Here is a 142,547-nt window from a genome sequence, read left to right as displayed (position 1 = left end):
CTCCAACCTCAATTCCAACCCACCTCAACCAACCATCTCAACAATCTCTCTCTTTTCACATCCTCTCCTTTTAAACTCTCCCTCCTAGAACCACGGCCAATCAGAGGCTGCCATTTGTTTACCATTTGCTGGCAGGGAAAGAAAGGGGGGGCACACTTGTTGATCCAACCTGTCCTGCAAAACCAACTGTTTCATCACAGAAGGCTAATAAAATTAAGTTATTTTCTTCCCCTTCCCCAAGATAACATCTGTATTGTTATCTTTCCATTTATATGCTATCAAACCAACAAGGAAATATTCATACAACAGTGTGGCATAAGAACTCAGCAAAATGTAATGCTTCCCAAAGAGAACATTTTAGAAGAATTTCGAAGAAACTTTTTTAAATCTCCATTAAAATGTTGGGACAATCAATATGGCTAGCATATGGAACAAATGTTATTTTAAAATACAGTATTGTACAAATGCACCCCCTCTCATAAACAGATAACATGAATGTCATTAAAAACATATTTCTCTCTATCCCCACCTTGCATCTTTAGCTGATGTATAATTCCGGTTCAGTGATCATGGATAACCCAAAACTCTTTTCCTTCTACGAAATGGTTCCAAATAGATCCCTTCAGTACAAAGGGATTCTCCAATTACTTCATCACTTCAAGTGGAGATGGGTTGGATTCATTGAAGAGAACGGGGAAATTTTAGAATGGTTCAAAGAGAACATGGTTCCTGAATTTTCCAAGCGTGGCATCTGTTTTGCAGTCATGGAATCCTTCAGCAGCTTGTTTTATGATGCTGTGAAGGGGGATTTTGTCAGAGGTGTCCTGCAATTTTATGATAAGGTCATGAACAACGAAGCCAATGTTTTGGTCATCTGTGGGGATGTTAAATCCCTGATCTTACTGAGATGGTTGTTAAGCCCAGAAATCACAAAACAAAAGTCCAAAGGCAAAGTCTGGATTCTGACAGTCATGATGGAGTTAAAATCCTTTCCTATGGAATGGTGGGACATACAAGACGTCCATGGTGCTATTGCACTTTCCCTTCACTCTAATGAAATTTGGGGATTTCGACCATTCATTCAGGGGAGAAAGCCTTCCACCGCTGAAACAGATGGTTTTATCAAAGACTTTTGGGCTCAGGCATTTGGCTGTTCATTCCAGGATTCTGTTTCAGGCATCGTGAGTGCTGATATCTGCACTGGAGAGGAAAAGCTCGAGAACCTTCCTGGGCATGTCTTCCCAATGAATGTAACTGGCTACAGCTACAGTATCTACAATGGTGTCTATGCTGTGGCACATGCTTTACATGTCCTGCACTCATCCATATCCAACAGTAAGAGTATGATGCTGGGAAAGAGAAGAAAGTTTCATAAAGAGCAGCCTTGGCAGGTAGTGGACTCAACTTCTTAAGGGGAAGGGGGTAATGCATTACCATGGTTAAATAATTTCCCAAGAGTTAAGTACCAAAGGTACATCATTCTATAGAAATTTTCTTTTAAGTCATAACGCAGTGTATATGTTAACCCTTCAGTTCACATGTGTTCCTACTGTTCCATTTGTATATTGTACCCAAAATTTCCTCACCCATTTAATTATGCATTCTTTAACTTGTTCTTCTTGCATTTCACTTTTCAACAATAATTTCTACATTTTTGCAATAATATATTCATCAACTGTACACAACTGTATTTTGAAATTTGTCTTTTTTTTGTTCTCTACCAAAGGTCTTTTTATCTATCTAAAATCTCTCAGTTAGTTGTAAATGAGCAAACCATTGGAGACTGTAACTTTCTCTTGCTAGTTGTTCACTTGTTTTAATTTTACAGTCCCCTCGATGCCACTCTAATCATTCTCTCTTTTTTGGTATTTTTTTTTTTATTAAGGTTTCTAGAGAAAAATACAAAACCTAACTTAATATCTGGCTCCGGTGGCAACAAGGGCTGGGCTGGCATGGTGGACTCTGTTCACTCTCTGTGTGGGCTCTGCAGATGTCCATCCGCCCCCCCCCCCCGGTTGTCCTGCCCCCAGTGCCTGCAACCTGCCCTATGCTGATGCTGGGAGCCGTACAGTTCCTTGTACTCCAGTTGCAACTTTTCCACAGCGTTTTTCTCTTTTCCTTTTCAATCCAGCTCCACCACTTTCTGAAATCTGTGTCGTTTAACAACAGTGCTGGCGAAAAGGTGTCCTTTGACCAGAAAGGGGAGTTTGTTCAAGGATTTGACATTGTAAATTGGGTCACATTTCCCAATCAGTCTTTCATTCGAGCAAAGGTTGGGAAGATGGATCCCTGGGCACTTCCAGATGAACAATTTGCAATCAGCGAGGTTTCCATAGTATGGCACAGCTGGTTTAACCAGGTGGGGTTTAAACGCAGATCTTTTGGGAAGTGTCCCAATTTTGGAAGTTGGAAGAGTTTTCTCTGTCTAAACAACGAATCCTTAACATGTCTTAAGTACTGGATTTAGTCTCAAGACAAACTGTAATATGCAAATGCCTTTATCACACAGATAAAGGACTCGATATCTTTGTTACTGTTGTTACTTACAGTCCTTAAAATTGTTTATGCTACACATTTAATGAGGTGGTTCTCAAAATCAGTCACAAATTTTGAAATGCAAAACAAATGTGATCCCCCCCCCAACCTTTAAATTGTATGGTGTATAAGCAATACTAGTTTTCCTGCACATGATAGTAAGGTACAGCTTAGGATCCCAGGTAACAAGGCCTCTAAATACAAAAAATACCCAAAAGCTAAATCAGCAAGACAGACTCCAGATCAGACATTGTCATTCAGTGGAACCTTGGTTCTTGAACAGCTTAGTTGACGAACAAATCGGCTCCCAAATGCCAAAAACCTGGAAGTAAGTGTTCCAGTTTTCAAATGTTTTTCAGAAGCCAGATATCCAATGCTGCTGTCAGCTATTGTTTTTGGGGTGCCTGCACCAATCAGAAGCCGTGCCTTGGTTTTCGAATGTTTCAGGAGTCAAACAGACTTCCGGAACAGATTAAGTTCGTGAACCAAGGTTCCACTGTTTATCCTAAATAGGAAACCATAACGTATTTTCATTTAAAGGTATTTCATAGTCAAATACAGTACCTTTATTGCAAGATATGTTTGTTAGAGCATTCCTCACATTCTCACCTGTGTACTAGTGCATATGAAATTACAATTTGTTATTATTATGTTATTATTTCTTGAGCAGAGGGGCTATAGCTCAGTGGCAGAGAATCTGCCTTGCATGGAGAAGCTTCCAGGTTCAATCCTTGGCATCTTGAGGGCTGGGAGAGATGCCCTGTTTGAAGCCCTGAAGAACTGTTACCAGGCAGTGTATCTTTATGGGCTAGAATCCTTCACACTCTACTAGCACCACATACCTTTAGTACTTCTGATGCACTGCAAGGATTTGGACTGAGTACCAATGACCTGTTGTATGCATGATGTGCAGCAATCCTCAAGCAGGGTACCAGCAAGGCAAAACACATGCAGTGGCAGATACATTATCGAGACAGGGTCTTGGGATCCAGGATCTGATTTGAATTGGTGTCAGGAAGGCGTGGCCAACAGGTTTTTCTCTACACTCCCAATCCCTGGTGATGAGTCTTGGAGACAGCCTGGGACAGATGTCACCTTCCCATGTCAGATGTCTGGAATTGAGCTCAAGTGCTGTGGAGTTGAAGGGAGGGAGGCCTCAAATGCTGCTGATCATGCTTAGGATAATAGAAAAATCCAAAGCAGGTTGTTTCCTGAACCTCAATGATTCCAGGACTATTCTTCTGAAGCCTAACATTCTCCTCTTCCATTGGTGGATAGGTACAGCCCCTTTCTGTCTGCAGTGCCAACTGCCAGCCTGGTTACAGTATGAAAAAGAAGGAAGGGGAGCCCTTCTGCTGCTATGATTGCATCCCATGCCCCAAAGGGTGGATATCTGACCATGAAGGTGAGGGTTCTAGAGCACAGACACATCAGAAGACTGGTGAGGATCCAAACGAACATGCCTGCAAGAGCATCAGTGCACACACAGAGCTTCTTGGGTGCATAACCTCAGTGTGAGAAATGATCTTTCATGCTTCCTTGTTCTACTAAGTTACCAGTCTTCAGAATTCGAAATATGGTTAGACACTGTATAGGAGTGTGTCTGCATTTTTCTGAGTTGCAACAAGTTTGCACTGTAGGAGCATATTGCTTTGTTGCTCTGGGGTTTTCCCCCATTGTTGCCTGGAATGTGTTGCCTTGTAGGCGGGGTTGTTACTCCAGCACACAATAATCTTGTGCCCTCCATCCCACATTTGAAACAGGTAAGATATTCCCTCTTGGGCTGGGCTTTCCCCCCTTGAATGTGAGACGTAATTTGAGCCAGAAGGCTCTCTGCTTGCAGATGGTATTATTTCCTCCTTTTGAAAACAATGCTGTTTCAGAAATCCTATGGCTTTTGTTAAAGTCCAAAGCATCAGAATTATCTCCTAGTGAGCTGATCAGCACAGAGACCTTTTGCTGATCACCAAGAACAAAGCCTGTTAGGGCCAAACTGGTCAATCAGTGTTGCTACCTGGGTTAAATGCTTGCCACAGTCTCTTTTGGAATTCAGTGTTAGCCTCAATAGTTGATTCATCCATTTGACCTGAAACTTCTTGCTAACAAATTCAAATTCTAGCTTCTTTAAAGCTTTGGCTGCAGTTTCACAATGCTTAATTTGAATCAACTGGGAGTATTCTAAACTTTGCACAATGATTCCCATTGCAAAACTGCTTTCTCTGTCTCATTTGCATGCTTCCTCAACATTGTTTGTGGGTCTTGGCTTTTTGTGCAATTTAATGCCCTTTCACCCTTAAAAGGATATCCAATCCCATTTTCCATGGACCAAAAGGGTAAAACTATGACCACTCATTAGATCCTGGGGTGCTATCGTTAAAAAACAAGTTTCACAAAATGCACAAAACTGCCACAACTGCAAAAATATTGCATTTTATTTTATTTTATATATTAGCCAAAAATGGGACACAAAATTGATGGGTGGGGAAAATAACAAGATATAATGTTGGTGGTGAGTCACTATTCCCCTCAGCAAAAAAAAGGGGGGACCAAAAAGGACTCAAAAATGGCTCAAAAACAAAAGGGCTAGGGCCCATAACCCATAACCATTATTCCTTGGAAAGAATGGTACATTTCACAGCATCAACAAAGAATGCAATACCTGGGCAAGACAAACAGCTTTGTATCATTGCTAATAATTATTCATTAATGTGCTCAGAGGCAGGGGAACTTTATTTGGCAGGTAGACCAGATCATATCTCCCCACTTTCGGTAGGGCTATCCACCTGCCAATCATCTGACATCCCTGCATCATCAGATGGTGCTGCACATTGAAGTCCCAAATGTGAGTACCACAAATTTCAGCATAGGGCTGTTGGAAAGTCCTCCTACAAACAGCTGTGTAATACAATTTAATCCTCTGGAACCGAGGTTCAAAACGCAGCAAAAAGCTGTTTGCAAAAGGGCTTTCAAACAGCCCCACATTGTGCTTTAAAACTCCAAAAACATTGGAACTACTTTCCCCAAGAAACTATTTTTAAAAGAAAAATATAACTCACATTTATGTACAGACAATATAACATTTCTTTTTCAGACATGGCCCATTGCTTCAAATGTCCAGATGAGCAATATGCAAACGAGAACCAGGATTTATGCATTCCCAAAACAGTAACTTTCTTGTCTTATGAAGAACCTTTGGGCATCATTTCAACCATTTCTGCTCTTTCATTTTCTTTGACCACAGCTCTGGTGCTAAGAATATTCATGAAGCACCAGGATACTCCAATAGTCAAAGCCAACAACCAGGACCTCACTTACATCCTTCTCATCTCCCTCCTGCTCTGCTTCCTTTGTGCATTGCTCTTCATTGGCCAACCTACAATGGTGACGTGTCTCCTCCGCCAAACAGCTTTTGGCATTGTCTTCACAATGGCTGTTTCTTCTGTGTTGGCAAAAACTATTACTGTGGTTCTGGCTTTTATGGCCACCAAGCCAGCATCCAGGATCAGGAAGTGGGTTGGGAAAAGCCTGGCCATCTCCATTGTGGTTTCTTGCTCCATTCTCCAAGCGGGCATCTGCCTGGTGTGGCTTTCCACCTCTCCTCCATTCCCAGATACTGACACCCAGTCAATGACTGAGAAGATTGTACTGCAATGTAACGAGTCATCCCCAATCATGTTTTACTGTGTCCTGAGCTACATGGGCTTGCTAGCCATGGCCAGCTTCACTGTAGCTTTCTTTGCCCGGAACTTGCCTGACAGTTTCAATGAGGCCAAGTTCATCACTTTCAGCATGTTGGTGTTTTGCAGTGTTTGGTTGTCCTTTGTTCCAACTTACTTGAGCACTAAAGGGAAATACATGGTGGCTGTGGAGATCTTCTCCGTCTTAGCCTCCAGTGCTGGGTTGCTGACTTGTATCTTCTTCCCCAAATGCTACATTATCTTGTTCAGGCCTGAGCTGAACAAAAGGGAGTCATTAAATAGGAGGGAGGAGCACTGAAGAGGAGGTCCATGCAACCTTTTCCACTCAACCCTTTCCAAATTAAAGAATACATTGAGAGTGCAATGGAGCTGCATGAAGAACATGTTGATGTTATGTAACTGGCAGGAATTGGTTGACCAGCAGAGGCAGGTGCTGATAATGAGGCTCTTTTAAATGTAAACTCATGACTGGGCTGGTTGGTTGCCAGACTCGTACAGTTGCTATAAAGACCCTATTGGTTCCACCTGCCTGTGCTGGATGCCATAGCTCTTGATCTGCTGCTTGAATATTGTACTGTAGCTGTTGGATGTTTTAGTATGGTAAGGTAAATAACAGCTTTTATGCCATATCTCTTGACCTGCTATTTGAATCCAGTTGCGGGTGCAAATAATAATAATAATAATAATAATAATAATAATAATAATAATTTTTATTTATACCCCGCCCTCCCCAGCCAGGCCGGGCTCAGGGCGGCTAACAAGCAATAATAAAAACAAGTTGAATGAATACAACTTAAAGAATCCCTGAAAATAATTGTGGATATGTATAGTCTGTTTTTTCCCCTCTCTTTTTCTCCTCCTCCAGTTTATAGCCATGCCTTTCCTCCAAGGAGCTCAAGGCAGTACAGGTCATTTTTCTCCCTATGCCATCCTCCTAACAACTGTGTGAGGCAGGTTAGGCTGAGTGTTAGCAAGTGAGATTCACAGCTAAGTTCAGATTTGAACCAGTCATAGTATGAAACTTGAAGCACTACACCACCCCACCACCCACCAGCTTCTTCTTTTTGCTTTGGCTTGGAGTTGCCAAGAGCACTAAGCAGCCTAAACAAGCTACAGCTCCCAGGATTCTTGGGGGAGAATCTGTGACAGATAAACTTAAAAGTGGCATGACATTATAGCTTGGGCCACCAAAGCAGCACTGCCAACCACTTCCTCCCAGTGCTAGTTGGTAGAGGTCCAAAAGAAGCCAGTGTCTATGTATCTTTTCTCTCTTTAAGAAGCTTCACATTTGAGAAGAAATTCAGAAAATTATACCATCCAATGTCTTATGGCACTGATTTTGCTAATGTTTTATTTCTTTAAACATCAGGCACCACATAGAATATATATTTTGAAGGATATAATCCACTATGTTTTAGGCCATCTGCCTGGATCTTTGGGGGGGAAATAAGCACCTGATAGTGTAGCACTACTCTGTCCTGGTTTTTGTACAACCTCGCCGGAAAGCGGTGTTCTAATAGTGAGATCACTGTTGGTTTTATTATACTCGGCTATTCCCAGATTTTCCTAAACATATTAAGTGTGCTGGGTTCACAGGTGTTTTCCCATAGTCTATCTTACAGGATTCTGTGGACACACAGAGTCCAATATATTGGTTATAAATGCAGTGGTATAGTGGGGGGGGGCAGGGGGACTGAGGCCCCAGGTGCAGAATCTTGGGGGGTCACGAACCAAGTGCCCCCAGCCCTCACAGAGATCCCTGTGCCCTGCCCATCTCCAGCAGCGAGGGTTTGATGAGAGTAGAGGGTGAAAAACATCCTCTACCCCAGCGCCTGCTGGGCACCCAACCTCCAAAACAGGATTAGACACGCCCATGAAGGAGAAAGCTGTCAGTGGTTACTTGTCATGAATGCTATGTTCTTCCTCCATTGTCACAGGCAGTAAGCCTCTGGGTACCAGTTGCTATGGACTTCACAATCTCTAGTGCAGGGCTAGATTGGGATCTTTGAAAGTAATGTCCAAACCAATATTTATTTTGAGGTCTCGTAGATGTTTCCAGATTTTTTTCGAAAAAAATCCTCTTCTACCACAGTTTCCTTTAAGCATGAATGCTGAAAAGGTCAGTTACCAGCTTCAAAGTCGAGAGTATTAATACTTATTCTGATATAACAAGTTAAATTAGTAAATCCAGACCCTCCAAGTATCCCTATTTTTCAGGGATGTCCCTGATTTAGAGAAGCCATCCTGATTTCTGATTTGATCACAGAATGTCCTGCTTTTCCTAAGGATGTCCCTATTTTCACTGGAGAAATGTTGGAGGGTATGGAGTTATCCAACCCCTGAGTCGTCTGAAAGCAATCCTGTATAGGGAAGGTTTTTTAAAATGTTGAATGTTATATTATGTGTTTATATTTGTTGGAAGCTGCCCAGAGTCTCTGGGGCAACCCAGTAAGAGGTGTGGGGTATAAATAATAAGATTATCATTATGGAATGGGACTTCCCTGTTTTCATCAAAGAAATGTTGGAAGGCAGTGCTTTTTTTCTTTAAAAAAAATATTTAGGGGTACTCTCATTTTCCTAGTCATATTTAAATACTGCCCCTCAATGAGGCCAAACTTAGATTCACACCAGTTTAGGGGTATGTGTACCCCTGTGTACCCACAGGAAAAAAAGCACTGTTGGAGGGTATGTAAATCAAGTCATTCTTCAACCATGGAGAAATGTTTGCATTTCACAGTTCACATAAAATAAAAGAGTTTGCCTCTACTTGGGCCTCCTCACTATATATGCATTGATCTGGGTTTTTGCCTACCAGAGCACTCAGGGCAATGCACAAACAAAAACAGCACATCACCACAAACCTAGAACAGGCACACACAAAACCCCATTTAGTTTCATAATGCCTTTTTGACTATGGACCACCAGGGGTCGTTGCAGGCCCATACGAAAACTTACATTCTTCCTATATTGTTTCCCCAGCTCAAGGCAGGCGGCAGAGCGGTTTCACTAGGGCAGGGGCAGCCAAAGGGTTGCAAGGAGAGTGAAAGCATGATGTTTTTATATAAGGCACAAGCTGCTGGCAAACTAGAGTGATGTTAAGTCCTTTTAGCCTTCCGTTTCCCACCTCTGCTGTTTGCCAGTGGTGAATAACTTGCTGCCTGACATTCTTCAGACGAGTGGGTAGTTTCAGGTCTACTAAAGTTGAGAATATAGTGGTACCTCTGGTTACGAACTTAATTTGTTCCGGAGGTCTGTTCTTAACCTGAAACCGTTCTTAACCTGAGGTACCACTTTAGCTAATGGGGCCTCCCGCGGCCGCCACACGATTTCTGTTCTCATCCTGAGGTAAAGTTATTAACCTGAGGTAATACTTCCGGGTTAGTGGAGTCTGTAACCCAAAGTGTTTGTAACCCGAGGTACCACTGTACTTATGCATTTCTCCCCCCCCCCCATCTTTTATTATTTTCTTTGTCTGTCTATCCTTGTTTTTTGGTACTACTAAAGCTGTAGGCACACCATGTACCGGTATTTGAAACTGATGGCTTCCCCCAAAGATTGCTTGGAACTATTGCTTACCCCTCACAGAATGAGAATTTCTAGAACCCTTAACAAATTACAGGTCTTGGGATTATTTGGGCGAAATATGTGCTTTAAATGTATGGTGTTTATTGCAACTACTCCTGAACTTGTTTGTTTGGCTCAGCTTAAGTGCACTGCTAGGCAATGGTCAACTCGCAGTGAACAGCCTCCTTCGGGAGGTGGCAGACTCTCCTTCCTTGAAGGTTTTTAAGCAGAGTTTGGATAGCTATCCGTCAAGGATGCTTTGGTTGAGATTCCTGCCATGCAAGGAATTGGACTAGACAACCCTTGAAGGGCCTTCCAACCCTACAATTCTAAGATTCTATTATTCAGATTTACAGGTGTTTGAATTAATAGGTATATTTAAATAATTAATCTGTGCTCCATTTCACAGTTTGACCATATTACCTCTTCACTCAGGGTTCATCCTGATTCGCTTGCACAACGCTAACATGGAAGGCACACTATACTTTTAAGACACACTCCAAGGACAATTTACCCCCTCGACGAATTCTGGGCACTGCAGTTTGTTAAGGTTTGCTGTGAATTGCAGCTCTGCGAGGTGTAAACTACACTACCCAGGATTCTTTGAGGGGAAAAATGTGCTTTGAATGTGTTTTAAAGGTATAGCATGTACACAGCCATAGTCTGGTCTTTATTGAGCATTCATTCTGATTTGCATGATGGATGTTTATACATCTTCCCATTAAGCATTCGTTCAGTCTTAATACCACAGCCCCAAAATTTTACTTCATTTCCCTATCACTTTCTTAACTGCTAAAATTCTGGCAGTTATTTACATTTGTGTGTGTGTTTTACAGAACGCTTTGGTCCACTTTAATTGCTCAAAGCCCAGTGTAGGGTATGTACTTGTATTCCTCCCGCAAAATAATGTCTGGGGGTGACCTTGTTCTCGCTTGCTCTTGCCCCCCCCCCCCGTCTCTCTCTCTCTGTCTCTCTCTCTCTCTCTCTCTCTCTCTCTCTCACACACACACACACACACACACACAGGGCATGACAATGTCCTGCTTTCTTCAAATGACTCACCAAGGCTGCAAATCTACTTGCGTTTACCCAGGAGTAAGTTCCATTGAATTCCATGGGGCTTACATATTGAGAAGACATGCATAGGAGTGGCACAGACACTTGACACACTCCACACACAGTTTACATAGCAAACCCTCTTCTTGTACTAACCAAAAAAACCCCACCATTATGTACACAAAGAAACAACTCCAAATATCTACATCAAACATCAGTGCCGGCTCAAGACATTTCACAACACTCTCGAGCCGGCCAATCTGCTTTACCGCCTAAGGCAAAACAAAAAAAACCTACGTCCACACCCAACAATAAAAACACAAGGATAATAAATGAAATAACCATTTGCTGTTCTTTCATGACCTCCAGAGTCAGTGGATTGAGGTGCCTGCTTCAAAGTGCCTAAGGGTAGGGCTGGCCCTGCTGAACACAAAGATTTTGCGTATCCAGATAGGCAGATATCCTGCACCCCCCACATACACACACAAATACACCCCCTGGCCACATTATATATTGCAAACAGGTCCGACTGAAATCATGTGTTTTCCCAGGAGTAAGCCCCAGTGAACCCAATAGGACTTCCTTTTGAATCAACATGCACTGGATTGTACTGCAATATATATCTAGTTCTTCTACCAGGATGTGGCCAATCCTGCTACCAAAAGTCCTGCTTCCCCCATACACATGCCAGCTATATGCCATGCCTTTCTGCCTCAGCAGTTCTCTGTTGCCAGAGTCGAATGTGCAATGCAACAGCTCACCAACATTTACACCCAAAACTTCCACATTCACCTCTCTCCCTTCCACACAAGCAATTTGACAGTCAGGATTCATGCAACAACACAATTAGTGTCAAAAGCCTCTGACTCACCCCCCTCACAGCTGCACAGAAATGCCCCCAAACCCTGGTGCACATCCCACCATGCCCTTAAGCCACCCCAGTTCCCAAAAACAGTTCCAGCTGTGCTATGCATGCAGGAAAATGCTCCACATCTGTCATCAAGGCGTATCAACCATGGTGCCAGAGCTTAACCTGCTCTGAAGCTTAAGCCTCTGCATTCAGTGCTAGGTTGCAAACTTTCAGTTCCTCTGAGCACATGCAGAGTGGACCACTGAGCAGTCCCAGCCAGTATCCACACATCTGGAAGCAGGGCTTGATTGAACCCCAACACCTCTCCGCCACACTAAATCCACTCCAGCCTCCAAAGAGGGACTTGTACAAGATCCACTCGCATGTGCCACTCAGGTGTACATAACTGCATTACTGCAAGACACATACTCCCTGAGACAAGCGCCACAAAACCAAACCATCTCCTTCCTCAGAGATGGACCTATTGATCCCGGCCCACTCAACAGATTCCAAGCCCCACTGAGATCACGGCTGGTTTGGCTGGCCGCAGATCTCATCGAGCTTCACACCTTCTGTAGCCAATTATCCTTAAGTTGCGTGGGCAGCAAGAACAGTGCCCATCAGTTGTCACTCCCTGCTGCGGCTGATCTCCTTGGCCCTGACTATGTGGCCACCTTCCAGGTCAGAGTCCACCATTCACCGAGAGAGGCGATTTGATTCCTGTTCCTCGCTTGCCCCCAGCCCTGTTGCAGGAAGGGGAAGGGAGGGTGCTCTGTCCCAGCTAAGCCTCTCCGCGAATTAAAAAACCTCAGCGGCTGCAGCCTATCTCAAATACCCAAGAAGATACACACACACACACACACACACAAATACACGCCCAGCTATCTGTCTATCCCGCATGACTGGGCAGGGCTCCGGCTGCCTCTAGCCAGAGGAATTGTCAGCACCGCTCTCCTCGATCAGTGCAGAAGACACAGGCACGCACAACCAGCAGACCCAGCATGTCAGAGAGCCACAGCGATGCCACTGCAGAGGGACAGGGCGCCCCTGACCCCACCACGGAAGAGCCACCCTGCGCCGAGCTGAAAGCCGCTTCTGAGAAATGGTAAGGGGACTGAGGGGCGAAGTGGGCAGTGAACAGCCCCCGAAGGCAGGTACATGTCAGCTTCAAAAGCCCGCCGGGAAGTTGAGGAATGATGCTGTGGAGTGTGGCGCACTCATGCACTGAAGGGATGTGGTTGGTGGGTCGCTGAAGGCAAGAGTGGGAAGACACCCACCCCCCAACCTGACTCCCATCTGTCTTTCCAAGGGAAGCTGTACTAGGGTGATTCTAGGTCAGATGAGTCACAGGGTGGGTTGGATGCCCGGAGGCAAAAGCTTGGGAAGAGTAACGAAGGGATACAAGCGACCTCTGCTGAATCAAGGAAGGGAGCACGCTTAGAGTCCAAAGGCATGTGTGTTGGGAAACTGGCCTAGCAGAAAATTGTTAGAGGCCCCCGCTATTCACACACATGTCTAAAGGGAGGCAGCTACCCATATTTTGGCACCTGATGCGGAAAATGCAAATGGTGTCCTTGCCTCATTGGCTGCAAATGATCAAGCAAGGTTCGTTTTTTAAAAGGATGACTGCCAGCGTGCCACCATTTCATCAAGATAGCCAAAATCTGCCACCAGAGGCAGCTGCGTCACTCAGCTTCAAAGAAAGGCCAGCTCTAAGCAGGCCAGGCTTATGTCTGGTGGTGGCATAGTTTGTGGCTGAAACCACAGAGCTGTGTATAAAGATCTGCCAGCTCTTAGGACAGTTTTAACACTGATTCCTCCTCCACCCACCTGGTTCGACATCTAATCACCTGGCATCACCTCTGGTTCTGATCAGCTTCCGCTTCAATGGGATTTCCTAAACCACGTTAATTGCTTCTCAGGCTTTTGGCTAAGATCAAGTGTAGCATAGCTAACAGGCAGGTGTTTTTTTTTTGTTTTTTTTTTGAGAGATTCATTTGTTAGCTCAAAGCTGAGCGCTCTGCAAAACCTCGCCTCCTTGGCTAAATCACTCGCATAAAACCTTTGCAAGACCTGAGCTGCTGGTTAAGCTAGCTTGGAGCTCCTGGAAAAAAACGAGAATGCAATACCTTAGGCTTTCCGTTGCCAGCCAGCTATAACTACATTCAAATATATATGGAGCAGAGTAGGGGAAGAACGGCTGCAGGGAATGGAAGTGACTGCTTGGGGATTACCAGTTGTGAGGCCACACAGACGTCAGTATTCTGGATCAGAAACCTGTGTGTATATTTATAATAAATAAGCCATGGCTTAGTCCCTGCTTTCAATGAGAACTTGGGATAAAAAGGTGAGGAGAGGAGGAACTGCAAAAGTAACAGGATATGTTTTGCTTCCAGCATACATTGAAAGAGCATGTGTTAATAGTTATTAGTTTCCCTGATTTAAATGAAGTAGTAGGGATAAGAAGTGGCAACTTCCAGAGCAGCAGACTGGCCTTGAATATATGTTACTGGTGGTGTCTGTGTTTCTCACTGGCTGTATTTACACTATATATATGTGGGGCATCCTTTTGTTTATTTTTATCTACAGCGGTACCTTGGTTCTTGAACTTAATCCGTTCCAGAAGTCCGTTTGACTCCTGAAACAGTTCGAAAACCAAGGCACGGCTTCCGATTGACTGCAGGAGCTTCCGGCACTCAGTTGGAAGCCACAGAAGCCACATTGGACATTCGGCTTCCAAAAAACGTTTGCAAACCAGAACACTTCCGGGTTTGCAGCGTTCAGGAGCTGATTTGTTCAACAATTAAGCCATTCGGGAACCAAGGTACCACTGTATATCTATCTAGAGAGAAAGCTTGAGATTCAGTAGAGGTTGCCCATTAAAGCAAGGGGGGCATTGCCCAACGAACTTCAGCCACACCCAACTTGCCTGCCTTTTTACTTATAACCAGTCCAGGGGTCACTGGTCAGCAGCCAACATTTGGAGACAGTAAGGTGTCATGTACGCTTCTAGTGCTAGGAGGATGTGTCCCTGCTTACCATCTCAAATTTGGCACAAGAGGGGGGAAACAGAGAAAGGAGGGAGGGAAATGGAGGCAGGGGTACATAAAGCAGTTTTGAAACATTATACTGGTCGTGTGGAGCAGTTGTGAAAGCCCAGGGGAAAGATGTGGTTTTTACTTTTGCTGTGGCGTTTTTTTCCATTTCCCCACCTTCTTCTGGGTTTTCCTTCCAGTTTTTTTCCAGACTGTCACCTCCGCACAGACATTTGATTTAAATCGGAGATAAGCCCAGTGCCTGTTTGGAAGGGGGTTGCACTCCTTCTAAAAGGAGCAGGGACACATTTTAGGAAGACTCCTTGATCTCTCTCTGTCACCAGAGGTCCAAGTCTGTGGCAGGGAATGCTTCTTACCAAGTCCAGCTGGTTTGCCTCTTCTCTTTTTAACCGATCAGCATTTACTGATTTTTAATGGTGTTTTTGTAGGCGCCTGTTATTGATTTTATTCTTATATGTTGTATACCGCCTTGATTTTTTTTTTTAATGAAAGTGTAAATTATAAATACATAAACAAACAAACGGGGCCTGGACTCCTATAATAAAACTGCCAAATTTTTGGGTAAGAGTCATTTCATACTTACATTGTGCGCACTATTTAGCACAGCTGTGAAGAAATAGCACAACACATCAACATAATCATACAGACTAATAAGGCAATGTCTTTTACTAGGCCGACGTCAGTGATGTCAGTTTTCAAGTTACACAGGTCTCTCTCTATCAGTTTGAAAAAGTTCATCGGCACAAAAACACCACACCCAAAAGCTTGCAAACACCAACAGATAATGGCTGAATAAGACACTGGAGTACCCGTCCTGCGTTTCCTAGGGCCAATTCACATATTACTCTTTCTTTAAAAGAGAGAAAAAAAATGTGAACCTAAATTTTTATTTGAAGTGTATGCTTAAAAATATAATGAATGAGTAAAATAAAGACACATATCAGACAGACAGGTTTCTGGTTGTAACTGCCTTTCCGGTGTGTACTCTGTTGTCCATAACTGTGGCCAGTTATCACTATTAATTGTAGAAGGCCATCTCGCAGCAGCCAATTGCGTATGGTCTGGTGGAGGACCAACGTGCACCATTTGTCCTGAGGTTCAAGTCCCAGAGTGGCTTGGACCAGTCTTGGAGCCTCAGTTGCCTCCCTGTGAAATGGGAGTAACTTTATGCTGGGTGGCTGTGAGAAGACAGGTAGAAGATTGTATTTGCACATGAAAGGTGCTATGGGGGGGGGCGGAGAGAGAGAATTGATGGAGAGGAAATGACAGCTCTGCATTTCTTCTGCCGCTCTTTGCAGTGATACTATTCAGACCCTGAGCCTCCTGAGCCTCAATTAACTCAAGCAGCTAAAGCTCAACTAGGAGGATGAGAGGGTAAGGAGTAAATCCTCCTCTTGGGCCAAAGGCCAGGGTGATTCTGTGACGGATGCATTTGGCCCACAAAGCTCCCCACAGGAACTAGCCCTCTGACCCATTCCTGGTAACAGGATTTTGCCAAATGCATCATATTTTTAAAATACAGGGCTCCAACCGAGCCTATCCTTTAATTTATTTTGCGCATACACACACCCACTTAAACATTTTTTTAAAACCTCTGCACAATAAACAGTGGTACCTTGGTTTTCGAGCATAATCCGTTCTGGAAGACCATTTGACTTCCGAAACATTCAAAAACCAAGGTGCAAAAGGCAGTCTGCCAATTCAATAGAGACAACTGTGAAAAACAACAGATACACGCAGCGGAAGCCGTTCAACTTCCAAGGCACGTTCGAAAACGGAAGCATTTACTTCCGGGTTTTCGGCGTTTGAAAACTGAAATGTTCAACAATGGAGATATCAGAAAACCAAGGTGCCACTGAATATAAAACAATAATCAATATAACACTGATTTAATCAGCAAATGTCTAAAACGACTATGTGTAACTAAAGTATGTGTCTGGATACGATTGCTGAACCAAATTAAGGCTTTGGCAAGTGCCTAAAACAGTATAGCGAGGGTGCCTGCCTAATATTAATAGGTAAGAAGTTTCAGCACGTTAAATCCCAGATTTTGGAGGGGTGGGAAGTTTTCCCAAAGAATCTTTAGAACTGTTGTGCATTAAACGTGCTGGAAACTGTAGTTCTGAGGGGGTAAACTAGAGTCTGTAGGATTCTTTGGGGAAAGCAATGTGCTTTCTAAATGTATGGTGGGGGTAAATAAATTTACCTTTGTAAGTTCACACTCTAGCTTCAGGACACAAAACAGTTGTGTATACCTTTAAAGTCCCTTCAAAACACATTTCTCCCCTCAAAGTATTCTGGGCACTGTAGTTTCGTCCTCACACAATTACAATTCCCGGCAATGCTTAACAAACTACAATACCCAGAATTATCTGAGTGAACGAATGTGCTTCAAATGTGCTTTAAAAGGTGTACTGTGTATGCAGCCTTATTTATTGGGTTAGATCAGTGGTTTTAGGAATAGGAAGGCACAAGTTTTACCTGTATTTTTCCACCACAGTAGTTGGAGGGAGTCGTAATTGGGGAAAGGGTTATGTATACACACAGACTCCTCACCTCTGCCCTGGCTATGTTTCAGCTAGAAACCATAGAGAAGGGAGAGGCAGCAGATTATGTTTAGAAATCTTCAACATAGTCTTACTTAGTCTCAGCTCGGGTTTCAAATGCACCCAGAAGACCTACTTCTTGCTCAGTAAATAATCTTGGACAATTATTTTTTTGCTTGTTTGCTTGTTTTCTGTATTTTGATGCCATCTTCCAGAGCAACAGCCCTCTCAAGGCAGCCACAATCAAGCTGTGTAGACACATTGCGTGGACAGGCGGAGTCCCCAGATCCCGAGTGGTCCCCCCCGTCATGTGGAATAACGACTCTAGACAACGTGCTATGGGATTAAATTGGCCACAACTTTATTAAATTTCAAATGTGGGTAGACCTTGGCTCAGGCATTGGGCGTTCTCCCTCCCTAGTCCCCAGCCGGGGGACCTAGGGAGCATCAGGGTTATCCAGTGTGTGTGTGGGGGATGGGCCGGCTCTGGAGAACATATGTTCAAGTAGAGATAGCCGCCCCCGTTACGCCGCCGCAGGGGAGAGCAATGACGACCTTTCGGCGTACGGCCAAAGCCTCCCTTCAAAAACCCCTTTAACGGGGAACCCTGGTATCGCCGCCGCAAAGAGGAAGATGGACTAAAGGATTCCGCCCAAGGCCTGATACCGCCAAAGTTGTGACGTTTTGCTACGGGAAAGGCGAAACCTGCCAATGCAGGGAAATTCCTTTCCGGCCCTTTAACAGCGACCTTATCGTAGCAGCGCCCGCATACCTGTGGAGAGGTTAACCTGCAAAACCTATGAAGAAAAGTTAACCTGCAAAAGAAGACATTAACTGAGGGTGGGTAGGGTGGGAGAAGCTCTGGAGCCAAGTGAGGATTACCAATTAAGATCCACCCTCTATTGTGTGGGCAGGTAATCCCTCCCCTTACCTGGCCTGGTTTCCCTGGCAACGCTTCCCCCAGGTGGGATTGGACAACTCACTGGGGTTAGGCGGGGACCTCCAGGTATCCCACCTGAGGGAAGGCAAAGCCTATGCTGATGGGGCCACTCCAGATCCAGGGCTGCACGCGTCCACGCAAAAGGCGCCCCCCGTTTTAAGTGGGGAGCGGTCATTGTTGGCTTAGAACATGGCTAGGTTGTTCTTTTTATCAATTCAGGTTAAAGCTGGTTTGGGATAAATGCAGCATTTCATAATAAATGATAGGATAGATATGGATTGTGACTAATGCTCTGTGTACAGTGAGAAATGCTGAGAATTCGGCTATAGTGCAGGGTTGCCATATGTCCGGAATTTCCCAGATATATCCAGAATACTGCAATTGGAAGCAGTGACCAGGCGGAAATCGATTAAAAAACAAATGTCCGGGGAAATCTGGACATGTGACAACCCATGCTGGCAATGTTGCTTTTGGTTATTTTCCCTAAAAATAGCTCAAAAACTACATTGGAAGGGTGGCAAAAATAACCTTTTCTGTCCGGATTTTCACTTTGAAATACAGCAACCCTACTAGAGATCTCTAGGCTTTAAATCTCAAATACAAAGCCTGCACCCCTTTGTAATTTTGGAGATATTCTCTCCTTTCCTTAAGCACCTCTCCCTTCACCACTACCCTACTGTCCCCTGCTTTTTCTTTTGTGACATCACTGTGATTTTATAATCTCTCTCTCTCTCTCTCTCTCTCTCGCTCACTCTCGCGCGCACACACACACACACACACACACACTTGTTTCCGTCTGCCAGGCTAATCCTAAAATGCCTGCAGAGGGGGATTTTCCTTTGGAAGATGATAGTTTGGATTTACCAGAAATAATACACTACCAAGCTCATTCCCCTTTTTTTCTTTTTTTTTTTTTTTTTTGCTAATGAGCTAAAAATGAGCTAGCTTGAGCTAAAAAAGACTTAGAAAAGATGAGCTGGCAGGGTACATGCTGCTCTCTAGAGGCAGGGCAGATACCTAACGAAAAGCAGTCATTTTGCACATGCAAATACATACATACATACATTCCAGAGCAAAGCCACCACACTTCAAGAAAGAAAAAAAAGGTGCTAGTATTGCAATACTGCACGCATATAACAAATATACACCATTATTGTTAATTATTTTAAGATATTTTTCGTTATACTGCTTTTCTAAAGCAAAGTGCCCGAGGCAACTTGCAAACCAAAAGCAATAAAATGTGGCTTCACATATTTCTCATTCTGGATGGAACAATTTTCTTTGGTGAGAAAAATGGTGGTCTCCTGTATCCAGTTCTTTTGGATATAGCTATCTGGTATAGCCTACCTTCTTAAATACTTTCTTGATGGGTGACCCTGGTCTTTGTCCCCTTAGCAACTTACACTCAGCTAGCTATCACCAGGCAGGCCTCGCTTGTTAACTTAGGGTTCAGTGCATGGCACAGTGTAACTTCCCAAACCTCAATTAAATTCTAGCTTTTATTGGACCCAGGAATTTAGGGTGTCTCACACCCCACATCATAGCGCAGATGGGGCCTTGGTGTAAGCAGACCTTTGTGTAACTATTTTGTTATACTTTTTCGGAGTACCTTCTTGCCATATTTCAACAAGGACACCCTAAAAATTTTGATCTTTTTGTTTTAGGAAACCCTCAAAGTATTGGAGCTTCTTTTTTATATATATACAAAAATACCCCCCAAAAGTGATTTATTATTATTGACTTGTCAAAGATCCAGGACAAAGCGCCACCTTTCTGAAAAGAGCCCCCAGACGTCAATCCCGGTAATGTCTGGGAAAATCCGGATGTATGGCAGCCCTAGCATTGGTGTGTTTTATGTGTGTGCTTTCGTGGTTTTAAGATTAGTCACTCTGACTGGTTTATGTGTGGACAGGAAAAGTGGGGTGCATTTCATGTAAATAAATCTGTGAATTAAAAATGTCGCAACACACTCTGATCGACCCCAGCAGCTCTGATCTGCCTGTTGGTACTAATGCAGGATGACAAGAACGCCCTGTGACTTGCCATCTGCCAGGCTGTGTTGAGGATGGGGACATAGCTGCCGCTAATGAGGCCGCAGGGATTTTTGATCAGCAGGGGACAATCAATTACATAACTGGACTCAGGGAGGGGGGCTTATTGAGGGAAGAGAGACACGGCGCACTTGCCAAGGTCAGCAAAGGGGCAGGACAAGGAATGGCAGCATATGTCTCTAAATATCAGTCGCTGGGGGTCACGGGTGGGGAGAGGGTTGCTGAGCTCAAGTCCTGATTGCAGGTTTCCCATAGGCATCTGGGCTGGCCACTGGGAGAGCAGGAAGCTGGTCTAGATGAGCCATGGGCCTGATCCAGCAGCACTCTTCGTACATACAAGTCATGACTCACATCCAGTGTGTGCTCAGATACCTAGAGAAGTTGTGCGGTCCCCGTCATTGAACCTTGTCGAGGGAAGCCGGAGCAGTGATGTGTCTGCTTACAAATTGCCAAGACAGAAGATACAGGTTTACATAACACATGCACAGCTCAATGTATATCTACCGGTGCAAAATTTAGAAATAATATAGTAATTCAAATAGAAATGCAGTATATGTCACCAATGCTATTTTTTAGAAAAAGAGGTGCCGGAACTCCCTTGTTCTCTTCTTATGGCAATGGCACCCACCTGAAAGGTGCTGGAACTGAGTTTCAGCAAGTTCCAGCAGAAAAAAAGGTTTGTGGCAAGAGGACTGATGGCCTATCAAATAGAGGACTGTCCTCGGTAAAGTAGGACACATGGCCTGGTCTAGGGAGCAACCTGTCTCAAGCTGTAGGCCTAGAGCAGCTGTGGTCAAGAGAAAGAGAGCACTGTATAAATATCAATGTTTGTTATTGTGATGTTGGTGCCGACAAGGCTGACGGATCTTGACTATACAGTCGTACCTTGGAAGTCAAACAGAATCCATTCTGGAAGTCCGTTTGACTTCCAAAACATTCAGAAACCAAAGCACGGCTTCCAATTGGCTGCAGGAAGCTCCTGCAGCCAATCAGAAGCCACGGAAGCCCCGTCGGACATTTGGGTTCCAAAGAACGTTTGCAAACCAGAACACTCACTTCTGGGTTTGCAGCGTTCTGGAGCCAAAACATCCGAGTACCAAGGCATTTGGGATCCAAGGTATGACTGTATTGGCTTGGGGAAGTCCTATCTACTTGATCTATCCTACAGATGGATTGAAGCATAGCTTTTGCTGACTAAAAGGCAAAAGAGAACCTTAAAATGCATTTTTTTAAAGTACTCAGTTTTAGGATTTTTGACGATGATGGTGATAATAGTTCAGTCCTTAATAATAATAAATAATCTCTTGTCATTTGAAATTAAGTTGAGATCTTACTACTTAAAATCTCTTTGTAGGTAGGTTTCAGTTTAAGTTTATCAGTTATGGTGAGGGGGAGACAGGAAAGATCTCTGATCGCTGTGCAGGATTTGGGCCAAATTCAATCCAAGTTGAATGAGTTTGGGATTTTTTTAATGAAGAATCATAGAACTGTAGAGTTGGAAGGGACCAAAAGAGCATATACCAAATATCTTACTTCTGACATATTGGGATTGCAATGTTAAAAACTGCAGGTGCTGAATCTTTTAAATCTATGAACACTTACAATTGTACTTTGCAAAGAAAAACAAAGAAAAAAGAAAAAAGAAAAAAGAAAAAAGAAAAAAGAAAGAAAGAAAGAAAGAAAGAAAGAAAGAAAGAAAGAAAGAAAGAAAGAAAGAAAGAAAGAGAACTCTGCACTGTATGTTTGCATGCTCAATCCTGTTAATCTGTGGACCTGATGGGAGATGACAGGCAAAGGCAGCCAGCCAGATCCTCCTATCTCTACGCAGCAAACGTCTCCAATGGCTGGCACCTGCACAACCACGTGGATCCCAACTAATCCACTGCCAGCAGCACATCCCTGACCCACATTGGGCTCTGCCTGCTGCGTTTCACTGGCAACAGGCCCTGCGTGGAACTGTGGGATTGGTGTGATGGTCTGTGATAACTCCCTGTGTGCCAGCACACTGCTCAGCAGAGGAAGCTTTCCCCCATCTCCTTATCGGAAGAAGAGTCAGTGGTGGATTTGCTGCCTGCTAATGCCACTGTTCAGTGAACAGAGCCAGGTGTGGGGCGGACGGCAGGGAGGAGGTAGAGTTCTGCTGGATGTTTCACCAACCATCCTACAAGTTGTTCTGCATCTTTTGGCACTCTTAAATACGCCCAGCGCTTTAAAGTAGCTTCTAAGTTTTCCCTTGCCCACCATTTCCTGCCAAAACACAAAGGGGAACAGGCGGCAAGGTCTAACCATCATATAGCGCCCTATGGGGCAACACACCTCCATTTTCTACACTAACTCCAGAAGGTCCAAAATGGAGAAGGATGTTATGGTGTGGCAACCAGAGAGGCAGGGAGCAGGAGAGCAGCTGACTCAGCACAGGCTTCATTAGCACCAAACAGAGTGGACAGCCATGCGGCAATAATGTGGCTTGTCTAGCCCCGCGCAAGTAACCCTTTACTTGCCACAGTGTCCCTGTACACAGTTCCATTCACACAATTTAAAAATAATGAAGAAAGCTCCTTTATCCGAATTAAACACACACAAAATCGACCGTTGTTAGTTCCATGCAATTTGAACCAGGAGGGTCTGACAAAACTGGGAGGTTAGAGAAAAAATACACTTGGCCATTCCTTGTTAGCGTATGCCATGTCTGTGCTAGCCTCAACGTAATGGGATAAATAGAACATGAAGCGTTTTGTGTGTGCCGTTAAGGCCTGCAAAGCATTCTCCTGCAGTCTATCTAAAACCGCTGTGTAGTACTGCCAGTCAATACATCAAACCAAACTGATGTAGAAAGTGTTTGGGATGTTAGTCAAGGTGGGCAGAAGATAGCAAACCTTGACCTAACAAGGGGCTAACAGTCTTTAAGGGGCTCTTAGAATCAATGGTATAACTCCTTTGTTTTTTGTTTTGTTTTTTAAATAATTTTTATTTGGTTTTACAAATTTATTCACATTCAAAATCACAAATAGTAAAAATTACACAAGATTTTTCCAAATCTCTAGACTTCCCTCATCCCCTCCATGGGTTCTTTAGTTAACTTTTTCAACTGCAAATCATAAATCACTAGTTTTTCAGGTTTCCATTGTATCCAAAGTCTATGTAACATTACAAGAGTTATTTAAGACCTGCTAAAGAGTTCAAGTGTTTACAGTGGTCTCTCAAGTATAATATAAATTTTCCCCCATTCTTTGTTGAAGTTCTGATCCTCCTGGTTTCTGATTTTCCAATCATTTTTGCCATCTCTGCATAGTCCAACAGCTTATTCTGCCATTCCACTCTGGTAGGGACCTTGTCGTCTTGCCAACTCTGAGCAACCAACATTCTTGCAGCTGTCTTTTCTGATCCTTCAGTATCTCTGCACTTAATGGTATATCTCCTTTGTGCTCAGTTAGGTGTTAGAATCCCTGAGCTGTATCAATGAAGATACGTACTCACATACAGGTGAAACTCAAAAAATTAGAATATTGTGGAAAAGTTCATTTATTTCAGTAATTCAACTTAAAAGGTGAAACTAATATATGAGATAGACTCATGATATGCAAAGCGAGATATGTCAAGCCTTTATTTGTTATAATTGTGATGTTTATGGCGTACAGCTGAAGAAACCCCCAAATTAACAATCTCAGAAAATTAGAATATTAAATGAAATCAGCAAAACAAGGACATCAAATAGAGCAATATTGGACCTCTGAGAAATAGAAGCATGCACATGTACTCAGTACTTGGTTTGGGCCCCTTTTGCATCAATTACTGCCCCAAATAAACACAGACTGTGGAAACTTCACATTGGACTTCAAGCATCTGGCATTGTGTACCTCCCCATTCTTCCTCCAGACTCTGGGTCCTTGGTTTCCAAATGAGATGCAAAAGCTGCTCTCATCAGAAAAGAGATTTGGGGAGCCATGTCATCAGCTGATGTTGGTCCACTGTGCTTCATTAAGTCCAGGGTCAACGTAGCCGTCTGCCAGGAGATTTTGGAGCACTTCATGCTTCCTTCCACAGACGAGCTTTATGGGGATGCTGATTTCATTTTCCAGTAGGACTTTGTCACCTGCCTACACTGCTAAAAGTACAAAAACCTGGTTCAGTGCCCATGGGATTACTGTGCTTGATTGGCCAGCAAACCCGCCTGACCTGAACCCCATAGAGAATCTATGGGGCATTGCCAAGAGACAGATGAGAGACATGAGACCAAGCAATGCAGAAGAGCTGAAGGCTGCTATTGAAGCTTCCTGGTCTTCCATAACACCTCAGCAGTGCCACAGGTTGATAGCATCCATGCCATGCCGCATTGAGGCAGTAATTGATGCAAAAGGGGCCCAAACCAAGTACTGAGTACATGTGCATGCTTCTACTTCTCAGAGGTCCAATATTGCTCTATTTGATGTCCTTGTTTTGCTGATTTCATTTAATATTCTAATTTTCTGAGATTGTTAATTTGGGGTTTTCATCAGCTGTACACCATAAACATCACAATTATAACAAATAAATGCTTGACATATCTCGCTTTGCATGTCATGAGTCTATCTCGTATATTAGTTTCACCTTTTAAGTTGAATTACTGAAATAAATGAACTTTTCCACAATATTCTAATTTTTTGAGTTTCACCTGTAAATAGCTTACCCCAGAGTATGGCTTATGGAATGCAGGAGATAATTAACTCCACCCACACCAGCATTTTGCATCCAGCTCGGCCCCTTCAAGACACCATTTTGCACCTGGCTCTGACTGGTGGATCTCACAGTAATAATTAATAATAATAATTAGTTGTACCCCACCCATCCAGCTGGGTTGCCCCAGCCACTCTGGAAGTTCCTGCAAACCTGACATCTGTCTGCGCCTGATATGAGCTACACAGGGATGAGCATGGCTGGATTAACCCCACCTTTAGAAACACAGGCCAAGGAGTTAACACAGGGTTCCCGGGGACAGTCCCCAGATTTGCACATCTGTCCCCAGACAAATTCCATCTCCGGAAAGTCCTGAGATTTGCAAATCTGTCCCCGGGAAACGTGGCAGCGGCAGCCTCAGCAGCCTGGAGCCAGCCTGGTAGTGCAGTTGGCTCTGGCTGGCTTCAGGAGCTGCTCACTGCTGCCACCACTGCCAAAGGGGAACAGGGACGTCCAGCGGTACAGATCTCCTGCCCCCTTCCCCCTTTGTTTTGACTGATGGGGGAGGCTCGGGAGTCATGGGCGGGCTCCCATTGCTCAGGAGGGGTGCAAGGCGTGCTGATTCTCTGCCGGGCAAGGTGCAAAGCCCTTCTTTCGCACCCTGTGAAACATAAATGCGCAGTGTTTTTTTAAAAACTGGGCAATGACTTGTCACCTGCCCATGACTCCCGAGCCTTCCCCCCCCCCCGATCTCCTGCCCCCTTCCCCCTTTGTTTTGACAGATTGGGGGAGGCTCAGGTGCCGCAGGCAGGCAGCCATTGCCCAGTTTTAAAAAAACTCTGTGCATTTATGTTTCACAGGGTGCGAAAGAAGGGCTTTGCACCTTTATACAATATGCATGTGTGCTTGGGCCCAGGGTCTTTTGCCTCACCATCCCCACTACTGACTCCCTGTTGCTACTCAGCTTCAAAAAAAAAAAAAAAAAAAGTGTCCCAGATTCATTGAAAAAAATCTGGTGACGGTAAGTTAACATCCAAGAATGGTCCATACCTACTGGCTTCCAACAAAGGGACAACGCTGTTGCCCTGAGGCTTTTTTTGTCTGGAATGTGCTCAGCTGTAGCAGACAGGAAAGGGGCCCAAGTGAGGAGGAATTTGAGCAACTGAACCAGGCAGAGAGAGGCAGAAACAGCAGTGAAGACTATTCTGATCTCGGTGGGATCCCTCTCCTACCAGGTCACAAAGGGCTGGATGCCCTCCATGCCAAGAGAGACAGTTACCATGGAGGTGCCATCATGGTCTCATTGTTAGCACAATAGTTCACTTAATATTCTCAATTCATGAGGTGGGGGTGTTCTTCCTTTATCTTTTATGAAAACCCCTCAAACTTTCAGGCCAAGTGTCCCTATTTTCCAGGGACAGTCCCAGATTTAGAGACGCAGTCCCAGTTTCTGATTTGATCCCGGAATGTCCCACTTTTACTTAGGATGTCCCTATTTTCATTGGAGAAATGTTGGAGGGGATGGATTTATCTGACCCCTGAGTTGTCTGAAGGCAATCCTGTATAGGGAAGTGTTTAATGTTTTATTGCGTTTTTATATATGTTGGAAGCCGCCCAGAGTGGCTGGGGCAACTCAGTAAGATGTGTGGAGTATAAATAGTAAACTTATCATTATGGAATGGGGCATCCCCATTTTCATCGGAGAAATGTTGGAGGGTATGCATTTTACTACTGAGAAGCCCCACTGAAGCTAAAGGGCCTTACTTACACCCACGTGTACATCAGGATTGACCATAATTGACTTTTTGCTGCATGATGACCTCTCTCTTCTGTGGAGTCTCAGTTGATTCAGCTGTGCAGGGAAGGCAGATTTCAAAATCTGCAGAAGTCCAACAATCCTTAGAGGTGGGGGAAGCATGAAGGACAAAAACTCTAGAAAAGTGGTACAGTTCAGGAATTCAGAGGAAACTCAGATGATTAGTAAAGTTAGAGTTGTTGATACTTCTCATGTGATGTAAATGGTTGTAGATGGAATGGTTTATTGAATGAATGGACTTTAAACCAGTTAGGCTTGCTGAAAGGCCACAGGAGTCAAAGGAAGGGAACTCAGTAATAACCAGAAATTCAAGTACAGTATCTTATTTTGGAACTTAAAGGAAATCTGTCATTTCGAAGACGCTGGGGAAAATATTCCTGGATAAGGTCTGAAACTTATAATAAAATTAATAGTTCATTGTTAAAGTACGCTAAACTTAGTCCCTTTCTTTGTTAACTGCGATACAGCCCCCCCCCCCATTTACGCAGGCATTGCATTTTGGGTCATCACACATGATGGCTGAGTGTGCATAAGCCCATTACGCCCCTGTTCTGACCCCTTTTCCAGCCACTTCTGGGTTGCTGTGATGCACACGTGCGCAATCAGTTGGACGCACATAAATTGGTTGTACATAAGCCAGTCAGAAACCTCTATAAATATACATTCATGTTGTAAATTAGGTTCTTTCCAAGAGAACCTCCCTGGCTTTGAGGGCAGGAATAATCCTTAACATTTCAGCAGAGCTTTTTCCATTGGAGGAAAAAAACTCATAAATATAACTTCAGTTAAGATTCTTTATGGAGAGGCACAACTATTTTAAGAATCTTCTAAAAGGGCTTTTGAAACATGTTTTTTATCACTGTGCTATACACTCTCGTCTCTTGCCATTATGGAAATATTATTTGATAATTTGAAGCAAGTGTTCTTATAAAGACCTTACCTCGAGTCTTTTTGATTCAAAAATATTCTTTTCAGTGTCAATTCTGCCAGAACCCAGTGAAGCTCAGGCAGGTCTACTTCCTCCATGAGATATCTTGCATTGTCTAGTAATACCCAGACTTTTTCTCGCAAGCGGCTTACCTTGCATGCTGCTATCTTAGGGTCACTAGTTCAGAGGCATCAAGAACAACCAACCTGTGCATGGGGCCACCCTCAAAAACAGAGACTACGTGAGCTAAAGGAGATGTAAGCTTGATGTACTTATGTACTTACGAGACAGTGTGTGTGACCTCAAGCTACTACAACTGAAATACAACACCTAAGGCGTAGACGAGTCGACGAAAGGGAAACTAGCCTTTGCTAATCGCTTTAGCTCCCAAAGGTACTGAACTGACCTAGGTCTCCAAAATTCCCAATTGGTGCCACAGAGATCTCCACCAAACTTGCAATTCTTCTCCCTGCCATCAAAGGCTTCATATGCTAAGTTTCCGTGAGAGTACCAGAACAGGGGCCAGGGCAAACAGGCAGCAATTCTCTTGGCATTTAATGAGAGCTGGCTCCGAATAGATCTGCAGGCTCCAGCAGGCCCTTTCTCTGCACTTATCTCAGGAGCGACCCTCCCTCTGCCAGCTTTGCTGCTGCTATCTCTGGCCCGCAGGCCTAACTGCCAGCACTTGGGTCTCTTGGTTGGAGGGTGGTAGGTAGTATCTGCAAGCAGTTTGCAGCCTTTTGAGAATGAGCCTTTCCCAGGCTACCACCTATCTAGGAGGGCTTATTGCGCTTCCATTAACAACTGCAGAGTATGTGTCTTTTTATTGTGGTTGTTGTTGTTGTTTTTAAAGGAAGGAGAAAATAGGTGACACTTTGCCCAGCATTGCAGTTAGAAAAGAGTTCAGCTGCCTTATTTTGGCTAGCCATCCAGCTGATCAAAACACATAGCAGGAAAAACAGAAACAAAGACACCTTTAGCAAGGTCAGCAAGCATCAAGCAGGCAGCGAGTCTCTCCTGGCTATGGGTGGCCCTCTGCTACCACCTGGCGGCGAATCCATGTAAAGTTAATTGACACAAGGCACAAAATATGCAAGGTGAAAGTTACAAGTGAGGGGAAGGTGCTGTTGCTGCTCATCGAAAGCACTCAGATTATAATGGTAGCAAGGACAAGGTCCTGAATTCCTCGTGACCTCTATTTTTTAAATCTTCACTCCTGATCTATAGCCCAATTTGCTGATTGCATGAGGAAATGTTTATTGGCTTTCTCTTCAGACACCCAAGACCTTGTTATGGCAAAATGATGGTTGTTTCTTTTTTATCGCTTTTCAGGAGAAATCACATTATTGTTTAGCCCTTAGAACCTTGAAGGTGTCCTCTAGATGACGTGCTTATTGAACATGCACAAAGCTCACACAGGTTAGAACATGCCCAGTCATTCTTAGGCAATACTTCCGATTTGGTTACAGGGAGATTTACATGACAGGCATCCACCCCATTTTTTGTGCTTGATGCACGTTTATAGACTACTTCCTGTTAACCATTCATTTGCCATGCACTCCCCCTCGCTCTCCTAACCACAAGAAGACTGTTGTTTACATGGAGTTGTTGCACTAGGGCCAGGGCAATAGAGTGTTTTAATCCACTTTAATTGCACAAACCCAAATTTCTAGCATGTTTAAATGCACTTTGTTAAGCTAAATTCCTTCCATCACGTTCCACTGGGTGGGCGCTTCCCGTATGAGCTGCCAGGTTATGGTTTTTGAGGGTGCAAATGCCTGCCTAGGATCTATCCAGATAATAGGCTCACAAGCACATTATGGAGTAGTTCTGCAAACCTAGAATAAAAAAGGGTTGCCAAAGCACAACATCTAGGCACTGAACCACTCCAAGCTGCAAGTGTGCATGCTTGTTTGGGGGTTTTTGCAAGTCAAAATCTTTACAGGGCAGGAAATGTAAAGGCTCTTCACTGTTTCCATTTACCTCCTGTAGCATTAAAGAAAAGGGAGGAGAGGCATGCAAGGAGCTGCTGGAGGCATACCACTCGTGTCTGCGGGCGCTGGGCATGGCCCACCAAGATCTAGAAGCCAACCCCTTGGTAAGATATTGTTCTATACAGCGCAAACAGTTGAAATGAAGGGGTGGGTGCTGAATTTAAAAGGTATAGAGACAATAGCAATACTCTGGACTCAGCAGTAAATGGGATGCATTAACTGCAGCACCCTGGGACACAGGACTACCTGCCACCAAAGGAAGTCCCTGAGGTAGTGGCAGCTGTGGCAACAAGACCTAGGCTCTCCATTCCTAGTTCTTTTTCAAAAGTGACCCTTCTGGGACATATAGTTGTGGACCAGGGATAATACAGCATAGATGAGAGGCAGTATGAGGAATGGGGAAGAATAACATATCAGCCCACCCTGGAGACTAGTACTGACACACACACCCTAAAGAGTGCCTGGACATTTAACACAAGAGCCCCGGCTGGCAAAACCTTTAGCACATCAAAGCTTTTCCTCCCAAGATGACAAGATGGGAGGAAGCTCCACGTGCTGGATTTCTGCTAGTCAGAGGAGCCTTGCCAAACAAGAGTGAGCAGCCATAGATCTAAGGCTAGGGGGAAGCTTGCAGTCAGCAATACTAAGGTAAAGGTAAAAGTTCGTGACCCCTGGATGGTTAAATCCAGTCTAACTTGATTATGGGGTTGCTGCGCTCATCTCACTTCAGGCCGAGGAAGCCGGCGTTTGTCCGCCGCTTTCTGGGTCATGTGGCCAGCAGAACTAAACCGCTTCTGGCGCAATGGAACATCATGATGGAAGCCAGAGTGCACAGAAGCGCCATTTCCCTTCCGGCTGCAGTGGTAACTATTTATCTACTTGCACTAGTATGCTTTCGAACTGCTAGGTTGGCAGGAGAAACGGGAGCTCACCCCATCGTGGGGATTCAAACTGCTGACCTTCCAATCAGCAAGCCCAAGAGGCTCAGTGGTTTAGACCACAGTGCCACCTTGCTATATCCATTCTTCACAGAAATTGTGACAGGTATAGAATAGGTAGGGGCTGGGAAAGAGAGAGAAGCTGGAGACTGTAATGCCGAGGGGAGGAACGCCCAGCTGTATCACCCTATGGTTTCTCTTCCTTATTCTTACAGCCGCCAAGTCACTGAGGGACCTGCTTGACTGAGTCTTCCGGCTCCCGGAAACTCCATGGCACTCAAGAAGCAAAGTTCCAGGGTGGAGACTGCGCAGAGCTGGAGGCGACGCTCCCTGGAGCCGCTGGAGCAAGGGCTCCCAAGTGCAATAAAGCCCTTTTATTTTACACAGGCTGGGCCTGCATTAGTTACCGAGTCGTTGCTCTTTAATCCACCCACATCAGGGTGCTCCTGGCCCACCTTGAAATCCTTGCCTCCCCCAGGAGGTTATTGACCCTGCCTTTGCTGTATCTGCTTCGAATATGTATCATTTATATATAGCACCTTAAAAGAAAAGTTTGAAAAAGCGCTTTATGATCCTTTCTTGCCTCAAGTGCCCACTGAGCCAGCCCCGAAAGAGGTCCATTTCTACTTCTCCTCATTGCTGTCGCCACAACCAATCCTAGACATCACACATGCAGACAGTCCTTTGCATCCAAATCTCAGAAGACATTTCAACTAAACTTCTGGGGCAACCCAGTAAAAAAACAAAAAGAAAAGGGGAACTGTCTCTGTGGACCTTGGTTCAACAGGCTTGATGCAGCCTGCAGAAGTTAAGTGCCCATATAATCCAAGAAAATGGGCAGCTCTTTTTCCAGTAAAATGTGGTGCAAATATTAGAAACTCAGTCCATCTCTAAGTTTCCTTTACTTTCCGGGGTTCTTCAGTCCAGCCCCAACCAGCCATTTTAGCAAGGAAACATCAGGCACAATTGCATACACTGATGCTGCACACAATAATGTGTTGACCTGGAAGGGGGCGTAAAAGGATATTTCACAATGCACTCCCTCAGCTTTGAAGGGATCGTTCTCTTGCCTGTATCCAGGCCACTCACTATGGCCCAGTCTGGGAGGCAACTGAGCCCACATGGCTGCTTTGCACATTGATCTCAAGGATAGGAAGAGATCAGCTCCTTCCTCCACTTACAGCATGCTGCAAACGTAACTTCTCTCGGGGCCACTGCAGCCTAGGATTGTGTAGGATTTGGGGATTCGTGTTTCAGGGTGTAAGATTTGCCCATGCAGATTCTTACATTTGTTGCTCAAGATACTAGCAACATCCCTTCTACCAGTGTGGCACAAAGATTTCAAAACTGGGTTCGCACTCTTGCTTACTAGCAGAACTTATTGCACCTCAGAATCTGTATCCCATCACAGAACTCACAAAGTCTGATTCACAAGGACATGAATAAATAAGTAGAAAGACAAACACAAATCAGACAATTTAGAAACCTGCCCTATCTGATCCAGACCCACTCTCAGGATTGCTCAAAAAGCTTTATGTGACGTCCAGGCTTTTCTTCTTAGTTGCCTCTTGCAAATTTTCATGTTTGCAGAATACTTTCCAGCCTCTCCAATTCGAAAGACAATCAGGGTGCCACAATATTCCAGTCACACCATAGCTGAAGTTGGTGGCACAGGGCCCTGCTAAACATTCAAGAGAGCTGCATTTCAACCCATGTTGTCCATTTTGAGAATTTCAAGGTGATGGGCAGGCCGGGTAGAGTGGAACTTGGTGGCTGCTCCACAACCAGCGCCTGTGGTCATGTTTAAGAGGCAAGCAAACATAGTCAACACATTAAACCAGGGGCAAGGAACCTTTCACTTTCCAGATGTTGCCAAACTACAACTCCCTTCACCCCAGCCACTAGCCCTGCTTGGTGGGGCTGATGGGAGCTGTGGCTCAACAAAACCTGGAGGGCCAAAACTCTCTCCGCCTGCACTAAAACCTACAATAATCCCCTGCATGCAACACCTATGTACACTTCTCCAAAAGTCACGGGTTGTGGCAGAAAGCCAGATACACACCGACAGCAGTGCTGAGACCAGGCATAGGCAAACTCGGCCCTCCAAATGTTTTGGGACTCCAACTCCCATGATCCTTAGCTAACAGGACCAGTGGTCAGGGATGATGGGAATTGTAGTCTCAAAAACATCTGGAGGGCAGAGTTTGCCTATGCCTGACCGAGACTATTGGGCCTCCCAGCTCTGACACTCCACCATGGGAGCAAGAGCAGACGCCACAGGAACGTTCAATACAAATCTACAACCTTTATTACAAGAGACAGACAGACGCAATGGCAACGCCCACCTGAGGCCAGGGAGCAGGGCTGAATATAAAGCTTTTAAGCCAGGAAAAGTGCTGGAGTGTCTCTCGCCCCGTTCGCGGGAGCAGGAGGTTATCAGCCAAGGTGCTGCCTGGTGCTTCTCTTCTCGTCTCACCGTCACCCCCAAGGAGAGGGGAGGGGGAATTATTATCAGGGACTGGGCAGGGGTTACAGTAAGGGATGCCAAACACACCTTCCCCCACCATTCAGAAGAGAGCTCATCCGAGTCTCCAAACCACCCAGGCTTGTGGAATGGAGGCACTGACAAGATACAGGAAAAAGAAAACCCTTTGCCTCCATGACCTCGCCTAGTGATGCTTAAAGTCCTTTTTTTAAAAAAAAGGAAAGGGAGGGGGGAGCAAGAGCACTACACAGCTCCATGGAACCCTTTCCCACCCCTCATGCTGCCCACAGCCACACCCCTCAGGAGCCCGTGAGGCCCTGCTCCCTGCCGCAGCAGAAGTCATCCCAACGCCAGGAGGGTTTCAAAGAGCCAGGTAACGGCGGAGGGAGGAGAGCCAAGCTCCGTGCCCGCTAGTCCCGCCGCAGGTTCTTGAGGCGCTCCTCCAGGTCGGCATCTGCATCGGCGAGAGCTGCAGAGGAGGCTTCAGCTTTCTTCCCTGCCGCCACGCTCAGAGAACCGCCGGTCGAAGGCAGGTCTGGAAGGGAGAAGAGGAAAGTCTGAGGTGGCAGAAGGGACGCCCTTCCCCACCCTTCCCCCAGTTCTTGCCACAACCTTAGCGCCCACCCCACACCCTGTAAGGATCCTGGGCAGTGGGTAGAACTACATATGCATGCAAGACATGTAGGTCACAACCACTCCATACATTACCTCTTCTACCACTTTAACAATCATGGCTTCCTCCAAAGGATCCTAAGATAAGAACTGTAGTTCGTAAAAGTATGGAGAGTTGTCAGGGCAACCTTAAACTACAGTTCCCAGGATTCATTAGGGGAAGCCATGACCGCTAAGGTAGTATAAGTGGCTTTGAATTTATGGTGCAGCTCAACAACACCTGGGGGGTGTTAAAGACTCTTAAGTCTTTAACCTTTACCTTCTTTCATTTCTAATGTACATTGTTTCATTTCCTTACTATGTTTCAGTCTGTGTCCCTTCTGGGTTCTACAACACTAATAGGGTGTTTTTTAAGCCAGGGATGGGGAGCCTGCAGCCCTCTAGGTATTGCAGCCCTGTATATCAAAGTTTTTAATGTGTGATGTTTTATTGTTTTTAATATTTTGTTGGGAGCTGCCCAGAGTGGCCGGGGAAACGCAGTCTGATGGGTGGCATATATATAATAAAACTGTTGTTGTTGTTGAACTACAACACCCACCATCCCTGTATCTGGAGGGCAAGAGGTTACCCATCCATGATTTAAGAGGTAAATAATGAGGCTTGAAATCTTACTGGGCTAAACAAGAGAAATTTCACAACAGTCCAGTTTCTGCTTGCTCAGACTTGGTATCCCTGCCTACCAGAACTTGTGCCTACCAGCATGTGGAACTGCACTGGTCTGCAAGGGCAATGTGAGTTGTGGCTTCTTGCCTTTGCCAAACTGTTCCTTCCACTCCTATGTTCACTATGCACAGATACTCACTGGATAGCTCATCCGTCAGCGTCAGACCTAACTCATCCAGCACCTGGGAGACAACAGCGTCACTGTGAATGGAAGGGTAAGAGAACATGAGACCTCAAGATGCATCTGTGCCTACACATCCTGTTCTCCCTGCTCCCCTATCTGCCCTGCCCCCTGGAGCAACTGTTGGTGAAATTTTGGGTGAACTTATGTATTTTGTTTCATTGTGAGCAGGGCTCCACTTGTTGTGCTATGCACAGAGGTAGTAGGGATACAGCAGCTGGGATTCTGCTGCTCCCAACCACCCTCAAATGTCTTATCCGCAGTCAGCCCATGTCCCTTGCATTTGAGTATTGCTCAGCTACGCACACAAATATACAAGCATACAATAAATTTTTGTGTGCATGCACAGATGGGCAAAGAGTATATATTTCTCATGGATAATATCCCTATTGAGGAGCTTGCCCTTCAAGTGATGATGTCGTGGAGAAGGAAGCAAGGGTGCAACCAGGGGTACAACTCACCCCACCCTCCGTTGCATTCACAGTGGTCCTCCACAAGCTAGAGGGTGACTGCTCTAGTACAGAGCCCTCTCTACTCATGCAGACACCTCATGCATTTCAGAACCTTAGAAAATCAGGGTTCTGGAACTCATAAGAAATCTACACAAAAGAAAACAAGAGTTCTAGAATGCACAGCTTCTAGAACAGAAAACAGAGTTCTAGAATGCACAAAGTAAAGCAGTTGCCTTCTAACTGATGATGGCCAGAAATGAAACAGAAGGAGAAAGACAAGTAGGCTCATCCCCACTTCCTTCTCCATTTGATTAACATGCCACAGATGATCTGAATGATCTCAAACTCATTCTGTTGTTCCCTTCAATGTTCACCATTCAATGATGGTGGAAGCAGCACCAATAACCTCTCTCTCAATTACCACATGCACACACCCTTTGCAGGAACCTCATCAAGAAATCAGAGTGGGCAAGCCCAGATTTCATAGAAGTTTAGCAGGAATTCTGGTGTGGAAGCTGCTGCCTTCATGTGACCAAGGAGAAGCGTCATTCCAAAACCTAAGCTATCTACAGAAGTTAAGAGCTAAGCAGCAATGGGGACACAGAGGCGCCCACTCCCCACTGTCTTTGCTTGTGGACCCATAACTGTCCCCCATTGTATACACACCTTTCTTCTTCATCTTCTTCATCTCCCATGGCATCATCAATGGCATCATTCATCATCTCCTCCTTCATGTCCATGATCTCTGACTGTTTCTCAAACTCCATCATGATCTTCTGGATTTGCGGCAACTTGAGCTGAAAGAAACCCATGAAGCCTGTTGTTACAGCATCCCAGAAAGAGACAGAGGCAGTCATCTGTCTTCCACACAGGTGGAAGCCGTAGTAGGTTTAAGAACTTGTAGGACCACAATCACATCACTAAATATGGAAAGCTGTCTTTCTTACCAAGAAAGAGGCAGATTGAATTTTCATTTCTAAAGAAGCAATAATTAGAGACAACAGAATGAACATCCCAGAACTCCTTACATCCAGTCTGGTGAATCCTCCCTTAGTGCAAACAAGTCAGCTGCTCCAGATGCTGTTGTTGTCTGGGAGAAGCTAAGGTCAAAACTGAGGAAAGAAGAACTGTGCCCCATCTAGGTCATTAGTAACATCCTTTGAAGATTCAGGGGCTTTTGAAAAAGGCCTGTCCACTTGTTGTTTTCTGCTTAGGCACCCACAGCAGATTCTCACCCTTGACATCCTCCCATCGTGTGTCCACCAAGGACACCCCATTTTAAGAAAGCCTGTCTTACTGCACATCCTGTTGCAAGAAACAGAGAGCTGTCTTTTCTCAGGCCAGACTATTTCTCCATATAGTCAAATATTGTCTACTCAGCAGCTCCCCCGGGATGTCAGGAAGAGAGGCCTTTCCCATCCTCTGCTACCTGGGATCCTTTATGCTGGAAATACCAAAGAGGGAACATGGCACCTTCTGCATGCAAAGAAGGTGCTCCAGAACCAGGCTATGTCCCCTCAAGTGGACTTTCTCTCTCTCTCTTCTCCTGGCACTGCAGACCCCTAGCTGGACTGGCTTGGAGACAACCCACCTGTCTGTTCATAGTAGCCATGGCTTTGGTGACACCTTTCATTGCTTGAGCCATGGAGTTGTTAGACTTGAGGGTCTGTATCTTGAGGGACACTGCCTGGATATTAGCCCGCATCATGATGAACTTCTTGACGTAGCGCCTTGTCCTCACCAGGTCTTTCGCCATGATCTTCACTGCATCCTGGGGTTAGAGAAACAAGTTAGAGACGGAGATAAGGGTTGCCCTCTGATGGCACATCTGCACTTCCAAGCTCACCATCTGCCCCTGTTTAGCCATCTTCTTGATGTCAGCAATTATTTTCTTCTCTTGGGTTTCCAACTTCTGCCGTTCTCGGTCCAGATCTCGCATGGCACGGTTCAGAGCCCGTTGGTTTTGCCGGAGCATCTCTTCCGGGGTTTTCCGGCGTCCAAACAGCATATCCATTGTGGCAGAAGATGAGTCAGCCTACAATTGTCAAGGCAGAGAGTCAGATGATGAGAGACTTGAGACAGATACATACATCTATCCTTATGAAGTGCTTTGTGGTAAGAGCGAAAGTGAACTCTGACCACTAGATGGCCACTAAAAAGAGGAATAATGGGTTACGAGGGGAACGACTACCAGAGCCTAATGATAAACATATTATACTGGGCACTGAGAAAAGCCCAGAGAACGAGGGCTGAAAAATATATCTGACCATGAAAATATCGCAGAGAGAAAGCAAGCTATGGGTGATTTGACCATACACCTTTCTGAAAGGAGCAAATACACATTTTTTTCCTCTTGCTTTGATCATGCTTTGCTAACAGGCTTGAGTCAACAGCGGCTTACTAACCCCTGTTTTTGACCCCCGTTTTTGACCCATTTCAGTTTTTGGGGCAGCTGTCATTTACTGCTTACCAATACTCAATATAATAATGACGAAATACCTAAGCACCTGCTATGTAGTTCGATGTGGAATTGTTTTTTAATTTTATAAGCCACTCAGGCCATTGTCCTACAGGGTGAAATCTTCCAATTAAAATAAAATAATAAATATCAGTTTGAATCAACCAATCATATTAACACTCTCCAAATCTCGCATCCCAGCACCAGCTCTCTGCTGCTGTGCGCACATAATAGAAACTTCATGAATTGAGTGAAGGGGCATGGAATGAAAGAACCAAAGAAACAGAATGTAACTTCTAGAAAGCAAGCAGAAAAATAAAAAGGGAACACTCTTCTAGGCATGAGCAGATGCCCAGTATCAGCCAGCCTTACCCGGTTCCAAAGCACAATCTGATGTTTTGAACAGCCACTGACAGCATACTGAACTTCTGGAGTAAAGCACAGGCATATTTTTGAGCAAACTTCGGTCTGCCATAGGCTGTAGACTACTAACTCAAGGTTAGTAGCAGAGCCCAAGACACAGCCTGTGTGACATCACAATGCTAGCGTCACAATGCTGTAGTTAGCTGGGCGAGAGGAACACCAAGCAACATGAGGAAAATGAAAGGGAGAGGAGGGTCTATAAAAGGCTTCCTCAAACTCTGCCCTCCAGATGTTTTGAGTCTACAATTCCCATCATCCCTGACCACTGGGCCTGCTAGCTAGGGATCATGGGAATTGTAGACCAATAACATCTCGAGGGCCAAGTTTGAGGAAGCCTGGTCTATAACAAATGTTCAGAAATGCCACACACAAGATCCCTATGCCTACCCTTACAAAAGTCTATTGATGGTAAATCCCATAACATGGTTCATGCACCAAACATATCTAAGAAACCACTACCCTCTGACCTCCATGATTATCCAAAAGTTTCTTTTGTAACCCGCAGCTAGTTACAAAAAAAATTCCCCTGAAGGTTTACTGGTAGCTGAATCATTGTATATTTTGGTAGAAAGCTGTGAAATAACTTTAGTTGAGCAGAGTCTTACCAAGGTTAAAATGTAGGGTGTCCTTTTAATGTGTTATTCAACTTTATTATTTTAACTGGCTACCACACACAACACGGCATGGCCCTCCATTGTGTCTCTTTGCCACTCTCTAGTATGACCAAGAGAGGTGTAAACCAAGGGGTGGAGCAAGGGAGGTAGGGGTTGGCTTCCTTAATGTCTACAGACACATGCCACAATCTGGGAAAGCCCAGGGCAAATTCGGCAGTAGAGATTTGGAGAGGAAAGGAAACGAGGTATCTCAGAGGCAAACTGTACACACACAACACCCTCCTTTACTTCTTTCTCCCTTCTTTCTGTGTGTGACTTCTTTCTGTCAGTCTACTGTTACCTGCAGATCAGAGTGATACAAATCCAAAATGAATACATACCTAAACAGAATGACAGGGGCACAGGACTGATGCTGCCAAAGAGACAAGCCAGGCATGGAAGAGTGTCACTTGGCAACCAGCCTGGAGATCTCCATCTCTTTCATACTCATACAGAGCTTCTGCATTAGCATCACATTCATATAGACTGCTTAAGTAACAAAAATTAATTACCCTGTAAAGCATTTTTGGCTCTGAATGTGATTCTTCAATTATTAAAGGAGAGGGACAAGGGGATGAAGGTTAACCCCTATTAATGACTCTAATATAAAAATATAAAAGAAAACCCATAAACAAGACCTGGAAGGCATTTTGAAGTATTTATGTTGAGCTTATAACTGCTACCACTTTCACGTACATTTATACACTAACGTGTCTCCCATTCAAGGGTCAAAAGCAACTAAACCTCCTTATAAAAGCTACACAAGAGAGGATTCTCCCAGAATAGAAACAGGAGTGAAATGCAGACAATGATTCCGACAGGCATGAAACCTGGCCAAGGAGTTCCTGTCATTAAGCTCCACTGAGACCATCAACAAACTGACAGAACTCTGCTGTTCAGTATTTTATGCTGTCGACTGGAGGGAGATTGGTCGATACTAGGGGTGAAGGAACTCAGGTCTGAGGCCCAAATGTGGCCCCCAGGGCATATCTAGCTGGCCCTAAGGACCATCACCAGGCCACAGCTCCTCCACAGCCACACATCCCTCTCCCAAGATCACAAATACCAACTTTCCTGGCCATATTTTACACCTTCCTTGAGTGTTTTCACCTGACTGGAATGAGTCCTTGATCTCTGATAATGCCTCATGCTTGCCAAGATGAAGGACAGATAGGAGTATGTGTAGATAATAGCCTACTGTACAAAGGTAAACTTTACTTCTGTTGCTCTGACCAGTTTTGCCTCTGACCTCACCCATCACTGATTGCACAGAAGAGAATGTGCCCCCCCCCGTCTGAAAAAGATTCTGCACCCTGATCCACACACTCTTTATTGTAATACCACACTTGTTTGTTTGTTTGTTTGTTTGTTTGTTTGTTTGTTGCATTTATATGTTGTCATTCTGCCATGGCACCCAAAGAATGCAATACCAAAAAAATAAATAAAAGGCTTACAGTAGACTATCTGACCACCACAAAGAAAGCTGCCAAGGCAGTTCAACAGAGGGCGACAGCATCTACATTGCGAGGCAAGTGATAAACTCCTGGCGAGGGAGGGAGAGGAGAGTAAAAAGGAAAACGCCAGCACTGTAAAATAATTACTGAATGTCAACTCATAGGATAATGTGGTGAGATTTACCAGCCTGAAAGGAGGGGCATTTGCTAAATTTTACTTTGTGTGACTCTGGAACAACCAGAAAAGTTATATCGAGGGCCTTCTCGGTAGTGGTGCCCACCCTGTGGAATACCCTCCCATCAGATGTCAACGAAATAAACAACTATCTGACATTTAAAAGTCATCTGAAGGCAGCCCTGTTTAGGGAAGTTTTTAATGACTGATGTTTTAATGTATTTTTAATCTTTTGTTGGAAGCCGCCCAGAATGGCTGGGGAAACCTAGCAAGATAGGCAGGGGTATAAATTATATATATATATATATATATATATATATATAATTTTTCCATCGTAAATCTCTCTCTCTCACTCACATTCACACACACACACACCTTTACATATAATTATATTATAATAGACTATGTTAATACAACAGGAAATAAACTAGGGTGGGGAAGAAGAGCCCCACATAAGGTACCCAATCTTCTCACTTAAATCCTGAATCCACCAGCTGCCCCACACCCGACACCATCAGCACAGCTCCCCTCTCCCCGACCCCTGCGGGCTTTCCCAATCCCCCTCCCGGAAAAGGTCAGGACACCCCCTCCCCATAATAACCCAGAAAAAGGGAAGCAGCCCCTTACCCAACAGCAACAACAAAAGCAGCAGCAGCCTCAGTCCCCTCCTTTCCAGTCCTTGTTATTTCTTCCCCTTCTTCTTCCGCCTTGGCCGAGTTTACGTCATAGGGCGGGGTTCTCACGTCAGGATCACGCGGAGGGAGGGCGGAAGAGGAAGCCGGACAGCGGAGGAACCATAGACACAGAGGGAAGGGAAAGGCTAGAGAGTCAAACACAGCCGGACGTTTTCTAATAGAGCCTGTTATCGCGCCAGAGTTAGAAAAGTGTAGAGAAGGCAATCTCACTATTTTCCTTTATCCTTTCCGGGTCCCCATCGAGAAACCACATTTAAATATTCCCCACATTTACTAATTTTTAGGGGAAGTGCGGCCGGAAGTGAGGGTTGTCTATATGGCAGAACAATGGAACAATGTGGCGATAGCGCCACATACAGGAATTCGTTCTCTTTCACTGGGGGGGGGGGGATGTTTTTAAAAAATTAATCTCTGCATTGGTATCAGTGAATAGCTTCGAGGCGAGGGGAGTTAAATGTGGGTTCTGTGTTTACTCGGAAATCCCCTGTTCAGATAATGAAAAAGGTCGATCTATTGTTCCCTCTCACGTGTAGAGACCTCAGAATTGCCTCGTGGAAATGCTCGGGACAAGCGTCTAGACTCGAGAGATTAAGGAACATGTTTTACCGTGCAGAAACGTGCTTTGCAAGGGCGAGGAGTCTAAGACCCTCCAGCCTAGATGTTGTTGGACTTTAGTTCCCATCAGCCCTAGCCTGCATGGAGCATTCATGGCTCAGGGTGCCCCAACTCCCTGCATTATTATTATTTATCAAATGTGCATACCACCTGTCATCCACTGATCTCAGGGCAGTTCACAATATAAAAAATACAAAATGAAAAATTCATAATAAGAGCAACAAGAACAAAGCCAAACCCTTGAGATTAATCTGCTATAATAGCAGAGTCAAGATCCTGGTGGATGCAAGTGATTTTTTTTCTCCATAATGCTTTGCAAACAAGTCACAGTGAGTTACCCTCTGATCCACCACCTCCTTCTGGCCAGGCTGTAAGAGGCCTCGCACTACCTGGGCAAGTTCTGGATGGTATAGCGAGAATGCAATCTTCTTTGCTGCCTTCACTGCCACTAGGTCCTGAGCCACCCCAAAGCCAGCAGTCTAGGAGCCCTCAACACCACCTGAAACCAGCTTTGTCAGGGAGACTGCTGGGCAGCAAAGTGAGAGGTAAACCAGCAGAATCCCTTTGGTGTTGTTTTTCTAGACCGACACATTATGTTTGTCATTTCTGTAATGTGATTCATGCTATGCAACTGTGTGCTGGGATCCAAAGGAAGTATGGCTTTCACAAATGCTACAAATGTTTTTGCCCTTGTTTGGGGAAGTCTGAAAGCAAAGTCCTAGCAAACCACACCTCAAGACCCGCTGTCAGTCAGAGTAGGCAGTAGTGCTTTAGAGGTACAAAAAACCCTGAAGGCAGCTCCCTATGCACAAGATTGGTATCATACAAACGCCACTGAATTAATTCAAGGGATTCGTGATATGCACAAGCAGTGGCAGGTTACATACAGGCACAACAAATGCTTTTGTTGGTATGTATAGTAATTAACCACACTGAATATTCGGGTGTAAGGGATGATTTAAGAGCTGCCCTGCCGAATCACACAAAGGGTCCCATCCAGCAGAGAAACCATTTCACACAGTGTTGAGCCAGATGTTTATTGGAAGAGCAGGACCTAAATGCATCAGCCCTCCCTTCTGGTACACCCCCCTCCATGTGTCCTAAAGTCAGCACGAAAGGATAGCGGACCAATAACAGTGGAAGGAAAGGGAGGGTAATAAGAAGCTAGAAAGACTCCCTTTTGAGATGCAGCTGCAAAAGACACCTAAAAATTTATGGAGCATTATTTTAACCACAGACTGTTGTTTTTAATGTCAGCAATTTGGGCCAGCTTGATAATAAAAGATGTGTTCCATTATCACGTTGCCTAGTAGCTATTGAAATTTCAGTGCCAGATGGAGCTGAGCATACATTTCAGCCCTCAAACAATCCTTTTTCAGGGTTATAGCCTAGGGAAACCAATTTTCATAAGCCCTCTTCTCCCCACCCCTCAGCTCCTTTGAACTCTTAACATTTTCAGTCTGCATGGTGCTATGCATTGGTTATGTCTCAGTTCGTTCCTGTGGGCTAGATTACTGCTTGGAAGTATTCAGACAGACTGCTCACTGGAGAAAGAAGATGCAGCCAAGAATTCTAGCTGCTGACCCCAGGTTCCACTGGTAGACTCACTACCTCCCAGTCAACAGCCAAGAAAATAGGATGAAAGATAAGTCTCATTTTTGGTGGTAGTGTAATCAATTGAAACAAAATCATCAACGGTCTAAGGCAAGTTGAGAAATTCAGAGGACCTCAGGTAATCACAAAAATCAGCACCACAAAGCACTAAGTTTCTAACAGGCTTATTCTATGCACAGAAACCACTATGAGGAGTGATGTTTCATTGTGCTATCTAACCTAGGCAGACCCCAGAGGGTTGCAGTTTCTATTCCATAAATAGCATGTTGTCAGACCTGGTCGGTGGTTTGCTGTTGTTTCCAAGAGCAGCATTTAAAGACAAGAATCAGAAAGTCAGACAGAGAGCTACTGCAGAAAAGATTTCCTACTAGCAAAGGCTCTTCAATTATTTATCACCTTTTATTCCTTCTCTACCTTCACACGTCTTGAGCATACACCAACTCCCTACTAAACAGTTTACCGGCACTGTAAACTCAGTGTTTTTCAGAATCAACCAACAAGGTTGCAGGCTGTAATTTTTTATGCAAAAAACCAGCATCACCCACCTTGCACTGCCAGCATTTACTTATTGCAGCAGAGCAGATGACATCCGCCCTGTTAATGTATACCTAGAAGGCACACGTTTCACAGCATAGCAACCCTGGATTACTTGGAACCATCATAAAGATGGCAACTCCCTCAAACTGAAAAACTAAACTTCCTAAATAGAAAGATCATGTGGAAAGGGAATGATGTCACCAAACAAGGATTAATTAGGGTGAAATTTCAGCTCCTCATTCAGTCCCCATAGTAGTGGTCACCAAGTCAGGCTTGCTCAGAGGGTCATGATGCTGTGAATGCAGATGTCCAGAAACACATGCAGAGATTTCTACAACAGCTGTCACAGTTGTCCATGTGTTAGTGCATGGGGGGGGGGGGATGTCAGCCAGAACTGTCTCCAGTAAGATTGTAAGAAACTGAGATCAGCTAGGCAAAAATACAGAACACCAAAAAGCCGGTGGCCAGCATGGGGCTATTTTCTCCCCATATCCAAGCAATCACAAACCAGAGCTGACAAACTAGGCTTGATAAATAACTAGGATTTCAGGGGGAGGACAAGTGGGGTGGAAGAGGGCTAAGTCTGCCCACGTCAGAAATGTTAGCCTTATCAAGGGGTGCCTAAGCTACACGCCCCATCAGTCCAAGGCAGCATGGTCAATGGTCAGGGATCAGTTGCCATCTCTGGTATACCACAGCTACTTATCATTCTAGAACTCTTGCCAATGCACCCAAGATGTTTTAACAGTATAAGGCATAAAAAGAGTATAAAGATAACTGCTTAGAGTCTGTTTGTCATTCTTTGTTTTGGAGGGGGGAGATTTGGGCCCCAAATTTCCAATTCCTGTACAAAACACTCAGGCCATATTCAGTCTCAACACTTGGGAGGTGCTTTGTAATTTCTGTCCAGGCTTTTGATTGACAAGAATGAATAGCACACACTAGGGAACATGCAGTTCCTTTACCTGCAAATAAAATTCTCACGTCCTCAATTTCTGAATGAAACAACCCAAGACTGCCAAATGTTTTTATCTTTGGTTGTATTCACCATAGCATGTTCCTGCTAAAATGTCCCAAGCATACCAGCCACACTTCAACGGGAGTGGTTCAAGCGAAAAGTAGTGCTTGCGAGTATCCCAGTGCAGGAAACAGCACCCAAGAATTCAGAATAACTACTCCAGGAATCTCCACAGAAAATATGAGCAGAACTCCTTTTTACATGTAGATTCCTTCATAATCTTTCACTGAAACCAGCACCAAGAAGAGTAGTTACATTGCAACAGAACTTTGCATAGCTGCACCAAAGTAGCTGATCTGAAATTCTCATAGCAGAATCAAATCAGACTTCATGACACTCATCCCTAGACTATACTTAGGAAAGTGTTTGTATCTGTAAAATGGGAAGTAGGGAGAACACTATGGTCACTGTGCAAAATGGTTAATAGCAAAGCAGTTTTGAGTATGTAATAAGCCCCACTCAATACAAAACTTGCTTCTGTGTAAATATGCAAAGAATTGTGGTCACAACACTCTATGTAGACAAACGCAAAGCGTACACACACTTCTTAGCTGTGTATCATGGAACAACTGAGAGCCAGATCCAATTCAAGGAGCTTTGAGCACTGACATTGTTCTGCAAGCCGCAGCGCAAGACCACACAAAGCTTAACTGTCAGAGTAGAAATGTTTGCACTAGGAATCACACATCTTTCGTGGGACATTTGGATTTGGCTGTTGCACTATGCCAAGAGCAAGGCTCTTGCTGGCAGAATGGCTGTTGCCTGAGCAGACTGACACAATTAGGCATCGCCCTGAATCTCACTCATAGAGAGATCCAACCCTTGATTTGCTTTTAATTTTTGAAGGTGTCCTAACGCAGAACTGAACCAAGTCTTCAAAGGAATAAAATGAGGTGCGGAGGTGAAGTTTTTCGCAAAAGGTATTGTTTCTTTAGCCCCTCTTTGGCACACACGTCCAACTCTTGCCCCCCCCTCCTTCCTGAGTACACAGGACCTGCTTGTCTCAGTGGATGGCAAATGGGGGGCTGAAGAAAACTGCATGCTATGCAAGGCGTTTCTATGGACACTGGACTTCACTGGACGCTCACCAGGGCGGAAGGAAGCAGAACACAAGAGAGAGAGAGGCAAGGGGCCAATTGAGTGCGCTAACATTCCCCTTTAATAACCCGACACACTATAAGTACAGTGGCTTTATTTTGGCCAGGGGCTCGCAGGAGTCACTGGAGAGGCAGAGAGTGTTCGTTGCTGGGCAGGCCCTGGTGGACACAGTTGGGAGACAGCGCTGCCCCCATTACATTTTTACTACTACTATTATTATTAGCACTGGTTGTTTTGGTTGTGGTTTTTTTTATTTTTCCTTAAAAACCAGACACACAAGTGAGTTGATTCTAAAAGGAATATTCCAGGCCTGACCCAGCCTCCCCAGAGCCACGGCGCCTGGGGCAGGATGGAGATGGCTCAACACCCCCTCTCAGCCTCCCAGACTCACCCAGCCCTCGAGAGCCTCCCCTGTGTAATAAATAGTTACGCTCGGAAGCCGTGGTGCCCAGCAAGGGAGGAGGAAAGGAGAGGCAAATGGCCTGCGGATCATGCAGTGCAGTTATACCACACTGCAGGCAGGGGGTACCAGAGCACAGAGGGAGCCTTCTGTTCTTAGCAGCAAAACCACAGCCCCCAGAAAGGCAAACGGGCACCATCATGGGGTCCTGCACACCCAGCCCCATGGGGCAGGTGGCTACCCCAATGCGGTGGGGCATGGCAGAGAAGCAGCAGTAACCTCACCCCTCGCCCCGCAGCAGCACACAGGGAGAGTGGGGAGAAAGGTACGAGGGTTTAGTGAGGCGGCAGCTGCTGGGGCCCCAGGATGGCAGTTGGGGGGGGGGAGGAAGGCGGGCAGGTGGGGCGAGGAAGCTGGGAAAGGAGGATGGAGGGGGCCTCCTGCCAATTTCTGACTCCTGTGCCCCCCTTGGTGGCTGAAGGCAGCGGTGTTGGCAGAGTCCCTTAGGAGAGCTGGAAGGGAGATGAAGGGGCATGGGGAGGGCAGGTTTGTGCCCGGAGCCGGTCAGTTCTATTTGAGGCAGCGTTCAAAGTAGGTGGAGCCAATGTAGCCGCCCCGCATGGAGCGCTGGACGTTCTGCTCAAACAGGCGTCTGTTGTTCTGGAGGACTTCAGCAGCCTCTTTGTTCAGGGGGTCTTCAGGGTTTGGCTCCTGTGGGGAGGGAGGAAAAGCTCTATTATTAAATGCCAAAGAGATTTGCAGCACCTTCAAAGACATGGACTTGTTATGGCACAAGCTTTCATGGAGCAGAGTCCACTTCGTCAGATGCAAGATTAAATGCCAACCCACATTCCTGTTCTGTTACCTGTTCACAGAGCTGCCTGGGGTTCACTCGACTCCCCCCCCCCCCCCGCCCATCACAAATCCCAATTTCCGTACTGGAGTGCAGATGCCTTACTCATGGTCCAAGGTGAATAGCTGATGTTCTAGAGCAGGGGTGGAGAATCTCTTTGAGCAGGCAGGGTGAATCCAAAAGCAGCCATCCTTACATAGGCCACTTTTAACGGGTGGGAAAAGCAGCCATCCCTATGTGGGCCACTTTTAAGGGGTGGGCAAGTCCATCCAGCTGTCAGTCACCAGTCAAATGACATCAGGTGGACCAGTGTTTGCCAGGAAGAAGCAGGGCTTTGCAAGTCCCATTGCAAAGAAACAACAGGGAGTGTGCTCTAAGCCATGAGCTCCCAATTGTTGCTTGTCAGATGAACTTGCATTTGGCAGTGTTTAAATTCAGAGCTGAACTAAAGTCCTGCTCTTGGCAGTGATCAGCTCCACTTAGGAATTCCTACTGGGAGCTCCCAAATGGAGCTTATCTCAGCAGAGCTAACTTTCAGTGCTGAATTCAAAAGGCACCAAGCACAAACCATGGTGGCAATGGAGAAAAGCAGGAGTGCAATCGAAGGCTCCTGGTTGTTCCTTTGCAGACAAGTTTTAGCTACCCAACAGTTAATGCCACTCAACTTCAGGTGGATATGGCTGAGGAAAAGCAATCTCTGAAGTGGAATTAGGGACCCTGGAGCACCTAGTCCGGCACAGGGACTGGAGATTCCCCTTGCCTGTTCTAGGAATAGCAAGATGGGCTTCGGGGAAGACAGCTGGAGAAGTGAAAGATAAACATTGAAGCTAAGGCACATTTAAGATTGGTGGGCTAAAACAAGAACTGGGATCATCGCTGCTTTTAGTACATTTATTCCCACAGAATTGGAACTAGCTAAAAAGGTAGCATTGAACTCCTGCATTGACGGGCAAGAAGATCAATTGGTTGGCAGATCAATCCAGACCCAAGAGTAGGCCCACCTACAGAGAAAAACCATGCAAGTTTAATAGCAGGGTTTCACTACATGCTCTACAGCAAGTCAAACCCTGATTGATATTTTATTAACATCATCTGCACACCATTTTCATCAGTGTGGCTGATGCCCAACTTAACCTGAAGGATTCAATGTCCTCAAGCAATTTCCCTCCAATACAAAGGAAAATGAAGGCATTCCCTAAAACCATGCCTTGGATTAGCAGCTAGAAAAGACACAGCAACAGCTCTAGCAGCCTATAGAGAACTCAGCATAATCAAGTGGCAAAAGCCCTTCCCATGCCACCGTTTACAACTTGATCCCATTCAACTGCACAAACAGTCCCCTGGGTTCTGTCTCTAGTGAATCACATGAAGTGGCCTTCAGTTTCAGTGATGAGAAGAGGCTTCTAACCTCTGGGTTTGCATTGCTCCAGGGGCTGGGGTTCTCTTGTTATTATAGCAAGCCTCCTCCTTTTCCTTTTCCTTCTCCTCCCCATCAAACAGAGAGAACATTTAAGGCTATCCTAATGTAGCATCGTCTCCCAGCATCACCTCTTGCACTTAGCAGGGAGGGAAATACAAATGAGTGGGGCAAAGTAAGTCCACAGAAGCCTCTGAAAGGCTTCATGCAAGGAACTTGGGGGGGGGGGAGGAATACATCAGCAAGCCTACAGAAATAGCATAATAACCTCTAGCAACCTCAGCAATGATCAGAAATGTAAGAACTGATGTATAGCCACACGCTGTGTTTCCCCATTACGTTGGCACTTTGCCTCCTGACCTCATGAAAGCACTCGCAGGGATGGTTTCCAGGAGAGGCTTGAATCTGCCTAGAAACAGCCCACACCACCTGAGAGCTGCCAGCCTCTCACCATGAATCTGTCTCCTAGGAGACAGTGTGCTACACCCTCTTCCTCTACACTCTTTGGACACAAGGTCAACCAAGGCTTTTAGAACTACCAGGGCACATGACCTCAAATGTTCCTCTGCCTCTCACCCTGCCAATGAGAGTTGTAACCGAATAACTGGGTCAGTTTCAGCTTCCCCATTCCCTGAAGCAAATAGGCTCCAAGCCTATTTGAGAAAAAAATGATCACCACTCTCCAATTCAGCTCCAAAAGCACATAATAGACAAAAAAGCATGGCAAGTCTGAGTTGGGAGTTATGAGACATTATGGTATATCATTTCGCTTTCTGACAACTATGCTGGGAGGGACCATGACAACAAGATCTACAGTTGTCAGAAGGGTTGAGAGACACAACCCAGAGGAACAGCAGCACCAGCTGTATTGCAAATCCACGCAAACCAGGCTGTATAAAAAATGATTTAAATGCCTTAAAACAGCAAAAACTTTTTAAATCAGAGTTTTAAAAAAGTTATATTAAGCACCCCTTTAAAATAACCTGGTTTTTCAGAATACAATAGAATAAATATTGATGTAAGACAAACAGGTCTTTTAAAGCTGGATCCCCGATTAAAAGCAATGAATTAAAGCTTAATTTTCTATGTAAAATTATAATCCAAGAGCAAAAAATGTGGGTACCTTGCAGACCAGCATTACAGGGCTCATTGCTCCTGGAATGTATTTATTGTATGAACGGTATTTATAGACTTTCTGCCCAGTAACTACCACCTACTGTATACGGAAAGTTGGTGGTACTTGGTCACCAGGGAAGTAATTTGTGTGTCCTTACACATATACAGAAAGCTAAACAAAACTACTTAATTTTACGAACTGTCCCTGATTTAAGGAGAGACTGAAATTCTGTGTATACTTCCCTAGGAGAAAACCCTATTAAGATAGCAAGACTTGCATTTTAGTAAACATGCACATGACTGCACTAATAGATTTTGTAGTGGAAAGTGCATCAGAGGGTGGATGACGAGAGGTTTCCAGATTATGCTCCTGGGGCTTCATCTTATTACAAACAGGTATGTTTTCACTGTTACAACCACATATTAATATGCATAACTGTTAAGGAAATAAATGTATTAGGAAGCTAAAACAAGATTTCAGTCAGTACTCTTCAACCATAGATTCCCAGATGTTACTGAACTACAACTCTTATTTTTCGTCATTGGCGAAAATGGTTGGGGAATATGGGAGCTGCAGTCCACTGACATGTGGTGACACAAGGATGAAGAACACTGGTTTACGTCAAGCTACCCTGGATCAGAGGCTGTCAGAACGCTTCTTTGCCAAATCTGTCAAGTACACTGCTGTACAAAGGCAAATCCCCATCTCAAGCTATTCTTGAAGGCTGACGAGACAGCACAATACACACATCCTACCCAAGCACAACTATATAAAGCCAAAACTGCCTTTACCTTATGCACACCCTGTCTCACACTAACACCCACAGAATCATCAAGCCAGTGCTGCATTTCTTCTACCTTCTGTGCCGTGTGTCTCCCATTCCTACACCCACACTTTCAGCTCAGGCTCAAGTGAGGAAAGAAATGTTTCTTTCTGCGTTTTCTACTTTCAACTTCACGTATACTCACCAAGAAGAGATACTGCAGGCCATAAATTATAGAGTTTATTGTTAGTACAGGCTTCCAGTCCTCTCTGTGTGAGAGAGAGAAAAAAGTGAGTAGGGAAAGGAAAACCTCCCAAAAGGAGTAGTAACAGCAGAATGAAATGTAGGGTAGGATTAAGGATTTATTTATTTTTTGTATTTTATCTTAAGTCAAGTCATATTGAGATGCATTTTGTATAAGGCAAACAACAAATGTCATAATAATAAGATCACTGTGTGACACTGCACCAAACAGGATGAAGAAGAAATTTCCCTAAGAACCAGGACATTGTTTAAAATCTTAATGCTTGAAGAGGCATATAGTAGAACTCTATTACCGAAACACATTTGAATAAAATTCTTAAAACCCATAAAAAATAGCCCAAGAACAGGCCTCAGTACTGTCAAGCTGGTTCCGAACTTTTACTCTCCTTGGTTCTCATTTGTTTGTTCACATCAATGTAGTTTTATCAAAGTCCAGCAAATCAACTGGTTATTATTATTATGAAGGCAAAAGCAGGGAATGTTACTGATGACCCAAAATGAAATAATGTTTTCATATCCAATTGAAAAATAAGTTAGGATAATCAACAGGGAGACATAGTGACGTGATAATGCTTGGCATACATGGTTACTTTATAATTTTAGAGAAGTTCACCGACAGCTGCAAAAAAACAATATATAGAAATGAATGCAATATAGGGCTTAGGACAGCAGAGCAGCCTCTGTACCTGAGGATATTTAGGCAGACATTGCCTTCTAGGTCTATGTTGGGATGATATACCATGGTCTCACACTTCACCTTGGGTGGGTCATGTGGGTACCCTTGTCCCACCTGCAAATGAAATAAAAGAAAAATAAGAGCTGTTGGCCTCTTGGGTTCATTATAAGACATTCAATAATGCACAGCGAAACCTTAAGATTACCAGTCACAAAATCCTGGACACACATAAGCCATACCTAGCAGATCAACTTCTCTCACACCAACAAACTAATTTCCTAACATGGTATCTTATCTTCATACACTCTAGGTTTTGCAACCTGTTTGCCCTAGGTCACAGGGTATGGAACCTGCAAGACTACAACTCCCATCAGACCTAGCCACAATGCTCAATGGTGAGGAACAATGGGAAGTGTAGTCCAGCAATATTTGCTGAGTGATAGGTTCCCCACCTCTCCTCTAGGAAGTTTGCCCCAGACATGCAAATATAGTTGTACCTTGGAAGTCAAACAGAATCCATTCTGGAAGTCCGTTCAACTTCCAAAACATTCGGAAACCAAAGTGCAGCTTTTGATGGGCTGCAGGAAGCTCTGTGGGAGCACCGTCGGACGTTCGGCTTCCAAAAATAGTTCGCCAACTGGAACACTCACTTGCGGGTTTGCGGCGTTTAGGAGCCAAAAACTTTGAGAACTAAGCTGTTTGAAAACCAAGGTATGACTGTAATCAAGTCATTCCTTGAAGCACTTAATGCACCATCTTCTATTAGAAATCTCTGGCATCTCTTATTCATGTGCGCAGTGAAATGCTGGTTCCAGAAGCAAACAGGTGCTTCTATAGAATGCCTTTCAGATAGTAATTGTGTATTTTTATTTTGTCAATTGCCTGGGGAATATGACTCAAGGATCATATAAATTAACACTTTAAAATAAATAAAAACAAGGAAACTGCTGTGACTGAGTTGCTGAAACGGTGAGATCCAGATCTTTGTGAGTGGCAACACTTACTGGGAGAAAAGGTGAAGGGAAGAAGCCCAACATGCTCTCAAGATACAGGGATCTATGTCTGTTTTAAATTAGGTTGAGAGAAATACTTCCAATGTCTTCAGGAAAGAAACAGCTTTAAAATCAAACTTGATAGCTTGATAGAAGAAGGCATCACCTTGGTGAAAGATTTTATTGTGGATTAAGCTTTAAGACCCAATGGGCTATATAGAGAATATGTTTTTGGGACATGGATTGGGGAGACCCAGGAACAATCCCTCAATCAACCAAGCAGCTCCATGGGTGCCTTATGACGAGTAACCAGCACCCAGCCAGGCCTATCCCACATGGCTGTTACAATAATCAAACAGCAGGTGAGGGAGGAAGAAGAACCATGCATAACACCCTGAAGGGTGGGATAAAAATATAATTACGGCCAACATTTATGCATCAAGCCCAACTGACAAAGGAAGGGAAATCTTGGGGCCCACTCACAATTACAAACACCCTCACTACATTTCTATAAACTTTCCAAGGTTCTTCCCATTAATGCTGCCTTTAAATAGCCGTAATTAAAGCTAATTTTAATTGTTTACATTTCATACTTTTGTCACTTTCCCCCTCTAGTCAAGAAAGATGAATAATTAGCAGAGAAACCCTTCACCATGGCTGGCAGCCCCTTTCCTAACTCCTCTACATCCTCATCAGAACTCCTAATTTCTACTAACAGCTCTGGCTCATTGGGCAAGTACATTTTAAGAATTGCCAAGACAGCGCAGAGGCCTAAACAGCACCGAGTTTCTTTCCTCTTTCACCTCCAAGTTCAAAACAAGCCAGGTTCCTTGCCAAGCTACACACCCAACATTTTTCTTCATTTGCATCATTTAGCCCAGCTGCTGCTGGGCTTTCACAGAAATGGCCCTGACATGGAGAGAGAAGATCCACCTTGAGCACTTTTTACTGGAAAGGCAGGGTTAAAAAAAATAAAACTTCTAACAAAAAAATAAATAAATAGAGAGGGTCAGAGCTGTACAGGAAACATTTCAGCTACCCTTTTGTTTTGATTCGTTAGTAGCCTGTGTGCTCACTGATCTTCTCAGAACTAGGTGTTTTTTAAAAGTGAGACGGAAAGTTTAAATGAAAGCAAAAATTGCAGGGATGCCGGGTTCTGAGCAATGGAATGTGCACCCCAGATAGATTAATTCAAGACCAATGGGGCTAAACACTAGGTGCTATGAGATACCCCAATTTGGAAGCAGGTAAGTTTTAAAGTGAGAAGAACTTCCTAGATCACTTTTTTAAAAATCTGGTTTATAAACCTCATGTTTCGAGGGGCTGGCAAGTTTGAAAACAAAAAACAATGTTTACTAGATGATCAGAACCAGGGCAGCCTTTCCCTTCTATGTTTTCAGATCGCAACTTCCATCAGCCCCAGACAGCATGGCCAATGGTCAGGGATGATGCAAGCTGTAGTCCAAAACATTTGAATGGGCAGCAGGCAGAAGAGAATTCCCACAAGGGCTCCTCACTCCAGCCCATTCCTTGGCTAAAGTCACTTCAAACTCTAAAATATATATATATTTTTAAGTTTGGTAAAAGCAACAACAGTAAAAAACAAACAAGCAGCCCCAAAATCCCAAACAATGCATGTAGCTGCGGAATTTATTCTACACAAAGAAGTAGAATTTCTTCAATTTATAAATCATTCAGCAACCATGTCTTCAAGCACAGACAATCCCCAGTATGAGATTCTCTAAGTAGGAAGTCTTACATCAGGCAACAGCCCATTTAGGACATGCCTTCAATCCCTCCCCAATCGTTCTCCCTTGGTGGTTGTTTTTTTTGGGGGTGTTTATTTATTTTAAAAAAGGTCTCTCTTTCCCATCAAATGGTTTTCCCTGAACCAGGCAGCTTTGAGGCAGAAAAATAAGGACAAACCCTGTCGTGCTGCCCCACCCCATTCCCAGTCATGCCTGGATCTACGTTCATAAAATCAACCACAGGGTTCTGCGTGTGCCCAAGAAAGCTCAGGTACTCCCAGAAGTAAAGTCAGATTTGGGGGTTGGGGATACACCCAAGGAAGCACACAATCACATTGTACCTTACAATGAACCAATCTATTACTTCCTCTCCTTTCCTGCCCCCCTCTGCCCCAATTATTAGTACTTTTACTCATCTACATGGCTGTTGACACAATATATAGCCTCTTATAACTAACCCGAGTAAAAAAGGGTGGCTAAAATGCAGTGAAAAGCAGGCAGCTTGATAGTGTGCCAAGACAAACTCCTACAACCAAACGTATACCTCCACCACACCACCCCGTTAAAAGCCTGGGGCTTGGACAAGAGAAAACAGGGAGGTTACTTACTTTAAAACTGAAAACGAATTTCCCACCTTTATAGAAGCCCTGCAAGGCAAAAATTTAAACATTTTAAGCAATTTTGGCTCCATATAAAAGAGAGCAAGATTCACCTTTTTGGGTGGGGGAAGGCAGGTTAATGATAAAACATTTTAATCAACTCTAGAATCCCTCATCCAAACAGTCAAAACTGAATGTGTACAGCAAGGTGATTAACGCTTCATAAATCTCTGCACTTTTGCAAACCCAGTATTCTGGATGTACAGCTAATTTTCCCAAACCAGAAAACAAAATGGTAAACTAGTTGGGAAAACAGGCGGGGGTGGAAATTCTGATGCGCTAAAATGTGTTTATGTGCACAGAAGATCAGAAGAGAGACTTTGAACCATAGTAGAAGGACTGTGTTTAGCAGAGGTGCTTTTTCTCTATTTTCCACCATCTACCAACACTTATCAGTATCCTTGACTGCAAAAACCCCTTTGTCTGAAAATGCAAACAAAGATTCTCAGGTTTTTAAGTTGAGGCTTTCAGTAATGGCCAGCACCAATCATCACAGATTACTACTTATTGTGCCATCCCAGCAGGGCTCCAACTTTCAGTGCTTGCTTCAGATGGTGGAAGGCAACAATGAATGGTGACTCACGGCCCCAGTTTTTGAAACAGTAAATATACACAAGGCAGCTTCCTCCTGTAATTTTCACAAAAACATGAAAACCGAATGTGCGCCTATGTGACACCCACTCTGAGGAACCCCGGGCCTTGTTCGTTTGCCATATCACCATGAGGAAAAGGTACATTCAGAAAGAAGTTTCCTGAAATGAAGTGCTATCAACAGCCATCTCAAAATAAGTATCAATCCAAAAATGTTCCATGTACCTAGTTTATCATATCAGCCAATACTTGAAATCTGCGCAAATCAAATGCCAGATTTGATGGTCTGTGGCCCAAAGTCAGTTACACATAATTAATCTCCTTCTTTCATCTCACAGCTCACACTTTAACCCGCCACATGCACGGTTACAATGCCAAACACACAGGTAGAGAAAAACGCCACTGTCTGAAGGTTTAGTACACCTGTGCTCAAATAAACCACTGCCCAAGATAAGAGAGAACTGCAGCCAGAGTATGTGTATGTAGTTGAAATTGCAAGCAGTACTGCCTGAAAAAAATGCTCATATGAACATGCTACGGAATAGAAGGGAATATGGCCAATTAGTTCTGGTTGCATGGAATTAGCTAAACCAGGAGACTTGAGTACACTTGAGTACAGTAAAGACCTAGGACAGGAAAATAAAGATGCACCTTGATCATGAAGTGTATAAAACATGCTGAACTCCTCTTTAGGGACAGCATGCCAAGACAGATAAAGAATAAGCACTACAAAATGCTAAGGTATGGTTAATCTTACCTCTCTTGCTGATAAAATATATATTGCACTAATATGGATGTATTAAAACATTTTATCCTTTCTTTTTGACCTAGCAGGTCTCCAAGGTGGCTCAATGTGAAAAATTAAACAATCAAAACACACAATCAACTACAAGACATGAAAAACAAGGTAACAAACAGCAAATTAAATAAGCAGTAGAAACTTAAGTAATTCCTTGCAGACATTAGCAGATATAACAGGATTCTAGAGATCTTGGCTTTAAATCGAAGAATGAGGAGCAAAGGGGCAGAGAAGGAACCTTCCCACAGGGTAGAGGTGGTTAACCTGTGGCCTTTCTGTTTTTGTCAGACTACAACTTCCATCATCCCTGGCCACAATGATGGAAGTTTTAATCCATCACCCTCTGGAGAACCATAAGTTAATCACCCCTGCTGGAGAGCATTCCCACAGCCAAGACTCTTCTGGATCCTAGATAGCCTAGGGATCCTGGACAGTGCTTCTGAAAAAGATCTTTTAAAGTGTGGGTAGCTTCATGTGATATTGTTGGACTTTTGTATTCTGGATCAAGGAAGCTAACTTGTGCCTCCGAAATTTGTAAGATGTCAAAGTGAAATTAAAATAAAATAAAATACCCACTTACTTGGCATGCATTTTGTACCTGATATTTTAAGTTTTGGGAGCATCTCAATTATTTTACCTAGAAGTAACAAGCTGGCAGGCACAGAGGCTGGGCAGGTAGATTACAGCCTCCATGGTACAGAATGAGGATAAAAGGTATAGGTAAGAAAGAGGTCAAGATAGATTTAAAAATAGGAAACATGAGAGAGTTCTATGGGGGAGGGAAGGATGGAGCATCCCTGATCACTAGTGTCACTTAAGGCACAGTCCTTAAGCAATTCAAAATGCCACCACAGCCCCGACTAGAAACATTTTTAAAAAGTAAAATAATCACAGAAATCTAAAGTTCAACAATAGATTCTTTGCACAGGTTTCTTACACAGGCAGAATAAAAAGAAAAACAGCCAGATCTTAGAATTCTGTCAACCTCATGGTGGTGGATATCATCTCCTGTCAACTGATGCAAGACTCCTCCCTGCTTTAGCTGTACCTTAGAATTGTGCTATTATGCAATGGAGTTTCCTGGCACACCCACCAGGCCTTTCTATGGTGACAAATAGAATGGCAAGCCCCAGCAGAGTGGTCTGGCTACATGACTCCTCTCTCTACCACTTACCTCATCAGGGCAGATAACTAGCTTGAAGTTGAGGAGGTCATCCTGGTCTGAAAAGTCTATTTCGCATGTTTTCGGCAAATTCAATTCATTAATATCTGGGAGGAAAAGCAGAAGTGGTCAGTTGCAGGGACAGACTACTTCACGAGACTGGTGATCAGGCCAAAACCAAAATAAACCTCCCACTTTTTAAATCAAAATCTATTCCTATCCCTTTTTTCCCAGTGGCCTTGCAAGCTTTGTGATTTGCTGAAATGAGGTGCCATTTCATTTTTTAAAAAATTAGAAAAAGGGGGCACAGACATGCCATCAGCTCCCTGGTCACAAGTCAGGAACAAAAGGAAATGCTTCCATCTGAATACAAGTCCATGCTAGCATGTTGGAAATAGAGATCTATGGAACCGTACGCAAAAATTAAAAAGAGCGACGGGTGTGCATGTACAAGAGCTGGCAATTACTTATGAGTAATCAAACACGGAAGGGGACCTGAAGATTTGTTTCATTTCTCACTCTAAGACAAAACAGGGGAAAGAGCTTATTTTAAGAACTATATACTTAGTTCTCTGTTAGATGGGGCTTAAAATTCTTGCTCAGACATTAAGCTCCCTAAAGATGGCCTCTATAAAGTCTATTTGAAGTCATAGATTTGCCATAGGAGTAAAAATGTGAAGACACAATGGGTGCCACCCTGAGTTCCCTGGAGAAAGACAGGATAGAAGAAAAAGCAGTAATAAATAAGTAAATATATAGTCTGAGCAAGGGCCCCAGGACTCAAACGAACACAAGACCACCTTGGGCATGAAACAGTGCTTTGGTGTCATCAGCCAAAGAGGCATTGCTCATCCAACACTTCCTCAGGCTTGAATTTCAGAATTCCAACCCGGAGTATGTACCCCAACATCCACAGTCACTTAAAATAGTGGGCACTCTCCAGTTCCAAGTTTCACCTCTGCCACTCCCTTAGGCAGCATTTATCGTAGTTTGCACAGTGGGGGTACAGATGTTCTACAAACAACGATAAAGAGGCATTTGGAAAGCCCACCCAGTTCTGCAACGCTAGTCATACTGTCCTACCAATAAAGCAAGTGAGCACCTCTTTATCAGCAGTGCATAAACTATTTTAGCTTCTTCTTCTTTTCCCCCCAAATTGCAAGCCCCTCATATCCCCAGGAGAGAGGGGCACCGTCCTCTTTAAACATTATTCTCACTTGCTGTGTGCACAGAGGCCACGGAGTAGGACCGATCTACAGCCCAGAGTGCCTATTATTATGCGTGTTTGAGTGATGGGGAGGACAAGGTACTTTCCCCCCCTTTTCCTTCCTTCCTTTCCCCCCTCCCCAACCTTTCTGGATGCGGAGCTGCGCGGCGGAGGCTTTCTTGCTGGAGCCCTTGGTGCCGCCGGCCGATTCCTCCTCCTTCTTCTGCTGCTTTAACGAGAAAAGCTTGATCATCCTGACTGGCTTGGCTGGCTGGCGGCGGCGGCGTAGGGATGGCTGGCTGGTCTCTCGCCCTTCCGGCCGGGGCCTCTCCCACCCGGCTACCGAGGCCCGGCCTGGCCCGTCTTGTGGGGGGTGAGAGGGAGGGGGAGGGAGGGAGGGAGGGAGGGACGAGGGGGGAGGAGAGAGAGGGGGGAAGAGGGAAGAGGGGGGCGCCGGCGCCGGCGGCGGAGGAAGCGACTCCCAAGGCCTGGCCTGGCCTGGCCCGCCGGGGTCGGCCGAGGGACGGGGCGGCCGGGGCGGGGATGGAGGGGGGAAGAGAAGGAGGGAGCGGGGCAGGGAGAGGAGAAAGAGCGAGGGGGAGAAAAGAGAGAGGAGAGAAAGAGAAGGAAGGAGCGAAGGGGCCAAGAAACCGGGGCCGCCCCGCCTCAGAGCGCCGCCGCTTTTCCCTACTGCGGGCTCTGTGAGTGTGTGAGTGTGTCGGACGGCAACGGACAGCCCCCTTCGGCCCTTCCCGGAAGACTGTCGGCAACTTCCGCCTCACGCCCTCCAGCTCCGCCCGCCCTCTCTCCGGAAGCACTCGGGTCTTCCCGACGCTCGCTCGAAGCTCTCGGAACTCTCCGGAGCGGCCCTCGGTGATTTCCGGCTCCTCTTCTCTTTACCACACGGCTCAGGGTAGTGGGGGTGGGAGAAGGCCCCTCCCCAATCCCAACGAGCCGGGGTGCGTGTGACGAAACGGCGTCGGCGCTTTCCGGCCGGCGTTCGGGCTCCGAGCAATAGGATTCTAGAGCCCGAAAGGCAGCTCGATGGGCACGTCCGGCTCCCAGTTGAACGGCGTGCGAAGAAACGCCGCCGCTTCGAGACACTGTCCAAGCTGCCGTTCTGTACTTTAAAACCTTACCGGAGGCGAATGCGAGGGCAAAGCAACGAGCCCTCCCCCGCTCCGTTCTGCGCTATGCACCCTGCCCCGCAAAAGGAGGCACCCGCACGAGAACCGGCAGTAAGGGAATAGCGTGGAACTCCCTTGTTCTTGTCCCTTTGAGCCGCATGTGCGAAAGCGGCTGTTCTCTGCAAGCCGCGCCGCCTCCTTTGTGCATAAACGGAGTTCTGTCCCCACGGGTACAATTCTGTGCACGCTTGTATGGGAAGAAACCTCGTAGAAACCCACAGGCTTTATTTTCGCGTACTCAAGCGTGGATCAGCTTTGCACTATCGGTACATTAGTGTGGTGGTTTTTTCTGTTAAGAGCGCGCAGCTGCCTCTCTGCCCCCTTTTACGAACCGGAATCTTCTTTCCATCAGTTGCATCGTTGAGGAAAGCCACTCCGTGTTCGCATGTATTGGTTTTAATTGATGCAAATAAAAGGGAAGGGAATACTTCTAATGCGGGTGGAGACCTGACCTGACCCGCTCCTTTTTAAATGGCTTCCTGATGCTTCTTAAAAGAGCGAGGATATTAACAATTAAAATATGTTTTAAAAAAACGAAGTATGAAAAAATCTCTCTTGATCCCATCCTGACTTGCAGAAGCAAAACTCTGAAACATAACTACTTGTATTACCATCGCCAAGTTTGTACAAGATATTGTATGCATTAACACCTGTTTTCAACAAGAAAAAAATTAATCCAAGCAATTAGGGAACCAATCATCCACTAGTGTGATATGTTCCAGAGCAGGTTATTTTCAAACCCAGAACTCATTTTTACTCCAAAAGTGCATTTAGGGACCTATTATTTTTTTACCAGGACCATTAACTCAAGTGCCTTCAACCTGGCACACATCAGTCTGTTTAGAGACCCACTAAATTCAGCTCCCTCCTAATCTTAACCCCTCCCCACATTCATTAAATTTAATGCAAATTTGTTCAGATCATATTTATGACCACCCATTAACTGCCAGGAAATCTCATTTTGGCACTTAAGCCACAGTTTCCCAAGAAACTGTATATAAAGTTAAGACTCCACAGGATCAATGTCATCTTCTGTAGGACCAAATCTGGATCGCAGAACATTCCAAAAGAATGTTGTATCGCAGGTTTCTGCTCATTTGTTTGGTACTCTACAATTGGAACTGGGGGCTTTCACTAATCACAGAAGCAGCCATCCATTTTTTTCATCAGGAATAAACTGTGGCTTATTTTTTTGCTACAGTTACGATTAGTGCTTTTAGTGCATGCAAGTGAATTGCCTATTTTGTTCGTTTTGTGTATTCCCCCCTTTTAGAAAACTTATCTTGGGACAGCAGGAAGGGAGCAATTTTTGAGCCAGGCAATACAGCTTTCAAGCTGCATTATGCCCAGTGGAGGCCAACTCATTAGGGCAAGTGAGGCACTGCCTCACCAAATTCAGGCTGCTGCCACCAACACCACCAGTCCAGGGGATTGAACCACCTTTCAGATCCCAACTCAGCCTAAGTGTTACCCCTGTAGAACTGAAAAGGAAGGATGGGGACAAGAGTAGAGTAGGCATTAAACAACACCAGAGTATGCCTTTGTGAATTCTGCCAACTGGGCAGAGATTATCAAATTCACTGTATTATAACCCCTCTGTGATGCAGAAAATCGAAAATCAAACTCTTTCCCACCACCACCAAATTGACAAGACACACCAGTTGCAAACATCTTTTATTTTTCTCGAACATGGAAAGAAGCAAAGTCTAAAATATACATAAGCAAAAAAAAAAAAGCACATTTTCATGAGAATGGCTCTTGGGATAGTGAGGATAAACTACTGGGACAGAAAGCTTTTGAAGATACGTACAGCCAAAAAGTACGGCTACACGGAGGGGACAACTGGATTTAAAAACCTACAACTACCTTGACTTATGAAAACAGACATCTCTCCTCTTCAACAAACTCAACAGAAAAAGCAAGGAGTCCTATTTGGACACAGGAATAAAAAAATATATAATCAAACCACCACCACCTCAGAAAACAGCTGTCATGAAGGCCCAACAACAGTTGCATCTATTAGATGTCCAGGTTGATTTTCACTAGGACCGCATATAAATTGAGAAAAAACACTATGTTCAAAAATTCATAGACTTAAAAAACAGACAAGAAAGAGGAGAGTCTGTGCCCTCAACTCTCACTGCAGTTGGGGGCCTACTGGACACCCCACAAGAGCAGTCAAGTATCTTATAAGGGGCAGAGATTTTCTGTTAGGAGATCCAACTTGTTTCTGGGCCACAACAACCTCCCTCCTTGGTGTGCGGTGGTGAGGACTGGGGGGTGAGAGTGGGAGAATTTTAAAAAATAATAAAAAGGGAACTACAACTTTGTTCCCACTTGGAGCAAGAAAGGAATACAAGAGGAGAGCAAGTTATAGGGTTCTGGATTGCCCCGAATCATTTTCCATTCCAATACAAAAACAAAACAAAACACAAAGTGTATCTGTCAGAACAAGGGCATAAAATTTTCCAAGCAAAAAAAAAAAAGAGAGAGAACAGGTCAGACGATTTATAACCATTATCTAAGCAGTCGAGGTCTACAATAACTCTCAAAAAAAAAGGCAGAGAGGTGCAGAAGGGAACAAAGAAGGGCTGCCCAAGAAAGACCAGAAGAGTGGAGGGCAGAGACAAAATGAAGGCAGCTTCAAGAGGGTGCCCCCCCCCCCACATTTCCCCTCCTCCGTGGAATGCTGGTCCGTCCGATAGGAGCAGCTTCTTCACTTCTTTTTAGGTGGCCATTCCCTCGTCCTCACCGCTCCCATCAGGCTTAGAAGAGGTGGCCTCACCAAGGTCGGTGGCTGGGGAGCCACGGACAGGGAGAAGGCCACTTTCCTGCGGCTCATCCACATTGATGGGGTCGCGGAGTGCCGAGAACTTCCGGTCGCCAAAGGCAGCGCTCAGCTTGGCCTCAAAGAAGCGCTGCAGCCCAATGATGGACTGGACATCCTCCTTATCCTGATGAGACAAAAAAAGAAACCCCAGAGTGTGGGGAAAGCAAGCGAGCAATCAAAAGTGAGACATCAGGGATATTTACTGCCCACTTGACACACTAGCTGGGGAATGCAGCAGGCAAGAGTGCTCATTATCCTTCAAGTACAAGCCACATGAGGGAATCCACCCAGGATTACATACAGCTGTGCTGTTGCCTGAACTATTCGGTGTTAGGCGGCTGACAGATTTAGATGCCCAATGTTGTCAGCCAACAGGCTCTATTCAACCTGTGAACACAAGCACGCATGGCCCTCTGTGTGTGTGCAGAAGAAATAGTGCTCAACTTACGTTACAGGCAGAAAGGAGCTAGCCCATTTAGAACTCATCCTATTCTAATGACTGCAGTTAGTTTTAACTGGTGTTAAATAACGCGTTATTAAATTGGTGTCACCTGTAACCAGATACCTCATAGTGAAGGGCAGATAAGAAACCTAATAAATATTCTATCTATGTTAAATAAGGGGCACTAATGAACCTGTAAAACAGGTTTTTTATATTAACCAAAACATTTGCAGGAAGTGTTAACACTAAGTAGAGAACTACAAAGGTTCCCTTGTCTTTGTTATACTCAGTAAATATCAATGATTCCCAAACATTCAACACCCTACCCCAACCACCTGAAAATCGCTGGTCTTGGCAGACCCCTTAATTGTTTTTTCCCCCTGCCTGTTATTACAATTGGAATTCTATGGAGCCGTTACAGCAATATAACCAATAAAAAAGCAATAAAAATATAACTGAGTAGCGGTACAAATATTCAGATGTGGTGGATGTGCCAACTCCCATCTTCAACCACAAATCCAGATAAACCACAGGCCATCTGTATTTGGCTTGGGGAACCCTAAGTTTGGGGACCCAGGGATATATTTCCAAAGGAAATATATAAACTGTTAAAAGTGAAAGGGGGGTGGGGGAGAAGAGTCAAGTATTTACAAAGTTTATATATTTCACAATATTTATATACTGCTTGGCTGTTAAAAAAAAACTTTACCAAAATAGTAAAACAATGAAATTGCCATTACAAAGTTATTTAGAAACATTCAAACAGTAATCAATATCATTGGTAAGCAAAACAAACAAACAAACAAACCACCCCAGATTCAAACACAGCACATCTAGACATTCTACATATCTAGGGATAGTCCTGTCGCAGGTTGGTTGGTTGGAAATGTTGCAGCTGTTTCCACCCCCCCCCCCAGCCACCATTCTAGCCCCCTTAAACCTGTCGTCCTTCCGCCCTTTTGAGCGAGAGGAAGCCTTACCTCTGTCAGCTTATTAAACTGCCTGAACATCTTCCAGACATCATCTGCAAACTCATCAGGAGAGCCATAGGGTGGCGAGAGCTTCCGCTGCAGCTTGGCTCTGATCAAGGTCAAGTCAATGGTGTTCTGCCCCTCCTGCAGTACAGAGTTATCACAGGTAAATGGTTTTAGAAGTCAAGACATCCGGCAAGCTTGCAATGCAAATAGTGGCATTTTGGGAAGAGTGCTCCTGCTGTTATGTGAATGGCTACCTAAGAGCAGGTGGGAATTCCTCTGCCCCGTCCTCTTTCAAAGGGATCCCCCAAACACTCCCAAGATAATGCAATACTGTATTTTCCCTGCCTGAATTGGGAAGCAATACAGCCACAGCATTTGTAGGCCTTTAAAACCATGCAAGTAACCCCTTTTGGGTTTGGTTTTTTTAACTGGTTCTCTCTTCCAGCCTATGAAGAGGATGGAAATAGGCAAACTGAAAAGTTGGCAGAACTCCACCAATGTGTCCTTGGAGCTAAGCAGGGGTGAAACGGGGGGGGGGAGTTACCAGGGGTGATTTGCAGGTGTGCCTATTAGAGCAAATGGGGGGAGCAAGTCCATTAAGAGCAGGGGTTGCCAACATGGTGGCCTCCAGTTGTTCTGAACTATAACTCCCATCTTCCCTTATCATTAGCCATGCTGGCTGGGGGTGATGGGAATTGCAGTCCACAGCTTCCAGGAGACCTCCTCCTGTATTACAAAATACCCTTCTCCATGGAGGGAAAGGGGTGGGTGTGGGGAGGATCAGAGCTGAAAAAGAACAGGAAACCAATTGCATTTAAATCCATAAAACCACTACAATACTTTGGGAGTGGGAGGACAAAAGCAGAAGGGATAATACTTGCCATAAACGTGTTAACGTTTTACAACTAAATGAAGCACCATTGAGGTGATTAGATATTCAACATTCCCCTTACATCACATATGAGACTCACTATGGTATTGGAGAGTCGGTGGAGAGGCCGGCATGGCTCATAACACAGTAACTCAAGGAGAACCTGCTCACATCTCTGTGGGAGACAAAACAGAGAAGGTGGTTAGTGGCAAAAGCAGTTAAGGTTACTAAGCTGCAAATCAGAAGCCTGCAAGATACACGGATGTGTAGGTTTATTGTCAAGTCCTCTCCATTATCATTTCAGTGCTTTGTGACATCCAGGAATCAGCTGGCTAAATCAGGTCCATATTGGAAGACTAGTACTGCTTTGCCTGCCCTTTCTCCTAGGGTTTTTAAGCTTACACAGCTGGTGGAATCATACCTCCATGCAGCTCACTGTAGTCCTAGCCCTGGCAGGGTCCAGGACTAGCTGACCTCAACCCGATGTTTCAGATCGTATTTCTACAATCACCCCTGAACATTGGGTCATGCAGGCTGACAGGAGCTGCTGCCAAAAGGTGCCATACTGGGGAAGGATGGTCCATATGGCCCCCTTGGGGCTCCCGGGTAAAAAACGTGTAAATGGGAGGGGGGCACACCATGAGCTTAGGGGGCCACAGAAGAAAATGAGAAGTCAAGGGGGATTTTTTAAAAAAACAATCCTGATTGGCTGGCTATCCACTTGGCCAATCACAACTGGCCCATTTGACCAGTAGAGCCTGCAATCCAGAACCCCCAGGTCAGGCAAGTGCAGTGGTGGGATGGCAACGGGTAGGACTGGGAGCGAGCCACAGTTGATTGTTGCTGCTGCCAGTTCTGGGCCCAGTGGCAGCCTGGGCCTGACACTGCAGGGTGCAATCCACCCCAGCGCCTAGCCAAGCAGGGCCGCCTGGTGCTGCTGACTTGCATCTACTGTCTACTCAGAAGAAAGCCACATTTAGTTCAGTGGGCCTTACTCCCAGGTAAGAAGGATTTTAACTCAGGGTTAGCCAAGGTGACGGCCTCCAGATGATGTTGAACTCCAGTCTCAGCCAGCAAAACCAATGGTCAAGGACGATGGGACTTGGACATGTTACCCCATTCCTGGGATTGGATGCTGTTATAATTTCTATGTGCTCCAGACCTTGTCTGCTTTAAAGGTCAGGTCAACCCCGAACGAAGCATTCAGCTCTCCAAAGCCCCATGTCAGCTCTGCCCATACCATCAGCCAGAGCAAGCTGTTTTCCTTCTCAAGACAGGGCAGACTAGTACCTGCTGGTCAGCAGCTGACAGTATCTTCACCTCCCCATCTATGGAGACTGGAGTCAAGTCGGTCCCATCCTCTTCAATGGATCTCACTGGCTGCTCACACAACAGACACTTCCATTCCTGGCTGCAGGGGCAAAGTGAGAGAGAGGTATTGTTCCAAGGTTGGCCACCGCTACAGTACAGCTAGGGAGAAATCCTGACAACTTGCAGTTGGAATTTTGATTTTGTGATTTCGTTTGCATTCTTGCTACTTTTAAGATGGCTTAGAAGGTTCCATTCCCCACCCCCATTTTTTATTTTTATTTTAATCCTGAAAGGGTGCTAGGTATTTATTTCCATTTGGCTGGTCACTGCAGACCCATTACCTTTGAAGTGGAGAAGTTAAGAGATCAGAGCTGCCTACAGGCTTCACCCTTTAGTTTCTACAAGCATCTGTGTGCAGAGATTTAAGGTTCCATTCCATCATCTAGATCGTCCTCATGCACTCCCCACCGTTTGCAAAGATTAGCTGTGGATGGCTTAGGAAGAAGTCTACTATTCAAACACCTCCTAGAATTGTGGTGGGGAACCTGTGGCCCTCCAGCAAAGGAATGTTCCCAGATACACTAAGTCTGCATTAACTGCAGATCATATAACACAGAGAAAGGAAAATTCATTTTGATGATTTCCAAGGGGGGAAGCATCTATTTCCATGTCTTCTGAGCACTCAAGTGTTTTGCTGAAGGACTTCCCTTCTGCAGCGCTACAAGAATAGAAATAATGGGCACAGTTATCTTCATATGGCTTGCTGCTTGTGCCACTACCACCATTCCTGACTTACAAGCCCTGTCTTCTCCTCCAGAGCCAGCGGGAGGAACACCAAGATGCACGAGATGACATTCAGGAATAGGGAAGCCCATACCTGGGGATTTCCAGGAGAGCAGGCAGGTGACAATCCAGGTGGTAGCACTTCTTGCAGCCATCACACATGACTACAGCGCCAGCTTTCATGCAGACTCTGCAGGAAGCAGCTTCGTCCCCGTTGGCAGTGCCATCATGGCTGTGAACAGACTGCATTTCCATAGCAGAGCTGGTGCTGCCACTGGGGGAGATGAGCCGGGGCGCTAAGGAGCCTTCTGGAAGCAAAGCATCCTGGGGCAGCACCACTGGCTTAGTGTCTTTAGCGTCAAGAGAAGCTGGGTGGTCAATAGCTGCCTCCATCTGCTCCTCCTGGAGGAAGGGGGACAAAGAGGGAGTCAGGACAGAAGCACAACGAGAAAATGCACAGGGAAAGCAGTGTAAAGAATAAAGAGCACCCCTCATTATTAGGGTGAAATAAATCTGCTCCTACAAACCAGCTGGGATGAATTTAGTGAATTATCGTGATGCAGATTATGCAATAGTCTCATGTTTTAGAAATATTTCTAAACAGCTAAAAATGTATAACTGACGCAATGGAAAAAATGAAACTGATTATGTATTTTTTAAAAAACTGATTTTATTAGATGCAGGAAACATCCCAGAGATCATGTCCACATGGTCAATATTGGGCTAGACCAGGCATAGGCAAACTCGGCCCTCCAGATGTTTTGGGACTACAACTCCCATCATCCCTAGCTAACAGGACCAGTGGTCAGGGATGATGGGAATTGTAGTCTCAAAACATCTGGAGAAAGCCACACAAGTATTCTTCAACTCAAAAAGCATACTGGTTTTTCCTTGAACAGCTCCTAGAACAATGGACGGGTATCCACCTTGCAGCTGCCAGGGACAGCCCAGTTAAACCTGTCCCCCTATTATCCAGCCTCCCTACTGCCTAGTTGGGTCAGAGGACTGCACTATTTTCTGGACACTGATGATACTCTAGGAGCTCCCTACGTCTTTCAGCTTTAACGCAGACTGAAGATGCCCAAGTAGATTTCCTTGTCATATTGGCTGGAGGGAGAGGATGAATACAGATCGGTCAATCTGCAGCAGGCATCCCTGCTTCACTGGTCAAATTCATCCAGGCACACTTCAACCCCTTGGGCACTGCAGCAGCATGCTCTGGCCCACACTTTCAGCAGTGGTGGACGGGACGGACTTACTTTGCTTGACTGTGTACAAAACTTGGAACTCCTTATGGACTGAACAGGAGGCAATGGTGGTGGTTTTTAAAGTGGGTGATATTCACAGGTGAGCAGGATCGCTACATGCAGCTAGCAATACTCACCACCCCACCCAGATCTATGCTAACTCCAAAGGGGCAACGCTGACCTTCACTGCTGCCGGCAGCCCTGCTAAATGGGCTGCGGCAGCTGCAGCTTGCTGAACCCCACGTTCGATCACAATGAGATTGAAGTCTTCAGTGGAAGAACCAGGAAACACCTTGAAGACAGGTGGCTGGTTGTCCGATGTCAGGTCCACATCCAGCCGCTCCAGACTGACACGGGGCACCTTGCGCACAGTGCCACCCTCTCCATCTTGGCCGCGGGACCTGAAGCATAGTAGGAAACTCATGTTAGGAACTGCAGGCCTGGCCTTCATGTATACACAGTAAAGTCTAGGAAATTTAAGGTCCTAGGCCCTCTTGCCTTAGATTTAAAGTTGAAAATCGTGTATGTTAAACCTCAGAAATTACAAAGGTCTAGCTGAAGTCTGCAATACCTGGTAGGAAAAGAAAGTCTCCCACTGATACCACCCTTTCAACACACCTATCCAATGACACTCCTGCAAGAGTACAACCCCATTCAGCTGCTGTAGTGTTATCTAGGATGGAACTGGTTTTATATGCTTAATGACAGCAGCCTTCTATATAGTCCAGCTCAAGGCAAAATGCACTTCCTAATGATCAGACCTGAGCTCCCAGAACATGGCAACTCTCAAGCTTTCCATCTGCTTGGAAATTTGATTGGAATGTGTCACATGGATGGGCAAAATAAAATTCTCGTTTGCACCACGAATTCCAGTCCAGCAACACAACCAGTTTTAATACCTATTACCTCTTGCAGACAAGGATGCTTGCTGGTTCAGTTTTAGTTCGACAACAAAAGGTTATTCAGGTCTTATTCTGAAGAACTCTTAAAGTTATACAGTGGTGCCTCGCAAGACGAAAATAATCCATTCTGCGAGTCTCTTCGTCTAGTGGTTTTTTCGTCTTGCGAAGCATCGCTATTAGCGGCTTAGTGGAATTAGCGGCTTAGCGGCTATTAGCGGCTTAGAAAAGGGGGGGAGGGAAAAAACTCGCAAGACTCGCAAGACGTTTTCGTCTTGCGAAGCAAGCCCATCGGGAAATTCGTCTTGCGAAGCGCCTCGAAAAACGGAAAACCCTTTCGTCTAGCGGGTTTTTCGTCTTGCGAGGCATTCGTCTTGCGGGGCACCACTGTACTTTCATGCAGGAATAATTCTTGTTCCAGGCATTTTGCAATGGGGGGTGTGTGTGGAAAGAGTTACCCAGCAACTGCATGCTGCTGCCCTTCAATAACTATCTCATACATTTACTGTCAAGAGGTAGTAAATAGAATATCTCTATATTTTAGGTAAGTTACCACTCCACTTTTTCAAAGTAGCCTACAAATCTACAAATCCATGGCCAAGATCTTTTTCCTTTGGAGCAGGCAGATTCTTAGCACTCAACAATGCACCAGACTCTGAAATGGCACACGTGTATGAGAATAGAGAAGATGGGAGTGTGCTTTGGAAGTCAACTACTGCAGAATGGTGCCCAAGCGCCCCAGGAAGACATGGCAGCACATAAAAAAAGAATGCACTTACCTCTTCATTCCAGAAACATTGGCTTCACCAGAGTATGATCCTTCTGTTGTAGTAAGGGAAAACAAGTGTCAAAAGACAGTCATCCCAAATTGGATCCCATCAGCCCTCCTTGGCCCAAATGCAGAACAAATCTGTCATAATCCATGGGACTGCCCGATGCCTAATTTAACCCCTCACCCCACCCTGATGTTCCTTCTAAATCTTAGAAGTGAAAGGACCCCTTAACGCAGAGATCAGAAACCTCTCCAGAAGCTGTTAAAACCACAACCTCCATTATCCCAGACAATGGAACAAAGCTCATGGAGGTTGCAAAATCTGGATGGCCACAGGCTCCTCAGGCTGCCTTTAAAGCTTTTACCTGCCCTCCCACTGAAACCCCTTCAGCTCCCTTCATGCTTCTTACCTACGCCAAATCCGTCACCCATGTCCATTGGCTGCAAAAGAACAGAGCAAAATGTCAAGGCAGAGACCCAACACAAGCCTTAAGCTGCTTCCTCACCACTTTCCATCAAGATACATTACTTGTTACAGGTCCTGTGCAAGACAGTGGCCCTCGACTGCAGGCTTACAACTGAAAGGCACACCTTGGGGGAAATCAGCACACACAAAGACACATTCCATCTCCTGTAAGCAGTGCCAGGAAAGGCGCCCTCCTCCATTCTAGAGACCCTTTCTTCCTCATCCTTCCCTGCTCACCTGTCCAGCAGAAGAGGCACTAGCATCATTGATATAGCAGTCGGGGATTGCCTGCCGCTGGCTGTTGGAAGGCAGCACAGGCTGAAGCAGAGCTCCCTTATTCAATATGCTTGTCTGCAGAGACATCTGCTGGACACCCTACATGGAAAGGTGGACCAGGAAGCCTGTTACTGCACGTTAAGCCAATGGATATGGAGCATTTCATGGACCATCGACCACTATGGGGGCCCCGGCAGGCTAGCCCAAGGCATGCAGCAACGTACTATCTACTTGTAGAAGGCACACGACTGATGACGCATGGTGTGTTGTTACTGTGACAGCTTCATGCATAAAATGCACCTCCCCGCCACTGAGACAGGCACTCCCAGGATGCAGGTGGACCAACCAGCCAAGGGTTGCTGGATCTACAGAGACACGCAATCACGGGGAGACAGAACTGGTACAAAGGAGAGCCGGTACCTGAGAAGGAGGAACAGAGCCCTGCCTGACTGCCACTCCTCCAGATGCAGCAGAGGTAGCATTGGCCCGCTGTTGGGGAGTCTGGGCATTAGGGGTCGCCAGCAAGCCACTCCGCTCCGAGACTATCTGACCTAGGGGAGGGACGGTGGGGTAGAAAAGGTAGGTTATATCTCTCAAGGGCTGGCATTTGTTACACTTGTCTTGATGCAAGAATGTAAAAATTGTCACAATGAGGTAGGGCCGGAACAGTGATGCAGGCAAGCAAAGCATCTAGGCACAGAGGCCGGACAGCTGGCACAGAACAGCTCAAGAGAGCCACATCCAGATGTTGTTATCCCTGGGCAGGTTGGTAGGCAGCACTGTACATTAGGCCACATAAACCTTACCAGCTATTGAATGCCAAAGAGGCACTTAAGAATTTTCTGTTCTCTTGTCTCTCTGACAGACAGAGACACATTTCATTAGTAGATTTTTATCTTGAAAACACAGATATCTGCAAGATGTTTGGGACAGCACTGTGCTTTGTATGGTTTCCCCACCTTCCTTTGTGGCCTTCTTGCACATCACCCAGCATTACCATTGTACCATCAGTGTGAAGGAAGTCTATGGAGTAGCTAAAGAGAAGGACAGACAACAGATGCAAGTTTGGGGTCTCAGAAATCTGGTTCCCTAGAAGCGGGGGGGGGGGGGGAGAATTAACCGGTGCGTTACTTTCTTTTCCAGTCAAGTCACCCCCTTGAAATGGGAAAGAAGTTTAGTATTTATTTTAGTTACTTGATTGTATACTGCTTACCATAAATAAAATCCAAGACTCTGTTTGAAATGTAAAATAGAGATCTAAAATTATTTCAAACAGAAGTTGTTATCCTAGATTTCACTGAATGCATAGGACAGCAGAATCCCATGCTAATGCCTCCATCCCTTCTCTTAAAAGCATGAATTACTTGAATGGGAAGCACTGTTCTTTTAAAATGGTAACAAATAAATCCAGTTTTTCATGTTCTTAATTGCTTTTACAGAAGTTTTGGAATGTTATACTGCAGGGTAATAAACATGGCTCACTCCAGATGTTCTGAGCTACAACTGCTGGGTGCAACACTTGGGGGGGGGGTCACCACGTTGCCCTGCTCTGCTGTATTTTATTGATTTCATGGGTGGAGTGTATGTCCAAAAACGTGAACTAAAATCTTATTAATAAATGAAATAATTCCAGTAGTCAGTTTCTCACCAAATGTCTCTGCGCTCTTGGTCCAAGCATTTAAGTCCCACTGGAATTTCATGTCTCCATGGGGCTCCACAGGATCGACAATCATTTTGAGAGCCCTGTGCAGCTGGAAGTAAATCTGAAGCAGAAGGGTGTGGGGAGTGTGTGAGAGAAAGAGAAGCAAGCTTAATTGTACCAAAGGGAAACCATTAAAAGTTCATTCACTACCATCAATATAATACAGTCTAGCTGGTCAGTCTGTACTGCACTGCCTTTGGGTACCCAGAATGGATACCCATATGGTGTGGCAAGAAGGGCAAAGATTTTAATGCAAACCGCAGAGAACCCTGGCAGGTTTGTTAAAGAATGCAGTTAATGGGTCAATTCCATTAGTGAGGAAAGAGCTCCTTGTGATAAGACTTCCTTATCAGTGCTACTGAGCAGCTTAGGTACCTAACTTTATGTATAAAAGGGCTCAAATTACAGCATGGGTTGTCTTGTGCACAGCTCACAGACTTAACATATAGAATAAGGAGAACTTATGTTTAAAGAAGATTGGAAAACATTTATTGACTATTTGGGAAATAACTGTACAGCTGGAAACGCTGGCAGCATTAAGATAAATTCAACAGGGTAAAGAAGTTTTGATGGATGCAGTAATGGAATGCTGAATGGTATGGTTTTTAAAAAATATATACAGGGATTTATATGTGAAATGAACCATGGAAAAAGAAGAAGGTAAGTCATTGATATCTTAAGGATGCAGTAAGAGTATTTTAAATTGTAAAACAGAAAACTTAATCCCAGCTGATTGAATGGGATAGCCACCTTCATATAACCAACCAGCTTGAATTTAATTAATGCATTAAAGGTGTTAAGATCCTAAGAGTGGGCTGTCCTGCCTGGCTTAGCTAAGTCACTTCCCCTCACCTTGGAAAGAAGGGTTTCGTGCCTTTGTTCTACCATTCCACCATGTGAGCCCTACCAGGAAGGAGGTCTGCGTTGGTTGCTCCAGGCCCAAACCACGTGGCTTTCTTACAAAGCCACCTTTGTGTTTCTGTACAAATAATTTAGAAACACTTACCACTATGGAACCTAAGCTTCACTGCCTGTTTAACAGCTCGGTGGAAAAGCACACAACTCTGACCTTTGAAGAGTTTGTAATTACAGTCAACCTTGGTTTTCGAATTTAATCTGTTCCGGGCGCAGCTTCCAATTGGCTGCAGGAATGGAAGTTCGGCTTTTGAAAACCGTTCAAAAACCGGAACTGTCACTTCCGGTTTTTCGATCGTTCGGGAGCCGAAATATTCGAGTTCAAAGGTGTTCGGCTTCCAAGGTTCCACTGTATACCTTATTTAACTACAAAATGTATCATATTTTACTATGCTAAGGGAAGTGGGGAACTTTGGAAGTAACTTACAAGGGGCTATTTTAAAGCTCTAACAGGCTGTATTCCACGCTTTGCTTTGCTGCATCTTTTGAGATTTTAAATCTCTGCTGGGGTTCTCTCACCAGAGTACTTGTCCCAAACCTGAATCTAGGCACCCAGAGAATTCGGTTTTTTTAATACATCTTTTCCTTTAACCAAAATGCAAAAACCGAAAGGTGGATTAACCTCAAACATGAAGCAAATATCAAACATTTGAGAAGTGCCAAGTAACAGCTTGAAAGCTCTCAACAAGTCCTGCATGGGCATGTGGGAAAGGAGCACCAGAGATCTCACCAGTTTCTTTGAAAGCAGCAAGGCAGTGTTGTTGTCGCTTTCCAGGGCCCAATTGGCAAAGCGTAGGATATGCTCCTGGTGGCGCTGGAGCTTCGTCATGGCCCAATGTTGTCTCTCCAGTTTCTCCTGCTGCCCTTCAGTGACTTTCTGTAAAGGGAAAGAAAAAAAGGGAACATTTGATTCAGTATCATCATAGCCACTACTAGCTTTATCTAGTCTTACTATACCCAATATTGGCAGTGACATAGTCAAAGTTAAGCTTTGGCTGCCACATATGAAGAAAACTGTGGCTAAGGCCTTTATTGTGCATATTTGCAGTGATGGTGACCTGTGCAATAAGGCCACCCCCTCAAGAGCAGTTCTTCCCAGAGTCAGATTTTGTTCTGCTTTTTTAAAAGCATGGTTGGTCCTCCTTGGTTAGATGAAAAATGACTGCAAGCTAGTAAGTGAAGATTACTTTGACTGGTGGCATTCAAGTTTTCTTTTGCAATTTTCTTCCCCACCCCAAACTCTCCCGTCTTTCCCCAAAACCACCGCGCTATGGCATGCCCATTCGCAATCAGAAGCAGTCATTTCAGTCTCTCACCTGTGCATCATTAACCAGCACCTTGCCCCGCTTATTGAGCTCCTTCATGATTTGCAGGATGGCCATCTTCACATCCACCTGCACTCGCTTCTGCACATCTGCCACCTGCCGGATCCTGTGGATTTAAAGCAGGGGGTAGCATAAGGCTGTGGTCCCCAGAGAGCCAATAAGTTCTGTACAATTCCGCTACCAGTGCTTTTTCTCCCATAATCCTTTGAAAAGCCTGTGACCCAAAACCACATGACGACCCTGAAAGCTTAATGGATGCTAACTGTGGTCATCCAAGAATTGGGTCTTCTGTAAACTAGGCACTTACGAGGTTCGCACTTCCTTGGTGGACTTCTGGAGGTTGGCATGCTTATCTCCAAGGCGCTTCACCAACGAGGCCAGCATCTTGCGTTGGTTCTTAACTGCATCCTCCAAGAACTGGTACCTGCAGAGAAGGGTACAGCCCTCATTTGGTGACAGTACTGGGATTCTAAAAGCTATTATAAAAGGTGTGCTCGCATTTTCTCTTGCAATTTTTATTTTTATTTATTTAAAAGGATTTATAGAAAAGAAAAACATTCAGCTGTTTTATTACTGCTTTATAATTGTTGCTTGTTTTTACAGTAATCCTTCTGTGCTCCCTACGGGAGGAAAGGCAGTGTATAGTAGTGGTGAATCAACATACTGAGATTCTTGCATAGCACAGGGTTGGACTGGATGACCCTCTGCAATTATACGTTTCTATATTCTGATTAACCATCAAAACCTATTGCATCTTAAAATCTCAGGCTGGAAGGGGGTCAACACCTATATGGCACTGGCTTTCCCCACTTATTGTCAAGACCAATTTAGCAGAAGCAGGTGGAAGAAAGGGGCGAAGAAATAAGCCTAACTCAAGATAGGAACAGCCAATTTTTCTTGATGGAACTTCCACATGTGGGCATGGAATGGCATTCTTACAGCCTAGACAGCCTTCCCTAACCTTGTGCCCCTCAGATGTTTCTGGGCTACCAACTCCCCATCAGCCCCAGGCAGTGCACCAAATAGACATGGCTTATTTGAGTGGCAGTCCAAAACATCTGCAGGACACTGGGTTGGAGAAGGGTGGCGTCGGCTGATGAACTCCACAGTTTGTCTCAGGCAGCAGCAGCAGAAGGCATCATTCTAGATTGACAGGTATGTTTCTACATAGCCAGCAGGAATGCTTACTGGTGATCCTTGTGCACATTCAGCTGGCAGTCCCGGCAGGTGAGGGTGTCGCAAGTGTCGCAGAACAGCACCAGTGGCTCATGCTTGTGGACGGAGCAGTACACGGTCTTCTCTCTCTCCTGGGATTTGGAAGAGCCTAGCAAGAAGTAGAGGACAGCCTATTTACCATTGCAAGGCACACACCTCAACAGATTCAGCATTATGTGGGTAGGAGAGAGAAAACCATGGCATTTGCGCCGACCATGCCAGGGCCAGCAGCACTAGTTTCAGACAAGTAATGTTTCTCTTGACTCCCTTGGAAGTTTTCGGGGACCGTGCTGATGAGGGCCACACGGAGGAGGAATGGTGGGAGCCTCCCCCTGCTCCTGATCAGGAGCCTGTATCTTCCCAGGAGCAGTAAGACAGTATAGATTTGGAACAGTGATTGGCAGAGGGACATAGTTCAGAAGGGAGAAGCTGGGAAATACTGGATGGGGAACAGCTAGGAGAAGAAAAACTGGGAGAGAGAGGGTTAACAGATATACTGTCTCTGGAAAACATTCCTCCGCTCAGGCCAAGAACAATAAGAGCTCAGAAGGTGGCAGAACAGAAAGCACAGAGGGTGTGAGCTCAGGTTACAAGATGCAGTAGTGACATGGGTGACTAGGGAGTCATGGGGTGGAACTCTTAATTGGGAGCACCCCATTCATAGGAAATGGGTTCTTTGTTCTCTCACTGTGATCATTAAAAGTTTCTAACTGGTAAGAAGACTCCTTTTCCTTTTTCCTGCTTATCTGCTGCCAAGGAAGGGAGGAAGCAGATTCCCTGAAGCCTGACAGGCGTTTCCACCAAACACCCATGACAGTGAACCTTTGCAGCCCACAAGACCTTCTCCCTATGCCACCAACTTACCTGTGGACCGGACAGTGTGTTCCTTAGTGTACTTCACTCTCTGGTGAGCCTCCACGCAAGTCTCGCACAGGGGCTCTTGGCACTCCACACAATAGCTGGTGGCCGGGGCATTGTCTTCACAGCTGGTGCAGCACTGATGGGAAAAGGAACATGGTTAATTAACCATTAAGAACAACAGAGTCTTTTTCCTCCAACCACCCCAATCGGAGAGGCAGAAACAGCCAAGGAACATCCAAAGACTGAGCAAAGAAACATTGGAATACGATGCTTGTTGTGGGGAGTGACCCCATTACCTGATTAGCTTCTCTGGCATCCCCAAAAGACTCTGTTGCACCATCCCGCAGGAAGTAGTTCTCCACTATATCTTTTAGGTAACACTGGTGCTTGCACACTGGGCAGTCAACCACTGCAAAGAGAAGCACAACCGAAACATCAGGCACAACCCACAGGAACACACTTATGTGTATTTTCTGGAAACAATTTAAGACATTTTTTTGTTTCGTTTCAACAGCCTTTTCTAGCTGGATGAAAAAGTCTCTGCCTTGGAGATTCAATGTTTTGTATTGCTTATAAGCCTATTTGCGGGGGGGGGGGGGGGGGCGGTTTGTACTGCTTATCATGATTTTTACATTTTTTAAACAAAAGGATATATGCTTGTAAACTGCCTTGTAGAAATAAAAATGGAAGACCCACAGAAGCACCTAGCAGAACCAGTCTCCTCTACGTTGTCTAGCCTGTTAGCCATATTTGTGCAGCCATTTCAGGATGAGGTGGGTTTGCAGATAAGAGAAGCAATGATAAGATGCACGTCAATGCTTCTGAACTGTTCTCCCATTACTCATCTGCCTTGCCAGGTCAGCAGCCATCACTGCAACCTGAAAAGTGGGGGAAGGGTGCTTGCTTGCACTCTGTCTCTCTCTCTCTCTCTCTCTCTCACACACACACACACACACACACACACCAAATCCCCTGCTGCCTTGATTTCCCTCTATATCAGAAAGATATAACCAAATATACCGGTTTTACAAATGGTTACAGAGCATGAAATGGAAGAGCCACACCAGCAGCCCACATGTAAAGGTTAGGTCAACTGCTTCCATTCCCGCTGGTCATATTAACGACTCAGAAACTTTAAAAACTGGTGCCCCTCTATCCTACTTTCCTTTTCATCTCATGCTTTTAGACTAACATCGTAGGCAGGGACTGTCATGTTTTGTGTACAGCACTGACCACATTACACAAATTATAAGCAAACAGTTATTAGGACAACAAGCAAGTCAAGTCTTTCATTCATTTCCGTGTGTGTGTATTTCACACATACGTGTGTGCAAGGTTCTGTCTAGCCCAAGATTCCAAAGCTGCCCATTTCACAATCCATGTTTCCCCCACAACCTATAACCAACTACAGTGAAACCTCGGGGTTACAAACACCTCGGGTTACAATCTCTGCTAACCTGGAAGTAGTACCCCGGGTTACGAACCTTGCCCCAGGATGAGAAAGGAAATCGTGCACCGGCGGTGGCAGGAGGCCCCATTAGCAAAAGCACGCCTCAGGTTAAGAACAGTTTTAGATTAAGAACAAACCTCCAGAACGAATTAAGTTCGTAACCCAAGGTACCACTGTACACCAGTTTGCACTTATTTTTTAAAAATGTGAAACATATTTGTGTAGATTTTTGTTATTTCCAGAGCAGTTCACACCACAATTCCAACATTAAAGCAAAAATTTTAGAATCAATAAATACTTATATATTTACCACATCTTATTACACCATCAAAGTATTCACAATGTTGTCGTCTTTACAAAACCAAGTAACAGCCAGAATGACAACAATTGGCAGCTAAGCCACACTATTTCATACTGATATACACTAATATTAATATTCCCCACCTTTTTCCTCCCTGACAAGACTGAAAGCCACTTACAGATAAAAAGAACCACTAAACACAAAGGAAAACAGTAATTTAAAAAACAATAAAATATCGATAGAATTTAAACTACAAACACTCTATAAAATCTGCTTAAAGCATACAAATAATTACAATAAAAACAGCACAGCACCAGCCCTTTGATTAAAAGCTGTCAGTTCCTGAAAGCCTGTTGGAACAAGAAAGTCTAGCAACTAATATGCAAACTAGTATATTAAGGAAAAAATATTTTGGCTGACCATACACCTCAGTACTCTCCAAGCACAATCACAGACAAGATCGTCAATAAGCACAGCCTTTGTTTTATAATAGCAGATATTACTTGAACACAATTCTCTTTTAAGGGAAAGCTACTGTAGAAACCTTTCTTCTGCAAAGCTTAGCATTAACATGAGATGCAACTATGGGCAATAGCCACCAGTTTAAATGAAACCTCCAAAAAGATTCTAGAAACATACAATAGGCCAACTTCCCAGAGTTATCTGGCCGATGCAAACAGTGGGCAACTCATGTTGCCTGGAGGGGGCAGAGGCGCCAAGCAAAAGTATGGCCATAATGAAGAGGAGCACTCCCTCAAGGAGCCCTATATACTTTTGAGCATAAATATATAGCTTTCTCCTGCAAGTTATCAGCTGTAATTTCTCAGGGCGTCTTTGAAGCATCCGATTCCAAGAATGAATTCAGTTCTGCAGAGAAAGGATGCCTGCAGACTATTGTTTGCCACTCAACCCACGTTCTCTCACCACCCCGCTGAAGGCTGCCCTCCTCGGTTCAGGAGACAGGCCCAAGAACAGAAGTCGCCACGGTCTTAGAAAGTAGCCAGGTGCCAAGTACATTCTCCAATTGGCACGGGTCATGGGCGTAGCCAGAATTTTTGTGGGGGGGGGGAGAACCTAAGTTAGCTATGTTTTTATGGATTTAGGGGGGCAGCTCCTCCCACCAGCACCCTTGGCCACACCCATGGCACAGGTCCAATTGTGAACATGTGGCGATCTCTCGATGCCAGGTTGGCGACTGACATCTCCATCTGGCTGGCCTCTTCAGCTTTCTTAAGCAGGTATGCAGAAGAGCTAATTCACTGCATTTATATCCCACCTTTTGCTTCATTAAGTATATGGTTCACCCACCCACCCTTCTCAGTTAATCCCTACAACGACCCTGTGAGGTAAGATAAGAGATTGTGACCCGTCCAGGGTCACCCAGTGAGCTATATGACTGAGTGGAGATTTGAACCCTGATCTCCCAGGTCTGAGTCCGACACTCTAACCACTACACTGCACTGGCTTCCAGGAGTAATTCTGCTATGGGGCAGCTACATACATTAAGACGGTAAATAAATATGGGGAAAGCAATATGCAACTTGGAGAAGGATCCAAAATATTTTCTTTGAAGCTTGAATTCATTTCATCCTAGATTGTTTCATTTGATGTTTTAATGTGTTAGAAACAGCTTTGAGATTTTATTTCCTTTAAAATATAAAGTGGTGTTGAAATGAAATGAATAATAATATATAATAAAAGGTAAAGGTAAAGGGACCCCTGACCATTAGGTCCAGTCGTGGACGGCTCTGGGGTTGCGGCGCTCATCTCGCTTTACTGGCTGAGGGAGCCGGCGTTTGTCCGCAGACAGCTTCCAGGTCATGTGGCCAGCACGACTAAGCTGCTTCTGGCGAACCAGAATAAGCACACAGAAATGCCGTTTACTTTCCCGCCAGAGCGGTACCTATTTATCTACTTTCACTTTGACGTGCTTTCGAACTGCTAGATTGGCAGGAGCTGTGAACGAGCAACGGGAGCTCACCCCGTCGCAGGGATTTGAACTGCCGACTTTCTGATCAGCAAGCCCTAGGCTCTGTGGTTTAGGCCACAGTGCCACCCACATCCCATTAATACATAATAGATTTCACCAAAAAAAATGTGCCTAGGCATTCTGTGGTGGCAACTGTACCCAAGCTTTAAAGTGTCATTTTGTGATTAGCTTGCATACCTGAGTTTCTAACACTTGAGTGCCGCCCAAGAGGAAACAAAAGGAAGCCTCATTTATCACTTTTATCGCTGCAAACCAAAAGATCAGCAGCAGGCGCATTTGTGCAATCACCATATGAACAGGGGAGGAAGCATTCATGAGGCTACAAAGCTGAGGTGAGGAAACATGGAGGGGAAAGTGGGAGAAAAAATAAAGGCAAAGTTTCTGAGATGGAGAAGAGCACCAATCCCTAGTGGAGATGGACCAAAAGCACCCCTAAATGTGCTATGTTGGAAATGATCCTAGCCACCATGGCAACACAAAACTTGAAATGAAGGTATAATCCAGGAGTGCCCTTGGGTAGTAAATCTCACAGCACAATCCTGCTTATGCCTACTCAAAAGTAGGCCTCTCTGCACTGGCCTGTTTTGTGATCCACACCAAGATGCTCCCAGGACTACAGCCTAAAGTGGAAAAGCTCCTTCGCTACCATCACAAGGTCTACAGACTACCACTGTTAAACGTCTGTTTTAATTTAGTGCTCCAACCCATCCTGAATCTTCAGGATTAAATACATAATTTATAGCATTTTATAACCCACTCTTCAGCCAGAGTGGGTTTCCAGAGTGATTGACAAAAAGAAGGCACCAGTCCCTGCCCTCAGGCTTACAATCTCAGAAAAAGAACACAAAGCGGGGGGGGGGGGGGGGTTACAGTTGTATCCTGGAAGTCGAACGAAATCCGTTCCAAAAGTCTGTTCAACTTCCAAAACCAAAGCACGGCTTCTGATTGGTTGCAGGAGCTTCAATCAGAAGGTGTGGATGCCCCATCGGACGTTCGGCTTCCAAAAATTGCTTGCAAACTGGAACACTCACTTCTAGGTTTGCAACGTTTGGGAGCCAAAACGTTTGAGAACTAAGTTGTTCAAAACCCAAGGTACAGCTGTATTGGGAAGGGAAGAAGACAAGCAAGGCCAGGCTACAAATTCTTAAATGTTTACAAGGTCCTTATAAGAACCAGCTTTGATGAAATCATGCTGTTCAAAACTTTAAAAACAGGCTTTATATGTAACCTTTCTAAAAGTAGCTGTAACACAGCCTTGACAGCTGAACTTACAGGATTGTATCTAAAACCCACTCAGCCCAGACCTAAGCTTGCTATTTCTATTCATTTCAATAAGCTTCCTCAGAGCATGACTTATACTGGATACAGTGGGCCATCTGGGGCCTAGCTAGAATCTGCTGGCTGGTCACTTCCCATCACAGCAGCCAGGGTCACAAAGGCCCAGAAGATGCCATTGCCCACCAGGGTAGACTGTCCTTCTGGTATTCCTAACAGGGTAGTTGGGTTCAAAAGCCTCAAGGGGACAAATTATGGTACATGGCAGCTGATGGATATAGTAAGCAGAGATGGATCTTTCCATTTCAATTATTTTTTTAAAAAAATGTAAGTCTGTACTCTCAATGAATTTTGTTTCACCGTTATTTCTAAAGGCTAGACTACAAGACCAAAAAACAGTGCTTTGAAACAATGGCCCTGGGCCAAGCATGACATCATTCTTCCACTGAGATAACAAGAAGGCTGTATTTACATTGAGCTTCAATTCTGCTTTCTGAATATGTGGAACACAGGAAGTATTCCTGAGCTGAGCGAATCTTACACATTTATTTTATATTCTTAGAAGTCGGCAATAGGAAAGTTAGTTCAGGCTCTTAAGCAGTAAGGACTAATTTACTGAAATGTAGGCAAAGCAGCCCTCTATTTTAGCTTGAGGGCAACCCCAAAAAAAGAGAGAGAAAAGAGCAGAAAATGCACAAAGGGACAACAGCAGGACTATAATTCTGTGTGGTGCTACCATGTGATCAAATAGCACGTAAGTCAATTAGCTAGTGGAGGACAAAAAAAAATTGTTCAAATGGTATGTGCAACACCACCACAACCACCCCACAAAAAAATAAGCTATTTAAGAAGGCATGTGCTAAAATACAATTTTAGCCCACCAATGGTAGATTACCCCCTTTCCCCTGTCTTGTACACAAAGCCCTGCCAAATAAGAAGGTTGGTACTTCTGTTTTGCTATGGCTGGTTATAACCATCCATATACCACAAACTGAAAAAGAACCAAATACATTCTCTAAAGCACAAGTTGTTCACACATTTATAAAGACACAGGGTTTTGTCAAATTGCCCTCTCTAATTGAGTAGAAGGGGTTTGGTTTGGTTTTTACTTTTGCTAGAAGGAAACACCTCTTCTAGGCTGCTTTTCATCTTAACTGGTTCTGTGTTTTGCTAGTGAAGACCATTCCCAAGTCTTTTGTGCACATCATTTACTCTGGCTGAATGGGAGCCCTGGCTAAAGATATCCTCATCTTCAGCTAAATCCCCCATCTTGTCTTCATTTGCTTTACAAAGCAAGGCGTCAGCAATCCTTAATGGAAAGCTCTTATCTCCTTTCTCTCCACTTCTCAGGAAACTCATGGGGTTCAGGTTGGAGCCATCAATCTTCACACACTTAAAGGAACACTAACTTGCCCCTTAAGCTACAGGGAGAAAGAATGGCTGGGTGATAAGGAAACTCCCCCACATGAAAACCTTGGCATTTCCTTTAGGAACAGAGAAAGCTCAGGGAACAAAGGCACATTTCACAAGAGTCTTGTTTCATTTTTGATGAGAGTTCTGCATAACTTGTTACCCAACAATATGTTGCAGAACTACACCATCATCTCTGGCCTACCACCACTAAACATTCTCCTGATGCTAACTAGAGCCAATGGACAACTGCAACTCACAGCAAACCTCGGCAAATTGTCAGGGATGGAGTTGTAGCCATACAACATCTGGAAGGCCCCAAGTTCCACACTCCTTTCCTAAAAACATTTTCCTTGGGGGATAGCTGTGCCATACTGTTGCAGAAAAATGAAGGAACCGCCTTTTGCCAGCTTAAAGATTAATGAACTAGTAGTGGCACAAGCATTCATGAATTACAGTTCATTTCACCATGTGCCCGAAACTTCCTGCTTTATACATGCAATTTGAAAGAGTGAATTTCTGCATTTAATACCCCTCTAAACTCACCAGTTACAATTCCACGCCAAACCATATGTACATACCAGAAACTATGGATAACGCTCCATGTGTCTGATGAAGTCAACTGAAATCCATGAAAACTTAATGTCATAATAAACTATTCTTAAGGCATTAAGGTGCCACAAGAACTTTGTTGATCTTAAAGCACTTAAGATATTAAAATATTTTACAAATATTTCTATTTCTCCAGTATGAAGCGTAAATAGAAAGTTAAATGTTGACTTGGTGATCTTGTGCGGTCCTGAACACTTAGGGTACTTTTACTACAAACCCCAAAAGCATGTTCTACTGCACCTGAAACATGCAAAATGAGGCAAAAGAGAAACTATCACTTCAAGTTGTAGGTGAGGGATACTGCTTTTGAATGTTGCCTCGTGCAAAAACAAAACACCAAAAGCCTGCAAATATAAAAATTAGTACTCAAATTTCTAGCCTAGCCTAACATGCACTTGTTTCCTGTTTTCATGGAACTATCACACTAGGGAACGTTCAGAAATGTTTACAAACTGCAGCTGACCAGTACTTTACAAAATGTCACAAAACTACAGAATGCTAGAGTTGTCTGGAACTCTTCATTTGGCAAGATATTACACAAAGCAGGAGCTGGGAAGAAACAAGTGATATATACCCTTGTGCAAATTAATTGAAACAAACAATGAATTTAGTAGGATTTACATCCGGGGAATTCCCTGGCCAATCAAGCACTTGTATTTGCTACTCTGTTGTGAAGCGGGGATCTTTTTTGCTTTGTCGAAGCAAGCAAGCATCATCTCTAGGAGTTGTTTTCTTCTTACGACCACTCTTTCCTTTACGTTTAGGAGAAACCGATCCGGTTTCCCGCTTCAACTTGATGACACTGGTGACAGTTGCTAAACTCACACCAACTACTGAAGCAATCTCTCGATACGTCTTAGCTGTGTGTTCGTGCAGAGTTATGATCTTTGTACGTTTCCGAGGTGTCACATCCATCTCGAACAGCGGTCAAATCACAGCTGGTCAGGTTTCTAAAAGCTGAAATACTGTAGCTGCTGACGTAATGATTGCATCATACACTACAGTGGTCGGACAGAATTCTACAGCCTGATGCAATACAGTAGCTGCTGACATAATGACTGCATCATTAAAACATAAAAAATGATCAAACTGACTTTTTGTGTTTGTTTTGAGTCCAGGATTACAAGTAGGATAGAAAACATACTTTGTTTCAATTGATTCGCACAAGGGTGTAAGGTACAAAAATTAAACGGCCTATTGTAGCCATGAGGTCAGCTTGTAGGCTAATTTCCAAGATGAAGATTGCAGGATAAGCAAATCCCTCCCAGGTGTTCAGCATATCAGGTTATCCACCAAGGATTATGGGATGAAGAGGCAATGGCTGCTCCCCATTTCTGAGAGATGAAAGCCAAGTTTGTAACCTATCTGTCCTAGACCTTTTAAAGTACCTTTTAAAAGCTTCACTTAAATTACATTTTTATCCCATCTTACTCCAAGAAGCTCATGCTATTGTGTGTGTGTGTACCAACCCCTCATTTTATCCTCACAACCACCCTGAGAGGCAGGTTAGTAGGAGAGAATATCCATCTCAAGGTCCCTCAATCATCTTCATGGGCAGGTAGAGAGATTTGAGCCCAAGTCTTCCCACTCCAGTGCTGTAACCATCCTACTACATTGGCAGCAATGTAGAAATAACCTTTCTGTAATTATTAGCTGTTCTCTAAGGGTGGGGAAGGGACGCAGGTGGCGCTGTGGGTTAAAGCCTCAGCGCCTAGGACTTGCCGATCGAAAGGTCGGCGGTTCGAATCCCTGCGGCGGGGTGCGCTCCCGCTGCTCGGTCCCAGCGCCTGCCAACCTAGCAGTTCGAAAGCACCTCCGGGTGCAAGTAGATAAATAGGGACCGCTTACCAGCGGGAAGGTAAACGGCGTTTCCGTGTGCGGCTCTGGCTTGCCAGAGCAGCGATGTCACGCTGGCCACGTGACCCGGAAGTGTCTCCGGACAGCGCTGGCCCCTGGCCTCTTAAGTGAGATGGGCGCACAACCCCAGAGTCTGTCAAGACTGGCCCGTATGGGCAGGGGTACCTTTACCTTTACCTTAAGGGTGGGGAAACACACATTTCTGTGAAGACAAAACCATTTAGAACTAAAATCACAGTATTATATTTTTTTTTGGGGGGGGGGGGGTTAGGAATCAGTTTGCCTGGGGTCACCAAAGGAAAGCCAGATGCAGGCTTTAAATGAAGCTAGACCTTTATTGTGATGAGCGCACATGATGAGTCTCCATGACTGCTCATTGTATGAGAAGACAGCATTCTTATTAATTAACTTTTAATTAATGTCTCATTCATTAACTTAACTCCTCTGCAACAGATTCCATTCTTCTGAGATTAGTAGTCATTCGACCCTGCTGATTACTTGCATTCCTCCAGCTCACCTTTCTTGACCTTGGGTCACCAGGTGTTCTTAACTACCCATCATCCTTGACCACTGGTCCTGCTGGCTAGGAATTGTGGGAGCTGTAGTCCAACAACATCTAGGGACTAGTTCAGAAAATCTGCTAGTTCATCAGAATTCTGATTACTATATAGTTACTGTCTACAAGCCTACTTCTCCTGAAAGTATTTAGCTAACATTCATGCACATACACTAAGCTACAAAATGGATTCAAGGCAAGGAAAATTTGGTTTTCTCCTTCAACTAAGCCTGGACCCTATAACAATAAATTGTGGAGGCAAAAGAGAGACCGGGAGAGTCGGGAGAGTGGAAGGTACCTCCTAGAGCTACGATGGGAAACTTATGCCCCTCCAAATTTTGTAGGATCTCAATTCCCTTCAGCCCCAAACAGTAGGACCAATGAGAGATGAATCAAACAACATATGAAGGGTTACAGGTTCCCCATTCCTGGCCTGGAGGATGAAGAGACAAGCACCCAGCATGCATCTGGGCCAAAGGATGGCAAAAAAGGGATTCTGTGACAATATTTTACAGACTACTCTAACCTTGGGCTTTCTTATACAGACTTGTTTGTTGCAGCTTTAGCTTCAAACTGGGGGCAGGGGGCGCACAAATTGAGTCCCCCCAGTTTGAAAAGCCTATTTTGAACTAAGGTAAAGGTAAAGGTACCCCTGCCCGTACGGGCCAGTCTTGACAGACTCGGGTTGTGCGCCCATCTCACTCAAGAGGCCGGGGGCCAGCGCTGTCCGGAGACACTTCCGGGTCACGTGGCCAGCGTGACATCGCTGCTCTGGCAAGCCAGAGCCGCACACGGAAACGCCGTTTACCTTCCAGCTGGTAAGCGGTCCCTATTTATCTACTTGCACCCGGAGGTGCTTTCGAACTGCTAGGTTGGCAGGCGCTAGGACCGAGCAGCGGGAGCGCACCCCGCCGCAGGGATTCGAACCGCCGACCTTTCGATCGGCAAGTCCTAGGCGCTGAGGCTTTAACCCACAGCGCCACCTGCGTCCCTTATTTTGAACTAGACACCTCTGAATTCAGGTCAATTCAAAATGTAGCTGTTTCTCTTTTTTAAAAAAATAGTATTTATTATTTTTTAAAAAGGAAAGAGAGACAAGAGAGGAAAAAAAAGAACAAGAAAAAATAATACAATACAATACAATATATAAACCATACGAAACACAACCTCAACACATCACCCAACACAATGAACTAAACAAAACAAAAACAATTTAAAAACATACATCATACCTTTTCCATATTCTAACTTTCATTCCCTTATATCATCGACCTCCTCTCACCTCCCTCTTTGTATTCCACTTCCATTAATTGTTTTAGCAATTTCTTTCCATCTTTCTCCATTTTCTATCATATAAATGTCTTAACATATTTTTAATCTTATTTCCATTAAAATTAGTATACTTATTTAAGCTTAACTCCTTATAGCATTTCTACTAAGGCCATAAAAATTCATTCCAACATTTTCCTGTCACTCATTAATTTTACAATATTTCTATATATAGACTTTAAATCTTCCAATCTTCTTCCACCATCTCCTCTCCCCGGTCTCAGGCTCTGCCAGACACTTCCGTCCACTCCATACAGTCCATCAACCTGGAGATCTTATGTCCGAGGCTCTTAACTCTTTTCCACGTCCCTTCTGCAGTTCTTCATATTCTTTGATGCTAAAGAGCAGATCTCGAGGAAACTCCAATCCAACGACACCTCCACTCCCTCTCGACAGGTCAGCCAAATTTCCACAATTAAAGCTAGGATCCATAAAGTATTTCAGGGCATGTTTCAAAATTCCTCCAACTCCAAAGGCCCCCCAAGCTCCAAGCTCCTCCTGACCCAAGTCCATATTCCAAAAGTCAGTTAATCCCTGCATAGAGGGATCTTTCCAACTTTCCTTTTCCAGTCCAGGCCAGACTCCGATCTTCAGAGTCTGACTTTTTCTAGTTTCAATCATAAAGTTATAGTCTTCGATTTGCCTCTGTAAGGCTAAGGCTCCCCCTTAGTTCGACAACAGCAACTTTCTCCTTCTCCTTTTCAACAATTTGTCCTGCTAAAATAGATTACTGTGTCAAAACCTGAATAATTTCTGTATTGGTGCTCACTTTTGGTCCCAAAATATCAGCTTTAGTAATCATAACATCCATTTTTTTATGAAGCTGTTCCAACCAATAGTTTATCTTGCAATATGCAGTTACTAAGGCTTCTCCTGTCGACATTCTCGAATGTCTAAGGTCAATCTCTAGTTCCCACACTCCACTCTTGTAACAGTTTCAAAAGCTCCCTCTAGAGGGAAACAGTCTCCACTTCTATCAATCCTTTCAAAGAAAGTTCAAAAAGTAAAGTTGGTTTCCATTTTCAGTTACTTTTTCTCCCTTTTCAACACAGAAGCGGACAATGGAAACAATATATTTCTCTTATTCAACTGACTGTCAACATCCATTCTCTTCGCTGTCTATGAACTCTCCCAAAACGTCAACCACGGTCAGTCCGTTCCCAGGTTCTGAGCAGTGGCAATTTAATTCTAATCACTCTCTCCTGCAGGATACACGGTCCAAAATTTCCCCCCTCTTCTCCTGCTTCCAAGGGGGGTCTAATAATTTCAATCGATGGAAGTTTAATCCTTTACATAAGGCTTTCCGAGACCTTAACGTGTAAGCTCTTTGCTTCAGTCTATTTACAAAAGGGGAAGGCGGACTTCCTGTTTTGAACCTTCCCTGTTCGATGTCAAATTAAGGTATTTAAAGATCCAATTTTCCGTACTACTCACGGGTTGTTGTTTAAAGTCCAATTGTCCACAGGAAAAAGTCAGTGGTCTCCGGCAGCAGCAATGCGGCTTCACTCCATGAAAGAAGCAGTCGATTCAAAGCACCGCGCCGCTCAACCCACGTCGATCCGGATCCCCAAAACAGGGTTTCCCCGCGAGTAGGGGAGGCGCAAAGGGTGCCAGCCGAATCCCAAGTTCACAGACTTCTTCCGCCTGTGATTTCAGTGGGTCTCTGCCTTCGCCGTGGCGGTTCAGACCCTACTTTTCACGGAGCAAGTTTCTCCCGTTCGGAGGAGCTCCGCCATTGTCGGAGGCGCTAACCCGGAAGTCCCCCAAAATGTAGCTGTTTCTCCAATAGCTGCCTGGCCTTCCCAGCCAATTTCCCCACAAATCTGTTCCAGAGGACTGAGAAACCTACAGGAAGGAGGGGGCCACCAGGTGGCGCGTTGGAAGATGGCCGACAATAACATCTCTCTGACCCATACGAGGTAATTAAGGGGCTGCTATGGGAAGTATGCAGTCTTCCTACCCCCCCAGGAGACGGGGGCGCTGCCTTGCCAGCGGTGTTCACAATGCACCCCCTGATCCGAGAGATGGGGTGCCGAACACTTGGCACAAGCCCTCGGTGAAGTGAGATCTTCCTGACGCCGATTCCAATTAGCGCACGCTGGTTAGCTTCAGCTCGGAATTATAATTGGAAACATATGATTGGAATGAAGCTGAAGCACATACATCAAGTAATGTTCGAGAGATAAGACTGCTGATTAATGGATCTCAATGACCGGGAGTGACGGATGGATAAGTAAATCTTCTGATGAATCACCACTAGGAGACTGTTGTTTGGAATGAAGGGGGGTGGAGGAAAAAACTTTTTTTTCTTTGCACGATGTGATATTAATAACCCTTCACCCCAGATAGAAATAAGATCGTTGTATTTTTATTAATCACAAGCAGGAATTCAAGAACTGTGTGGGATGGATTATAACAGGAGAGGGGATTGGTGAACGGTGAGAAACAGGAAATTTTTTATGATGCAGTTAAAAAATGGCGTCTCGCCAAGACAGGCTTTCCGGAGAAAGGACAGGGGGAGGAGAATCAGGATCGTTCGAAAGAGAAGGAATGTTGGAACGCAATCTTGACCTGACAGAGCCTCCTGATTCATTTGATTTATTTGGCAAGCCTGAGAAAAGTAAAGGACAGACCAAAGATTTTTTTTTTTTATGGAAGCGTTGAACAGAGGCTGTCCCTGAGCGATATGATCTTTGAAGAGTACAAAACCCACACAGAGGATGCCTGTTTTCAATCTGCTTGTGAAAATTATCAGAGAACGCAAAGAAAGGAATATACTATAACAACAAGAAGAGAAAGAAAGTAATAAAGGACTATCTGGATTGAACTGGATAGAACTGTCTTATTAAAGCAGTAATATAAGTGATGTTTGGACTCGTTCGGAGTTTTGGACTCGTGCGGAGCTTGATGTATGGGTACTCCCAACAAAATTTAAAATTTGGCTGTAGAATTTGGAACTAATGTGATTTGGATAATGTGATGTGATTGGCCTGTTAATAAAAATTATTTTTTTAAAAAAGAGAAACCTACAGGAAGAGTGTTAACCAGAAGGGTAAAAATCTTGCTAGTGTGGGAATGATGCTCCCAACTACACTCAGAAGCATCGTTTCCCAATGGGGAGCATTGGATTTGGAAATTCTCTGGCTCCATTTCCCCAAATAACCAATTTTTCAATAGCTCCCAAAGCAAGCTGAAAGGGTTTCAGTCACAGCTGATTCAAATACAAGCCAAAAAGCATTTAGGTAATGAAGCACACAGCTGTTAACATGAGCATGGTATTTAGGAGCAAACAGTAAAGTTATGCTCCCATACAAGACATCTGAACTATTTGAATCCTGGATAGATACAAAATTAAGAATTCTCCATCTTTAAAAGGACTACCAATTCTATAGTAAACAGAGCAGTACTAATATACTCTCCTTCCTTAATCATAAAACAGTGCCACATACAAATTTTAACAGCACCCAACATAAACAGGCCCCTATTTAGAGAAAGCACTGTTATTTACTCTCATAAACAAAGCTGAAAATTGCTGTTTGTCTTCTTTTGACTAAGCAGCAGGAAACTGATACCATTCTAGCTTTTGGAGTAGCTGTTTTAGTCTCTTGTAGCAAAAAGAAAATTAACGACTTGTAGTACTTGAAAGACTATCAAATTTATTATGCCAAAAGCTTTCAGGGACTAGATGTATGCAATGCATTCCAGTTTGCCAGGTTTGTAAACACATGTGGAGAGAGAAAACATTAGCATAGAGATCACAAATGTATAAAGACCAAAGGTAAACCAGTTAAAATGCTAACTTTTGCTAAGGTTTCCCCACCATTTTTCACCAATTGCAATTGAATAGCTGGTTTCTTTTGGCGGGGGGAGGGTGTAACTATGTGGGAGAGAAGAAAAGAGGTCTAGCTCCCAGACTGCTGCAGAATCTTATCAGAGGGAGTAACTGGTGATTTCTGCTTTCACAATTCAATGCCAACTTGGCAAACATTCTACTCAAGAATTAAATTCAGTTCCATCTTCACTGAAGCTGCACTGGTGGCAGAAGGATCATATCAAAGGTAGATCAAACCCTTCCTTTTGTGAATCAGTAAAAGACAGAAATCAATTAACTCCCCCCACTCTTCATTTAGATAAGATGCATTTCAAGTCAAGAAAGAGAAGAGCACTCAAGGTAAAATAATTTTCAATTGCCTAGTTTTCTAGGAGTATCCAGCTGCTGCTTTGAAAGTCTGCCCCCTCCCAAAAAAGTATATGAGGTATTAAAATGTGTTGCAGATCAGCATTGCTGTCAGGAAAGGACTCTGGGGCGGATGGTGGGTCCCACTCCCAAATGCATCTGAGCTAGCTTACCACATTTTAGAGTGAATGAATACACTTGACTAATGAGTGAAGGACTCCTTAAGACCATTAAGCCCAGCATCAAAATTACTGCACCGTTGTTTATGGTTTTGGGGGATTTGAATTCTTTTTCTACTCCAAGATGTGCCCAGAAGGAATGAAATCCTAAAGTTGCTTACGTGTATTTGCATGCACAACAGGGAGGGCCACCACTAAGAAAGCTTGTCTGGCTGCCACTGTGCACCAGTGATAGGATGGCAGAATAAAAATGTGCCAGAATAATAAATCTTTGTTTGCTGAGAGTTTTGGAGGACAGAAACCTCTAGATGTTTCTTTTCCTTGACCAAAGCGTCCTGAAAGATCTCACCTCTCACTCTGGTTTCTCTTGTTTGCCAGAGGGATCTAAGAAAGAGGCAAAGCAAGTTATCCAAAGTGTTCTGTGAGTAAGAGAAGTCTTTGCATTTTTCCTCCAGAACTATCAGAGGACTTGGAAGAAAGGCTGAGATTTCTCAGAGGGAGGTTTGTTTGCTTAAGGGGGGGGTGCTTCCCTTGTGTAAGCAGACAAGGCTCCAGCCCACTCCCATGTTCCCACCAGAGGACATCTGGGCAGAGGAATCCTCCTCACTCCTAGAGAAGGCGAAAAAACAAAGCTGATAGTGTAGCACCCTGCTTGTGGTTAACACTTAGCTGGAATGAAATATTCAACGCAGCAATAGAGAAATTAAAATAATAATTTATTTGTCAGACAAATAAATATGAGGCACAGTGGTATATGGTTACCAAGCTCTGGCCTGGCCTCCTGCCATTCTGGCCAGCACTTATATTTCCTTAATCCAGCCCCCTTGCTCCTCCTGTGGCTGCCTCTGTCCAATCAGCCTGGTTGAAATTCCTATTGGCTGTTTGCTAGAACCAATCACAAAAGATACACCCATTTCCTCTTGCCCTTTTATGGGAAACAAAAAGCTATATATTCTTCCATCTATAAATGACAAATAAGTAGTAATATATCTTACATGTGTCTCAACAAGGAACCTTAATTACCAGCTCACCTCTTGCCCTCCTTGCCCTCCAAAACAAATGGTTTAATCTTAAATTTTTATCTTAAACAGATGTCAAGGATCATCATTGAAAGATCTCCTTCCTTTGGAGGTCTCTAAACAAAAGCTTGACAACAATATGTGTGCTCTAAATGATGTTTCCTGCTTAGCAAGGGGGGCTGGGCTGGTGGCTGATGGCCCCTGTGATCTCTTCCAACTATATGAAATAAGAATCTAGCATAAGGATTTAACATTTCTTAGCTTCTAATTCCTTTGCATAATTACATTTAAGCCAATATATTTAATACATAACATAAATAACCTTTTAAAAGGAAAAGAAATCTTAAAAGGATCTCAGTTTAAGAAAGAAACAACTTTAGAAAAAGACTTCCCAAAATACTCTTTCTTTCTGCCAGCTAGATGCTTTTCCATTGCTCTTGACCTTTGAACCTTAGGAAAATATGGCTCAAGTTTAATGGGAGGCACATGGTTTTATTTTACTATTTACCCACTCTTAATTATGTTTATCTCTTTTTTTATCTTCTGTAATATGTAGGGTCAGTGTAACCTTGGCTGTCAGCCTGTAATTCCCTTTTTACGACTTTGAGAATTGTTTTCTGCTATAAATCAGGGGGCCCCCTTGTCTAGGAGCTCTTCTGCCTGGCATGAACATTTGAAAATCTTTAAGCTCATTTTAAGATACAGGCCCTGATCAAAATATAAGCTTGATAAAAATGCAGGCTTATGATTAGATGCCTCAATAGGTTCCATTATTTGTCTTATTCCAGCACCAGAATAAGATGTACATACTCACCTAATAAGGCGGATCAAACTTTGGGTAAACTTTGGATAAACTGAGGGTTACTCTAAGGGCTAGGCAAAATCATAGCTAAAAGCAGTTTGAAATCAAATAAATAGCTTAGACGCCCCTTGGCACATACTTAAAAGTATGCTTAGGCCAAACCATTAAATAAACAGCTGACGCAAAAAAATAAGAGGTTTTTAGCATCGCAGTCTGACAAATGTCTAAGAAAAAAGAACCAAGGAGGGGGAGAGACATTGTTTTCTTTTCAAAGAAATGAATAGGGCAGAAGTTACCACCACAGGAAGACTTGATTTAAGAAAACTAAGAAAAGGCACTCTCATATCTGAACAGATTTATTGGGCAGAGCTTTCGGCAGATGAAGAAAAGACAAAGAACTGAACCCATATGTGAACCTGGATTTGGGCCAAGACATTATCGGAAATCACCTGTCCTAAAAGTTCATTACATATAAAAACCAGTAACTTTGCATATATTGCTTATTCTTTTGTATGTAGTAATCATAACTTAATAAACTTTAACATTATCTTAATTTGCTTGTTCAGCTTGCAGGTGGAACTCCTGTGGAATCAAGAAACACACATCTTCCCAAGCAGTAGGATTCCTGAAGGAAGGTACTGGGGCACATTTTAAGCTTACTTCACCACAAATTCCTACATCATCTTGTCCACATCACAAGAAGAGTTTGGATTTGATATCCCGCCTTTCACTCCCCTACAGGAGTCTCAAAGCGGCTAACATTCTCCTTTCCCTTCCTCCCCCACAATAAACACTCTGTGAGGTAAGTGCGGCTGAGAGACTTCAGAGAAGTGTGACTGACCGAAGGTCACCCAGCAGCTGCATGTGGAGGAGCGGAGACACGAACCCAGTTCCCCAGATTACGAGACTACCGCTCTTAACCACTACACCACACTGGCTCTCAATCTCAAGGCAATTCAAAGAAACCCCAATCTCTTCCAGAAGCCCCCCTCTTTGCGCCAGAAGAAGTGGGAGTAGGTAGGAGTAGAATGCATAGGCTGCCTGACAGACCAAGCAGCTGAGTGCAAAAGCACTTCGTCTGCAAAAAACCCTCCAAAACCGCCGTTATGAAGCAGAGGTTCTCCTGTTAATTAGTGTTTAATTGGACTGAAGTACAGGCACGTGCTAGAAGAAGTGAGATCACAAACTCTGGAACGGAAACAACTGCAAGGACTTTAAGATTTGAATTTGATATAAAACTTCATTTGGGGCAAAAGACGGTGTGGGGGGAGGGGAGCCTATGGTTTATTTAAAGTTTTCTTCTCTACATTTATGATTTGGCAACCTTCCTCTGAATGTTTAGTTCAAATTATATTTGTACACGTGAGGACTGAAGATATGGAATATAACATTAAACTGAACTTTGTGAGTTAATAAAAAGGGGGAAAGCTCTATTTTGCAAAAGGTTTTCGATGGAAAATTAGAGCTGGCCCTTCCCCTTTATTATTTAGTGAGTGAACTAAATGACGCTAAGAGGACTTGGAATTTAATTGGAAGTATAAATGCTCATTTATCTTCAGTAGAAAAGAAGGATGAAAAATCTGCGAACTTGATAGGGTTCATTACTGAGTCATCTGCAGTTCGACAGACCACTCTTCTTCCCAGGCTGAGAGGGGAAATGGTGAAAACAGGTTATTTATTGGGACACAGTGATTTTTGCAGCCGTTAAAGTTGCCAAATGACGGAGCAAGGGAGAAATTTCTGGAACAATGGGATATCAGCTTCTCCCAAGGCATGATGGATAACAGCAACAACTGGGGGAAAGAAAAACATATTTGAACAATTGGCATTAATAATTGTATTATAAATTGGTATTGTTATAATGAGGCTATTATTGAATTGTACTTGGAAACTAATAAAAGTATTTTAAAAAGAAGAATTTACAGGAAACAAAAAATAATAATAAACCAAACAGCTTACCATAAACACTTGGCTATGTTGATGTTACAGAATGAGGTTAGATGGAGGGAAACAAAACACATTCCCCATCCCAAGAAGTTCAAGGCCAGAGACAAGCCTTTAAAGAAGCCTTTGCTAATCTGATGTCCTCCACTAGCCCAAGATATAGTCCAAAACATCTGGAGGGGACTAAATTGGCCAAAGCAGATTCAAAGGTTCTCCAAGTCCAATGCCAGAGAAATTATTTATTTATTTATTTTTAAATCGTGCCACTTTTCTGGAACAAGGAGGCCTAAAGCAGCTTATAACATTTTAAAAAAAACAACCATAACACTATTGTAAAACAGTGCCTCTCCCAGCCTAATTCAGACAAATGACCAGGAAGGGTATCCCAGTCAGTGGTATGAATAGGTCCAGGAAAACTAACAGCTAGCACCCCTTCTCCTCCCAGGTGACTGAGGCTGTTTCCAATCCAATATCCAGGCCTGAAACTAAACTGAAAGGATCAAAATAATCAACTGCTTGGAACTGAGAAGCCATGACCAATACCTGGACACCTTCATTTAGTACTAGAGTGAAATGACCTAAATATACTTGGGGTATGCAGATACTATCAAAAACTAGGAATATAAGCATGGGTCAAGAAAAAGCACATGGCTTACTTCACTGGCATGCAACTTTGGTTTACTTTCACTAATCTGGAAGAAACAATTATCACATGAATTATGTTCTAGAACAATGACCATACAGTACTGGCTCGACAGCGTTGAGTAGCAAGCTTTTGGACTGCAAACACTCTTCTTAGGGACATCAACAGCAAACATGCTGCCTTTTTAATTAAGCCATTTAGAGATGTTTCTGAACCCATTGCAGTGTACTCCTCCTATGCATGCTTTCCTAGATGTTCTCTCACAAACTGTGATTGAAATCTCATATGCTCTCTTTTTTTGTGGGCGTACCCCATTTAACTCAGGGAATTAATGTCCGCTCCACAGCACGCAAGCTTTCCCCCTTGTAACGAGGCACCTTAAGTACTGTATGCATAAAACAAAAAGTTGCGCTTCCAACATCTGTTACAATTCCATTCCTCTCCCTCCCACAAATCCTTGAGGATTAGGAGGCAGAAATCCCTTATGGGAATGCTCCACGCAACCAGGGCGGGCCTGGAAAAGGCGGGAATGGCGAGGAGGGGAGAGATAAGGACCCGTCGCTTCCCCCCACCTCAAAAAAAAAAAAGGCAGGCCAGCAGCTGCACTTCTCGCGATACGCGTCGCTGCCCCCCTCGTCGGAATGCACGTGGCCACGCCTCCCTCGCTGCACCTCCGCCGCCGCCATACACGCATCCTCCTCCTCCTTCTCCACAACGTCCCTTCCTCCACTCCCCCTCGCCTCCTCCTGCTCACGACCCCCACCCCAAAAAATGCTCTTTATTAAATTGAGCGGGGAACGTGTACAAAACAAGGCATTCCTCTCATGCACCTTTCCCCCCCCCCACGTCTCCTCCTCCATTTTTTACTCCCATTTATACCAGCACGCCTGACGCCCCCCCCCCCCGCGCGCGCACTCTCCCAAGGCCACTTCTTGCAAAATATATATATATATCGACCTAGCGAGCACGAGGATAAAACAAGGACGTTCCCTCCCACACCAAAGCCGCCGCCCCCCGATAAAGGGAGAAAGAGGATGGGATAGGAAGCCATCGTCTGTTGCACCCGCCTCCCATTCCGTCGCAAGCTTCCTCCGCCTCGACCCCTGCCAGGAGGGGCTCTTTCTCACCCGCCGCCCGCCCCGCTTCTTCCCCGCCAGCCTCACCTTGGCCATCCTTGTTGTTGCCTCCAGCTGCGGCGGCGGCGGCGGCGGGCTCGACCTTCATGCACTCCTTGCAGACGGTGTGGAGGCAAGGCAGGAGGCGCGGGTCCCGCTCGGAGCGCAGCCTCTCCCGGCACACGCCGCATTTCTCCAGCAGGTCGATGCCTTCCACGTTGAGCGGGGCGGCGGCGGCGGCGGTGGAAGAGCGCTGCTTCTCCCCAGCGGCGCCGGCGCCGCCTCCGCCAGCAGCTTCCGCAGGGGCAGGGGCCGTCGCAGGAGCAGACATTGCACCGAGAGGAGGAGGAGGAGGAGGAGCAGGCAGGAGACGCAGCAACAGCCGCACACACGCGCCCGCGCGCGAAGAAGCTGGGCCTCGTGGGAGGCTGGCGGGGGGGAGGGGGCGCGGCGCTGGCGGCCTCGAGAGGGAGACGCTCCGCCACCCGCTGGGGCCCTGCTTGTTCCCCGCACGCGCTGCGAGAGAGAGAGAAAGACAAGGGGAGCGGCGCGCGCAGCGAGCACAGAGAGACAGACAAGAGGCCTGGCTCCGTTACAGCTCGCTCTTGCCTTCGCTCTCTCTCTCCCTCCTTCCTCCTCCTGAAGCTCCGCCCACTCGGCCGAGTGAACGACGGGTAGTTTTCAGGAGTTGGGGGGGGGGAGGGAAGGCAGGGATAGAAGCCCTGTTACGCGCGCCTTCCAGGCTTCTTCTTCTTTTTTTAGGAGGCGGAGCTAGGCATCTTCCAAGGCCAATCGGAATCTCTGATCGATGCTCAAAACCGGCCAACTGGTAAACTGCCCGCCCTCTTCCCGCCTCCTCCTCCTCCAAGAAACAAGGAGGGAATAAATAGCCGTCCAATCAAAACAACTGTACACCCCCCCTCCACCCCGCGCACCTCAGCTTCACCGGGCTGTTTTATTGGAGCGAATAAATCAAGGCTTGGAATGCTGTCGGCTCAGGCCCCGCCCTCTCCCTGAGCGGGGCGGGCGAAGGGAGATTTAAGAGGCTGAAACCATGGCAACCGTGAAGTCTCTGGAGCTGGTTGGGAGAGGCGGGGATGGGCTTTGGATTGACATGGGAAGAGCCAGTTGCGAAGAAGCAAAGTCTGGGAGCAGCCAGTCCTTTTTGTTCCGCCTCCCCGCCCCTTTGCTTAACCGAATCCCTTTCATCCTCCATGTTGAAGCCCGAACAGAGGCTCCCCTTTAAAGCATTAAATGGCTGAAGCGAAGCAAGCAGGTCAGGGTAATTCTGGAGTAGCTGCTTCGGAGTGACTCCGAAGTGACACGGATATCACACACCCCAACCCCTTCGCAGCCCAATGAACTGGATAATTTATTTTTCAAGGATAATGGGGAGTAACTCCGGATTCACAAATGTCTCATAAAGCACTAGCCAGCCCTTGCCACCACTAAAGGCTGGGAAGTATTGCTACACACATCTCGCCCTAATACTGTACACTTGAAGCAAGTAACATGTTCTTCTTTAAAAAATAAATATTGCAGCACCTTAAAAACTAGCATGGGCGTGGCCAGGATGGGGGGGCAGAACCTCAGTTAGCTATTGATTTTTATTGATTATGGGGGCAGCTGCCCCTCCCTTTCCCCCTTCCCATGAAGCCTAGTAAATATATTGTGGTAGGTAATGGCATAAGCCTTCAAGACTAGAACTCACTTTATTTGATATATGAAATGAAGATAACACTTTGTGTGTCTCGTGATGGGGACTCTGGTGACTGGAAGCTTGGTCACAATATTATTATTATTATTATTATTTTGGTAGTTTGCCATCATTAATTTGAGCCACCTAGGTTCCACTTTAAGGTGGCTACTTATCTAACCCCAAAAATATGCAAATGCACTGCCAGAAAAAAAGAGATTTGCATAGAATTTGCTTATGCTGATTTATATGCATGGATGGAAAAAACCTGGGGGAGAGGGGAGAGACCATAGTGGCAGACTCAGATCAAGTGACCTGTGTGCCTTTGTTGGCTGCCCAGGTGCTAAATTCTGATGGACAACTTCAAGCTCTTTACTGTCCTTAATGGGTTTTTTTAATATTTAAACTGGGTTTGGACCAGATAGCCTTTCAAATAAAGGACACATTCCAATATATTGTTTTATCTTTTATTTGTTTTTTTTAAGAGTACCTAACCTGTTTAATACATTTACAGTATATCCTGATTTTCCTCCAAGAAGAGTACAGTACATGGTTTTCCATGCTTCCGTTTTATGATCACAGCCACTCTGTTGTGGCTAGGGCAAACCAGTCAAATGGGTGGAGTACAAATAATGAAACTATTATTATTATTGTAAAGTATGCAAAACTAACAGATAATGACTGACCCCCAAGCAGTGCCATTGCTTTGAATCGGAGTCTCTCGGTCCTACTTTGTAACTAGTCTGGTGACTCCAATATTCCTTCAAACATAATACCATCCTCACATGATGACCCTGTTCCAGGTTCTATTATCAAAGACACACACCATGAGAATCCCAGCAATTTCCCTACAGTTACTTATCTTTTCACCACACAGATTTGTCAAAATCCAAGCTAGAGCCTCTCTCTGGAATAATTTAGGAGCTATCTGTTTTGAGGGGCATGAATAAACCTGAGGAGGATCACAGCATTTGTGTTTAACTAATTCAGACATCATAAAATACAACTACCGCTGCATTTCATTTCCCAGTCATTACTCTTCCCAAGTAATTACTCAGTAAGGCTGCAACCCTATGCCCATTTACATAGGAATTAGCCTTACTGAACTAAAGGTGACTTACTCCTGAGTAGACATGCCTTGGATTCTGCTGCCAAATTTTGAAAACATACAATGGAGTCTGAAGTGACCACTACCCCCTAATGAACAATGACTCTCAAGTACATACTTTCTTAGACATTCACAGCCCAGTGCTTTAGTGGCTCCATTGATCTCTCATCAGTGAATAACAAATGAAGGATTTCCCAAGTTTTATTTATTACATTTATTCCCTGAACTATCCTACTTAACCTTTACATTTTTTTGGATAGCCTTTAAAATAAGCCTGCATTGACTTTCCAGGCAGGACATAATAGGTCGTTTAAGATGCTAATACACTGAAACAGAGCAATCAGGAACAACTGATTGTTAGCTTGCGCTTTTCTCTTTTCCATAGAAACACTGTCACCCTGCCTTTTCACTCCATTGTTAAACTCTTTTAAAATACTTCCTGGTAAGTTGCATAGTGTGGGAAAATTGGAGAAAGGTTTTTCTGTCTTCTAACACTAGATTAGAACCTGGGTCATGCAATGAATGTTTGATGATTCAGGACAGGTAAAAGGAAATAATTCTTTGCACAGTACATAGTTAAGCTGTGGAATTTGCTCCTGCAAGAGGTAGTAATGGTAGAGAACTTGAATGGCTTTAAAATTCATATAATATAATGCTATCAATTGCTATTAGTCAGGATGGCTGTGTACCATGTTCACTGTTGAAGGCAGTATGTCTCTGAATACCAGCTGTGAGAACAGGATGCTGGACTTGATAGAGCTTTGGTCTGATCCAGCAGGGCTTTTTCTTCCTTCTTTCCCCTCTACCAAGTATTTTGCCAAGTTAGTTCGTCTGTCTGTTCTCTATGCATTCATACACCTATTGATATATCCCCACCCAACTTGGCACAATGGTTCTCAGGATGGAGGAGTTAGTTTCTGCCTACTTTTAGAAACTAGGTGCCATTCTGAATCAGAATAATGAACCAAACCATTCCAAACTGCATCAATTTGGGCACTTCTGAAGATATTGTCACCCAATTTGCTGTGACAGTTCCCAAGATTGAGGAGTGGGATGTGGTTTATGAAAGACCAAACAGTTACAAACACTACTAATTTGGACACTTTTTAAGATATCATTGCTCAATTTGTTGTGATGGTTCCCAGGATGGAGATGGAGATGGGTGTTGGTCTGTGTTTGGAAATTGCCATGCCCCGTTTGAATCAAGATGGCAGACAAAACCATTCCAAACTGCACCTCTGAAGATATCACCACCCAAGTTGGCATGATGGTTCCTGAGATAGAGGGTGGGTAACATTTTGGACTATATTTGGATATCATGGGATGCTATTTTGAATAAAGATAGTGGGCTGAACCTTTCAAAATTGCAGTGATTTTAATCAAATTTGGCAGTAAACTAAAATGGCTGTGCACAAAATTTGGATCTGAGCTTCAACCAAGTTGGGTTGAGACAGCTACAAATCACCCTAAGTCAGGTTGCCTGGAGTAATCCAGGTCTGTCATAGGGGGAAAAGGTGAGACAGGCAGCTTCTACCAGCATGGGGCTGTTTTCAAGAGGGCTTTCAAACAGCCCCACACAGCAGTTTGGCTGTGTGTGTCTATTCCCAGCAAAGGAACACACACACAGTCAAACTGAACAGGACTGAACCACTTAGTCACTAATACAGTGTGACTACTGCATTGGACCACGACCGCAGGTCAGTTAGTTGGTCTCTCACCATCAGTTATGGCCCCCATGGCAATGACTAATGCACAAGTCAGTTTCATAAGATGGGGAGGAAAAGTGAGCTGGGTCCAGGTCAGGTGGATGCTTCCCACAATGTGGTGGTAGCAGCAGCAATGATGGCAGCCAGATAAGCAGTGGCCAGGGAGTTGGAGAAGGCGATGCTGGCAGTGGTAGTGATCAGAGTGGGTGTGCCTGAGGCCTGAACCACAAGTCAGGACACATGGGCAACAATGTGGAGGCTGGGAGGGCAGACAGGGGAAAGCAAGCAGGTATGAGCATGTGCATCAGCAGTGCAGGAGCCTCCCACCAATGCTGCAGTCCTTTTGGCTGCAGGGGTCTGCTCTGCCATAGTGCTCACTACAGGGAACATGTTAACAGAACAACACCCAGAAGATTGAAGCCTTCTGCTCTCTGCAGTGTGGTGGGGAGGCGGGGGGTGGGGAGGAGATGCAGCATCTCCTTCCTTTGCCCCCCTCCTCATAATATCCTGTTTTTAAAATCCTAATTAAACGTGAGGCCTGCCCTCAAATTGATTTGGGGCTGGTCAGGTGTTCCCTAGTTGGGGGAGGGTGGGCATGCATAACCCTAGAAACTAAGAAAATATAGTATTCATTTATAAATCCCAGTATTTATTAGCTTGTTAGAATTCCCAAGCAATGCTGGGCTCTTCTAGCTAGTATTCAATAAGAGAGCAAGTGAGAGAATTTTATTGCTAGATTGGGAATGTGTGTTGTTTGGCTATTTTCTTTTAAATATGCACTGGTATATGCTCCAGCATAGGAGACAAGGGAATATATAGTCTCCAAAGGTGGGGAGGGGGGCTAAAGCTTCATAAAATGCTGGTGCAGTAGTTTTCTCATTTGAGTGCTATGAAAATACAGTATATTGCAACCACTAAAGGTTTTGTGCACACTTCCTATTAGTAATATATGTTTGTTTATTTGTGGGGAGAACTAGGAGGGAATGTGAGAACTAGTTAGGAGCCTCACCGGGAGTCTTCAAAAGCACCTCACTGTTGTCTGCCCTTCTCCCATATTTAAGTTTAAAACTGCATCATGTACCTTCAGACCATAAGATACAGAGTTATCTGAAAAGTAATCATACACAAAATGACTAGAAATAACAGATAAAAAACACAAACATAAGCAGACAATGGCCTGGCTCCTAGCTGAAGGTGGGGGAGTTGCATAGGTCATATGAGAAATGGAAAACTGGACATATAGGACAATTTCAGGGACAGGACAAATTCCATCTGTGTGGGTTTATGACAGAGGAGAAATTTTAATTTATAGGCCATAAATACTTATAACTCAGAAATTCCAGAAACGCAGCCAACCATGCCCTTACTCCAGTCTGGTTTGCTGCTGAAGCTGAAAGGGAACTAAATCAATGTTACAGATAATATCTCTGGGGCCCTGCTGCTCACTCCCTGAGCTCTAGGAGTGAAGCTTCAAAGCAATTTTAGAACACTCCTGAAGTGCATTGGTCAGTGGAGGAACAGAGACTCGTCCTCCCTTCTCACAGTCTTATCAACCCTGCCATAAACCAGAACAAAGGGAGTATTGGAGGAGAAGGACAAACATAAATCTCTTGGTGGGGGAGCAGTCTGCAGGGTGGATCAAGGAAAGGAGCAGTGTTTTGCCTGGAGGCAGAAGGGGCACAAAGGAGGCTACCAAAAAGGATAAGCTTAGGCTTTCGTAAATGTATTACAATGTAAAATTGGAAGCTATCAAGCACCTCCCCTTTTCCAAATCGGAGCCGAGCCAATATTTAAAACTGTTGCTAAAGCCGAACTGTGCGCATCAAACTATTTAATAAGACTATGCACGTTACTACGCTCAAAGTGCTTCACATAAGGATGCTGCGACCACGCCGTGCATTTAAAGCACACGCACGAATCCCGGGAACTGCAGTTTTTCCCGCACAGAGCTATAACTTCCAGCACCCTGAATGACCTACGTTTCCCAGGATTATTTGCGGGGGAGGGGGCAATGCGCGTTAAATATACGGTGTGTGCGCGCACCACCAACACCACAGCCCTTCAAGGGAGGCCGTTGCTGTGAAACCCGCACGGCAGCAAATCTTGCCAATCGGTGCTGAATGCGACCTCTGCATTCGGAACGGGTTTTCTTTTTTAACGGAAAGAAATAAATCTGCCTCTCGGGTCTGTGGAAACGAGCGGCGAGAGCTTGCCGTCGTGCCTTTTCTTAATAACGATGCTGACGCATCCTTAGTGCCTTTGCGCTCGCTGCTGTTTCCCAACCCAGCCGGGCGAACGCTCTCCCTCGTCGGCTGGAGGAGGGTTAAAACCATCGAGCCGCCGCTGCCGCCGCGCGAAGCGAAGGGTGGGGGACAGGATGCAGCGAGGGGTCCTTTCCTGTGCCCGGACCCGCCGCTGCCCACCCACCCACACACGCTGCGAGGGTGGCTGGTTCCCTCCCAGGGCCCGAGGTCCGGACGCGCCTGCCGAAGGGCGCGCGAACTCCCCTCCCCCCCCCCGGGATCCCTGCGCGGGGGCTGCATTGGTGAGAGCGCCTTGGACCGAGAGGAGGGCGGAGCCCACGATGCGGAGCCGGGAAGGGCGGCGCGCGCTCCCTGCGCCGGAGGGCGCTTCCCGCCTCCCAGTTCCGTGCCCCACATCCCCCCCCCCCCGGTTTTCTCTCTTTCCTTATCCCCCCTTTTTTTGCAGCAGGGAGCTTCTCTGCTCCCTCCTCGCTTTCTGCCTTTAATTGTCTTCCTCCCACTCGCTCCGTTTCCGCGACTAAGCGCGGCCCAACCTCGGGTGGGATTTTCGTTGTGGGTTATTCTTTCATTCTTTCATTTTTCTGCAGATTGAAGGTGGTCATCCTGTAACTGCTTACCGGGGGGAGGGGGGAAGCCCCATCGGATTTGTGCGATTTATCTTGTAATGAAAAAAAAAGAAAAAGGCTGGGTGGGTGCGGCTTTCTAATGATGTATCTGAGGTGTTATAGAAATGTTTGGCTTGTTCTCTCTTTGTATATACACACACACACAAATAAATAAACACACACACACACACACAGTGCTAATTTTCTAGGAAAAAAGGTACAAGCTCACCGTGAGCTTCTCCCTTGTTCTCTTAGAATGACAATGGCGCCCACCTGAGAGGTGCCAGAGCTGAGGTCCTGTGAGCTCAGTTTTTTTGAACGACGGGTTCAAGAACCATTGTTTTGTTTTTCTGATTAGCATTTAAGATTTAACGTAGAGCATAAGCTACGTGGGGCAGGGAGCTAAATACACATTCACTATTAAACATCACAACATAGTGTGCAAGTTTTCCGGGACTCTTCACCAAGCCTGAATGGTAAGCGAAACAATGAGTGGGGAAGGAAAAGGTGGCTGTGGACTAATGTCAAAGCCACTGTGTCTGAGCTGGCCATGGTTTTAAGATGGAATTCTGATTCTACATGTAAGCTGGTTTGGGAGCCGATCTTACCTGAAAAGCATAATTTGACATTTTTTTAAAAAAACCCCAATTTCTTTGGAAGTGTGTTATTAACAAGCAAGCCTAAAATGCCCTGGATCTAAAGGTACAGTGTGCACAATGCACATCAATAGTGCAATAAAACATGTAAAATGCTACTTTTTATCTACTACATTTCCCCAAAAGTACATTTCCCCAAAAGTACACAAGCCACTATTTTTTTAAAAATGCATGTAGCGGTGAAGGTGGCGAGTGCAACTGGTGAAAAGTATTCATAAACTTTGTTGACCTACATTACGTTGTCTCTCTTTCTCATCCTATTGCTCAGCTTTGGCCACAACTCATATACGTTCCTTCTCTCTCTCTCTCTCTTCTTTTTCTGTTTCTCGAGCAGGTGGTGTGGGCAAAGGTCGAAAAACTGTTAGTCAAGAGAAGGCTGAGAAGGTGAGAAGTGGTTGAAAGAAGGCTTATAAAGAAAGAAAAAAGCCTAACTATCAAAACGGCTTACTGCGGGAGAAGCCCCGAGATAGGCCAGGCCTATTTCTCTGGGCTGGCAGGAGGTCTGTTCAACCACTGCTGGCCAGGCCAGTCCGAGGTGAGGTGTGCTGAGGCAGGAGCTTCCTTTGCCTACGGAGGAACCTTCCCTGGACCGCCGCCACTACCACCACCACCACCACCACCAGTCGCTGGCATGGGGGAGAAATCTCACACGTGCCCCTACTGCGGGAAAGGCTTCCGGCGCAATTCGCACCTGACCCGACACATGGCCACCCATTCTGGGCTCCAGCGCCCCTTGGGCGGGAAGCGCCTCGGGCAGCAGGTGCAGGAAGAGGACCGGCCATTCAGCTGCAGCTACTGCGGGAAAAGCTTTGCCAAGAGCGCCCACCTGGCACGGCACCAGGAAACCCATTCGGGGGAGAGGCCCTACAAGTGCACCTACTGCGGGAAGGCCTTTGGGCGCAACTCCCACCTCACCCGGCACCACAGCACGCACACCGGGGAGCGCCCGTACGAGTGCGGCGTTTGCGGCAAAGCTTTCACGCGCAGCGCCCACGTCACCCGACACCAGGGCACACATACCGGGGAGAGGCCTTTCCGCTGCACACGCTGCGGCAAGCGCTTCACCCGCAGCGCACACCTCCAGCGCCACCAAGGCATCCACAGCGGAGACAAGCCCTTCTCCTGCGGCGACTGCGGGAAGGGCTTCACCCGTAATGCCCACCTGGAGCGCCACCGTGCCACACATTCGGGGGAGAAACCTTTCAAGTGTGCCAGCTGCGGGAAAGGGTTTGGGGCAGCCTCCCACCTTGTAAGGCACCAGAGAACCCATAAAGTTTAGTCAGCAGGGTTGGTCCTATATCCATCCAAACGGGGGGTGAGAAATGGCCAGTATTGGACATACATTTGTCTTTATGTCAGGATGGCTCTTCCCCCCTCTCCCCCGTCTTTTCTCCATGCTATAAAATAACCTGAGTGTTTAGCTGCTGTGATTTGAGAGAGAACTGGGCATAGCAAATTCAGCAGTGGTTGGTCCCTGGTCTGCACAAAGACCGAAGCAATGTGGACTTCACACACTCAGTTCATTTGCAGACCTAATGACGATAATTTTAAATGCTGGAACTGCAGGTTGTTCTGCTACTTCTTTCAGAGCGGGAAGGACAGTGTCAAATCTTCCCGACGCCATCTGTATGTGGGAGTGGGTGTTTTTCCTTCTCTTCAGTATGGCAAATGAAGGCCACCCTTTTTAAATTTCCACTTGGCTATCAAGAAATATGCTGTGCGTCAAAAGTAAGAAACTCTGAATGAACGTTTAGACTTGAGGTGTTTGCACACCTCCCCCTTGCACACCTCCAGCATCTCAGTGGATGTGTGAGCATGTAAACATTATGCCAATCTGTGGAGTAAAAAAAGCATCATTCTGGTGATTCACTTGGAATGAAGTTAGAGTAACTCTTCCACCCTCCTTTCCCTCAGCTTTCATTTCAGCCATCGTGGCCAAGAAAAAGCAGTTTATATCATACTTGCATCTGCCCACAGTACCCAGGAAATGACACCAGGAACACTGGGCCTGAGTTTTGAGCATTTCAGTATCCTTCAGCTGGGGGGAAAGGCTATTGGTTTGCTTCTGAACCAATTCTCAGAACTTGTCTATTTCTCTTCCATGGCACTTGGCAGTGTGTGCATCTAGTTTTGCAGTATTTTTATCTTGCAAGTGGGATCTGCAACAAAATGTTACAGTGCTTTTGCCTGCCAGCCATGCCTCTTTTCAGAGTACTCCATCCTGTTCCCCATCTCCCAGTTTTCTGTCCCATTGCCCCACCTGACAGATACTCGGTGTTCTGTGGCCACCGAGCATGCTCTGTTCTCATTGGGGTTTGTTTGGGTTGGTTTCTCCTCCGCCCTTCAGAAGGGCTGTAGCTCAGTGGTAGAGCATCTGCCTTGTATGCATAGTGTCCCAGGTGCAATCTGGCATCTCCTGGTAAGGCTGAATCTCCTATCTGGAACAGTTTTCTTCTCCTTGGACAAGACTATAGTTCTGCTGATACATTTCACAGCGTAACTCTGTTGTAGTTGAGAGATAGGGTAAAAAACTAACCTTAAATTAGTTGGGGTTTTTTAATGTAGCTACTTGTGCTTTTTTAAATGGAGGAGGAAGTTATAAATGATACTGTCAGCTGTCTCCACACAAAATAGTTAGCTGATTTTCCTCTATAGAAGGCATTTAAGGGGACATTTGGTGATTCTTTAGGAAGTTGGGTATCTTGCTGCTCTGAATCCTATGGAAAGAGATGCGGAGGCAGCAAATTTCTTAGCTGGAGTCCCCGAAAATTTCTCTTCTTAAGCCTGTGCTCCTAGGAAATACTGTCTTGCTTGTCTCCCAGTTTGCTGTCTGTGGCTCTTAACTAATCTGATGTGTGGTTTTTTGAAGGTACTGGGCACTCGGGCTCTTCAGAGGCATAGCACAAGGGCACAGCCATGGTCTTGTATCAGGGCCTCCCTAAGACATGGATTCCCCCATGCGACTGCCTTGAGTTATGTGGCCTTTGGCCTCTGTATGTGTCATTTTTGATGTGGCCTCTTTGGAATCCAGGGTGATGAAGCAGTGCAGAAGTACAGCAAGCATGGAGCAAAACGTCTCATTAGAAAGGTTTGAGTTTATGAACACACACAAAAGAAATAAATTGAAACTCAATGGAGAGAAGAAATAGGAGCCAAGGAGCGACAGCAAGCTGCCAACTCTCCATTTGTTCGGCTAAGAGCAGAAATACTTTATAACCTTTACTAGTTTGCCTAATGACAGGTCTAAATCTTTGAAGCCAGTGTTGGTCATAACAAAGGGAACTGCCAGCAAGATGCAGGCAGAGACTCTTTTGTTTTCCCTCTGCTTTTTCTGAACTCTTTCTAAATACAAAATGGGAGAAACAGCACCTGTACATCAGAATCTCAATGGCCAACTTGATGTAGCACAACAAAAACCACAAGAGTCATTGGAAAGACTACTAAGGTTGATGGGTCAAAACTGCAGCTGTTTCATACTTCTATGTGAACTCTTATTTTATTCTGCTTCCTATGAATTTGAAACCGCACTAAGCCTGACATTGGTTTCTCTTTGAGTGCTCAAACAGTGGAAATACTGAAATGGTGAACCTTTATTTGTTCAGTAGTCTGCACAGTACAGACTCGTGGTGGTTGGCTTTTTTTGTTTGGGATTCCGAAGATCCTGAAATTGCTAGGAAAATACTTGGAATGTTCTGCCGTGCCCTAAATGATGGTTGCAACCTTTTAATTGCCTTAGGGGTTTGTCTCCCCAAAGTCAGGCTTTTGCCTTTCCGAATGGAGAGATCTCTGATAATTGCCAACAACACACTTGAGACTGGTATAGCTTTCCCTTCCTCTTGGGTGGTCAGTTTGTGTGGCGTTCCTTCCACTAGGGCCGAGGCTCCTGAGTCTGATTTGAGCCTTGATGCTTCAAGGGAGGAGCACAAGCTAAGTCAGTTCGCTTTGGGCCAGAGGTAGAGTTTTCAGGTCTGCTCCCTCATACATCACAACCAGAAGGCAGCTTTTCCTGTTTGGAAGTGAAACTGATTCCTTCTCACACCTAGACTTAAACACGTCCTCCTCCTGACTATCAATAAGCTTTCAGATGTGTGGAGTGGGGGAAGACAGTTTTCTAAGAATATGTCAACTGACCCATGGCTTAAAAATCTGGACCTACACATCCATTCTAGATGTGTGTAGTTACAGCTGTTGCCCATGGGGCTGTGAGATCAACAAAATGTGGAGCCACAGCCAATGACAGGCAGAGCCAAGTAATTCCAGTTCCCATCTTTCTCCCTGCTGACTTGGGCAAGGACAACACAGAGACTAAGGATTGCTGATAGACGGTGTAACCCCCACTCCCTCCGCACCATGGTAAGAAAGAAGGCAGGGAGGACTGGCCGAGGGCAGACCTGAGATGGGTAGGGCAGTGCCCTGTTCACTGTAATGGGCCAGCCTCCATTCCCAAGTGTGGAGGTTCTGCCACACAACAAACTGTTAAAGAAAAGAATAATATTGGTTGACTCCAGACTCTTGGGCTGCAATCTGCCATATTCTTATCTTGCAGAAAGTCCCATTGAACACAGAGGAATAGCATTTGATAGGATGGTGCTCTTATTCATACTGTAGGCTCATTGAAATCAATAAGACAAGTTGGTTGTGACTGTATTAAGTCCCACCGGTTCCAGCAAAACTAAAAGTGTTAAGTTATTTAAGCTGGATGCAGCCCGTTGATTCATTCTGCTAAACCCCTGTCAACCAGAGAGTTCAACTCTCCACTGCCAATAAAACCCCACAAACCTATGGGTGTTTGCACCTATCCTCGTAAACGGCAGGAGTTTGCTTAAGCGGTAAAGTCAGCGCACAAACACTAAAGTGAACAAGTCATTTCGTGGCCAATCCATTCTACAAGAGAGTACAGAGGGAAATGATTATGGTACTGTTTGCGATCGTAAGTGCAAATGCATGGAAAATTCTGAAGGCAGAATTCAGCCATCATTTGGAGAGTGGAAGATCTGTAGGGCATAAAGAGGTCTCTAAAGAAGAGCCACCCTCTCAGGGCCTGATTCTAATCCTGCCATCCAAGAAAGAGGACTCCTCATGAGTCAGGTAGTAGGGAACTGGTTTGTGTTTCTTGTTGCAGACCTCAGCTGCCTGATCTTGGAAGGAAGGAATATGTTGATTCTGCTGGGTTTATGCTGGAGAAAAAAGTATTTTTGATCTTGCACTTGATTGGTCACTTTCATTAGACATTTTGCATGCATATACCCTGTGTCTGCTGTGGACTCATGTACAACTATGACTGGTAGATTCTGGGGGAGCAGGAAAGGGTCTCATTTCCCATGTGAGGGGTGCACTCCAGATAGAAGGATGCCAAAGGCCTATTGATTTCAGTGCGACTTCAAAGCCTGAAGTTCACTGCGCTGCACCCATAATGTTGTTGTGTTATGCCTGGTCTATGACTTTGCTAATGGCAGTTTCTTTAAAAAAACAAAAACCTCCCAACAGCTTGTATATAGATAATTTTTCAAGTTGTGCAGCAGTATTGTAGAACTATCATTGCTGGTGGTACACTTTTAATCCCCCCCCCCCCCGTACAATTGTGGACTTTGGTGAAATCAGTCATTTCTGTAGTAGCAGTACTTGGAGAAAAGCAGAAATTGGCTCGTAGTGGCCAGACCAGCCCTGCTGCCATAGATGTGCTGTTATGGATTACCATTCTCTCTCCCATCCCCAACCTGGAAAGTGTTTCTTCTTTATTTATTTTAATTATTTTTCTTTTTGGATGTAACATCAAGCAGTTTTAATTGCACACCTTCCAGTGCATTTCCTCATCACTTTCCTTACTGCTAAAAAGTGGCTCTCCTTTTTTAAGTGTCATGAACAAGAGCTCTAAATCCACTATTAATTGCTCAACCTGAACTTGCTAGCATGTGATTGAATTCCATGTGCAAAATAGCAGTGGTCCAGGAACCTTCCCCTGCCTGCCCCCCAGTCTCATTCTTTGCGTCAGGCTTTTCCAACAGACATTTTGAAAATGGGTACTTCAAGAATGGTGTCTAGATGCCAGGATCTGGGGCCTCCTAAAAGTGTGCATTTGAACTCCTTGGCTCACAGCCTCTGCCAACCTGGTGTCCTCCAGATGTTTCAAACTACGGCTCTGCTGGCTGGAGCTGACGAGAGCTATATATTCCAACACATCTAAAAGGCGCCAGGTTGTTGAAGGCTGGTTCAGTCGTTGGGCTTGGGTTGGTGTGCGGTCAACCTTTAGTTCACATTTGTTAAAACTCTTACCCACAAGAGAGCAGATGTCCACCCGCTTGTGGACATCTAGTGAAGCTGAATGTTGGAAGATTCAGGACAGATAAAAGAAAGTACTTCTCAACGCAGTGCATCGTTAAATTATGGAACTCACCCCCACAAGGCAGTGATGGGCACTAGATTGCTTCAAAAGAGGACTAGACAAATTCACGGAGGAGGGGGCAATCAATGGCTACTAGCCATGATGGCTGTGCTTTGTCTCCACAGTTGGAGGCAGCAATAATTCTGAAAACCAATTGCCAGAAACCAAAGCTCGGGGGAGTGCTCTTGTGCTCAAATCCTGCCTACAGGTTTCCCACAGGCATCTTGTTGGCTGCTGTGACAACAGTACAGGACTAGATGGGCCATTGGCCTGATCCAGCAGGCTCTTCTTAGGTTCTTGCGTTCTTAAGGGTGTTCCTGAGAGCAGCTGAGTCTTCTGAACTCGTTTATGAGCATCAGCACCACTTCTGTGGGGTGGCAGAAGGGGCAAAGTGCATTTTGGGTGGTGGGAACATGGTTCCACATTCTAAGATTTGTGAAAGAGAAACAATGGTGTATTTCACTTTCGTGCTTCCGTCCTGTTTTTTCCCTGGAGTAAATGTCCCATGCCCCCCTCACGCGATTGCAATCCTATTAGTTTTGATAGAGTTAACTTTCAAGTAAGCATGCATTAGAATTGTGGCCTTCTTTTAATTCCTAGTTTATGATTTAGTTATATTGTTTAGGTGTTGTCTGGCAAAAGTGTATGTGATGTGTTTTTTTTCTCCTTACTAGTGAATAACAAAGCCTTTTCCATTTCACAGGAGGCTCAAGCAAAGAGCAAGCTATCAGTTTGCAGGAGGGGGCATAGCTTTCTCCCCATCTTCCCACTCTGGTGCCACCTATGGAGCCAGTTTTGGGGTATTTGTTTTACTCTGGCTCAGTTCAGTGTTTGTGACCTCTGCGTTTTAGGCTTTTTGAGGACTGGGGGTGGGGGTTTAGGTTTCCTTTGCTTTAGAATTGTTTGTGGGCAGGGATGTTTTGGATTATTTGGTCTGTACTTTCTATGATTTTTATTACTGCCAATGGGTATGCCTTAACAAAACAATTGTAAATGCCATCGCAGCAGTATCGTAGCCAAACTTAAGCCTGGGTTTCCCACCCCTATGAAATGCCCACCACCAACTTCCCACTTTCCCTGGTATTGCCCATGGTATCTTAATCTATTTCCCTATCGTACTAACAGTGTCTGTCTCTTCACTGTATGAAATAAACACTTTTCCTGATTCCAAGATGCCTTGTTGACGTCCTGAGTAGCTAGGACACTATTTTCGGGTGTAATAACCTGACACGGCTAGGAGACTTACCTGGACATTTGAGTGGGTGCAAAATGCAGCGAGCTGCCTATTGCTGTGTCAGCGTGCAAAAATACACTCCTATGCTAGAGCAGGGGGTAGGCAGAAGGTAGGTTGGGATGTGCCGGTAGATCTTTGGGTGGTTTGCAGAAGATGAGTCCCAGCTGTTTTGCCTTCAGTGTTCCTAAGTGCTTAGCTTTGGAGCATACAGAACAACTTGTGCTTGGCATTCTTCCCACACAAGAGTCAGGGTTTCACAGTGGCCACAGGTCTGGTCTAGAAACTTGGGAGACCAGAGTTTAATCCCCTCTTGGCCATGAAGCTCACTGGGCAACCTTGGGCCTAACCTTAGCCTTACCTACCTCGCAGTGTTGTTGTCAGGATAAAATAGGAAGAGGGAGAATGGTGTACACCGGTTGGAGCTCCTTGGAGGAAGGGTGGACTATAAATGTAATAGTAAAGAGAAATAAAGAAATCCTGTTTGCCTTCTACCATGGAACCCAAGGCTGTGTATATGTGGTTCTCGGGTAGTCTACTCCTCCCAACTGATCAGGCACAGACCTGCTTAGTTTCATCAAGGTGGTGCCCCCCTGTGTCTTCAGACTCTACTCTAGAACCACATTAACCTGTGTCATTTGACCCTCAGGGGTGTCAGGAAAGGGCAACAATTTGTTGTGTTTACTTGTGGACTGATTGATTCAACAAATTTTATATATGGCTTGATTGTAACAAAATCTCTAAACGGCTTACAAGAAATATTAAAATTATCAATAAGAACAGTTTAAAACAAGTGATTAGAAAGCATTAAAACTAGTGGTCAGCAAAAAGAAAGAAAGAAAACCCATTAAAACACATCAACATCTACATGTCTGGATAGACTTGCCTAAACAAAAATGTTTTAAGCGGATGCCAGAAAGAACACAACATTGGTGTCTGCCTGCTGTCAGTGTAAACTATTTTGCAACCAAAGCTACAGAAATGATGTAGAATGAGACAAAATACAGAATCTAGAAACTAAATGCAATCAAACCAGGTCTACAAGTGTATAGTTAATTTTATAATTTTAATTGCATAGTTAATTTCACTTAACAAAAAGCTGCCTAAACATCAAGGTACTAGGGTAGTAGACACTTGTCTAATTTCAGCTGGTAACATCCCAAAGGCTGGCGCTGCATCAATGAAAGCCTAGTTGTTTTTTTTTATTATTATTATTATTATTATTATTATTATTATTAAATTTATATACCATCTTTCATTCAAAGGCCACAGGGCAGTTTACAGCATAAAAATACAAAATGAAAACGTATAATGTAACAAAATACATTTATTAGTTGCCATGGCAATTCAAAGCTCAAAATGACTTACAAAAAACAATACATACATGCATACATTAAAGTGAGGGGGGTATCCATTAAAACATCCCACCTAGTTAAAAGCCAGAGGCCTGGTTAAAAAGGAAGGTTTTGGCCTGGCACGTGAAAATATATGATGGCACCAGGCAAAGTTCCTTGGTGAGAGCGTTCTGTAAACACTGGTCCTAAGCCACATTTCTAGGACAAAGCCAACACATTGAAATTAAGTGCTAGACCAGATCTACCCACTCTTTGAAGAAACTGATTTTCTAGATCCATTCCAATCAGAGTTTAGGCCTGATTTGGACACAGAAAGTGCCTTGGTCACCCTGTATTGATGACCTCTGTTGGGAGAGAGACAGGGGAAATGTGTCCCTTTTAATTCTCCTCAACCTCTCATTAGCTTCTGATATCAAGCATCGTATCCTTCTGGAGCAGATGTCCAAGTTAGGGGTGGGAGGCACTACTTTTCGGTGGTTCAGGTCCTACTTGGATGATCATTTCCAGATGGTGATGCTTGGCATGTGCTCTTGGGCTCCATGGAGCCTTCAATATGTTCTGCTCCTTTACATCTGCAGGTGTGGCAGTGGATGTCCTGGACCTCAGTGTTAAGATTACTGCAATCCCTTATACACAGGGCTGCCTCTGAAGACAGTTCAGCAACTTTAGCCGGTGCAGAATTTAGAGGCCAGGTTGCTCTCTGGGACAAGATGCTTTGAAATATGCCAATCCTGGCACAACTGTACTGACTGCCAGTCAATTTCCAGGCAGATTCAAAGTGTTGGTTTTGACCTATAAAGCCTTAAACAGCCCAGGATCGCAATACCCCGAGGACTGCCTCTCTTCGTATGAACCTACCCAGACCCTGAGATCATCCTCTGAGACCCTTCTTTGTATGCCTCCTCCGTGGAGGGCAGCAACATGAGGCTCGCCTGGTGCCTTCATTACATATCTTTAGGCACTAGGCAAAAACATTCCTCTTTTCACAGGCCTTTGGCTAATTAAAAATACGTTGCCTTTTAAACTAGATGGAGGTTCTGGTCTGTTGCTATGCTATATATTTTGTGTTCTCATTTAAAAAAAAAAATGCTGCGAATCACTCTGCGATCTTCGGATAAAGGGTGGTACATAAATTTAATAAATAAAAAATTTTAAAAGCATTAAATGCACCTGCGGGGTGCCTGCCTGGATAGCGCAGCTGCAGGGCAGGGATATACAGTGGTACCTCAAGTTACAGACACTTCAGGTTACAGACTCCGCTAACCCAGAAATAGTACCTTGGGTTAAGAACTTTACCTCAGGATGAGAACAGAAATTGTGTGGCAGCAGCGTGAGGCCCCATTAGCTAAAGTGGTGCCTCAGGTTAAGAACAGTTTCAGGTTAAGAACGGACCTCCTGAACAAATTAAGTTCTTAACCAGAGGTACCACTGTATAGGAGTGAAGTTAAATATGGAATACCTTATTTTTATTATTATTAGGGGGGTACTGCCCTGAAGAAGATGCTAGTGGGATTCTCTTCTTCTGATGCCATGCCAGTCTTGGGTGCACAATGCCCCTCTGGCCTAATGATGTTTTAGCCTGGTTTTCCCAGTAGTGATGTATGGAAGTGAGAGCTGGACCATCAAGAAGGCTGATCGCCGAAGAATTGATGCTTTTGAATTATGGTGCTGGAGGAGACTCTTGAGAGTCCCATGGACTGCAAGAAGATCAAACCTCTCCATTCTGAAGGAAATCAGCCCTGAGTGCTCACTGGAAGGACAGATTGTGAAGCTGAGGCTCCAGTACTTTGGCCCCCTCATGAGAAGAGAAGACTCCCTGGAGAAGACCCTGATGTTGGGAAAGATGGAGGGCACAAGGAGAAGGGGGCGACAGAGGACGAGATGGTTGGATAGTGTTTTCGAGGTTACCAGCATGAGTCTGACCAAGCTGCGGGGGGCAGTGGAGGACAGGAGTGCCTGGCGTTCTCTGGTCCATGGGGTCACGAAGAGTCGGACACGACTAAACGACTAAACAACAACAACAACAAATTTATTACTTATTTTATTTATTAAATGTATGCACTGCCAGTTAGACTAGAGGCCCGTCTAACTAGTGCAGCATCCTGCTCCCCAGAGGCACGTGCATCCGGAGGGCCAGGAAGCTCGTTCGTCGTTGTCCAGGCACAGCTATTTTGTACTCGGTGACATGTCCCGTCTGTGAACCTGGAAGGTCCCGCTGGAATCGGCCCTCCCTCCCACTGCATCCCGCTCAGCCCTTGGAAAACCGCCTCGGCTTCGCCCAGCGCCCCGGTCCGCGCTGCGCGTCGGCCGGGCTCCGCTTGGGTCCTAGGCCCCCGCCACGGCGCTTGGCAAGGGGGGTTCCGCGCCGGCCTCTTGTTTGGGGCGGCTGCTCCGCGTTGCAAAACAGAAGCGATGCCGCTAGAGGGCTCTGGCCATTGTCAAAAAAAGGAGAGGCAGAGAAAGAGGCGACTGTTCTCATTTTCTCTCTCGCTGCTGCTGCTGCTCCCGCTGACGATTTTGGGGGCTGAACTTCCCAGGTCAGCGCCGGAGAGCCTTGTTGTCGCTGCTTCTCCTCCTCCTGCTTGCGTAGCAGCGGCAGCAGCAGCCCCAGACCCGGCGCCACCCCGACGGGGCTGCGGGAGCCTCCAGTTTTAAGAAATCTCCTCCTTCTCCAGCCGCATCCTCAAGGGAGAGAGGGACCTTTATCAGCCTCGGTTGCTTTTCTCTCCCCCGCCCCCACTTCTTTCTTTTCTCTCTCTCCCCCCCCCCCCACCCTTTTTAATATTATCATTTAAAGGAGAGATCGCGAACTCTGCAGCTTCTCAGGGACCCGATCCTGAAGCCAGAGACTTCCAGGTAACTCCCGCCGACTGGGGTTTGGGCAGCCAGCCAAAAGTCCAGCAACGTAGCCAGGCAACTTCCTCATTAAAAAAGGGGGGCGGGGAGGGGAGGGGGAGCCTATCACAAACAGCGGGGAGCCAACGCACCGCCGTTCCATCAGCGCCTCTGCTCTCCGAACGAACCGCTCTCCCCCCCCCCCAAACAAGGTGTGGGGGGGGCACACACCCGGATCTTCCCTACGCGTATATAAACAAGAAGAGAGCTTTCAAGACGTGAGAATGACGTAGACCTTGGGCTGGGTTGGTAGAGGAAGTAGGAAAGCTTGCCTCCTCCTCCTCCTCGTCCTCCTCCAACCGCCGCCGTCGCCTTCCTGGCAGGACTCGTGTGCCTCTTAAGAACTGTGCACGCCGTGCAGAAATCGGCCCAGGAAAGTCTTCTTCACCTGTTGAATTTCTGCACGTCGCCCAAAGTTGTTAAAAGTGCACCAGCCTGGCCAGGGAGACGGGAAGCGCAGCAGAATTGATACTGCAGGGGAGAGAGAGAGAGGAGGGCCGCAGGAATCCTGTAGCTTTGAGATCAGGGGGGCTAATGCTGTCCAGCAAAGGCCACGTTACAGGCCCAAAGCCGCAGGGTTGGTGATGGATTCTGAGCAGGGGAAACTTATTTTTTCAGAGGCCACAGCCTTCTGCAGAAGTGACTGATGTATTTTGCTGAGATTCAGTGGGCCCTTCTGGACCCATGCCAGAGACCTGTCTACAGGGACATTGTGCAGGACAATTATGGGACTCTACTCTCACTAGGTAAGGACTTTTCTTTTTATTTCTTTCTTTTTTTACTTCTTTTTTATATTAAAAAAATTCAAATAAAATCAGCTTTAAGTAGTAAAGATGGCTATTGCAAACCTGAGATCCCAGAGGTCCAAAAACGTATGGCGACATTGACTTCTGCTGGTTTAAGAATATGCAGCCTTTTGAATTACAGGGAACTCTTGACCAGGCCAGGAGAGTTTCTTTGGAATCTAGAAGGCTGCGTGTTGCTAAGCCAGCAAAACTCTCTCCAATGAAAATATGTCAGGACACTTCTTTAGTAAGCTCACAGAAAAGCCTCAGAAGATTAGGATTACTCCATCTTGTGGCAGATGGAGAGAAGATAGAAAGTTATGAGAAAATTTCCTGTCCCTGTATAGTCAGCAGTCCTACATCACAGAAATATTTGGAGCGTTTGATAGTTGTGGAGGCCAAACCCAATAACTCTGGTGGAATTCCCATAGAATTCTGCTGGTTAGCTATGGAATGTTAGGAATTAGAAGCTAATATTAGTGTCAGCCAGCACTACCTCTTGGGTCTGGGTTGGTCTAGTTCACCTATTGTATGGAACGATGCTTTTAAGCCGCGGCACCAGCAAATGGGTTTTATTTAGTTATTTTGACTCCTGACCCGCCCCTTGCCTCCCATCCATCTGTCCAAATATCTCAGGTTGGTAAAACCACTTAAAACAACAAATGATCAAACCAACAAGGTAAGGTAACCATTCAGATATAAAATGTTGAAACAAAGCAAAAAGGGGGTGGAAATATTCCCATGCTTGCTTCACTCTCTTTCCTTTGATAGATGGAGGAACCATGAACCCAAATCCCCAGCCTGGAGGTGCAGAGGCTGCGCTGACACAGAAGCAGGTTCCAGGACGCCCTGAAGGCTCCCTTTACCCAGGCCAGAACCAGGCTGGGCAGCAAAGCGAGGATCCGGGGAAAGGATGGGCCAAGCCGCCTCTTCCTCCTCCATTGCCGAAAGGCAACCCCAGTCTCCCGCCCCGGGTCTATATGGGGCCCGGCCCAAGCCTGTGTGTCCAGTGTGGGGAGAGCCTTGCCCAAACTCGGCACAGTGTCGCCCAGCCCCCGAGAGCCCCCCATCCTGCCGATAAATTCTACCCGTGCTCCGATTGTGGGAAAAGCTTTGGTGTGAGCTCCCACCTCACCATCCACCGGAGGATCCACACGGGCGAGAAGCCTTACGAGTGCAACGAATGCGGGAAGAGGTTCAGCCAGAGCTCCACCCTTGTTCTCCACCGCCGCATCCACACCGGAGAGAAGCCTTACAAATGCGTGGATTGCGGGAAGTGCTTCTCTGTGAGCTCTCACCTGACCAAGCACCAGAGGGTCCACACGGGGGAGAAGCCATACGAATGCCAAGCGTGCGGGAAAAGGTTCAGCCAGAGCTCCACCCTCATCCTTCACCAGCGGATCCACACCGGGGAGCGGCCTTACAAATGCGACGAGTGCGGGAAGACCTTCAGCGTCAGCTCCCACCTCACCATCCACCAGAGAATCCACACAGGGGAGAAACCCTATCACTGCACGGAATGTGGGAAGAGTTTCCGGCAAAGGTCCGGCCTCAGCACACACCAGAAAACCCACATGGTCCTCGTGAGACCTTACAAGTGCCCGCCTTGAAGAGGGAACCAAGCTTTGGGTCGCAAACCACCAGCCTTTCTTGCTCTACGCTTTGCTCAGTGAAGAGACTGTGGCTGCAGACAGATAGAAGGAGGGGAGAGTTGGCTGGCACCCCACATTTTATGAGCTTCGTTGGAGACTTGTGGGGGGCTGGGGGGCACTGTTAATGCAAAAGGTACTTCAGGGGTGCCACCCTCCCGCCACAGTCGAGTTAGGGCCATTCATGAGATCCCAACATGTTCCTTCCAAAAAGCACTTCCGCTTTGAGTGATATTTCTTTCAAACCACAACACAGTGTTACGTACGGGGAACGTGGCTTTCTTTCCCAAGCTAGCAGTTTGGAGGGCTGTCTGAAATGCAATTTGTGTCAACTGTCACAGACACTAACCGGTTATTTCCCGTGACATCGCCAATGCCAACTTAGATCGGTTTTCTCCCCCTGAGCGGTCCTCAAGTGTGAAAATGTTCCAGTAACAATTTAAAAGGAAAGGAGGTTAAGGGAGTTGGGTAGACTTCTCTTCTCCACAGCAACGCTCTGCCATTTTTGTAAACGTTTTCTTTTGCTTAGTTGCTCCTTTCTAGCTTGTTGTTTTCAATGGTTTATATACAGTGATTGGTGGTGGTTTTATATGTTGTACAATTGTGAGCTTTCTTAGGGGGCTTTGGTTGGGGAGCGGCATAGAGCATAATCAGTCACAAATGGGATGTTGATGAAAGGTGTGTCTTCCCTGGGGTCCAGAGCTAGAACCAGAGCACACATTTCCTGTGTGTGTTTGTGTGTTTTAAAAAGACAGTAATGAGAATAAGAACAGAATATCCCAGCACAGCAAGGCTGCCTGGTTGCAGCGTAGAGATCCAGGCTGTGTACACATAATATGTTTGAAGCACAGGGCTTCCGCCAAAGAATCCTGGAAACTGTGCTTTAGCCCTCACAGAACTACAATTTCCAGGACCCTTAAACTACAGTTCCCACGATTTTTGGGGGATAGGTCAGGTGCTTTAAATATACAGTGTGTACAGAGCCCTGCTCTGTCCTTTTAAAAGTCCTAAAGCCAGTGGTGTTAGTGGGGCAGGAGTCCTTAGCTTTACTCAGCAGATAGAGCAGAAGAGCTGGCTTGCTAAAGTATAGACAGCCCATGTGGTGGCCTCCAGATGTTGGACAGCAACTCCCATCATCCCTGGCCATTGACTGTGCTGGCTGAGGCTGATGCGAGTTGGAGTCCAGGAACATCTGAAGAACATTTGGTTACCCTTATAATATCTAAAGAGAGGAGTTCCCAAGAGACCATTAAGCCCAAAGGCTAAAATGACCAGACTGCACCACTGCCAGAACCATCACCTCCCATCCCATCACTCCTTTGGTCCCTTTGCCAGAGCCTCTTTCAACTTCTGCAGCCAATTCAGCAACTGCAATGCTATTTTTACTCCAGCAGAAAGTGGGAGAGAACAGTGGGGTAGACAGAGGGGGTCCTTAGCAGATACACAGAATGGAATCGCACATGTAGCTCTGTCAGGAAAGAAAGATGGCTGGTGAAGGCTGGCTGCAACTGAACCTTGTCTCCACGGAGCCTCACAGCTGTGTGGGGTGTGCTGTTCCTCCTTGGCATTCTATATAAAGTAGGTGCAGGGAACGTTCAGCCCTCCATACTACAATTCCCATCATCCCTGGCTATTGGTCATTGTTGCTAGGACAGATGGGAGATGGAGTTCAGCAACATCTAGGGTCAAAGGTTGGGGGAGCAGCCACAGGAGCAGCATCAATTTGGAAGGAACAGAGATAGATAGAAAAGGAAGTACAGTGGTACCTCGGGTTACATACGCTTCAGGTTACATACGCTTCAGGTTACAGACTCTGCTAACCCAGAAATAGTACTTCAGGTTAAGAACTTTGCTTCAGGATGAGAACAGAAATCATGCAGCAGCAGCGCAGCAGCAGCGGGAGGCCCCATTAGCTAAAGTGGTGCTTCAGGTTAAGAACAGTTTCAAGTTAAGAACGGACCTCCGGAACAAATTAAGTACTTAACCCGAGGTACCACTGTATCACGTCCATGGGGGAGATTCAGCAGGAACAGCGAAGAAACTCTGGATCACAATTTGGTGGTGAGCCAGGAAAGTAGACTATTTACAGGATGAAGTATTGAAGGAGGAGGGAAGAGAGAAGGAAATTTGCCCAGTAACCCCAGGAGATCTCAGTGATTCACCAAGAACGTCCTGAAGGAAATAGGAAGTTTGAGGGCTCTGAGATCATTTGCAAGTTGCTGCTCTCATATGGGGGAGATTTCAGAACAGGAAAGATGCTACAGCAGACTAAGAGAGTGGGCCCGGTAGATATTTACAAGGTTATGCATGGTGTAAATAAAGTGGGCAGATAGGTTTTTATTTCTTTTTTGGCAGCATTAGGACCTGAGGTCATCCAGTGAAACTGATTGGTAGAAGATGCAAAGCAGAAGAAACACAGGACTTAAATAATAACTTTCACATTTAACATACAGAATTCATTGTTGCATGATGCCAGTTGCCTCGGGCTCTCAAGGGGGATTGGACAAATACATGGAGGAACAGCCTATCAGTGGATGCCTTGAACATCCATGTTCCAAAGCAGCATGCATGCCTCATGAGTACCAGTCTCTGGGAGATGACAGCGGGGAGATGCTCTTGCCTTTGTGCTTGTGGTCTTTCCTGAAGCATCTGGCCAGCGCTGCTTGAAAGAAGACTCCTGACTAGATCGGTCTTTGGTTTGATCCAACTCTCCTTAGCTTTTAAAGGGATGCTGTTGGAGGTATTAGGCCTCTGAACACCACTTGCAGAAAATTGCAAGGCTGTTGCACTCGGTTTCTCATGGGTATCTGGCTGGGCACTGAGATCAGGATGCTGGACTTATGATGGGACTTTGGGTGGATCTAGCAGAGCTCCTCCTCTTCAGTTCGTACACAATCTCTGGCCTAGATCTGGAAAGCCCAGATCATCTCCCTTCATTCTGTTGGGGTCAGCATGTTGGTGCCTCTGTCCCTGGATTGGGGCAAGCAGAGCGACAGCACTAAGGAGAACACCCGTTTTTGTTTCATTTCTAATTGTCTGGATGTTGTTAGATAGTCAAAACACTTCAATTAACAGGAATTTTAGCCGTTTTAGGTGCTCTTCCTTTCCATCTGTAGCTTCCCCTTATTATCAACAGTCGTTTATATTTCTTCATCCACAAATCTCTCACTAACATCTCACCCTGTAATCTCCATGGCTTCATTCAAGGCATATTAAAAGTTCGGAGAATTTTGCAGGAGTGTTTTGTGTGGTTATTTTTAACCCATCAGCTGGTGAAGGTCTTGCTTTACTTAACACAGGGTCCAGCCCCCAGGGAAAACCCGCAGTTTAGCTCTGAATCGGAACAAGCAGCAGTTGGGTTTTCTGCATATTGCCATTGGTTCCGATTTAGCGCTAAACCACAGGTTTTCCAGGGGAACGTGGTGGGGCGAGGACAAAAGCACTTGGACTCCTTTCTAGAAAGCATGGGGCAAGCAGAAAACCACTCAGGCCCAGGCTTTATAGGAAATGTGGACGAGCCCACTGACTGTAATAAACATGTTCAAGATAAACGGAAGGCAAACTTCTTCATGGAGGCTCTCTTTTTTAAAAAAAGAAAAGATAAAAGGAAGGCAAACTTATTCGTGGAGGCTCTCTTTTTTTAAAAAAAGAAAAGGGGCTAGGGCTTTGTACAGTTATTCCTCATACTCCCATCTTTCCACAGGGAATATCTTGTAATTCACACCACTCAAAAGATTGGTACTTCTCATTAGCTCCTTTGTTTCAAAAGTTAACAGCCACTTCCTGCTTCTGCTAATGGAGACGGGCAGGTTTATGTGTGACAGTGAGATTTCCTTTCATTGTAATTCCTGGGTGCCAGACAGTAGAATTTAGCAGCATCAAAATACAGGCCAAACCAGTTTTTCGGTGTTCAAGAAATTGAAGGGATGGGCCATTATAAGAGGGCAAAGGGAAGGGTGATGACCATTACGAAAGCCATCAGCAAAGCTAAGGCTAGGTGCTCTCTTGGTTCTAGGTTGTTAGCAGAACGCAATACCAGAGGTGGTTTCAGAACTGCAGTTTGCATGATACAAGTTGCAGGGAAAATAGTTGCAGTTTATAAGCAGCGGCAGGTTGGAGAATAATGTGGGCTGACAATTTGAATCCAGGACTGTGGACGTGGGAGAAGCCAATCTTCCTCACTTACCAGGAAGAAGGCTCCCAGGAGATTAATGGAAAACCTGTGATTTCCTCATAATGACCAGCAATTTCTTTCACTCTATAGCCATATAATAAATGCCTGTGTGTTGTTTAGGGCCTATGACTTGTTAGCATTTAGAAATGCACAAACTGAATAAGAACAGTTATTTTAAGCTCAGATATTTTACCCACTTATAATTAGTAAGTAACTTCCTTAAATAAACTACTTTCCTAAGGCTGCAATTCTATACTCGGCTAAGAAGAAGTCTTATTGAACTTGGGCCTACTGCTCAGTGGGCATATATAGCATTGGACTGCAAGTTAGTTGCCCCTTCTCTCTCTATTAAACACTCCGTGTAGGAAAAGCAGCTGGAGGTCCAGGTTTGCTTAAGCAGCAAGGGTAATGTTGATCCTGGAGAAACCTATCCCCAGGCGGGGAGAGTTTTGGGTGGGTAACCCAGGATGAGTGAGCCACACAGGTAGAATCTGAAGCTCCACCACTTGGGGTGGGGAAGAGACTATTTTCAGGGGCCAACAAACATTTTCAGGAGGGGGCCGGTAGGTCCACTGTCCCTTAGACCTTGTGGGGGACCGGACTAGATTTTTTGGGGGGGGAAATAACAAATTCCTATGCCCCACAAATAACTCAGAGATGCATTTTAAATAAAAGGACACATACTACTCATGTAAAAACGCTGATTCCCGGACTGTCCACGGGCCAGATTTAGAAGGTGATTGGGCCGGATCTGGCCCCCGGGACTTAATTTGCCTACCCATGAACTAACCAATCTAAATTAGAAGAAAGGAAAGAGATGTTCTTTTTTTAAAAAAGCTTGTCTTTTAAAAATGGAATCCTTGCAAATATATTTGCATTCCTCTGACAGATGAATGGTTTGTGATATAATTCTGTTCTCATACCCTCCAACAGAGCTATCTGTTGTGTGTGTGTGGCTGCATACAAGTCATACATTTCAAGCCCATTAAAAACACATCCTGCCCAGAGGAAAAAAGTAATGAAAACCATGGTTTACCCCCTCTACAGAAGCTACAATTCCCATCGCCCTTAAATAATAATAATAAAAAACCTACGGTACAGCTTCCAGGATAGCTCAGTCTGTAGAGCATGAGACTTTATCTCAGGGTTGTGGGTTCGAGTACCATGTTGGGCAAAAAGATTCCTGCACTGCAGGGGGTTGGACTAAATGACGTTTGCTGTCCCTTCCAACCTTACCATTCTGTGATTCTTTGAGGGTGGTGTGCTTTAAATGTATGGTGCGCAGTGGCGTAGCGTGGGGGGTGCAGGGGGGGCCGGCCGCACCGGGCGCAACATCTGTGGGGTAGGGGTAGGGGGCGCAAATCCACGGGTTAGGGGGCGCAAATTACTTGCCTTGCCCTGGGTGCTGACAACCCACGCTACGCCACTGATGGTGCGTACACGGATGCTGTGTTTATTTACTAAATAAATAGTGGCTAAATAAATAGTGGCTATTTATTTACTAAATAAATAGTGCCTTTGTTTTTATGCCCTAGTAGGGTTCCTGCCTGCCTGACATATATTCAACACAGCTCTCATACTTCATTAATATGGGAAACCAATATGCAAACCAAGCCTTATGATGAATGGGTATGTTTAGCCTGGAAAAGAGGAGATAGGACATCCATCTTTAAATATCTCAAGGGCTGTCACATGGAAGAGTGAATAAGCTCATTTTCTCCTCCTCTGAAGGGTAGGACTCGAACCAACGACTTCAAGTTACAAGGAAGGAGATTTTGACTAAACATACGGAAAAACTTTCTGACAGTAAGCTGTTCAACAGCGGAACAGTCTCCCTCTGGTGGTGGTAGTAGACTTTCCTTCCTTGTAGGCTTTTAAGCAGAGGTTGGATGGCCATCTGTCATGGATGCTTTAGCTGAAATTCCTGCATTGCCGGGGGTTGGACTAGATGATCCTTGGGGTTCCTTCCAAATCTACAATTCTCTGATTGGGAGCAGGAGGGAAAGGGGGGAAGGCAGGAAAGGCACACAACACCTGTTGAATGTCTGGCTGTCGTTGAGCTGCTTAAAGCGCAGCACCTCTTTCAAAATCCTGCCCCCCCCCCAAAAAAAATCCCAATAGCATGCCTAGACTTACTTAGGGAGAAAACCAGGGGTTAAAACCATGGAGCAATGCAGGCGCCATCCCTGCCTGTGACCAGAGCGGCTGCCTCTGTTGAGCCCTGGGCTGCAGATGGTCCAATTCCTTTCTCCGCTTCCCTGGCCGCCGTCATCCCCAATGCCCCCCTTCCCCCGCCCCCCCCCCAAGCAAGATGGAGGTTGGGCTGCCCCCTGCCTCCCCCTGCTGCTGCAACAAGGAGGCGCCAGCTCAAGCCCAGCTTTGAGCAGCGAGGTCAGAAGGGACTGTGCGAAGCTGGGGGAGAGCGGTGCCCGCTGCGAGTGCCAAGGGAGGGATGGATGGCACACGGGGAAAGGGAAGACGTCCCCTTCTGCAGATGGCTGGGGGCGAGGGGCTGCTTGGGCACTCTCAGGGAGGATGTGGCAGGGGTAGGGGGCATGGGCATAGCCAGGGGGGAGCAGCCCCCCCCATCAATTTAATGAATAAAAATACTGAACTAAAAGCAGAAATTGTAGAAAGATTTTGAGATCTTTCTAAGCACTTGGGGTCAAAAGAAAGTGATTTGAAACAACGGTTGTTGAAACATCTCGTTCGGAATCTGCTAGACAGAGCCAGAAGATGATGACCAGTGGCTGTCCTGGCCACCCCCACCCCACAACATAAATCATCACTTGAAGTGTTTTATGCTTGTGCAAAGGAGGGTGCATTTTTTGAAACAGTTCCCTGGTTTTGGAACATCCTAGAGGCTTGACTTGCATATTACAGTCTTTTGGACATCAGGTTAAGACTTCCTTGCTTGCCCTGCCATTTTGAAGGAGCTGTGTTTGGTGTTTAGCAGTTGTCTTTTAGTTTTTACTGAAGGTAGGGGTGGGTGTGTGGGTGGGTGTGCGCACTCTTATGGCTTTTATTTTGCTTTTATTAATGCATTAGATTACAGTGGATGCTCAGGTTGCGAATGTGATCCGTGCAGGAAACACGTTCACAACCTGCAGCGCTTGCAACCTGCAGTGGCGCATCTACACACGTGCAGGTAGCGATTTGGCGCTTCTGCGCATGCGCAAGTGCTGAAACCCAGAAGTAACCCGTTCCGGTACTTCCGGGTTCGGCGTGGTGCACAACCCGAAATCACACAACTCAAAGTGTCTGTAACCTGAGGTATGACTGTATTGCTGTCATTGTGCACCGAGGAGCAATTTCAGGAAAAAAAAGTAAAATAAAATGGGAGATAAGAGGCAGTGTGGCACTGAATTCTACTTGCTGGGCACTGCAAAAGTGGAGAGTGCTGTTGCTCTCATTTCCTGCATGTGGGCTCCCTACACACATCTGGTTGGCCCCTATGAGAACAGGATGGTGGACTAGATGGGCCTTGGGCCTGATCCAGCAGGGCTCTCATGTACTTAAGTGAACCAGTCTTCCCATGTTTCTCTGCATCTAATTTTACGTCTTGTTACTTTTTCTTGAAGTTGAGATCCACTGATGTTGTCCCAGCAGATGCCAGGAGGGGACGTGAGCAGGAAACCTGTGTCGCCAAAAGCACATTGTCGAGAGAAGACATCCCTGGAGGGATGGAGGCCCAGAGGCCTGGCCTGGAACTAAGTCGCGGGAGACTGGCTGTGGGAGACTTTGTCCTAGCACTTCCCACCAAACCTGCCCCCATCTCCTCCAGCGAGGGCCAGAAACCCTACATGTGTACTGAGTGCGGGAAAGGCTTCGGCCAAAGCTCGCACCTTATGCGCCACCTGGGCACGCACTCGGGGGAGAAGCCATACCGGTGCGCGGACTGCCCCAAGGCCTTCACGCAGCTGTCGAACCTGCGGCAGCACCGGCGCATGCACACTGGGGAGCGCCCCTACGCCTGCGACTGCTGCGGGAAGTGCTTCTCCTGGAGCTCCAACCTGGCGCAGCACCGGCGCCTCCACACCGGCCAGAAGCCCTACGCTTGCGCCCAGTGCGGCAAGTGTTTCTGCGAGAGCGCCCGGCTCCTGGAGCACCAGCGCACCCACACGGGCGAGCGCCCCTACGCCTGCTCACAGTGCCACAAACGCTTCAGCCGCAGCTCCCACCTTGCCCGCCACCAGCGTCTCCATGCATCTGTCTCATGCACAGAGGAGGAGCCTTTCCCTTGCAGCCAGGGCGCTGCGCTCCTCCGACGCCACCATCGTGCCCACCACAACTAGAACATATGGTGCTGGAACACTGTGGCAGCATTAAAGGATATTCCTCATTCGCCTTTAGCTCTGGATCCCAGCAGTGGCCTGGAGATGACCTCAAGCACAGCTTCCTGCTTAGCTGCATGGGCTGCAATGGGAGCTCAGATCTTTCTAGGCTTCGGAGAATCTAGAACAGGAATGGGAAACTTGTGGCCTTGCAACGGTTGCTGGACTCCATGGGTATAGCCAGGGTTTGTGTTATTGGGGGGCGGGGGGCAGGACACCCACTGTCATCGTCTTCTGTCTTGCTCTGTCTAGCAGATTCGGAATGAAGTTTCTTAACAGCCATGGTTTTAAATTACTTTCTTTTGACCCCAAGTGCTCAGAAAAATCCATCAGAATCTTTGGTCATTTGAAAAAGACGATGTTAAAGAAAAGAATAACATCAGGGAGTACCTCTCAAGTACCGGTATATTTTGCAAAATTACAAAGAACATGCCTTTTTTCATCTTATTTTTAAAAAAATCCAAACTAAAACAAGTTTCCTTGGATTTGCTGAAAGCCATAATAATAATAATAATAATAATAATAATAATAATAATACAGTGGTGCCTCGCAAGACGAAAAGAATCCGTTCCGCGATTCTCTTCGTCTAGCGGTTTTTTCGTCTTGCGAAGCTAGCCCATTGACGGCTTAGCGGATTAGCGCTATTAGCGGCTTAGCGGCTTTTAGCGGCTTTTAGCGGCTTTTAGCGACTTATCAGCTTAGCGGATAAGCAGATAAGCGGCTTAGCGGCTTAGAAAAAGGGGGGGGGGAGGAAAAAAAGTCGGAAAAACTTGCAAGACATTTCGTCTTGCAAAGCAAGCCCATAGGGAAATTCGTTTTGCGAAGCGCCTCCAAAACGGAAAACCCTTTCGTCTAGCGGGTTTTTCGTCTTGCGGGGCACCACTGTAATAATAATAATAATAATATTTATATGCTGCGCATCTGACTGGGTTGCCGCATTAAAAGCACTTTTCAGCACTTCTCAAATTTCTCCTTTTTTCCAAATCAGTTTTTCTGTGCACACTCTGTAAGCATAGCCCATTGAGTCGCTCCCCTGTCATTGTTGGCCATTATCTTTACTCTCTGCAAGATACTGAATGACTGCTCTATGGCACGAATGGCACAAGTGGTGCATAGCTGAGCAAGGGAGGTGAGCAGAGCCTTTTTTGTGGCAGGGGGAAAGATTTGCACCTCTTTTACTAGGTCTGCTACGTTTAGCTCTTTTAACCTGGAATCTTTTAACTGCTCTTTGCCGAGTTCACAGGAGCCACGCTTATCACTTGGTTGGGTTGCTAGTTGCATTACAGTTGCATTACTAGAATACGCCACAACATCATCCAAGTGACCTCAGCGAGCATTTCAACTTTGAATGTTCTGATTGTTTCTACTTTTAGTTAAGCCCCTGCCCCCCTGGCTAAGCCCATGCTGGACTCCCAACTCCTTGGCAACCATTGGCAGTGCCAGATTTACGTATAAGCTAAACAAGCTATAGCCTAGGGCCCCACGCTCTTGGGGGCCCCAAAAAAATCTAAAGGGAAAAAAACTGGATGTACATTTCCAAAATATAAGATAAAAAACAAATAAAATAAAATAAAACCTACATACAGCAACAGTGTTTTGTGTTGTGTAGGCTCCCATGATGTAAGTAATGGGCCCCGCCTGCCAGCCTGCTCCCTAAAATATCACTGGTTTGCTCATTTCTGTATATAGGGTGCCTACATTCTGCATGCGCAAATGGCTTTAGATACCTATTAGGTCCATAAATTACCATATAGCATATATTCAACACAAAAAACAGTGACAATTTGCTGTTGACAAAGGACAGCTGGTCATATAAAGGGCCCCATTACCTTCAGTAGCTTAGGGCCTCATCAAACCTAAATCCGGCCCCTACCATCGGCCATGCAGCAGTGGCTGATGGGAGTTGCAGTCTATGAACATCTGAAGGGCCGCAAGTTCCCCACCTCTGAGCTTCATCAGGAGAGCATTTGGGGTTGTGCAGGACATAACACAACAACCTATAACCAAAAAATAATTCTCGGTGCTGCGACGTTGCACACTGACACTATGCTGGGAGGTGGCGCTGCAGGCAGTTGTTGCACTCCAGGAAATATGCAGCAGAAAAAAAGAAACACAGACCCCTTGTAGCAAATGCTGCAGCAGTTGCTGTGAGCAGGTTTGTTCCACATCTACAGGCAAGCTAGACAACTGAAATATACTCAGAGTCGCAACGTGATTTCATGCTCTTTATTCAGCTCATAGTGGTGAGGAGGAATGAATGTCCCCTCAAAGTATCTGCTTATATACATTATTTACACAATGGGCTGCATGTGATTGGCTAATTCCGGAATTCTCCTGTAGGCCAATCAGGTTGTGGATTCACTTCCATCTGGAGACAGATTGGGTGGCTCCTGCAGACCAATCAAACTGCTGCATTGTTCTAGGACCAATCAGACTGCTGCATTCTGGATCCTATTGTTCTAGGACCAATCAGACTGCTGCATTTTGGATCCTATTGTTCTAGGACCAATCAGACTGCTGCATTTTGGATCCTATTCACTCAGTACATAACAACAACTGAACATGGTGCTTAAATATCCAGAAATATGGTTAACTGCCTTGGGTGGGTGGAGCTGCCATGTGTACGTTTGGAGAACGATTAGCAGATCATCACCTGGGTTGATCCTTCTCCTAAGACAGGCATGTCCAAAGTCCGTTTCGGGGGCCTAATCCAGCCTGCCTGTCAGTTAAATTCGGCCCCCGTGACAGTTTATTTTCTCAACAACTTCAACCCTTAAAAAAGGTCAACATCTTCAATCCTAAAAAGGTCAATGACTTTGGCTGGCCCTTGGCTTGGCCCTCACGGCCCTTCACTTCATCAAATCTGGCCCCCTTTGAAAAAAATTTGGACACCACTGTCCTAAGGGACAAAACTGGGAGCCATCTGAGCTCATCTAACCACCCAGGACACAGCTGTAAAAAGGGGAACGTAAAGAAGTGATGGATAATAAAAATAAGAATAAAAGCATCCCAGTTGACTCTTGATAATTCAGTTGCGCTACAGTCAGCCTGTATTAAAACCTGGGAGGGGAACAAAAACTTTTTTACAAATTTTTCCCCAGGGCAACAAAAAGGGGGGAGATTGTATCCATGTATAAGACGACCCACAATTTTGAACATAATTTTTTAATAGAAAAAACCCTAGTCTTATACATGGAAAAGTACGGTACTTTATGCTGATGCATTTGTAGTTAACTTTCAGGAATGGTGAGATAGGAATGTTTTAGAAGGGACACCACAGCAAAGCGGAGAGGTGTGGTGTCACCCTCTGTGATGTCATAGAAGGTGCAAGGGAACACTGCTTGGATTGTGCAAGGCTGCTACTTTGGGATGGAAAATTGTTTTTGACATCCTGATGTAGCCTTATGAGGCCTTGCCCTCGGGTGGGAAAAATATTGCGCCCGGGAAAGGGAGAAGGGAGTCAACAGACACTCAAGGAATAGTTTCGGAGAAAAAGCTTTATTTCTACCATCCATGAACTGGTAGAAGGAGCAAGTGTGATAACTCACAAAAAAAACCATGCACGAGTTCACAGTCATGTGCACAGAGTATATATTCCCCTTCTAGTTCCCCCACCTTTCTCCTCCCTCAGGAGTCCTGCCTTGAGTTCCCCTGAGCATGAACAGAAAGCTGTCTTGGGACTCTTGGACTCTTGGCACCCTTCCCAGGAAAGGGGAGTGAGAGCCAAGGGGTCGAGGAGCCCTGGTGGTTCAGCATGTCCCAAGATGTTGCAACTGAATGAGATAAGATTCAGTTCTCAGGCCTGCTCTGACAGAGTCTATTCGTTAGCTTTTTGAAGCCTTCTTGTGCTGATAAGAGTAACGGTTTTTCTTGTGAGAATCCACAGAAAAGCTGTAGCTGTGGATTTTTAGAAGACAAAAGGAATTTTGGACAGTCTTGAGCCTGGTGTGATTATTGAGTGGGGGAGGGGGGTGACTTCGGGCCTAGGTGGGGTCACCTGTCCTCACCTTCCTTCACTGATAGCTGCTCCCTGTAGGCCAGAGATTTCCAAACTGTGTGTTGAAACACATCAGTGTGTCGGCTGCAATGTGTAGGTGTGTCGCACGAATGCTCCCCATGTTCCTCCCAGGGCTGGAAAGGGGTTAGTTTAACCTCCGGTTTGCTAGTAAAACTAAATTACTGTGTCATGAAACGATGCAAAACTGAATTAGTGTATCACGAAATGATGCATGTCTAAAAAGTGTATCACCAACATGAAAAGTTTGGAAAGCTCTGCTGCCAGCCTTACTGCACATCCCATGTGGTTGTATATAATGAAGGCCTCTTTACCTTGCTTGTGAAAAGAAGCTGGGGAGAAAACGATGGGGAGCAGGGAGGGAATTTGAAATGAAGCGTTAAAGTCTATATTACTCTCACCATCAGGGTTTTAGGAACATAAAAAGAGCCCAGCACGATCAGGCCAAACCAAAGTCCCATCTATTCCACCATCCTGTTCTCACAATGATCAAACAATTAAACCCCTGTGTTGCAAACAATTATCAGTAATATCCAAAGCAACACGATGACCAAGTACAACAATGCAATATCAATATAAACTCTTCATATAATCTATACAGAACATTGAACAATATGAAAAACCAAATAAACAAAAATCTTATAAATCTCTGAAAGTCACAAAATGTGCACTCTTGATGGATTCTCTTGAAAACAGAATGAAATAAACATAAGTCTTATAAGTCTCTGAAAGTCTTTGTAGACTATGCAAGTCTCTGAAAGAAGCAATGGGTCAGATTCTTATCTGATGAAAACAAGCCGCAAAGCTTTGTTTTATGACATCCAACGCTGCCAAAGTGGTTCACAAACAGACGTAGTGAACAGTGATCCCGCATATACCCACTGTTTCGTAGAATTCTTCTTCAGCACAGCAGAAGGATACAGAAATGCTTCATAAACCCATCTATATGGTGAATGGAATTGTACAACAATATCTATGTAGCAGTGGTCATAACTTTAAGAAGAATTCTATGAAACAGTTTGTGACTTTCAGAGATTTATAAGCACATTTTGAGTACTCACAATGATCAAGAAGATGCCTTTGGGAAGCCCCCAAGGAGGAACATGAAATCAGGCATTCCCAGTCCAATTCAATCTCAGGAGTCCTCATTTCCACCAACCTAAGAGGAGACCTGTTGGATCAGGCCAATGGCCCATCTAGGGCAGCATCCTGTTCTCACATAAGCCAGCTTCCCATTGGTAATTCCCAACATGAATTTTTCTAACCCACTTTGAAAGCCATCCAAGTCTGTGGGCCAGTACTTCCTCGTGTGGTAGCCTTGCTCCACACATACACAGGCAAATGGGGAGTTCCACTCTGTGATAGAAGAGGCACAAGTTACAGCAGGGGTCAGCAAACCTGTCCACTGTCCTTCAGACCTTGTGAGGGGCCAGATTAAATTGGGGGGGGGGTGAATGAATTCCTTTGCCCCACAGATAACCCAGAGATGCATTTTAAATAAAAGCATACATTCTACTCATGTAAAAACACACTGATTCCCGGACCGTCCATGGGTCCCCCATCATTCAGCCTGAGATCCAGCACCGAGGGCCTTCTGGCAGTTCCCTCATTGCAAGAAGTGAGGTTACAGGGAACCAGACAGAGGGCCTTCTCAGTAGTGGCGCCCGCCCTGTAGAACGCCCTCCCTTCAGATGTGAAGGAAATAAGCAGCTATCTTATCTTTAAAAGACATCTGAAGGCAGCCCTGTTTAGGGAAGTTTTTAATATTTAATACTGTATTGTTTTTAACACTTGATTGGAAGCCGCCCAGAGTGGCTGGGGAAACTCAGCCAGATGGGCAGGGTATAAAAAATTATTATTATTATTATTATTATTATTATTATTATTATTATTATTGAAGGCGATTGGGCCGGATCTGGCCCCAAGGCCTTGGTTTGCCTACCCATGAGTTACAGGCAATAGGCAAGATGGAAAATAGCTTTTGCAGTCACATCGTGAAATCTGGGGTATGAGCTGAAATAATATTTGGGAAGAAAGATAATTGGAAGAGGAGGCTTGGCTTGGGATGTAGGCAGAGGGGGGAATTTTCAAAGGTGAGCTTTGAGTGGGGAAGCTAAGGGTTGCCTCACAATCACAGCTCTCCTCCCTCCCTCTCTGTGTCTCAGGCAAAGCCACCACATCACAATAGCCTCATTGTGTGATGTCAAAGAGGGGAGTGGTGTCACTTGCAACTCTTGGCTTTAGTGGGAGAGGATTCCGGCCAAAGGCTGAAGGAAGCAGTGGCTCTGCAAAGGCCCTACAGTGGAGATGTGGCTCAGGTAAAGGAGGCCACGGGGCCACTGAACAGGTGAACGGTGTGGCATATTGTAGCACCCTGCTTGTGGTTAACGCTTAGCTGGAATGAAATATTCAACGCAGCAATAGAGAAATTAAAATAATAATTTATTTGTCAGACAAATAAATGAGAGGCACAGTGGTATATGGTTACCAAGCTCTGGCCTGGCCTCTTGCCATTCTGGCCAGCACTTATATTTCCTTAATCCAGCCCCCTTGCTCCTCCTGTGGCTGCCTCTGTCCAATCAGCCTGGTTGAAATTCCTATTGGCTGTTTGCTAGAACCAATCACAAAAGATACACCCATTTCCTTTTGCCCTTTTATGGGAAACAAAAAGCTATATATTCTATCTATAAATGACAAATAAGTAGTAATATATCTTACATGTGTCTCAACAAGGAACCTTAATTACCAGCTCACCTCTTGTCCTCCTTGCCCTATTGCCCTCCAAAACAGATGGTTTAATCTTAAATTTTTATCTCAAACAGATGTCAAGGATCTTGAGTTCACATCATCATTGAAAGATCTCCTTCTCTTGGAGGTCTTTAAACAAAGGCCTGACAACCATGTTGTTGTTGTTTAGTCGTTTAGTCGTGTGTGCTCTAATGATGTTTCCTGCTTGGCAGGGGGGGCTGGGCTGGTGGCTGATGGCCCCTGTGATCTCTTCCAACTATATTGTCAGGGACTCAGCGGGAGCGCAGGGAGGAGAGGAGATGGAAAGCGAGGGGGAGCAATCCGAGGGCAGCGTAGGAGAATATGACAGCAGCCCGATAGATTCCATGAGCCTCTCCAGCGAATCGGAAGATTCACAGAAGGGGGCGCCGATGGGCAGGGCAAGGGGCGACCCAAGGGGGACACCCCAGAAGCAAGGGGCCAGCGGGGACTCCCAGAGCAGCAGTTGGAAATCAGGACCAGCTTCCCCACCAGAGCGTAGTGGGGGGGAGGAGTCCCAGGTGTCAGAGCCCACATATGCACCACCAGCGAGAGAAGATGAGTCAGGGTTGACCACGCCTCCATCGGAGAGCGAGTTAACGGTCAAGAGGAAAGTTGCAGGCTGGGCGCGCGCGCCAAGTTCAAAGGTACAGGCGAGCGGCACAGAAGGTAGCCCGGATAGGGAACCAGGTCCTAAAGCCCGCCGGAAGGAGGGGCAAGAATCGTCAGGGTCAGCGTCAGAGGAGTCCAGGAAGGATGAGACCCTGGCGGGCAGGAGGGCCCAGAGGAGAAAGGAACTTAGAAAGAGGTGGAGCAAAGCGAGAGTCTTAAACTGGTGTGGAAGGGGAGGAGACTCAGACGGGACTTCGCCGGTCTAAGGTCGAGACGTAGAGCTGCACGCTGCGGCTTTAAAATGGAAACTGAATCGCAATAAAGACTTTTGTACATAACTACAGCCTAGCGTTGGTCCTCTGTGAGCTGGGACCTGGAGGCAGCTCTGACATATATGAAATAAGAATCTAGCATAAGGATTTAACATTTCTTAGCTTCTAATTCCTTTGCATAATTACATTTAAGCCAATATATTTAATACATAACATAGATAGCTTTTTAGAAGAATAAACCTTTTCAAAGTAAAAAAGGAAGGAACAGTTTCCAGCCTCAAAATAAGATAGGAAGAAACCTATCTTCTCCAGCCAAGCCAGTTGCCTTTTTCACTGCTCTTGACCTTTCAACCTTAGGAAAATATGGCTCAAGTTTAATGGGAGGCACATGGTTTTATTTTACTATTTATCAACTCTTAATTATGTTTTTCTCTGCTTTTTTATCTTCTGTAATATGTAGGGTCAGTGTAACCTTGGCTGTCAGCCTGTAATTCCCTTTTTACGACTTTGAGAATTGTTTTCTGCTATAAATCAGGGGGGGCCCTTGTCCAGGAGAATAAACATCTTGCCAAGGTTCTTAGGCAGCTGGTCTTCTGCCTGGCATGAACATTTGAAAATCTTTAAGCTCTTTTTAAGATACAGGCCTTAATCAAAAATATAAGCTTTGATATAAATGCAGGCTTATGATTAGATGCCTCAATATAAAGGCCAGCCTTTGAGCTGATCTACATGCCACCTTTATCAAACCACAGCCATTTGGCATGGCCTTTATCTTGCCCTCTTCCCGGCATCCTTCTACATTTTCCATTGCTGCCCATGTGGTCCTGATGTGTTAAGGGGCAACTTTGTATTCTGTCACTGCCAGTCATTGCCAAAAAAAGTTCCAGAAGTTAGGAGGCGGTTCTACTATGATGTAAGGTAAGTTTTGTGGCACTGTTTAGGACAGGGTTAGGCAACCTTCTGGGAGACACATGTCAGGACCATACAGTGAGGGGAGGGGGAAAGTATTTGATCCCCTGCTAAATTTGCCCATTTGCCCTCTGACGAAGAAATGACCAGTCCATAATTTTAATGGTAGGTTTATTGTAGCTGTGAGAGACAGAATAACAACAGGAAAGCCCCCAGAAACCCAGAAGACAAAAGTCAGAGATTGATGTCCATTATAATGAGTGAAATAAGTATTTGATCCCTTTGCAAAAGATGACTTAGTACTTGGTGGCAAAACCCCTGTTGGCAATTACAGAGGTTAGATGTTTCTTGTAGGTGGGTACCAGATTTGCACACATCTCAGGAGGTATTTTGTCCCAGTAGCCAGTAATTCCTGATACTGGGTCCCAGTAAATCCAATCCTCACCTGGCAAGGGACAGCTCTATTAACCCATAGCTCGTCCAATGTGTGATGGTGCTCTCCAGTACTTGTGTTGTATTTCTTTTCCTCTTAAGACTATGGGCTATGCTCAGTTCATTACCAGTTTAGGTACAACCTATTATTTCAATCTGAACGCGGGTGGCGCTGTGGTCTAAACCACAGAGCCTAGGGGTAGTCGATCAGAAGGTCGGTGGTTCAAATCCCCATGACAGGGTGAGATTCTGTTGCTCAGTCCCTGCTCCTGCCAACCTAGCTGTTCGAAAGCATGTCACAGCGCAAGTAGCGGGAAGGTAAACGGCGTTTCCGTGTGTTGCTCTGGTTCGCCAGAAGCGGGTTAGTCATGCTGGCCACGTGACTCGGAAGCTGAACGCCGGCTCCCTTGGCCAGTAAAGCGAGAGGAGCGCCGCAACCTCAGAGACTTCTGCAACTGGACCGAAAAGTCAGGGGTCCCTTTACCTTTATTCTTTTAATCAGGGATGGACAGAAGTCATTTAAGGGAAATTCTTGCCTTCAGTGTAGGGGTCACCAGCATGCATATGTGCCTGCAGAGGTTTTCCCCAGGGTCCCCTACCCCTGCTGAGATTAGGCTTGGTGGCTGGGCTTGTGTGATGCCCATAATAGTTTATCTGGTTTGCAAAAGGAGTCACAGGCCTAAAGGGTTTTGCCAGCTCTGCTCCAGTCTAGAATTACCATCAAGGCGGCTTTGTAAAATTCCTTTCATCCCCCACCAGGGGGAGCCATAGCTTGTTGGTCACCATCTCACTACAGCCCATGCTTCCAGACCTATTGCAACCAGGGCTGAATGAACTTCTTGTCATGGTGGTGACCCCAGGAAATGCAAAGCTACAAAAGAACCCCCACATATTTTTGTAGATGTAAGTGTGTGCTACATTTTTATATTGCACAGCATTCTTCTTCTGGAAGAATGGCAAGTTAGTTAATCCACTCGCTATCCAGAGGTTGCACATTGTTATAGTAAAAAATTGGGGTTGGCTTTTACAGCCTAACTCTCTATCAAGGAATTCAGTGTCCTGCCCACACCCCAAGTCAGTTTTCTGTCAGAGAAAATTGAGTGGAGGCAGGATCTAGTGAAAGCATGGATGGTCTTTATTATTCTGTTGCAACAGAGTCCCCCTCTACCCTTGCAAGGAGGTGTGCCAGAGCTTTTAAAGACTTTAGAAATTGCCCCACCCCTTAGCCAAAGACCACCCCAAAGCATCATACAAAGAGGCGGTCTACAACAGAAATTACAATAGACAAGAGTGTCCTGCCTGACCAGACAGCTGATAATGGTCACTGATTGCATTACCTGGTCAGTCTGGGCTAGTCTTTGGAGATGGTAAATTCCTTAGTTCTCGAATCCATGCCCAGGCCTACCCTATTCATACACAAAATAAGCCTTTAAGGCAGGTTTTTGTAGGATTTATGATTGGCGCTGCAGACCTCCTGGGGTCCGTAGACCACCAATTGGGAACAGAGTGTCAGTGCCATGATGGCAGTTGTGAGCAGGTGTCTCATAGTTTCTGAGTTATGAATCGGGATGTTCCTGGATCCTCTCAAGCCACCCACAAATTCACTCAGTGGCTTTATGACAAAGCACTATCTGCCCCACCTCTGATGCTTGGCTAATAATAAGACTGGCTTATCTAAAGCATTTTAAGGATTTCAAGAATGCATGTGAGTGCCTTTCTCACCCGTTCATAGAGCAATATAAAATATGCTATCTATAGTATAAGAAGATCAAATACCAGTGGGAAACTTCCTGGAACACAAGTGGAAGCCTTTTGTTTATCCTCCAATTTGTTGTCCATTCCTTCTTCCACAATACTTTTGCAGATCTCTTTGCTTTTCATAATGTATCCGTGTCCAGGCATATCCTGTGTCTTGCCACCAACCATCCCTTGGGGCCGGCTGGATGACATAATTTCGCCGGCTAACAGATCCCAGAGGCCTTTTCTTCTCTGCTATCTCAGTAGTAACCACATCTCTCCAAAGGGGAACAGGCCTGGGGGCAGAACTGTAGATAATGAGCTTTAATTGTAGTAGCTTGCTTAGGGATTGATTAAAGAGGTGTCTCCAGCCATTTCTCAGCCTAAGCATGTAAATAAATCCCAAGGGAGAGCTTTCTACATCACTCCCTCCTACCTGGGAGGCAGCTGGTTAATTAGCCCAAGTTGGGAGCTATTAAAAGTTTGTACTTTTTTGAGAAGTTATACTCCGACAGGTGCATCCCCAGAGTGTGGAGGCAGCTGGCACATCAAGGCTTTGGGCTCACTGCCAAAATATCTCCTCCGACTTGCGCTCTGTTCTGCTTTCAAATCAAAAGGCATTGTGCATTGTTGAGGACTAAGCAGATGCTGGAGGCCTGGTAGTTTGCTCCCGTGGACACAGGGCTTGTGTAACCGATTTCCTTGATGCAAGAAATGAAGGCTGGAAACAGCAAAGCCAGAACAGCAAGTGGGCAATCTATGCTCTTGGGACAAAGCAAGCAATTTATGACTGGCTTAATATGTACAACTTTCTATTTCAAATTACTGGGTGGGTGAATATTAAGACTCCCCAAGACAAAACAGGTTGCAATCATTATTTTACTTGGTGTTATGTATTGGGTTTAACACATTTTATGTTACAAGGCTTGTTCTAACCAATCGTATAAGCATTGGTAGACGAACGTTCTAATGGCAAGTAAGCGCATGCACTTTCAACTGTCAACTGTCAACAGTCAGTTCTTGCTCGGTATATTATTGTATTGTCCAGTCAGTTCGCTTCTTGTTTTCCTATGAGTGAGCTGTTGTCACTGACAAATGTTAAATAAATGTAGTTGAGGAACTTATACTGCCTTGGGCTTCTGACTACTTCTGAACATTTAACACTGGCGACGAGGATGGGATACATGAGCTCCTGCCGGCTGCCAGAGGCCCAAGATCACACCGCAGCACCACCACCTGCCGCCTCGCAGTAAGCGCAACCTCACCGCCACGCTGGACTTGGCAAATAGTCCCGGAAACGAGACTGCACCTGCCGCATCTTCACAACTACCCACAATCACACAAGCAACTGCTCCAGGTCCGAGGAAGGCCACCAGTCATAGTCGGCCACCACCAGACTTCAATATGAGCCATCCTGCAGAATGGCTGCAGTGGCTCCGCCGAATAAGGAGCTACGTCTGACTACAAGGCTTCATTAGGGAGGCAGACAAGGTGGATGTGCTACTGACGGTGCTGGGAAGTTCCGCCATCACTCTACTGGAAGGTCTGATGGCACCCAGGGACAAAGAGGCATGCACTTTCAATGAGCTGACACAGGCTATGACAAGACACCTCGCACCTCAGCCAACTAAGAACCACCACCGCTATGACTTTGCGCACAGAGAGCAACAAGCACAAGAGTCAGCGAGTGAATACATCACAGCGCTCCGGGCGATTGCAATGTATTGCCAATTCGCTGACATTGAGGAACGACTTCTTGAAAGGTTCATCAGTGGCATGTGAGACAGCTGTCTCTGCCGCAAGCTGCTGGCAAAAGACAACATCACGATAATGGAAGCTATGAATATGGCCACGGCCTTTGAGAAGGATAACGCCAATGAGGCGGCCCACAGCCCACATACTGAAAGGAGAACTCACCGCATCCAGTGAGACCAGTTGTCTTCGGTAGAGTCCCACAATGAGGATATCCACCAAGCTTCGGACCGATCTGACCGATACCACTACTCCCAAGCTATGAGCGCATCATCGAACCAGCGATCATCTGACACACCTCAAGGGACCTGGGCCAGCTGCGGAGAAAACCATGAGCGTCGGACATGCAGGTTTTGGGATACCACATGTAGCCGATGTGGGAAGACTGGGCACATTGGTCGAGTCTGCCGCTCCAAGACCTCCGGAGCATGACCCAAGCAACATGTCCATGAGGCCTACATAGAGGAGGAGTCCATCTCTCCAGCCAGGGTACTTCAACTTCTGTCCCCAGGGCCCAATAAGCTTAGGGTACAACTCAAGATAGAGGGAACCCCGTGCACTATGGAGTTGGATACCAGCTCATCCTACTCCATAATATCTGCTAAGACTCTGAAAAAGCTTTGCCCTAATTATGGTCCTCCTCTCCGCCCAGCCCCTGTCCAACGAGACTTCCAGAGAAAAAGAATCCAGCTAAAGGGGATGGGCACCTTCAAGGTCCAGTTTAAGAAGTACACCAAGAATTTGAACCTCATCATAACTGAAGGCCCATTCACTAGCCTTCTAGGCCTAGTATGGTTCGCACCGTTAGGCTTAGGTATTTCAGGGCTTACTCAGATTTCCCATGGGACAGGTTTCAAATCGATCTGCCAGGAGTTTCCATCAGTCTTCGATGCAACCCTGGGCCTGTACAACGGACCCCCAATTTCCCTACGGCTCAACCCCACAGTGCAACCCACTTGGGTCAAGGCCCGTAGAGTCCCGTTTGTGCTTAAACCCAAGATTGATGAGGAGCTTGATCACTTAGTTGCCCAAGGGGTCTTAAAGCCAGTAGCTTTGGGAACCTGGGAAACCCCGATTGTCACACTGGTTAGGCTGGATGGCTCAGTCCGTATCTGTGGCAATTACAAATGTGCCCTGAACAGGGCCTTACAGAACCACGCGTACCCGGTTCCGGTGGTGAACCACGTGTTAGCAAGCCTGGCTGGAGCCAAGATCATTGGAAAGCTGGATTTAGCACAAGCTTATCAGCAGCTAACTGTTGACAAGGCCAACGCAGACACCCAGACAACCGTGACTCATAGGGGGTCTTTCAGGGTCAAACGCCTACAGTTTGGAGTTAGTGTGGCCCAGGGTTATTTCAGAGCCTAATGGACCATTTCCTTAAGGGCATCTCCCGAGTCACGCCATTTTTCGACAATGTGCTGATCGCTGCCAGATTACGGATAGTGCTCAAACGCTTCCAGGCGGCAGGACTTAAGGTAAAACAGAAAAAGTGCCTGTTGTGAGTGAGCAGTGTGGATTTCCTGGGGTTCCGGGTTGATGCGGACGGCCTCCATCCAGCAGAGGACAAAGTGTGTGACATTTGCAACGCCCCAGACCCAAAGAGCAAGGCAGAGTTACAAGCCTTCTTGGCACTTCAGCAGTGTGACTTCAGGCCGGAATCCTCAGTAGCTCCATTGGCAGTGACCCCTTCGGAGCCGGCCTCCCTGCCCGCCCCACTCAGACCATGGGTACTGGAGGAACCTCCTGGGTCACCCACCCGGGGACAGGAACGACGGTCCCAGCAGGAGCAGAAAAGGTCAGCACACCTTGATGACTGTTTTGTTATGATGTTCAGGGGAGGAGTGTTATGTAATGAGTTTAACACATTTTATGTTACAAGGCGAGTTCTAACCAATCGTATAAGCATTGGTAGACGAACGTTCTAATGGCAAGTTTCAACTGTCAACTGTCAATGGTCAGTTCTTGCTTGGTATATTATTGTGTTGTCCAGTCAGTTCAGTTGCTT

General features: G+C 45.4%; 5 protein-coding genes and 2 long non-coding RNA genes across 11 annotated transcripts; 4 read left to right on the top strand and 3 right to left on the bottom strand.

Moving 5' to 3' along the window:
• The first annotated feature begins 12,571 nt into the window (after positions 1 to 12,571).
• LOC307200226 (uncharacterized protein) lies at positions 12,572 to 31,011 on the top strand. The gene is made up of 3 exons (XM_079948647.1): positions 12,572 to 12,808; positions 29,686 to 29,791; positions 30,841 to 31,011. Exons 1-3 carry the CDS (start codon positions 12,705 to 12,707, stop codon positions 30,853 to 30,855), a joined length of 225 nt encoding a protein of 74 aa, XP_079804773.1. The 5' UTR covers positions 12,572 to 12,704; the 3' UTR covers positions 30,856 to 31,011.
• A 1,899-nt stretch (positions 31,012 to 32,910) lies between these two features.
• Positions 32,911 to 41,023, bottom strand: CHMP2A (charged multivesicular body protein 2A). 2 transcript variants are annotated; one of them, XM_079948641.1, is made up of 6 exons: positions 40,869 to 41,023; positions 36,925 to 37,113; positions 36,670 to 36,849; positions 35,745 to 35,875; positions 34,585 to 34,646; positions 32,911 to 33,645 (listed from the first exon to the last, which is right to left on the bottom strand). In XM_079948641.1, the coding sequence occupies exons 2-6, from the start codon at positions 37,090 to 37,092 to the stop codon at positions 33,521 to 33,523; spliced, it is 666 nt and encodes a 221-aa protein (XP_079804767.1). In that variant the 5' UTR covers positions 37,093 to 37,113; positions 40,869 to 41,023; the 3' UTR covers positions 32,911 to 33,520. The 2 variants fall into 2 exon arrangements, with proteins under 2 accessions (XP_079804767.1, XP_079804768.1); XM_079948642.1 differs by lacking the exon at positions 40,869 to 41,023 and adding an exon at positions 37,909 to 38,022.
• Positions 41,024 to 45,856: 4,833 nt separating this feature from the next.
• Positions 45,857 to 59,231, bottom strand: UBE2M (ubiquitin conjugating enzyme E2 M). The gene is made up of 6 exons (XM_079948644.1): positions 58,611 to 59,231; positions 57,272 to 57,366; positions 54,657 to 54,695; positions 51,319 to 51,422; positions 50,574 to 50,637; positions 45,857 to 46,929 (listed from the first exon to the last, which is right to left on the bottom strand). Exons 1-6 carry the CDS (start codon positions 58,717 to 58,719, stop codon positions 46,789 to 46,791), a joined length of 552 nt encoding a protein of 183 aa, XP_079804770.1. The 5' UTR covers positions 58,720 to 59,231; the 3' UTR covers positions 45,857 to 46,788.
• A 2,083-nt stretch (positions 59,232 to 61,314) lies between these two features.
• TRIM28 (tripartite motif containing 28) lies at positions 61,315 to 97,862 on the bottom strand. Of its 3 annotated transcripts, none has more exons than XM_079948506.1 (18): positions 97,253 to 97,862; positions 76,842 to 76,954; positions 76,549 to 76,681; positions 75,658 to 75,793; positions 74,777 to 74,893; positions 74,461 to 74,575; positions 73,875 to 74,021; positions 72,176 to 72,290; positions 70,948 to 71,078; positions 70,489 to 70,626; positions 70,196 to 70,226; positions 69,793 to 69,835; positions 68,296 to 68,515; positions 66,962 to 67,269; positions 66,064 to 66,184; positions 64,874 to 64,948; positions 63,906 to 64,040; positions 61,315 to 62,607 (listed from the first exon to the last, which is right to left on the bottom strand). In XM_079948506.1, exons 1-18 carry the CDS (start codon positions 97,533 to 97,535, stop codon positions 62,380 to 62,382), a joined length of 2,589 nt encoding a protein of 862 aa, XP_079804632.1. In that variant the 5' UTR covers positions 97,536 to 97,862; the 3' UTR covers positions 61,315 to 62,379. The 3 variants fall into 3 exon arrangements, with proteins under 3 accessions (XP_079804632.1, XP_079804633.1, XP_079804634.1); XM_079948507.1 differs by having other exon boundaries at positions 68,407 to 68,515; XM_079948508.1 differs by lacking the exon at positions 70,489 to 70,626 and having other exon boundaries at positions 97,253 to 97,860.
• Positions 97,863 to 104,088: 6,226 nt separating this feature from the next.
• LOC307200231 lies at positions 104,089 to 112,792 on the top strand. The gene is made up of 2 exons (XR_013832344.1): positions 104,089 to 104,259; positions 105,574 to 112,792. It is a non-coding gene; the product is annotated as an uncharacterized lncRNA (long non-coding RNA).
• A 3,803-nt stretch (positions 112,793 to 116,595) lies between these two features.
• LOC307200178 (uncharacterized protein) lies at positions 116,596 to 122,769 on the top strand. Of its 2 annotated transcripts, none has more exons than XM_079948593.1 (3): positions 116,596 to 117,063; positions 117,721 to 117,848; positions 118,659 to 122,769. In XM_079948593.1, exons 2-3 carry the CDS (start codon positions 117,749 to 117,751, stop codon positions 119,495 to 119,497), a joined length of 939 nt encoding a protein of 312 aa, XP_079804719.1. In that variant the 5' UTR covers positions 116,596 to 117,063; positions 117,721 to 117,748; the 3' UTR covers positions 119,498 to 122,769. The 2 variants fall into 2 exon arrangements, with proteins under 2 accessions (XP_079804719.1, XP_079804720.1); XM_079948594.1 differs by lacking the exon at positions 116,596 to 117,063 and adding an exon at positions 117,173 to 117,320.
• Positions 122,770 to 125,841: 3,072 nt separating this feature from the next.
• LOC307200230 lies at positions 125,842 to 128,400 on the top strand. Its single transcript, XR_013832343.1, has 2 exons — positions 125,842 to 126,101; positions 127,292 to 128,400. It is a non-coding gene; the product is annotated as an uncharacterized lncRNA (long non-coding RNA).
• Positions 128,401 to 142,547: the final 14,147 nt, after the last annotated feature.

The sequence above is a fragment of the Podarcis cretensis genome (assembly GCF_951804945.1).
Source record: "Podarcis cretensis genome assembly, chromosome: 13".
In the NCBI taxonomy this organism is placed as follows: domain Eukaryota; kingdom Metazoa; phylum Chordata; class Lepidosauria; order Squamata; family Lacertidae; genus Podarcis; species Podarcis cretensis.
The sequence above is the reverse complement of the archived record's forward strand: the minus strand, read 5'-3'. Positions and strand labels throughout refer to the sequence as shown.

Coding starts and splice junctions, on each gene's coding strand:
- LOC307200226 (XM_079948647.1), top strand. CDS start 12,705: ATGTCAGAGAGCCACAGCGATGCCACTGCAGAGGGACAGGGCGCCCCT. Junction 12,809..29,685: donor AAAGCCGCTTCTGAGAAATG/GTAAGGGGACTG, acceptor TACCTCCTGTAG/CATTAAAGAAAAGGGAGGAG.
- CHMP2A (XM_079948641.1), bottom strand. CDS start 37,092: ATGGATATGCTGTTTGGACGCCGGAAAACCCCGGAAGAGATGCTCCGG. Junction 36,850..36,924: donor TGGCTAAACAGGGGCAGATG/GTGAGCTTGGAA, acceptor CTCTAACCCCAG/GATGCAGTGAAGATCATGGC. Junction 34,647..35,744: donor GAAGAAGATGAAGAAGAAAG/GTGTGTATACAA, acceptor TTCCATTCACAG/TGACGCTGTTGTCTCCCAGG.
- UBE2M (XM_079948644.1), bottom strand. CDS start 58,719: ATGATCAAGCTTTTCTCGTTAAAGCAGCAGAAGAAGGAGGAGGAATCG. Junction 54,696..57,271: donor TAGTTATCTGCCCTGATGAG/GTAAGTGGTAGA, acceptor TTTGCCTTGCAG/GGCTTCTATAAAGGTGGGAA. Junction 50,638..51,318: donor GTCTGCCTAAATATCCTCAG/GTACAGAGGCTG, acceptor TCTCTCACACAG/AGAGGACTGGAAGCCTGTAC.
- TRIM28 (XM_079948506.1), bottom strand. CDS start 97,535: ATGTCTGCTCCTGCGACGGCCCCTGCCCCTGCGGAAGCTGCTGGCGGA. Junction 76,955..97,252: donor CAACAACAAGGATGGCCAAG/GTGAGGCTGGCG, acceptor TTCTCTTTGCAG/TGGTTGACTGCCCAGTGTGC. Junction 67,270..68,295: donor GGCTGCCGGCAGCAGTGAAG/GTCAGCGTTGCC, acceptor CCCTTCCTCCAG/GAGGAGCAGATGGAGGCAGC.
- LOC307200178 (XM_079948593.1), top strand. CDS start 117,749: ATGTATTTTGCTGAGATTCAGTGGGCCCTTCTGGACCCATGCCAGAGA. Junction 117,849..118,658: donor TGGGACTCTACTCTCACTAG/GTAAGGACTTTT, acceptor TTCCTTTGATAG/ATGGAGGAACCATGAACCCA.